This window comes from Glandiceps talaboti, chromosome 20 (genome assembly GCF_964340395.1).
Source record: "Glandiceps talaboti chromosome 20, keGlaTala1.1, whole genome shotgun sequence".
NCBI classification, from domain to species: Eukaryota; Metazoa; Hemichordata; class Enteropneusta; family Spengelidae; genus Glandiceps; species Glandiceps talaboti.
The window spans coordinates 8,600,995-8,736,775 of NC_135568.1; the positions used below are offsets into that span (position 1 = coordinate 8,600,995).

The following is a 135,781-nucleotide window of genomic DNA, read 5'->3' on the forward strand; positions in this document are numbered from 1 at the left end:
ATAGATAACCTGGTATAAAAATTAAGAATTCAAGGCTGGTTTCCAGAGATGTAATTCTGATCTGCTGCTGTGTGTTACTGACTCATAATGTTGTTAGCATCTGATGAATTGATACTGGGTCACAAAAAGTGAATTGCATTTTGTGGATAATTGCAATAGGTTTTCAAATCCCTTTTTGACTACAGGGTAGATGTCTTTCACTCCTAGATTGTACTTGCTTTTAGCCAGGTCCGTGACCCACAATTTAACAGCTGGCTGTGGTGGGAGAGGTCAGTTATTATACTATTTGCTTGACTGCCATTGAACTATCCTGGCATTATTGAAGCAGGGTGATACACTTGCAGTCACATAAATTTCATGATTTTCCAGAAGTATTTAGATCAACATAGGTAATTTTTCAGGAGTGCTTACTGCTGTTGAGGGCTCCCACAACATGTTGCATTACATTTTTTTCAACAATCAACACTTTACGACGGTAATCAAGTTTCAATCAATCAATCACATTTTTCAACTAGTTTCCACGAGTTTGAAATTTCAGGACTTTTCAGGAATGTATGAACCCTGTGATGGAAGTTGACAGCTTTCAACTACTGAAAGGAGTGCATAAAGTTCTTTTGAATGAAACAACCTACCAAAGTGTCTGGGCATGGTCAAGAGTCATTCATATTCTTGTTAAGGGTGGCAAGTAGGTAAACTGTACCTTAGTTCCCCAGTCACTTTACCAGAGTTCCCCCAAAAGATTATGGTACAATGTATTCGAAACTGTGCCAGTTTTACAAGATTTCCCCCTTACTACATGACTGGGGTTATCAGCCCTTGGCAAACACTCTGTACATTGTACCATTAAGTACAAGCAAGGGAAGGTACAGTATAACAGTATACTTATTCTATGCACTGCAGTTCTTTACTAATTAACCTATAGAAGAGTGATACAAACAGTGACAGGCAAACATTTACAAGCAGAAAGTGACAAACAGGGAAAATAAACATACATTACAATCCATCATTTTAGCTCACATTCACGTACAAATTTCAAGTTCCCTGCCATTTCATATACAGATAGAGGCCATAAAACTGTTTTCTTTTTATAAAACCATACATATCTCTGTACTTCCAACATGCTGTGCCACGTATTATTCCAACTCATTTATTTACTTTCCCTATTTGTAACAAGTTCTGCTTGTAAATGCTTGCCTGTTGCTTGTTGTAGAAAGATTGCATCAATGTGTAGTCTTACCTTGAGCCATTCCATGCCTTGAATTTGATAATCTCTCAAGACACCGCCAGTAAACATCAGTGGTTGTTTGTCACTCACCCTCTCCCCATTTATAATACGACTAAAGGTATCAACGGAATCTTCCTCTTCTTTAATATTTGTCTTGGTCTGAAAAAGACATGAAAGCTTTGAATCACTTTCAATCATAAGTATTTTCCCAAGAAAATAACAACAATATTCCAATTATGAAAAAGACAAAAGATTGCATACTTTGGCCACTTGGAGTGCTACATTGTATTTGGACATGAAATCTGTCATGTTGAAACCAAAAGACTACTCCCATAAAATACCCAAAATTGGAAATAAGATTTAGTGCACTATTATATTAATTATGCCATATTCCTGTTACGAAAAACAAAAGATTGTATATTTTGGCCACTAGGAGTGCTGTTTGGATACAAGTGAGGGCCACAATAGTGGAGTGTTGTATGCAAAATTTGACAAAAAATTGTCATATCCCAGCATATCAAGGCTAAAGTCAGTGACATTCTGAATAATTCTGTGTACTGCATTTATGACATAATTTGCAGAATCTTACAGTTATCCAACTTGCATGATTATCAGTGTGTCCTACAGTTTGTTGTTTCAGCTAGTCAAACAGTTCAGCTCAATTTTATTTGGGGTAAAGGTGACAAGATGTGAACATTGCAAGACACTAACTTTAATAATATTGTATTTTGTCAAAAGATTTGACTTTTTTGAAGCTACATTCTGAATAACCCAATTAGACAAATATAATTGTTCCATGCATGTCACAAATATCAACTAAAAAAACAAACATACACAGTATAAGAAAATCTAAAAAAACAAAAAATATGCAACAAACTCAATTCATGGAAAAGCACTAGCACAGTTGGATTGGCTTCATTATTTGTAGGCTACCTGTGCAGTCATAACAAACATCCATATTCTTTATATATACAAATTTCAAAAGTGTTGCAGACTTACAATGGCTGTGGCCTGAACTGTATCTTTGACAGTGCCTTCATCACCAGATTTGTGCAACTTTCTCCTTTTGTTTTCCAGTTCCTGCAAATGACAAACCAGAATGGTTATTTTGGATACATGTTGACAGTCTTGTATTGTAATGTGTTACAGTATACTTATGCCTCAAGTAATTCCTGATAAACCTTCCATACTACATGAATATTGCCCTAGGGCAAATTGAGGTCATTATGGGTCAATAGTTCATACCATGTGATACAATCTAAGCCAATCACTGCAGGCTATATGAACATGGTGTGTTATAATCAAACTTAGTCGCCCAGTATGACTTCATATGTTTCAGAATCGGTGTGTTTGACATGTGTTCCAAAAACCAATTTGTACTACAACAATTAAAAATCTATGCTGGTTAGAAGATGTTCCCCTCATTGTTCACATACTAAACAAGAAAATACGAAATCAGTGAAATTATTATTCTAGATGCAATATGTAGGCTCAATTTTCAAAAATCTCTCTCCATGTATAGTCAAATGAACCTAACATCTAGCTAAATCTGCTGTTGTGGAAAGGGTGAACAGCGAATGTCAGTAGTAATCCATCACACACTGACAGGCCTTTGTAACTGGTTACTGCATTCAGTTTACTATAAATTAAACCTCCAGTCCAAAAGTAAGTCACATTTATATCAATGCTCCAATTAATGCTGTCAGTAGTAAGAACAGAGTGTTGTGCTCGATATTTAAAAGCATTTGACTATACATGTATAGTAGTATTGGAGGGGGAGAGAGAGAGAGAGAGAGAGAGAGAGAGACAGAGAGAGACAGAGAGAGAGAGAGAGACAGAGAGAGAGAGAGAATTGAGCCCTGGTATATAACATCTACACTACAAAATCCCCACCCAAATATACAAAATAATGTACAATCAACGTTAGAAAAGTCAGATAGTTTAATTAAGTTAAAGTTAGAGTGTTCTCACCTCTTTGTTCAAGATATCTGCTATGTTGTAACTTTGCTTGTCATGCTCAACTTTTCTTTTACGACCTCTCTTTGTCAGGGAAGCTGCTACTTTCTCTGGCTTGGTACTTTCTGTTGTCAAAAACAATATGATGACCATGATATTTCTTTTTTCTTTCTGATCTTTTTCAGAAAGAAAGTTGAGCATGAATAATAGACAGCATTATACTGTAAACCAGCATCATTATAATATTGGCATAAGCAAATCAATGATCAAATTTGAAATGATAAGATTGAAGTACAGCTGGCTAATTTGATACTACAAACAGTCCCTAACCAAATGGGAGCTACAACTGTAGACAAAAAACCATGGACGAATGGAACCTGATACAAACTGGGAAATTAAACTAATGAATTGGATTAATAACACTTAGCACAGCATGTTGGAACAGCAGAGACTTGTATTACACACTATGGTTTGATAAGAACAAATTCATGGCCTCTTTACATGAACCTGAACTATCATGTAAAGTGGCCATAAAACTGTTCTTATCATATGATGGAATGGAATACATGTCTCTGCTGTTTCAACATGCTGTGCCAAGTCTTATTAATTCCCTGTTTGTAACAGCTTCCATTTGTCCACGGTCTGATGCCAAAGTTTATTCTACAGTGGCATGAGATTACCAATGAAAGCATGCTATATCTAGGAAATACAACTTGGCACTAACTTGCCTCATTGAGTCATTGTAGTTCCTATACTAAGCTCAGTTTGTGCCCTGTTAATGTAATATTACAATTTATTACACCTCCTGTCAATGGTCAGAATCGAATCACTTGACTATTGTCTGTGCATGCCAAGACTACTGCTCAGAACTATTGTCAGCTGGTGTTATTTCGGCTGAGTGTTGTGTATCTATTTTGTACCTACCTTGTGAATTTTCTTGTTTTTTTAACTGTCTCCTTGTAGTCATTCTTCTGCCGTTATCAGCCTCTATAACCTTAGGCTCCACCACCATAGAATCCTGGAAAACAATCATTCACATACACAACATCATTTTCTCTGTCTGTCTTTCTTTATTACAAGATTAAGGATACAGTGTAAATTATAACTGCTTTCACATTTCATTGATTCAAACCTGAACCACATTCAAACTGAGCTAGGTAACCTTTGTCTGATAAGCGTAAGCAATAAACTGTGACTATAGCTGTGGGCACCATATCTATAATATAAACAGTGAGCACAAAATTTAAATGACCCAGCTCAAGTTTATAGTATACATAATACTAATGTTGGTTTTTTATATAACGCTTTCCCACTCTGTGTTCAAAGCGCTTTACAAATATAGCACTTTGCACGGATCTTTAGAGGCACAACAGTCCTCAACTCCTTGGGTAGCATACAATCCATTGCAGCCTATATATGCATAAATTAAAGCATTTACACTGCAACCTCTATACTACCAGGTCCTCAATTATACAGCTGAGTTGACTGACACACAATAGTGGTTTAAATCTTGCCTAAGGACTTTAACCATTCAGAAACAAACAGCAGCGATGGGGCTTGAACCTGCAACCTGCAGATTCAAAGCCAGCCACTCTAACCATTCACCCATCATGACTTCATAGATCTGACTGCACCCATCCATACCACTATGGTTTATTACTTACACTGATAAGACAAATGTTACTAATCAAGTTTTTTAGGTTTTACTTGGTTGTACCTGGCTCTTTAGATATCAAACATATTTGATCATTGACACTGTGCCTCTGTAACTTTTTGTCCTAGTTGTCCCTTTTTTGTTTGTTTTTCTTAGTACGTAATCTTGCAGTTCAGGTTCCATTGGGAGAACAGTGTTGCACTGAAATTGTGTCTATATATGAAAGAGTAATAACAAATCAAAATAATAAAAAAAGTACATGACTCTCTTTCAGTTGTATAACCATGGGTATTGAAGATATGACACCTGTAGACCTCATATACTATCCTACAGCCAAGTGCTTCTTTACTACAACAATGTTCCATAACACCATGAGAATAGTTATTTTTATCTCACCTGAGATTCTTGGCTATCTCCTACATCCATACTGCTTCCACTATCAACTTCATCAATCCCCTGTAACTAGACATTTTCAAAAAATTTCATTAAATTAAAATTATGCTGCAACATTCCTTTTTTTTAAACATTCACAGAGAATAACATTAAAATGGCACAAGCTTCCAGTTTATAAGATTTTCACACAAGCGAAAATAATTGCATGGAACCAATTCCAGTATAATGTATATCATCACTTTTATTTTTTCATACTTTTTGTTGCCAAGTTGCACATTTGTATTTTTTTCCCCCCTATATTTATTTGTCAGGTTAACAGACTCGACTAGTTCAGATCAAACTATTTCTATGGCCCTCATTAACTGTAAAACAAGTTACCTTTGATGCCTCTTTGCCAGCCATGTCTTTCTCTTCTAGTTTTTTCTTCTTCACTGCTAGCCTTGCCTGTCGTTTTTTCTCCTTCTCTTGTTGTTGTTCCATTTTTAATAGTAAGAAGTTGGTGTAGACACTACTTTTTTGAAGTAAATGCTGCAACCTTCTAAATCTCTGCTCATGGAGTTCTTTTTCCCATTCTTCCTGGGCCTACACAAGACAAGGTCAAAGGTCAAAACTTAGTGTGTTGCCTATCACTGAAGGACATTACAATGATTCTAGAACTGGCAGTCATTTCTATCTTAATTAATCATTGGAGTCTCAATTTTTGTTAAATTCCTGCACAAATGTCCACATCAAACAGTGATGAATTTCATTTGTTGGCTTGTGCATGGTATATTATGAGGTTCTTATCATCTCTTCATTCATCATATAGCTGCAATAATTGTACCGTTTGATGCGATTTTAAGGGGTTTTTCGTCTGTTTTCGTGCTTTTTTTTGTACCGTCGTTTAACCTGAATCAAACGCTACAATTCTTCTAATGCAAACGCAAATAGACGGAACCGATTCAGATCTGAATCGCAAAGTTGGGCAGACTTTTCTGCTAAATTACGCCTTACCTGGCAAAATATCGCACATTTCCTAACTCCAACATTAATTACGAAGCCTTCAAGACCCAAGAAGTGTTCAGAGGTACCCAAATTCTGTCAAAAACAGCAAATGTAGCAACGCATGCAGCATTTTGAAAGGGGCAGAACGCTGACAATTCGCTCACGTTTTAAACATGGCATCATCTATTTGCGTTTGCATTAGAGGAATTGTAGCGTTTGATTCAGGTTAAACGTTGGAAAAAAAGGGCACAAAAACAGATGAAAAAGCCCTCAAAATCACATCAAATGCTACAATTATTGCAGCTATTCATCATGTAGCTGCGAGTGCAGTTTCCATAACATGACATTGACGTAAATATCATGACATTTTATAACGTCCCATACCAGAAGTGATATTTCGCATTAAATGTCATAAAAAATGATTGATCTGGGCATAGGTACACGATAAGACAAGTTCTTCATATGCCTCACCTTTTGTTGTATTTTTCTCTCTTCTTCTATAGTTTCTTGATGTAGATGTTTTTCTTCCTCCACCATTTCCTTGGTGATTAACCCATCAGATGGAATACTGGCTATGTCTTCTAGCTCCTCATCTTTAACACCTGGACCTGTTACAAATCAGAATACAAATGTATACACATATCAAAATCAGGTAAATAGGAAATTGAGAATACAGTGCCCTTGCTCAAAGTAGGGGTATCGTCACCTTATAGCACCATTTCATAAGAGCTTTTTCCTTGGTATTCTGTAGAAGTTACTAAATGATAACTTGTGTGTCAGGGACATGACTATACAGGTAAGCAAGTACAAACTAGAAACGAAAGACATCTACCCTGCCGTCAAACGAGGATTAATTTACATAAAATAGACAAATTACATATTGTATTTTTATATAAATTACCAGTAGTGTCCATGGTAACATCTTGATGAGCTGTTTCTTCAGGTTCTGCAGCCTGTTCTAGAGCAAGAGATGGAGATTTCCTTTCAGGGTTGATTTCAGGCTGTGTGGTTGGTTCTATTCTGAAAGATGGCGGCTTCTGTTCTGCAATGACTTCACTCATTTTGATGGACCTGAAATGATTGCCAGTAGAATCACAACATTATTATTTTTGTTTTAATACTTATGACATGCCAAGACAGACCATAGACCCTACACGAAAGGGTCTATGGACAGATACAAACTTCACAAAGTCAAAATATCACTGTAACAGAATAGGTATAATCTAACAATGGATGTCAGTTTCCGCATCCACCATTTCTGGCGAGACTTCAAAATTTATTCTTTTTCTCGAATATGTTAAAAAAAGTTTAGGGTCAGCAGTGAAAAACTAGGTGGGGTCGGGTAATCGGAACTATACAATTTTTTAGGCCTTATCTTATCATTTGAAGAAGAAAAAAATCATTGGGTAATGTATGTACTATTACTATAAATTGACTGTGAGTTGAAGGATATTGCATTTAATGAAGTTGAACATAGGGCGGAGAAGGGTGCGAGGACTGACTTCTAGATTCAAGCAGTTGACGACGAGTGCTGTTACGTAAAACGTTACGAAAATCGAAAAGTGCATTATAACTTATTGTTGTTGAATACGTAACTCTCACTCTCCCGACACCAGTCGGTTTTACTATTTAATACTGTACATGTGACAACACAGGCAGGGACTTTTCATGAAATGTCTTCAACCAAAATCGACACGAGTTTTGAAAAAATGCCATGTTTGTCATCCTTCCATGTGCACCACCATGCACTGTGCTCACAATGCACTCACTTCCGCATTTTGAGTTGGTCTGTGAGGTCGCCAAAAATACATAAGAAGTTCAAAAACTTGCCAGAAATTTGGAACATTTTTAGTAGACGTGGTCATAGCAACTAAATTGGCCAATTGCTTGCAAAAGTTACGGTCTTACCTTCAAAAATGTAATAATATTGACAAGTAAAGGTGCTCAGTCGCTCACGGGTCCACGTCTGTGCAGAGGGTTATTCGGTCTGACAGCAGCTGTTTTCGTAATGATGTCACGTGATTAAAAACTCCCGCCATTTAACTCTCATCATAGGACCCTGTATATCTAATACAATTTCAATAATGAAACCTCACACGATTCGACAATATCGGAAGTTGCCATAACATACATAATACGTGGGCATTATTTTATGAACAGAAGCTGTTCGTCATGCACAAAAGAAAAGACATTAACACTTTATGATCATGTAAATCAAATTCAAAGAAATTTTAAAATGTTATTAATCAGTATATCCTTCCTTGTAATCTTTCGCTAAAAGAGTTAAACTTGCCAAATGTTATACCAGCTACCTATAATGTTGAGTACTAACGAACAGATAAAAATGTCTTTTATAAATGATCTACCAATTTTTTAGTGAATATATCTTTGGGTATTTGAAGAAATTAAAGTGCCCCATAATACTGGCTTACTGCAGTGATTATCAGTCACCATACACGACAGAAAAATCACTTGAAATGCTCCTTTCGTTTTCAGTCAAGTTACTGGCATTCAACTCATTGTATCTTCTAGTACCTCAAGGACAGGACAAGCTGTCGTTTGTTTCTGAGTGGCTAAAGTCCTTGGGCAAGATTTGAACCACGACTGTGCCTCGGTCAACCCAGCTGTATAATTGAGGACCTGGTTGGATAGAGGTTGCAATGTGAATGCTTTAATCATATCCGCTTATAAAGGCTGCAATGGATTGTATGCTCCCCGGGGAGTTGAGAAAGTATAAAGGGCCGCTGTGCTGATATGATCCGAGCCAGGTGTAATAATTGTAAAGCGCTTTGAGCGCAGGGAAAGCACTATATAAAAACTAACATTATTATATTATAAGAACAAGGTGATGTGTAATACAGTGGACCGCCAGTTGTTGTTTCCTTCCTCTTTTATATTATGTGCTATTGTAAAATGCCAACTCGTCGACGTCTGACATCCCATGGCAGGGTGGATCAAAGATAAATCATTACATGACCATGCATGCAATGATGTGCCCCGGTTTACAAATACACTTTTTAAAATTCATCTTTCATATTGGACTTCATTTCAGTGTACAGCACTCAGCTGCAGCCTGTTCTCCCGGCCCACTGAAACATATTGCAAGATGTACAACCAATTCACAACACAAATCGGACAAAAAACAACATCATACACCACCACCACCACGTGGTGATCGTGATCGTTGGGGCGCGCCGGCGCTGATTATTGGGTGCCGACCCCAAAATAATTATTTGATTTGAATTATTGCGATTACAGCTACACAGAATATGTTTATCCACGGGTGAATCAATACTGTTCACGGTGTACGACATCAAGAATAAGGAAATTATTGTACCCCAAGAACAAAACTTTAAAAAAAAAATAATTTCCAGTTGCAGCTAGTCCAGATTAAAGTTAAGTGGTCGGTCATCCGGTACCCATACCTAGATGAGGCGTTTTTTTTCGATTGTTTGTAAACAAATCCAATGCGTACGTACTGCGTAGCAACCATCACAGATATTAAATGAATTCAGGCGTTTAATTGAAGAGAAGAACCGGGTCGGGTTGCGATTATTCAATTTCAACCATCCCATTTACATGTATAAGGTAAACGTGTTCCAGTTCACACACGCGTCGCAATTTCAACTCATGGCCTCATTTCAACTCACCTCAATATAACACCCTAATTTCAACTCACCTCAATTTCAACTCGATCGTCCCACGGCCAGTAACACAAACAATTTTTTCCTTACAAATCTAAAAAGATATAGGAATGGAGGTAATTTCGCCGCGTTGCGATCGCTGGGAAGTTTGTCACTGCAACGGAAACAATTTTACACCTTGTCGACAAAGGATGGACGTGTTAGAAATTCGCTTGCTGTACCCCCACTTTTTGCTGTTTGCCACTATAAACCGTACGCGAAAAGTGAGGAGTTGACTTGATGTTACATGTTTGGAAGGGTCCCGCGGAGTATCGATAAATCGAGGCTCAAGCAACTTTAAGCGTCCCGCACGCATGTTTTACTAACAAGGGTGATTTCGAAATGACATTTTAGAGCAACTGTGTATATTTTTCATCGAAGTAACCGGCCACTGATATAGTAATATCTAATAAAAAAATTGTCATTTCCTTATAAAAAAGACATTGTACCTCTGTTAATTGGTGATCAATAGTGTCCGTAGGTGATGTAGTGGCAGCTAGGTTTGAATTTAGCGCCATGTTAAAACTGTTACAGTACTAGTTATAACCACAGACACGGAAGAAAGTTCTTCCTTGTTTGTGAACTAGAGTATCATCTTTCGATCAGACAACCACACTATATTCACTGAAAGTTATTAAAATACCAATAATTAGACAACATATATGTTAATCAGTGATCGATCTTATCCATAAGTTGTAGAGCAATAAGTTTAAATCATGGTCGGCGTTGAGGGCGCTGATTTTCAAGTGCGGACCCAAATGTAAATTTGATTACCATGCATGTCATACATGTATACAACTACACAAAATACGCTTACCCACATGTGATGTAATAGTGTTCAAGGTGTACGATATTATGAATGATTTATTGTATCTAACAGACAGACAGACAGACAGACAGACAGACACACGCACGCACGCACGTAGTGGAATATATACACACACTGAAAATGACAAACGGTAAAAAAACCCGTGAAAAACATTGCAAAGAGCTGAAAACTACGACCAAGGATCTATAATGTCGGCGATATAGTAAATTAAAGTTGTGGTTGATTTACTTTCATATAATATGTGATGTTGAAAAGGTTGGACGAGTTGAACTTCGGATGACTTGAAAAAATAGAGCCAGTTGCAACTCGACGAGTTGAAATGGTGCTGGTCTGTCACCACACGTCTGCGTTGGTTGTTGTTCCCATGCGACCCCACGCATTTATTCACCTTTAGCCACTTTCATTGTAGAAAGACAAAATTAATGAAAATTCTCAACCCATTTCGTCTTTTAAAAGGTTAAGAGACACGGGAGTACAATATAGTCAGCATCATTGCAATAGAGAATTGATTAATAACACGTGGAAGATAATGAAAGAAAACGAAAGCCCTAAGGGTATCTGAACAGATTGAAGAAAACTTTAATAAATAAATAAGAACAAAAACTTTTTTCCATGTTTATACGTTGGTCTTAGCAACCGAAAACAACAGTTCCTTTGAAAGTTATCACCCAATCACGCATAAGCACAGACCACTATCACACCCGACTTTATATACATACTAAACATATAGCAATATTTTGCGTTTGCACTGGTTGCTGTTCCCCACTTGATAGTCGTCGTACGTGTGTTGAGAACTTACCAATTGAGAGATTTGGTAAGTACACCAGATAACTAGGCTGTTAAGTTTTTAAAAAGTTTTGGTTTTTTTATGTATTAATCTTTCATGTACGCAATAACATTTCATTGCAAGGCACTCTTCTCCCGATGAACCCTGTTGAAAGATATACAAACCACCATTTATCCACTAAAATGGACAGAACATAAAAAAACTAGAAACCCAACTCGTATTAGCGCAAAAGTTACGTAGGCAAGGTGTTTACTTTAAAAAGGGATGACGACGCGTACGTCCGAGAACATTTAGCAAACAAAATTCTCGTTTAACTCAGAGTTGATCTCATCGAAGGGTGACAGACGGCTCCACAGACAGAACAGCACCACGTAATGAATGTCCATTTGCTATATTCAGTTCGAACGTTAGGGATGTAAATGTTGCCATTGCTATCTCGTGTTATGGGAATTAATCTGCTTTTTGAAATACTAAAGATTTTAGTGAGCTAAGTAGCTGCACCACCTGTAATGGCTTTGTAGACGACGAGCGTTGCCAGTAGGTATTTCCATCTACATTATTAATCTGATGACTGCCCGAACGTAAGTTTTCATATGCGTATGCCCACACTGTATTGGTATAGCGGGGAACTTCGAGTAGCAGTCGGCCAGCCCTTCTTCGCCAGAAATGAATATCTGTGAAGGAGTTAGTACAGTAGGTCCCTCACGATCAGACCACGACCACTATAGTTGTCTGTGATACTCCTTATTTGTTGGCCTAGTTCAGTGTTTTGGACGTATGATTTATTTCTTCCGATCCTATATCTGACAAATATCTCATCTGAAAAAGGATCATCATATTTTATGTCTTAACACAATCTTCGAAGATTCTATCAAACGTAGTAGGGAGTTCGGTGACATACATACTCGTAACATTACATTTAGTACATGTTCGTTGTCGTCGTGAATATTGCTCCGTTAACGTTGTTTGGAACCCTTGGCAACAAACACATATCAACCGACTTGAGTGGATACAACAAAAGTTTGTAAGATACTTATGTCATAAGTCCGGTCTAAATTATGAGAGTAACATGTAACAAGTACATGGAACTGACAGTGTCTTCCTTTTTTGGATTGTTACCATTATACAGCAGGTGTAGAATATTGGATTTAACGTGTTTTTTTTGTATAAATGGGTTAATAGTATATATAATAGTTTTATATTTCATCTCGGCTTGGTTTCAACGCTCTAACTAATTTTTTTACGGAATCAGACTGTTTTTAGGGTTAGGCGAAGTCGCATAATTACGTAAGTACTCGCCTTTAATTATGAGCACGTGTTTTAATGAAACTGTACAGAGTAATTCATCGATTGGTATTTTTAGCGCTATGCCATGTTTTAAGACTTTACTTCGTCAGATTTCAGATTAATGTGTTCTGACTTTTCACTTGATGAGTTTAAGTGTTAATATAGTAATGTGATATACATTGTTTTTATTTTAGGTGTTTATTTTTTGTCCGTCTTCCCATTCACTGAGTGCACTTTTATTTTGCGCATCTTGTGTTGTTTGTCTTGTACAATTTTATCGTTGGAGCCTGTTATGGGACTCATCTTGTAGGCCATCCTTGGAGATAAATCAATCAATCAATCAATCAATCAATCAATCAATCAATCAATCAATCAATCAATCAATCAATCAGAAAATATTAAAAGGCGTCTATTGACGACTGAACATTGCAAGTTATATTTTCAATTAGTTTGCATAAATCATATCGAAAATTAGAGTTTATTAGTTCTCAAAAAATCCTCAATTTTCTAGCAGCTAAGTAAAATATGGAAAAGAATAATTTCCATCTACTCAGATTATAACATAGTCTCTGTCGAATGAGGATACATACTTAACGAAGCGACACTTCAAATTAAGATGATTTGAATAACAATCATTCGTTCCACAACGGGGGCATTCAGCCTATAAGTGCACCAACCATCAAATATATATAATACCTAAATAGTAACGATGATAATAAGGATAATGGTAATGATAACAATGGTGGTGATGGTGGTGGTGATGGTGATGGTGATGATGATGATGATGATGAAGATGGTGATGGTGGTGGTGGTGATGGTGTCACGGACCAAAGTTTGAATATTTTATCATTTCCGGCAATTTCGTCCCTTTAATTATCTAGAAAATATATCAAATTCACTTCTAAAATTGAGCTACCAGACTAATAGTGTTAATCATGGCTCTAATCGGTTGACTGACAATAAAAATAGGCATTGACATATTGTGATCAGTTGAGTGTGAAAATAACCCCATTGCTTTGTCACACAATATACCGACTTGAGCAACACATGAGTACGCCCTCTGTGTTGCATGACTTCAATTTCACACAATTGTTTTTAAACAATATTATTTTACATCTTTTTCAAAAAAAAGAATGAAAAACCAGAGATTTGAGCAACTGGGGGGGGGGGGGGGCACTTTTACAAAGTGGTTCTCGGGGTGGGTCGTATTTTAGAAAATGGAATGATAAGGGGAAGGTCACGTTTTACCGTTTAAACTGTATTATCTTTTGCATTATTTTGTAATTTTGGCAAATATCCCACCACTGGCTCTGTTGTAGTGTAATGTATGAACATATTGGTCTAAATGATGACAACTATGCAGTGAATCAATTATTAGTTATGGTGTGTGGAGAGGAGTGAGTGTCTTAGGAGTAAAGGGGGAACAGTGAGGTAAGGTATTGGAAATATGTATGAGATGGAGTGGAGATATTGACATAGCTCCAAACAATGTAGGTTTTGTATGCTATCTAGTCTTAGGATTTCTGATCGTCAGCTCTGCCAATTAGATCCAAACACAGGAATTACTTAATGCAGTGCATTTACATAAATTTAATGTGGTGGTACTTGTAGTATCAAAAAACCAATGCCTTTATAATCATCAAAGTGATAGTGGTGGTAGTTCCGCCTTGGACAAAATAACACACATTTGTCCCTCAAGTGTCCATGAAATCCAGACATATTTTTATACCTAATTTGCATATCACTATGGGATCATGTCATGAACAAATTCTTAATCTAAACTCCACATTTCCAACCAAATAATTTTCAGCCAGATCTGCTCGGTAAATTTGAAATTGATTATTGACTAAAAAGACACAATTTTTGACCTAATTTGCATATCACTGATGGGATCATGTTATGAGCAATTTTTAATCTAAACACCCCTAAGAACGTTCCCACCAAATTTCAGACAGATTTGCCCAGTAGTTTTCTAGTTTTAACTTCTTGACCAAAAATGATATTTTTGACTCAAATCACATACCTGTGATGCAATCATTTTGCTTTGAGCAATTTCCCGGCTAGACACCAAAAGTAATGTCCCCACCAAATACCAAGGGAATTGGACTGGTGATTATTGAGTTTAAGTCATGCACACACACACATATACACACACAGAGACAGACAGACAGATAGACTGACAGATAATGCCCCATGCCTGTAGCACAACTGGACTGTATAGTTCAGTTCTGCTAAACATCATTCATTGGAGATTCGTCAGAATCATATGGCCTTGTGATAAGTGAAATGTATACAATTAACTACAGATTAACCATGAAAATTAAACAACAATTGTAAACCAAACTAGTTCAGACGGATTTTGATTTGATCACAAAGGGAAAGTTCACTGAAAGAAATATAATGATTTACATTTCTACTTGTTTTCAGGTTTTAATCAAGAACACAAAGGGCATTCAAATCAATCATGTCTACACGTGTTGGGCCGGCACCACCACCCGCAGGAGGTCATGTGCCACCACCCACAGGTCATGTGCCACCACCACCACCACCCACAGGTCATGTGCCACCACCACCCACAGATCATGTGCCACCACCCGAAGGAGGTCATGTGCAACCACCACCACCCACAGATCATGTGCCACCACCCGCAGGAGGTCATGTGCCACCACCACCACCCACAGAAGAACATGTGCCACCACCCACAGGTCATGTGCCACCACCACCACCACCCACAGGTCATGTGCCACCACCACACACAGATCATGTGCCACCATCAACGCCACCACCCGAAGGAGGTCATGTGCCAACACCACCACCCGCAGATCATGTGCCACCAGAACCCCCAGGAAAATATGTAAGCAGGCTATTTACATGCATTATAACATATAGTAAATTTGGTCTTCAAGGTTGTACACTATAGACTGTGTGACCAACAATTGTAATTTGTAGTCTATCCCATGGTGTGATGCACACACCTACACACACTACATGTATTTATTATTCTGTTCAACCATTCCTGGCTTTGTACAGATCCATAACAAATGCAAAGTAACACATTACCATAACTTTAAAGTTCTTTTATATAGAGCTGAGTTTATCAAATTTTGTACTCCTGACACAGTTTAGCTATACATTTTTAAAATAACACTGCTGTTTTTATTTCTTGTCTATTCCTTAACAGGATCAAGAAAAACCAGACAAATTCGACGGTAATACTTATGCAGGCAAGAAGACAATGACCCAAGCACTGTTGGATATAGCACTATTAACAAATAATGCTGCCCAGTTGAAAATAATCATACAACAGCATCGGGCAGGGGCTTCTGAGGAGTTCTATACCTTACTTGTTTCGTTACTCATACTATCAATCTTCCTGCAATTGATAATAGCAGCAATTCTCTATTTTAAATTTCGACTGGACATTAACAAGAAAAAACATCAAAAAATAGCTAACAGATGGAATGACAGAGCCACGTTTCTGATTCTGTTCCTCACTGTAATCAATATATTTATTTCTACTTTCTCAATTGCACAGGTGCCAGATTAAGTTCACATTAGAACACCATCCACATTTATAAGGGGCTAGTCATATTCCATGGGGCAGGGTGGGGTGGGTTTGAAAATGGGTTTTCTCAAACCGACTCCTCTTCAGCCCCGATGACCAAAGCAAAAGTGACCCCCAGTAAAGACCACATTTTTCCAAATGACCCCTCTCCTTCATTCCATACATATTTTTCACATCACTTTCTTTTTTAAGTATACAGGGCCTTTCCGTAATGTTACTATAACATCATTTGAATGGAACTTGAATACTGTTATTTAAGAGCAAAGGTATGTTTTTTGAATAGTTTTTGTTTTCTTTTTGTACATGTTTACTTGGAATCTATGAAACGAGTATATTACTCCTTGGGGTATCTCAGTACACAGCATAAATCCGTAGGAGACTCATTAAGCCTAAAACAAAACATTGTGAGGTTCCGATTACACTCAATTTTTAAATAGGTAGGGTAGGTAGATTTTTCTTCTTCTTTTTAAAAAAATGTTGTTGTTTTTCATGTGTGAGTGTCTAGTTCAGGTAGTTATGTTTTCCATTGTTTTCCAAATGGTCTCTGTGTTATTGGTTTCTTCCCATCAGATGTACAGCCATTTCAGATTGGAAGAGTAGTTAAATATTGTCTGTTTACGTTGATGTCAGTTTCCTCACCCACGATTTCTTGCGGAACTGGAACCAAGGAATTTTTTATAGGCCTTACATGCAGTTAATACAACTCTTTTTATCAAAATTGGTCTTCATTAATTTGGTAAATGTTGATAGAAAGCAAAATAAACTAATTTCTAATAATGCTACCTATGGTATATATAAATGTTTAAGGTAACAGCAAGTGTATATGACGTGACAAAAATGTGCGGAATCAAATACAACATTTTGGCTGCCGTTAATCTAGTTAGATGTAACCAATAATATAATGCTTCTACAATTTCCTTCAAAACAAGTTTTTATTTTGAGGATGACAAATTGATGAAAACATAATTGACAAGTTCAAACATAAGCTAAAAGTTATTCTGCTTGCTGATCCCTGTGGTGACTTCAGTGCAATGAGAGCTTCGCCCTAACCCACAACCAGCTATTCTTAAATACTATGGCATACACTAAAGAGTCCATTCTTCTGGCACTTGATGATCTTAAAGTTGTTTTACTAGTTTTGCTTGACCTCTCTGCAGCCTTTGACACTGTCGACTATTCTCTCCTCCTGACCCCGTATGCTGAACAGAATGGGCATCGCCGGTACTGCGCTAGCTTGGTTCAAGTCATATCAAGCAGACCTTCAGCAAACAGTACAGATAAATGGCAACTTCTCTAACTCACACGACGTTCAGATGTCCCACAAGGCTCTGTGTTGGGACCAATTCTCACACCACTGGGCGACATTATTAGATGACACAACATTGAATTATGCCTGTATGCAGATGATAATTCACTGTATTTAAGTTTCAAAATCCAGGATCTCGACATTACCATTTCACGTATGGAGAACTGTGTATCATGTATTCATGAGTGGATGATGGATAATTTCCGGAAGTTAAACGCTGAGAAGACTAAGATGCTGTATTTTGGGTCTCGTCAGAATCTATCTAAACTGAATTTGCCACCAATGAAGATCAACAGAAATGAATTAAATCATACAACTGAAGCAAGAAACCTTGGCACTACGTTTGATTCCCATATAGACATGGAGAAGCAAGTGACACAAGTCTGCAAATCGTCAATTATCATATTAAGAACATTGGTAAAATCAGAAAGTATATCACAGATGATGCAGTCAAACTACTAGTCCATGCCTTTGTTAAATCCAGGATAGATTATTGCAACAGCTTATTGTATGGTATTTCTGTCAACAGTATAAGGAAACTTCAGCTTGTACAGAACACAGCTGCTCGATTAATCACCAAAACCAGAAAGTATGACCACATTACTGGAGTTCTTCAAAACCTCCATTGGTTTTCAATATTTGAACGGATTGAATTCAAAGTACTTCTGATCGCATATAAAGCACTTCATGACACAGCTCCACCATACATCTGAAGTTTTATGAATCCAACCATAATCTACGCTCTAAGTCCAAGCTACTTGTCAAAATTAATCCTGTAAAATCATCTTATGGGAAACGTGCTTTCACCAATGCTGCAGCAGTCTTTATGGAACGGTCTACATCTCGAGATCAGACAGTGTGATAAACCATAGACCCTCCACCAACCAATTGGGTGGAGGGTCTATGGATAAACTATTGTGTTTTAAAACTAAAGTTAAGACTCACCTTCTCAGAATTGCATTTTTATCATAAGTGATTTTCATTATAAGTGACTTTTTTTCTATCACAAGTGACTTTTATTGCAAGTGACTTTTTTGTTATGTTTGATTTTTTTTACAGGGAACTTTTTTTTTCCTAAGTGACTCTTTTATTATAAGTGGCTTTTTTTCCTAATTATGTCATAGTGACACATGATTTCCATGTATCTCTGTTAGTGGGTTTTATGTAGTATCTAGTCCAATGGTATTATGAACATTTGGTTACCATGACAACCCATATAAATCAAATTGTAAAACTAAGCCTTTCTGTCAAAACATGAAAATCACACAATGTATCTGAGGGTTTTAGTGAGGATAAATCCAGTGACATGTTACCATGGTAAATACATGTTTTGTTGATCTTTTAATTCAAAGATGACGTTTCTAGAAGTAAAATATGTCTGGTATCACATTAGAAATTGATGAAATAATTTCTACTTTCATGACCAATTGTTCACTTCAAATTAATATAATTGAAGGTACTGTTGGTAATATCCCTTTCTGAGCACTGTCCATTATTGCTGTTACCAATATTTACTTTCTAAAACTCTTTCTTGAGATCTGGAAAAAAAACCAAAGAAAATAGTAGTAAAAAATCTGACTGAACTCGAAACAGAGTTTTGATCTGATCTGAAACTTCACTGTAAGCCTAAGAATAGTTAAATATATTTAAAAAAAAGGATTGTCAATAATTTGGTACCACTAAAAGTAGAACTCAGCAATTATTTATAAACTACCTCGTACTCAAACACTATGTAAATAACGTTACTTGCACCGGTACACATAGTAGAGGTATATGCACTGCAGTGTAATATTTTAAAACATTATTGGATATCTGTATGCAAATGATATGCAAATGAGGACATGATTACTCTTTGCTGACAAAATTGAGTGATCGTACTTTTCGGTAATGTGATAATAACAGAACTCCATGCCATGTGAGTGCCAGTGTGAGTGCTCAGGTATTTACACTCATGCTTGCAATGCTTTCTGCAGTGACTGCAGAGAACATTTTAAGTGTTCATGAAATACCCCGAGTCGGCTGCACTTGCACATACACAGTAGTTCAGGTGTTCCCAATCTGATTAAAATTCTGTGTAATGAACTTGGCGCTATTTCTTTATTTAGCTCCTATGTTTATTGTCGTTTGTTCTTTTTTTATTCTGTGAGCACCTGATACCTACATCTGACACAATACCATAGGTGTTCTCGAGCCAAATGAGAGCAGAGCGTTGAGTGAATTTCCTCAACTCTGTTCGAAAAGAGCTTCAGCACAGAGCGCAAACAATGATGTTATCATTATTGTTTGGTGGTTCTCTTTCTTCCAATTTCAAATGTTGAATGTATGTATTGTAAGACAGATTCTGGTTGGCTACTTGTAAGTACGAGATTGGGTCCGAGAACACCTATGGTATCAGAATGGGGTATTCCCAATATTTTGGTTCACTCTGACATGAGGAGCCATATCATCATTAGTGGAAGACGAGTAGTGACAAACCTCTTCACCATATTTTCAAACTGAAATATTGGAAGATAATATCATTATATATGTGCACACTTAATTGATGTAAAAGTGAGGAAACAGAGCCCAACATGGCAACATAATGCACACCGATTTCTTGCATTTGAGAGGAAGTCTCACAGATAGCGTGATTTCGTGCATGCGTACTTCACTTCTGCGTTAGCGACAAGTCAATTGATCAATTAATGTTGATTACATATTATTATTAATCAATGTGAAAATCATAAGCTTGATCATCTAAAATATCTATTTATGGATATCTGTTGAGATTCTGAAGAGATTTGTAAAGTTTTTCTAATAATAACTAACATGCAGAGTGTGCACCTTGGTTTTGAAATCTACTAATATTACAATTGATGAATTATGGAATTGTAACACTGTTATATTTTATCAATAATAGAATTTAACCTTGTTACATTTTATCAATAATGGAATTTAACCTTATTACATTTTATCAATAATGGAATTTAACCTTGTTATATTTTATCAATAATAGAATTTAACCTTGTTATATTTTATCAATAATGGAATTTAACCTTATTACATTTTATCAATAATGGAATTTAACCTTGTTATATTTTATCAATAATAGAATTTAACCTTATTACATTTTATCAATAATAGAATTTAACCTTGTTATATTTCATCAATAATGGAATTTAACCTTATTACATTTTATCAATAACGGAATTTAACCTTGTTACATTTTATCAATAATGGAATTGTAACCTTGTTACATTTTATCAATAATGGAATTTAACCTTGTTACATTTTTATAAATAATGGAATTGTAACATTGTTACATTTTTATCAATAATGGAATTTAACATTGTTACATTTTATCAATAATGGAATTCAATGTTGTTACATTTTATAAATAATGGAATTGTAACATTGTTACATTTTATCACTAATGGGATTTTAACATTGTTACAATATATCAGTAATGGAATTTTTATAGTTTTGTTACATTGTTTGTTATACACTTGATCAATAATGGATTTTGACATTTCTTGTTACAAAGAATCAATAATGGCATTTTTAAAAATAGTTTGTTACAATTTATCAATTATGGAATTTTCAACATTAGCCCTGTCCACACATGATTACACTGAATCAACGCTAGTTTCTGTCCCAAAACTTAACAATGGATTTGAAAGGATTTCTTTCACATCCAGTTCCCATACACAAGATTTATTTATTGGTTTACTTGAAATCACTGATCATAGTAAGTCACCCAGAATTGCAGATTCCTGCTACACAATATAAATATGGACTGTATAATACTGTATAATAAATAATACATAATCAGAAAAATTTACCTTGAAAATTTAGTCAAAACATGATTTGCAGGGGTTGTATGCCATGGAAACTTCCATGTAGTCATCACACGATGTTGATAAGGCCGCCATTGTAAAAACGTATGCCGTAACGAGCCTCTTCAGTAAGAGATTATTGCGTAAGTTACCACCCAGTTTTAAGTCTGCTATGATAACATTTCGCTAGCAATGAAGCTGGTCATAACCTTGCTGTTGACAACAGTCATCAAAATAACGAGTGCTAACAGAACTACTTGCTGAAGACAGAGAGAGTCTGAACAATATCCGATAAACAAAATTTAACGCGAGAGATCCATTCGTGTACAATAAGGCCAAAATAATTGCAGTAGCAATGACTATTGTCGTTTTCATTTTGGGGCAATCACAATCAGCTGTTTGCTAAACAAAAGACGTTGGCTAATAAAGTATCCAATAAATAAACAGGGTTTGGGTAATACGCAGCAACAAATTGTTCGTAAGGTCAGGATTCAAGTACGCATTGGACTTGAGTCAATTTAACAATCAAACATTTTCCCACTGTGCCAATTTTGACTGGTTTCAAATCAATTTACTTTGAATCGGTTTGAAATCATGGTGGTGGTGTCAATTCGATTCAAGTAAAAGTTCAAAACAAGATTAAATGTATGTGGTGACAGGCAAACAATTTTGAATCTATATTCAATTTTCTGATTCCAAGATGCAGTGCATGAGATGATGTCACTTTTTGGCTGGTATGGTCTTTGAAGTAACATTTCCATCATGAAATGGTGAAAGGACATTTTAACTTCTTTAATTTCTGTGATTCCATACAATAAAGATTTAACACCATCAGTAACAAAGATGGTTTATGCAGAGTGTGATCAGGTGACAACCATCCCCTGAGTTGGACATACAAATCCCCCCACTCCCACCCCACCCCCACACTGAATGATTTGCTTTACATGGGGAGAAACATGGTGTGTCTTGAAACTGGCAATAGGTCTATTGTGTGTGGGGACAGGGTTAATATTTCTATTTATAATTCAACTTTATTCAGACTTGTGTGTGGGGACATGGTTAATATTTTTGTTACAATTTACTAGTATTCAGACTTGTGTGTGGGGACAGGGTTAATATTTCTATTTATAATTCAACTTTATTCAGACTTGTGTGTGGGGACATGGTTAATATTTCTATTTACAATTTACTAGTATTCAGACTTGTGTGTGGGGACAGGGTTAATATTTCTATTTACAATTCAACATCATTCAGACTTGTGTGTGGGGACAGGTTTAATATTTTTGTTACAATTTACTAGTATTCAGACTTGTGTGTGGGGACAGGTTTAATATTTTTATTTACAATTTACTAGTATTCAGACTTGTGTGTGGGGACAGGGTTAATATTTCTATTTACAATTTACTAGTATTCAGACTTGTGTGTGGGGACAGGGTTAATATTTCTATTTACAATTTACTAGTATTCAGACTTGTGTGTGGGGACAGGGTTAATATTTCTATTTACAATTTACTAGTATTCAGACTTGTGTGTGGGGACATGGTTAATATTTTTGTTACAATTTACTAGTATTCAGACTTGTGTGTGGGGACAGGTTTAATATTTTTATTTACAATTTACTAGTATTCAGACTTGTGTGTGGGGACAGGTTTAATATTTTTGTTACAATTTACTAGTATTCAGACTTGTGTGTGGGGACAGGGTTAATATTTTTGTTACAATTTACTAGTATTCAGACTTGTGTGTGGGGACAGGTTTAATATTTTTGTTACAATTTACTAGTATTCAGACTTGTGTGTGGGGACATGGTTAATATTTCTATTACGTTTTGAAGTGGATGTATGGATGAAGATTAGGCATTTATTTTGGATGATGAGGTGGTTTCAGTTCATTTCCAGTAAAAATTCAAAACAAGATTTAATGTATGTGATGACAGGCAAAACAATTTCGAATCCATATTCAATTTTCCAATTTCAAAATGCACTGCATGAGATGACATTTTCAAAGAGCATGATAAATGTGTAAAATGTTTGTTATTGTATGTACAATAACAAACTTTTTACACATATTTTAGACTTTTGTAATGTAATGAGTTACAAACACAGACTTTGTCAATGTTGTTTCACATTGAGTTTTCAAGTAGGAAGCCATGATAAAATTTTTTTATAAATTAAAAATCCAAAATAAATACAACATACTCATCCATGTGGCCACTTTAACATTACTCAGATTTTTGTTACAATGTAACAAATAATGTAAATTAGGCATTCCTTGTTACATTTTATCAATACTGACATGTACATTTATTACACTTATTAATAAAATTAGTGGGAAGTTGGTGAAATTTATGAGTACACTAGAAATTAATTTGCCTGGTATATTGCTCAAAAATATTTCATAGCAAACACATGATGTGGGCTGAATTATTGAAAGATTGTTTTGTTGTATCTTTACAACAGGTCGTCTGCACCTACTTTCAAAAATGTTCTGGCCCAGCAGCCTTATAAGATTAGGCAGTATTACAATAAACTATATGTGTATCTTGCAAAGGGAATGTGATTCTGATGTATGTAAAAAGCAGGTTTTTAAGGTTTTCTGTGGTTGCATAAATTTAGAAATGGGGAATATGTGGCAGCTGATGTTCCACAAGGTTTTAGGGTAGTTCTCTTCAGGATAGAGTGCCAGGATGATGGCTAATTTGCATACTAATTTACATATAAATAGCATGGTAATTTGCATATTGGTTTGCATAGTGATCAGCATATAATATGCATGTCTTCAACACTGGAACAAACTCTGACATGTTTATTTTAACACATGGACATTGAGGATCAGTCATTTCTCTTCATGTGAAAATATTATTATGACTGTCTTTAAAAGATCACTAAAGCTCAAAGATGGTAGAACACTTTTAAAGTATTGTAGAAACCTGCCAAGCATGGCAGACTAGATGGCCAGGACGGTGTTTTCACCATGCTTTCTCTATAGTGGGGAGAACACAGCACAGTAGAAACCTGCCAAGCATGGCAGCCTAGATGGCAAGGACTATGTTTTCACCAACTATGCTTTCTCTAAAGTGGGGAGAACACTGATCACAATAAGACTTACCACTTTGCTGTAGCAGTTTCCCTTTCCAAGTCTTCTCCAACTTTTCTAAGAAGATATTAAAAACTTGAATGCACGGATAAAGACTGGTTCTTTTGTAATCTATATCAGAAATAAAACAAGGACACATATTAAAACAAAATATTGTGGAATTTACTCATGGATTGAAGGCATGTATATGTATTAGATGCACACTGAATATTCATGACTTTATCTAAAGGCGATATTTTATCAGTACTTGGAGTCATGAAATATCCATGTGTCCCATGATGCAACAGTGGACCAGTGTGAGAACAAAAGAGGTGCATAGATTTCAATTTGGCGTTTCTTGGCAACCACACAAAAATCATCACACAAAATATGAGTGACCTAAGGGGCCTTGTCACTTTGAGTCAAAGATATGAAGTAACAAAACTCTAAAGTCGCTAGTATTTTCCAGCTGAATCAAGAAATTTATGCTAGAATAACATAATACCGGTACCTGCTCAGACATAATTACTAAACTTGGGAAATGCAATGGTGAATTTGATCAAAATGTTTTGACTTATATTTTGAGTACCACAAAACCAATGATATAGAGAGGCACTGCAGTGATAAAGAATGACCATGGTATAAATCCTATACTTTCTGCACAAATGCACATAACTTGTTTTTGTGAGTGGTAAAATAAATTTTGTGGCACAGAATAATAAGGGTATACATTGTTCTAAAGTAGAATAACCAGGGTATAAATCACATATTTCTTGTTCAAGTATTGTTCTGAAGTAGAATAATAAACCAGGGTATAAATCACATATTTTTTGTTCAAATGTGTTCAACTTGGGATGTACATTTTTGTATGTACACATTTTTGTGTCGCACGGCTAGGATGACTAAAATGCTGTACCCCAAGCTACAATATACACTGTAGATTAGACGAGAACTATACCTTTTTTTCTCTTGGCTGCTGGTTCTTCATTCTCCTCATCACCTTTATCATCAACAGAATCTAGTTCCTTACACAGCTGACTGGAAAGGGAAAAAATACACATTTTATACTGTTGTCTTATTTATTGCGGTGCATTAAAAATTTGACAGAATGGTAATTTAGGACATGTCAGCTGTACTTTGAAGTGACCATACGGATGACAAAAGGGTATTTATTTTGGATTCGAAATTCTTGAAAAAACAATGTGAATCAGCATTGACAAAATCAGTGTTTGTAACTCAGTAAATAGCAAAAAGCTAAAAAATGTCTACAAAGTTTGTTATTGTACGTACAATGACAAATATTTTAAACATTTTCTTCATGTTTTCCAATTTTTTGGAGTAACAAACAAGGATTTAGTATTTGTTGTTTCACTTTTTTTTTCAAGTATAAAAACATAGTAGAGGTGTTTTATGAATTAAAAATCTAAAATAAATAACCACTTGCCATCCATATGGATACTGTTAGAAACTACTTGTAAATAACTCACCATATTACAGGGTTTTGAAATTAACTTTTTTCCTTGATAGTCCCAGTGGGCTACCAATTTCAGAAATTAGTAGCTCAAGGATGTTGACCAATAGTCTCGTATTCCTGAACTGAAAACAGAGCTCCTCTATTGGAAATACATGTGTGTGTGTTACTAAAATAATGTCTGTAAATCTTCCATCCTTGAAATCATGCATAATCAATGGTAGCCTGAGGGGGCTACCGGCTGCAAATTGTAGTAGCCCATGACAAGAATTGGTAGTCTGTGGACACAGGACTACTGTTAATTTTGAACCTTGTATTAAGTACAACTGTTGCTGACACCTTCCACATGAGCTGAACATATAATACATCTATAGTACAATTTTACTGTCACATGGTTGTTTTGTATAATGAGTTCATGATGTCATGGTTGTGCCTGTCATTGATGCCATTATATCCTTAATCTACAAAACAAGTTAATTTATTTGCAGAATGTTGCATGAAAATGAAAAACTTGGAACTGGCTTAAAATGCCGATGGGAAACACTTGGAAAATACTATTGTTTTGTCTGTCTGATATTACCAGTAAATGACTATGATTTACCTTATAGTTGGTACAGTCATTGGATTAAAATTATCAACCTCCTTGATATCAATGGGAACACAAACACGTCCAGTTTTAGGATGAACACAAAATGGACTTTTCAACAAGTGATTGACCCCTTTACTGACGTTAACATCAAGTCGAGGATAACAGTATTGAAACATAATATCCTGGACACACATCTGGGATTTCCTACAAGATTTCTGAAAATATAAATCATATTCACTTTGTTTTATTAAAAGTAAAATAAAATTGAAGAATTTCTGTGACTTTTCCATCAGTTTTTTTTAGGAGTATCGAGATCATCTTTGGTCATTTTCCAGGTGTGCAAAAATTGTAAATCACAGGCCTCTTTACAGCATCGTAACTGCAAAGATTCATGCACAAGTTCTCTTCTTCCACTTTTGATTGAGAAACAGACATGTTTCAAACAAATCACTTGTCTTTCTTCAGTGTCTAACTGGATCAGACAGAATGATCCAAACCTGCCAAAAGCTTGATATTTCATTGCTTCAACAGAAATATGTATTCTGGCTTGGAATACAGGCGGGCTGACCAGGGAAAAACTTTTTTAATCGTCAACACACCTGTTTTTTGATACATACTTCTCACCTATCTTATTTTACAACAGTAATGTCAATTGTCCTGTAGATAAATTTTCCAGGAGTTTCAAGGAGTCATTCGCATTTTTCCAGGATTTTCCAGAATCCATTGAAATTCCAGGAGCGTATGAACCCTGGTTTCGTTTACAGTTTAAGACACATTTGAATGAAATCAAGTACAAACATTCTTGGGTTTCTTTTTACATTATTGTCGTTTTAAGAAAAGAATGAACAAAAGATATTTACACAGATGTTGATATCATGAATGTGGTGTAGTTTGATTCTTAAGTTTTTATTTAGCTAAAATAACATTTGCCTCAACTGTGCCTCTCTAAATTTATGTAAATTTATGCACACTTATGTAAATTATTTTTGTTATAAATGAGGCAAGGAAAGTGAAGTGTAGGAATTGAACCCATGTCCCCTAAACCTAGTCTGAGAGTCAATGAGGATCATATAATGACACAAAGGCATTTTAAATAATTTTTGGGTTTGTTATAAATGAAAGAAAATGACCATAACGTAATTTAGATTTTAATGTAATTTAAATTCTAATTACGTTATGGTGAGGTTCTTTCATTTATAGCAAACCCATAAATTATTTGTCAAACTGCAAGTATATTCTGAACTTACCTTATCAGTTTCTTTCTTGACTCGACCTTTAAGAATGGCCCATCGTTCCTTAGAATTACTGCCTTTAAGCATATCCTTACCTAGCTGTTCTCTTAGCTGTGAGATTTTGTTAAGGTTTTCGAGATAGTCACAAATACACATTTTACTCTAAGATCTATGGTAAAATCGACATATTAAGTTTCAAACCTATTTCATTGAGGGCTTACCACTAGTGTGGTTTTTCAGATATTTATTTCCACTATGCATGCCAAAATACATAAGGAAAATGTTGTGATAGTGCTTAAAAATAAAAAATTAAATTACACAACATAAACATTAAAACTGGTGACAAATATAAAACTGTTAAAACTATTGAATAGTTAAAGATTATCACAAAAGTGGCTGAACGGAACTAGATTATTAACTTCTTTCTAATACATACTACCGAAAGTGATTTTTTTGTTATGGGTCAAAGTGATGAAAATGGGGTTTTCTAGAGTCACCACACAGACAGCAATAGGGAACTTACAACTCCCACCATGTTGAATATTGCATCATGGGAAATGTGGTAATAAATACTAATCAATTAGTAGTGTAAACAATGTTGATACATTATTTGTAACCACAAATGATCAATTCATAGTTACCGTGACCATTGTGGGAGGTTAATTTATCAGTAGCGCCAGATTAGGTATTACGATAACCACAGATAATCCCATAGTCCTTTGCATCCGAGCATGCTCAGCCTGGCTTGCAAGTTCCCTATTGTGGAACATGACATGCTGGTGTGTGAGAAGAAGCTGATGTGCATCAGTGGCATGTCATTGACTTATAGGGCACTACTTTCTCTATGCAAAATTATGATACAACTTTATAATGTTGGAAATCTATGCAAATTTTACAAAAATTCTGTGCTGAGAAGCTAAGGCCCAAATATCTGCCCAATATATTTCTGTCAGCATTGATCACACTGTTTGCATTTTTATAGTGATAGGGGTCTTTTTGTACTTAATCTCATGTACAGGGATTATCTGTTGTAGGCATAAGATGTTAACAAGACTCCCTAGGTAACTATTGCAACAAAAAGTGATGGACATTAATAATCACTGGACATTGGCCATTGCCAGTATTTTTCAGCTATTTCAGAAATATCTACATTTCAGTAGACTTCTACAGCTCATGATATGCCTGTATTCCATCTTTCTGTTACTTGTATTTATAAAATGGCAGTTTAAATAACTTTTACCCACATCGCCATAATGACTATAGGGGTCAGGGGTCATCAAACATAGTGACAGACTGAAAGGATATCATCATCTGGTACTAAAGCTAAGACTTTATCCCATGATTCCTTGCAACCAAGGATGTCTTGTTTTGTTAATGCCAAGTCTTCAAAATGTTCATGAATTATTGTGTACGCTCTCCTGGAATGATAAAATATACAAAAATGTAGGTTAATCTGTCTTTTTTGCTAAGGGCTGGGAGCCATGGTAACAGAAGGGGGCAAATTTGGTAAAACTGGCAGTTTCCCACGATTTTTGATGAGTAACCCTGGTAAAATGATAGAGGAACTCAGGTGGATTTTATGTACTTACCACCTGCAACAAAAACACTGTTAGTTATAAGCATTGGTGGACAATAAGTTCATGCAGAAATGATTTGTCTCGCCCACAACAATAGTGTACTTGTATTTCTATGGACCAAGTCATGTTTGTCTACTCAGTGTACAGTGTTTACTCTTTCTAAATTCTTGCTGAAGGCACTGCTTGTATATTTCGATGGTAATAGCTGACCTATGACATGTAGATGTCACCTGTAACTACATGTAGGACCTGTGGAGGTGACCTGTAACTCGGGCCTGTACAGATCACCAGTAACACTGGAATTTTAAACCAATACAGACTGGAACCACAATGCTAAAATGTTGACCTGCTTGTTATATCCGTAATCAGTGATTTGCTGACATTGAGGAAAAGAAAGGGTAAAATCTGGTAAAACTGGCAGTTACCAATATATTGTACTATAACAATGGTTGCAACCCCTGTCAAAATAACTTGGAAACTTAGGTAGATTGTATTTGCTTTATACTACTAACCCCCTAGCTTGAATACAAATGTGTAAAAATACTACTAAACCCCCTAGCTTGAATACAAATGTGTATCTACTGTTGAATGTTCCACTCTCTTGCCTCTGTCGATGTTTCTCTGATATAAATTTATTCTAACAATGCTGTATAAATAGAAATACCGTGATTGACTACTTACAGAACTGAAGGATGAAGTGGATCATGTAAGGACACTTTCTTAACCTGGTTCTCTCCTCCCTAGATGAATCAAGAAATTATAAACATGTGTTAAAACTAAATTTTGCATTGCCTTCAATGGGGGAGGGGGAAGGGGAAGGGGAGGTTCCAATCGGTTGAGATCTTGCCTACTGTACATAAGGATAAACACTACTAGAAGAAGATTATAACTTGAGTTTCGTTGATTCTGTATCGTAAAAAGTTAAAATGAGTTTAGAAGGTGCCAAACAGTTGAAAGTAGAAGACCTAATAGGGTTGTTTACTAATAGGTTCACTATGAAGGAATTAGCCATCGGCTTTGGATGTAATTCCAATGAGTTTTTTTCCATTGATAAGGTAAGGTGTAGCTTGTGAAAATTTATAAATCACACCCAACAAGACATTATTGCATTTTGATTCATGTAATAAATTTTATGTCCCTGTGATGTCTTAAAAGAATTATACCATTAGGCCAAGAAAAAAAAATTGTTTCTGGTCAGGACAGTTTGTCTAAAATGGTGCGACGATGCACTTTTTTTTTAAAATTCTCAACAAACCTGTCACTCAGTCTACTATTTATGGCAGTTACTGTTCCTTTTATTTAGTACTTTAGAGCAAGTGTGTATGTGGGGCAGATGTCATTTGCTTGTTCATGATTGGCTTTGCAGTTGTCTTCACTGAAGTAGGGAGGGTTATTTTTGTGTTTCCCCATGGATCTGCAGACTGCATGGGCTGGACAAACACACACAAAAAACGACTGATGCAGGGGTATTTAAGTAATGCGCATGCTGACCAGAAACAATTTTATTTGTTTTTGCCTTATGAAATGATTTTATTCATGCTAGAATTCACTTTGTGTCACAAGGGTGAAAATGTAGTTGCAAAGGCTGATGGGAAACTCACCTTGACAAGACTGAGATACTCTGCAATGGCTGACCGTGCATTCTGGGATAGCTTCCTGGCTGTCTCATCACCAACCCAGCAATGAACACCACGACGACCAGAGTAAACAAAGAAACGGTGATCAAATCCAAAATCCTCTAAAATGGGAAAACACACAAAAAGATACAAAATATTACCACCATCATTTTATCCAGACCGTCATTACATTACATAAAATCCACACCAAGTTTCAACCCCATTCACAGTATAGTTTTCAAGATATAAGTTTTTGACCAAAATGGATATTTTTAGTCATAATTTGCATATCACTGATGGGATGACAATGTTGTGAATAGTGGAATACATCTTCATGTACACATCTCCATAGGCATCCCCATTAGCTTTCATCCCAATCTGTTCAGTAGTTTTGGAATTATAGATTTTTGACCAAAAAGACACATTTTAGCTCTAATTTGCATATCACCCCCAAGAATTTTCCTACCAAATTTCAAACCAATCTGTCCAGTAGGTTTGGAGTTTTTTGACCAAAAGATGACATTTTTTGACCCAAAACACACATCTCTGATGCAATCATTTGAACAGTCTCCCAACTACAATATAGATACCACAAGCAACATCCAAACCAAAAATCAAAGCAATCGGCCCAGCATTTTTTGAGTTTAAGTCACACACACACATGCACACACACACACACACACATGCACACGTGCACGCGCATGCACACACACACACACACACACACACACACACACACACACACACACACACACAGAGCCAGACACTGCACCATGCCATAAAAACGACTGAACCTTATGCCCGAGATAAACATCAAACTTCTCAAGTGCCAAATCTAATTACAAATTTGACACGTACTGTAATTAGTTGCAGCAACTAATATTAAATTCGACAGGCAATTAAATTTGACACAGCCTGTCGAACATAACGACACAAGTATAACACACTAAGTGTCAAAGTAGTGTGGGAATCCTCACCTTCCAGTGCTCTGTCTAAAATCTTCATTGCTATTGTCATTAATGGCCAACATTTCTTAAAATCAGTCCCCCTTCATATTACTAGGGGAGGGTTGGGAGAAGAGGGGGAGTAGTGTGGGAATCCTCACCTTCCAGTGCTCTGTCTAAAATCTTCATTGCTATTGTCATCAATGGCCAACATTTTTCACATATCTCAGCTCCCCTATCAAATGTAAAACATCAAATAGTTGTAAAACATCAATTAGTAGTAAATGTATAAAAAAACGGAGTACTCAATCCTAATAAATGGTTCATGAAGACCACATGTTTATCAAACACTCATGTCGATGAGAACATTTTTCACGTCATATTGATTTATTTATTTCATGATTTGTTGAGACGTGTCGGACGACTCAATTTTGTATTTGAGCATGTATTTGTTACAATGTCCATTCTGTATATTTAATTGTCGGAATAAAACTGAGCTGATTAATAAAGATTGTTTAAGTTGACAATCAGCTGAGATTAGGGAAGGGACATTCCAATCATAAAATGTAGTGCAATCAGACCACTAACACTAACTGACCTATCAATTCTTTACACCCATACACCTTCTCCCACGCATTTCATTGTTCATTCACATAAATATGTGCCTGCTATGTACAACTTTCATTTTGCTATTGAAATGCGATCTACCTCTTACAAAACGATTGAAGCCCCAGACAGAATTGGGTCGGGATACCAAAAAAAAGCCATGACCTGAGAGTGACCTTAGGCAGGCCTTGTGTGATCCCGGAAACCATTGATACAATGGTTTCTAAAATCCCTTGTATTTCAATCAATCTCTATTCTTTTAAAGCACTTCATGATGTCTTGCGTCAAAACTACAGCATTCTTCATCAATACATTGAAAACAACAAAGCAAATCTTTTTTGTCAGAATAAAGTAAGAGTTGCACAAAGGTATTACAAACAGATAGGTAACCATAAACAAACAGTATGTGATGTGAATATTTTATTAGAGTCCTTTAAATAAATTTTTAATTATTATTTTATTCATCACCAACTATCCCTAATCCATAAATTTTACTTCAATATAATACAGTCAAACTTTCCAGAACATTGTGGCTACCTCTCAGCCTCTGTGCACTCCCAATAGTATTTCAGTGAAAAGGCTTCTGGAAATAGCTGGGCACATACACACATACATGTATAGTGTAAAAAAACTGTATATAACATTTGTGTCATGGTACATGTATGAGAGATTGAATGGAATAGACTGTAAGTGTTGTAACCAGGCTAATGATACAAACAGTGACATTCTTTACATAACATAAAAAGGTGCCTTTTACTGGATAGCTTTGGTCGTATGCTTACTAGAACTACATCATACATGTAGCCTACCTGTAGACTTGAAGGACTAACACTACTAGTACTACACTATTCCGCTATCCTAACTGTACCCTACCTGTAGTCTTGAAGGACTAATACTACTACACTATTTCAGCTATCCTAACTGTAGCCTACCTGTAGACTTGAAAGACTAACATTACTACTCCATTTCAGCTATCCTAACTGCCATTTTGATTTTTTGAATTTTCACTCGTCTTCCAAGAAACTTTTCTTATATAAGATTTCACCAAATGGTATCAAAATTGTTTCAAAATCAGCCAATGAGAACCCCCTTACACTCTCCCTTTGCCGGGCTGTAGGCCCAGTGCAGGGCTATTCCCTGCTGTCCTCTCCACCTAATATACTTAGTTCTTCTACTGAAAAAAATGTAGTGAAAACCCTAAGAGTATGGCCTAAATACTACCATACATGTACATGTATATACAGACTGTTTGTAGACTATAGGATGAGCAAAAATTAATGCAAGTCCTTCAAGACTACAGGTAGGTGAGGCTAGACTAGAACAGACAGACTTGTGAACATTATTAGACTTTACAAATCTGTACAGTTTTAACTTATGGAAAGATTTCTGAAAAGTTCTGTTTTTTAATTATCTTTTAGTTTTAAATTAAAATAGTATTCATAGAGATATTGAAGAAAGTTAGGTCGACTATCACTTATAAATCGAGGGTTGCAATACTTACGAACAACAACTTCTGACGTCATCGTAATCTGTCATATCTATATCAAATACTAGTTCTTTTTCTAACGCCTGAAATGCTGCTGCTTTCACTGTCTTGTGTTCCTTCGGCTGAAAACAAAGTTTTACAGATAAATTACAAAATTACAAATAAGATAGAAAATGAAAACTCAAAAGTGTGCCTGAATACAAACAATGTAATCATTCTTGGTGGAAATACCAAAATAATCATTCATTTCAACTCCTCATTCTGATCACCCACTCTGAGTTTTGATAATGTAATTATTTTTCAAGTTGTTCCAATTCAAGTACAACATAATTTGTTTATTTTTCAGATTGTATTTCAACTATACAATCAATCTTTAGTGAAAATATTCTTAAAATACTTCTTTCTTCCAACCCTCTTTTTTCCAACTTGTATTTTATACTTGTGTCACAGACAAGTAAGTACAACTTAGAAGAAAGAGGATTAAGAAGTATTGCAAGCATATTTTAACTTGTCTGTGGTTGTATACAAACAAATACCCCCTAGGGAGAAAGAGGATTAAATTCTGTGTCTTCATTTTAAAAGTATTTTGCAAATATTACCCCTTAGAAAATATTGAGATTAAAGAGAAATATGATGTATTCTACAAAATGTATGTAGCTGCAAATTAGACTGCTGTGTCATGAATTTTGATGATTTTTTGTATTTAATAGTACAAATAAAATGCTCTTCTGAAATGAAAGTGAGGTAGTTTCTTGTTTTTTCGTCAAGAGAGGGCGCTGTAGGCAGTTGCCTGAAACAAACCCTCTCTGAGGAGTATTGATTATAGGTGTCTTATACCAAATACTTTATAATCTTTGAACTGAGAAACACCTGTGTATGTTTTCCAAATGTATACTTACTCTGTGTGTGAATACAGCTCCAATATCTATCTTGTAAGGACAGGCTTTCTGGATCTCTTTCTCCATATCATGTTGATCAGAAAACAATTGATATCGTATGTAAACGTCATCTTTTAAGGTGAAAGAAAATTCACGGTGGCTCATATACGTCTTGGGAACTAGAACAAAAATAAATTAAAAAGAGCTGAAAACTTTCAAAAGAAAACATCTCTATACATGACATCAAATAAATGCTGACCCCATAATGCACTATTAACAGGATGAAAGCTGTAGTCAGAAATTTTCAGAACCCTTAGAGTTGAGGTTTGTTCAGACCATCCAGTATTCGTTCATGTTTAGATATGTGTATGTTTATATATCTAGTATATAAAACAGACTTACATGTACATACATGTATAAATATAAATATAAATGTATCTATAAATAAATGAATAAATAATATAAACATATATACATTTGTGTATGTATATATATATATACACATATATATGTGTATATAACTACATTTTGTTGGCTTTTTGCATATGTATTGAGTTACAAACACAGACAATACATATAATATACATAATGTATCTATATGTGTGTGTGTGTGTGTGTGTGTGTGTGCATACTTATTCCATTGGCTAGCCAGTGTCAATCTAAAAGATTTCACTTATGATAGAAATGATAGAGATGTTGGAGGGCAGTACATTGTACATGTACTTGTATATCTTTGTTATTTATACACATATACATAATTTATATGAAATCCATTATTAATATTTCATACATGTACATATCTATACAGTATATAATATTCTATTAATCTATGCAGTGTTTATCAGTTTGAAACATTATATAAAAAATCAAAATTTGTAGAAAACTAAACCATTTTTCCCTAAACCACCAGTCCATATAGAGCTGCAAAATCTAGACGGCACGTTTTCGATTGTACATACGTTGTCGACGATTAGACTTCTTCTAATTTCATCAACGTAGATACTTGGTTGTCTTCTTTTATAGAATGCTATGTGCTCCAAGATGTTGTCAGTAACGGTTGTGCGTTCACGCAGTGGCGGTGTAGTCGTAGCAAGTTCACCGGTTGTCACATATCGATGACAAATGTTGTACACCGTTGCTTTAGACACTCCGATAGCTGACGCAATTTCACTGAATGAAAGTCCTTGTATGTGGCGATCCAAAATAATTTTTCGAACAGAAAATGGCGTTGGAAATCCTTGTTCCATCGTGTTTGTGGCCCACTTTAGCGCCAATCCAAAGTTCGTAACTCTCGTAGTACTCGTCGACGACTACTGAATCCGACGAATAACGAATTTGCGCGCTTTCTCGCAATAGCATGTTTCTTTGTATCCATAAACATGTTGCATATATTGTTGACATGACGCGTCGGTACGGTATGGTACGTACCGAAAGAACACAGACAGTCGGCAACCCTTTGAGAAGTATTCTTAGAAACATTTGTATCAATACATGAACATTTCTGGTAGGAACATTTGTATCAACATAGGAACATTTCATAAGAACATTTGTATCAACTCATGAACATTTCTTATCAACATATCTAATTTTACATGGGAGTGTATTGATGAGTTCATGGACTTGCGCAATATTCACATGAAGTTGGTCGTTCAAAGTCTGGGTGGATCGAGTGTAATTGAAGAGAAGAACCGGGTCGGGTTGCGATTATTCAATTTCAACCATCCCATTTACATGTATAAGGTAAACGTGTTCCAGTTCACACACGCGTCGCAATTTCAACTCATGGCCTCATTTCAACTCACCTCAATATAACACCCTAATTTCAACTCACCTCAATTTCAACTCGATCGTCCCACGGCCAGTAACACAAACAATTTTTTCCTTACAAATCTAAAAAGATATAGGAATGGAGGTAATTTCGCCGCGTTGCGATCGCTGGGAAGTTTGTCACTGCAACGGAAACAATTTTACACCTTGTCGACAAAGGATGGACGTGTTAGAAATTCGCTTGCTGTACCCCCACTTTTTGCTGTTTGCCACTATAAACCGTACGCGAAAAGTGAGGAGTTGACTTGATGTTACATGTTTGGAAGGGTCCCGCGGAGTATCGATAAATCGAGGCTCAAGCAACTTTAAGCGTCCCGCACGCATGTTTTACTAACAAGGGTGATTTCGAAATGACATTTTAGAGCAACTGTGTATATTTTTCATCGAAATAACCGGCCACTGATATAGTAATATCTAATAAAAAAATTGTCATTTCCTTATAAAAAAGACATTGTATCTCTGTTAATTGGTGATCAATAGTGTCCGTAGGTGATGTAGTGGCAGCTAGGTTTGAATTTAGCGCCATGTTAAAACTGTTACAGTACTAGTTATAACCACAGACACGGAAGAAATTTCTTCCTTGTTTGTGAACTACAGTATCATCTTTCGATCAGACAACCACACTATATTCACTGAAAGTTATTAAAATACCAATAATTAGACAACATATATGTTAATCAGTGATCGATCTTATCCATAAGTTGTAGAGCAATAAGTTTAAATCATGGTCGGCGTTGAGGGCGCTGATTTTCAAGTGCGGACCCAAAAGTAAATTTGATTACCATGCATGTCATACATGTATACAACTACACAAAATACGCTTACCCACATGTGATGTAATAGTGTTCAAGGTGTACGATATTATGAATGATTTATTGTATCTAACAGACAGACAGACAGACAGACACACGCACGCACGCACGTAGTGGAATATATACACACACTGAAAATGACAAACGGTAAAAAAACCCGTGAAAAACATTGCAAAGAGCTGAAAACTACGACCAAGGATCTATAATGTCGGCGATATAGTAAATTAAAGTTGTGGTTGATTTACTTTCATATAATATGTGATGTTGAAAAGGTTGGACGAGTTGAACTTCGGATGACTTGAAAAAATAGAGCCAGTTGCAACTCGACGAGTTGAAATGGTGGTGGTCTGTCACCACACGTCTGCGTTGGTTGTTGTTCCCATGCGACCCCACGCATTTATTCACCTTTAGCCACTTTCATTGTAGAAAGACAAAATTAATGAAAATTCTCAACCCATTTCGTCTTTTAAAAGGTTAAGAGACACGGGAGTACAATATAGTCAGCATCATTGCAATAGAGAATTGATTAATAACACGTGGAAGATAATGAAAGAAAACGAAAGCCCTAAGGGTATCTGAACAGATTGAAGAAAACTTTAATAAATAAATAAGAACAAAAACTTTTTTCCATGTTTATACGTTGGTCTTAGCAACCGAAAACAACAGTTCCTTTGAAAGTTATCACCCAATCACGCATAAGCACAGACCACTATCACACCCGACTTTATATACATACTAAACATATAGCAATATTTTGCGTTTGCACTGGTTGCTGTTCCCCACTTGATAGTCGTCGTACGTGTGTTGAGAACTTACCAATTGAGAGATTTGGTAAGTACACCAGATAACTAGGCTGTTAAGTTTTTAAAAAGTTTTTTTTTTTTATGTATTAATCTTTCATGTACGCAATAACATTTCATTGCAAGGCACTCTTCTCCCGATGAACCCTGTTGAAAGATATACAAACCACCATTTATCCACTAAAATGGACAGAACATAAAAAAACTAGAAACCCAACTCGTATTAGCGCAAAAGTTACGTAGGCAAGGTGTTTACTTTAAAAAGGGATGACGACGCGTACGTCCGAGAACATTTAGCAAACAAAATTCTCGTTTAACTCAGAGTTGATCTCATCGAAGGGTGACAGACGGCTCCACAGACAGAACAGTACCACGTAATGAATGTCCATTTGCTATATTCAGTTCGAACGTTAGGGATGTAAATGTTGCCATTGCTATCTCGTGTTATGGGAATTAATCTGCTTTTTGAAATACTAAAGATTTTAGTGAGCTAAGTAGCTGCACCACCTGTAATGGCTTTGTAGACGACGAGCGTTGCCAGTAGGTATTTCCATCTACATTATTAATCTGATGACTGCCCGAACGTAAGTTTTCATATGCGTATGCCCACACTGTATTGGTATAGCGGGGAACTTCGAGTAGCAGTCGGCCAGCCCTTCTTCGCCAGAAATGAATATCTGTGAAGGAGTTAGTACAGTAGGTCCCTCACGATCAGACCACGACCACTATAGTTGTCTGTGGTACTCCTTATTTGTTGGCCTCGTTCAGTGTTTTGGACGTATGATTTATTTCTTCCGATCCTATATCTGACAAATATCTCATCTGAAAAAGGATCATCATATTTTATGTCTTAACACAATCTTCGAAGATTCTATCAAACGTAGTAGGGAGTTCGGTGACATACATACTCGTAACATTACATTTAGTACATGTTCGTTGTCGTCGTGAATATTGCTCCGTTAACGTTGTTTGGAACCCTTGGCAACAAACACATATCAACCGACTTGAGTGGATACAACAAAAGTTTGTAAGATACTTATGTCATAAGTCCGGTCTAAATTATGAGAGTAACATGTAACAAGTACATGGAACTGACAGTGTCTTCCTTTTTTGGATTGTTACCATTATACAGCAGGTGTAGAATATTGGATTTAACGTGGTTTTTTTGTATAAATGGGTTAATAGTATATATAATAGTTTTATATTTCATCTAGGCTTGGTTTCAACGCTCTAACTAATTTTTTTACGGAATCAGACTGTTTTTAGGGTTAGGCGAAGTCGCATAATTACGTAAGTACTCGCCTTTAATTATGAGCACGTGTTTTAATGAAACTGTACAGAGTAATTCATCGATTGGTATTTTTAGCGCTATGCCATGTTTTAAGACTTTACTTCGTCAGATTTCAGATTAATGTGTTCTGACTTTTCACTTGATGAGTTTAAGTGTTAATATAGTAATGTGATATACATTGTTTTTATTTTAGGTGTTTATTTTTTGTCCGTCTTCCCATTCACTGAGTGCACTTTTATTTTGCGCATCTTGTGTTGTTTGTCTTGTACAATTTTATCGTTGGAGCCTGTTATGGGACTCATCTTGTAGGCCATCCTTGGAGATAAATCAATCAATCAATCAATCAATCAATCAATCAATCAATCAATCAATCAATCAATCAATCAATCAATCAGAAAATATTAAAAGGCGTCTATTGACGACTGAACATTGCAAGTTATATTTTCAATTAGTTTGCATAAATCATATCGAAAATTAGAGTTTATTAGTTCTCAAAAAATCCTCAATTTTCTAGCAGCTAAGTAAAATATGGAAAAGAATAATTTCCATCTACTCAGATTATAACATAGTCTCTGTCGAATGAGGATACATACTTAACGAAGCGACACTTCAAATTAAGATGATTTGAATAACAATCATTCGTTCCACAACGGGGGCATTCAGCCTATAAGTGCACCAACCATCAAATATATATAATACCTAAATAGTAACGATGATAATAAGGATAATGGTAATGATAACAATGGTGGTGATGGTGATGGTGATGATGATGATGATGATGAAGATGGTGATGGTGGTGGTGGTGATGGTGTCACGGACCAAAGTTTGAATATTTTATCATTTCCGGCAATTTCGTCCCTTTAATTATCTAGAAAATATATCAAATTCACTTCTAAAATTGAGCTACCAGACTAATAGTGTTAATCATGGCTCTAATCGGTTGACTGACAAGAAAAATAGGCATTGACATATTGTGATCAGTTGAGTGTGAAAATAACCCCATTGCTTTGTCACACAATATACCGACTTGAGCAACACATGAGTACGCCCTCTGTGTTGCATGACTTCAATTTCACACAATTGTTTTTAAACAATATTATTTTACATCTTTTTCAAAAAAAAGAATGAAAAACCAGAGATTTGAGCAACTGGGGGGGGGGGGGCACTTTTACAAAGTGGTTCTCGGGGTGGGTCGTATTTTAGAAAATGGAATGATAAGGGGAAGGTCACGTTTTACCGTTTAACTTGTATTATCTTTTGCATTATTTTGTAATTTTGGCAAATATCCCACCACTGGCTCTGTTGTAGTGTAATGTATGAACATATTGGTCTAAATGATGACAACTATGCAGTGAATCAATTATTAGTTATGGTGTGTGGAGAGGAGTGAGTGTCTCAGGAGTAAAGGGGGAACAGTGAGGTAAGGTATTGGAAATATGTATGAGATGGAGTGGAGATATTGACATAGCTCCAAACAATGTAGGTTTTGTATGCTATCTAGTCTTAGGATTTCTGATCGTCAGCTCTGCCAATTAGATCCAAACACAGGAATTACTTAATGCAGTGCATTTACATAAATTTAATGTGGTGGTACTTGTAGTATCAAAAAACCAATGCCTTTATAATCATCAAAGTGATAGTGGTGGTAGTTCCGCCTTGGACAAAATAACACACATTTGTCCCTCAAGTGTCCATGAAATCCAGACATATTTTTATACCTAATTTGCATATCACTATGGGATCATGTCATGAACAAATTCTTAATCTAAACTCCACATTTCCAACCAAATAATTTTCAGCCAGATCTGCTCGGTAAATTTGAAATTGATTATTGACTAAAAAGACACAATTTTTGACCTAATTTGCATATCACTGATGGGATCATGTTATGAGCAATTTTTAATCTAAACACCCCTAAGAACGTTCCCACCAAATTTCAGACAGATTTGCCCAGTAGTTTTCTAGTTTTAACTTCTTGACCAAAAATGATATTTTTGACTCAAATCACATACCTGTGATGCAATCATTTTGCTTTGAGCAATTTCCCGGCTAGACACCAAAAGTAATGTCCCCACCAAATACCAAGGCAATTGGACTGGTGATTATTGAGTTTAAGTCATGCACACACACACATATACACACACAGAGACAGACAGACAGATAGACTGACAGATAATGCCCCATGCCTGTAGCACAACTGGACTGTATAGTTCAGTTCTGCTAAACATCATTCATTGGAGATTCGTCAGAATCATATGGCCTTGTGATAAGTGAAATGTATACAATTAACTACAGATTAACCATGAAAATTAAACAACAATTGTAAACCAAACTAGTTCAGACGGATTTTGATTTGATCACAAAGGGAAAGTTCACTGAAAGAAATATAATGATTTACATTTCTACTTGTTTTCAGGTTTTAATCAAGAACACAAAGGGCATTCAAATCAATCATGTCTACACGTGTTGGGCCGGCACCACCACCCGCAGGAGGTCATGTGCCACCACCCACAGGTCATGTGCCACCACCACCACCACCCACAGGTCATGTGCCACCACCACCCACAGATCATGTGCCACCACCCGAAGGAGGTCATGTGCAACCACCACCACCCACAGATCATGTGCCACCACCCGCAGGAGGTCATGTGCCACCACCACCACCCACAGAAGAACATGTGCCACCACCCACAGGTCATGTGCCACCACCACCACCACCCACAGGTCATGTGCCACCACCACACACAGATCATGTGCCACCATCAACGCCACCACCCGAAGGAGGTCATGTGCCAACACCACCACCCGCAGATCATGTGCCACCAGAACCCCCAGGAAAATATGTAAGCAGGCTATTTACATGCATTATAACATATAGTAAATTTGGTCTTCAAGGTTGTACACTATAGACTGTGTGACCAACAATTGTAATTTGTAGTCTATCCCATGGTGTGATGCACACACCTACACACACTACATGTATTTATTATTCTGTTCAACCATTCCTGGCTTTGTACAGATCCATAACAAATGCAAAGTAACACATTACCATAACTTTAAAGTTCTTTTATATAGAGCTGAGTTTATCAAATTTTGTACTCCTGACACAGTTTAGCTATACATTTTTAAAATAACACTGCTGTTTTTATTTCTTGTCTATTCCTTAACAGGATCAAGAAAAACCAGACAAATTCGACGGTAATACTTATGCAGGCAAGAAGACAATGACCCAAGCACTGTTGGATATAGCACTATTAACAAATAATGCTGCCCAGTTGAAAATAATCATACAACAGCATCGGGCAGGGGCTTCTGAGGAGTTCTATACCTTACTTGTTTCGTTACTCATACTATCAATCTTCCTGCAATTGATAATAGCAGCAATTCTCTATTTTAAATTTCGACTGGACATTAACAAGAAAAAACATCAAAAAATAGCTAACAGATGGAATGACAGAGCCACGTTTCTGATTCTGTTCCTCACTGTAATCAATATATTTATTTCTACTTTCTCAATTGCACAGGTGCCAGATTAAGTTCACATTAGAACACCATCCACATTTATAAGGGGCTAGTCATATTCCATGGGGCAGGGTGGGGTGGGTTTGAAAATGGGTTTTCTCAAACCGACTCCTCTTCAGCCCCGATGACCAAAGCAAAAGTGACCCCCAGTAAAGACCACATTTTTCCAAATGACCCCTCTCCTTCATTCCATACATATTTTTCACATCACTTTCTTTTTTAAGTATACAGGGCCTTTCCGTAATGTTACTATAACATCATTTGAATGGAACTTGAATACTGTTATTTAAGAGCAAAGGTATGTTTTTTGAATAGTTTTTGTTTTCTTTTTGTACATGTTTACTTGGAATCTATGAAACGAGTATATTACTCCTTGGGGTATCTCAGTACACAGCATAAATCCGTAGGAGACTCATTAAGCCTAAAACAAAACATTGTGAGGTTCCGATTACACTCAATTTTTAAATAGGTAGGGTAGGTAGATTTTTCTTCTTCTTTTTAAAAAAATGTTGTTGTTTTTCATGTGTGAGTGTCTAGTTCAGGTAGTTATGTTTTCCATTGTTTTCCAAATGGTCTCTGTGTTATTGGTTTCTTCCCATCAGATGTACAGCCATTTCAGATTGGAAGAGTAGTTAAATATTGTCTGTTTACGTTGATGTCAGTTTCCTCACCCACGATTTCTTGCGGAACTGGAACCAAGGAATTTTTTATAGGCCTTACATGCAGTTAATACAACTCTTTTTATCAAAATTGGTCTTCATTAATTTGGTAAATGTTGATAGAAAGCAAAATAAACTAATTTCTAATAATGCTACCTATGGTATATATAAATGTTTAAGGTAACAGCAAGTGTATATGACGTGACAAAAATGTGCGGAATCAAATACAACATTTTGGCTGCCGTTAATCTAGTTAGATGTAACCAATAATATAATGCTTCTACAATTTCCTTCAAAACAAGTTTTTATTTTGAGGATGACAAATTGATGAAAACATAATTGACAAGTTCAAACATAAGCTAAAAGTTATTCTGCTTGCTGATCCCTGTGGTGACTTCAGTGCAATGAGAGCTTCGCCCTAACCCACAACCAGCTATTCTTAAATACTATGGCATACACTAAAGAGTCCATTCTTCTGGCACTTGATGATCTTAAAGTTGTTTTACTAGTTTTGCTTGACCTCTCTGCAGCCTTTGACACTGTCGACTATTCTCTCCTCCTGACCCCGTATGCTGAACAGAATGGGCATCGCCGGTACTGCGCTAGCTTGGTTCAAGTCATATCAAGCAGACCTTCAGCAAACAGTACAGATAAATGGCAACTTCTCTAACTCACACGACGTTCAGATGTCCCACAAGGCTCTGTGTTGGGACCAATTCTCACACCACTGGGCGACATTATTAGATGACACAACATTGAATTATGCCTGTATGCAGATGATAATTCACTGTATTTAAGTTTCAAAATCCAGGATCTCGACATTACCATTTCACGTATGGAGAACTGTGTATCATGTATTCATGAGTGGATGATGGATAATTTCCGGAAGTTAAACGCTGAGAAGACTAAGATGCTGTATTTTGGGTCTCGTCAGAATCTATCTAAACTGAATTTGCCACCAATGAAGATCAACAGAAATGAATTAAATCATACAACTGAAGCAAGAAACCTTGGCACTACGTTTGATTCCCATATAGACATGGAGAAGCAAGTGACACAAGTCTGCAAATCGTCAATTATCATATTAAGAACATTGGTAAAATCAGAAAGTATATCACAGATGATGCAGTCAAACTACTAGTCCATGCCTTTGTTAAATCCAGGATAGATTATTGCAACAGCTTATTGTATGGTATTTCTGTCAACAGTATAAGGAAACTTCAGCTTGTACAGAACACAGCTGCTCGATTAATCACCAAAACCAGAAAGTATGACCACATTACTGGAGTTCTTCAAAACCTCCATTGGTTTTCAATATTTGAACGGATTGAATTCAAAGTACTTCTGATCGCATATAAAGCACTTCATGACACAGCTCCACCATACATCTGAAGTTTTATGAATCCAACCATAATCTACGCTCTAAGTCCAAGCTACTTGTCAAAATTAATCCTGTAAAATCATCTTATGGGAAACGTGCTTTCACCAATGCTGCAGCAGTCTTTATGGAACGGTCTACATCTCGAGATCAGACAGTGTGATAAACCATAGACCCTCCACCAACCAATTGGGTGGAGGGTCTATGGATAAACTATTGTGTTTTAAAACTAAACTTAAGACTCACCTTCTCAGAATTGCATTTTTATCATAAGTGATTTTCATTATAAGTGACTTTTTTTCTATCACAAGTGACTTTTATTGCAAGTGACTTTTTTGTTATGTTTGATTTTTTTTACAGGGAACTTTTTTTTTCCTAAGTGACTCTTTTATTATAAGTGGCTTTTTTTCCTAATTATGTCATAGTGACACATGATTTCCATGTATCTCTGTTAGTGGGTTTTATGTAGTATCTAGTCCAATGGTATTATGAACATTTGGTTACCATGACAACCCATATAAATCAAATTGTAAAACTAAGCCTTTCTGTCAAAACATGAAAATCACACAATGTATCTGAGGGTTTTAGTGAGGATAAATCCAGTGACATGTTACCATGGTAAATACATGTTTTGTTGATCTTTTAATTCAAAGATGACGTTTCTAGAAGTAAAATATGTCTGGTATCACATTAGAAATTGATGAAATAATTTCTACTTTCATGACCAAATTGTTCACTTCAAATTAATATAATTGAAGGTACTGTTGGTAATATCCCTTTCTGAGCACTGTCCATTATTGCTGTTACCAATATTTACTTTCTAAAACTCTTTCTTGAGATCTGGAAAAAAAAACAAAGAAAATAGTAGTAAAAAATCTGACTGAACTCGAAACAGAGTTTTGATCTGATCTGAAACTTCACTGTAAGCCTAAGAATAGTTAAATATATTTAAAAAAAAGGATTGTCAATAATTTGGTACCACTAAAAGTAGAACTCAGCAATTATTTATAAACTACCTCGTACTCAAACACTATGTAAATAACGTTACTTGCACCGGTACACATAGTAGAGGTATATGCAGTGCAGTTCAATATTTTAAAACATTATTGGATACCTGTATGCAAATGATATGCAAATGAGGACATCATTACTCTTTGCTGACAAAATTGCGTGATCATACTTTTCCGGTAACATATGTCATAACAGAACTCCATGCCATGTGAGTGCCAGTGTGAGTGCTCAGGTATTTACACTCATGCTTGCAATGCTTTCTGCAGTGACTGCAGAGAACATTTTAAGTGTTCATGAAATACCCCGAGTCGGCTGCACTTGCACTTACACAGTAGTTCAGGTGTTCCCAATCTAATTAAAATTCTGTGTAATGAACTTGGCGCTATTTCTTTATTTAGCTCCTATGTTTATTGTCGTTTGTTCTTTTTTTTATTCTGTGAGCACCTGATACCTACATCTGACACAATACCATAGGTGTTCTCGAGCCAAATGAGAGCAGAGCGTTGAGTGAATTTCCTCAACTCTGTTCGAAAAGAGCTTCAGCACAGAGCGCAAACAATGATGTTATCATTATTGTTTGGTGGTTCTCTTTCTTCCAATTTCAAATGTTGAATGTATGTATTGTAAGACAGATTCTGGTTGGCTATTTGTAAGTACGAGATTGGGTCCGAGAACACCTATGGTATCAGAATGAGGTATTCCCAATATTTTGGTTCACTCAGTCCAAAACATTAGTGACATGAGGAGCCATATCATCACTAGTGGAAGACGAGTAGTGACAAACCTCTTAACCATATTTTCAAACTGAATGACGGCAAATATTGGAAGATAATATCATTATGTATGTGCACACTTAAGTGATGTAAATATGAGGAAACAGAGCTCAACATGTCAACATAATGCACACCGATGTTTAAATTTCTTGCATTTTAGAGGAAGTCTCACAGATAGTGAGATTTCGTGCGTACTTCACTTGTGTTTGCGATAAGTCAATTGATCAATTAATATTGATTACATATTATATTATTAATCAATGTGAAAATCATAAGCTTGATCATCTAAAATAACTATTTATGGATATCTGTTGAGATTCTGAAGAGATTTGTAAAGTTTTTCTAATAATAACTAACATGCAGTGTGTTTTGAAATCTACTATTATTACAATTGATCAATAATGGAATTGTAACCTTGTTACATTTTATCAATAATGGAATTGTAACATTGTTACATTTTATCAATAATGGAATTGTAACATTGTTACATTTTATCAATAACGGAATTTAACCTTGTTACATTTTATCAATAATGGAATTGTAACCTTGTTACATTTTATCAATAATGGAATTTAACCTTGTTACATTTTATCAATAACGGAATTTAACCTTGTTACATTTTATCAATAACGGAATTTAACCTTGTTACATTTTATCAATAACGGAATTTAACCTTGTTACATTTTATCAATAACGGAATTTAACCTTGTTACATTTTATCAATAACGGAATTTAACCTTGTTACATTTTTATAAATAATGGAATTGTAACATTGTTATATTTTATCAATAATGGAATTGTAACATTGTTACATTTTATCAATAATGGAATTTATCCTTGTTACATTTTTATAAATAATGGAATTGTAACATTGTTACATTTTATCAATAATGGAATTGTAACATTGTTACATTTTATCAATAATGGAATTTATCCTTGTTACATTTTATCATTAATGGAATTTAACCTTGTTACATTTTTATAAATAATGGAATTGTAACATTGTTATATTTTATCAATAATGGAATTTTAATGTTACATTTTATCAATAATGGAATTTAACCTTATTACATTTTATCAATAATGGAATTTAACCTTGTTACATTTTTATAAATCATGGAATTGTAACATTATTATATTTTATCAATAATGGAATTTTAATGTTACATTTTATCAATAATGGAATTTAACATTGTTACATTTTAACAATAATGGAATTCAATGTTGTTACATTTTATCACTAATGGGATTTTAACATTGTTACAATATATCAGTAATGGAATTTTTATAGTTTTGTTACATTGGTTGTTGCACTTGATAAATAATGGATTTTGACATTTCTTGTTACAAAGAATCAATAATGGCATTTTTAAAAATAGTTTGTTACAATTTATCAATAATGGAATTTTCAACATTAGCCCTGTCCACACATGATTACACTGAATCAAAACGTTTCTGTCCCCATACTTATGAATGGATTTGAAAGGATTTCTTTCACATCCAGTTCCCATACACAAGATTTATTTATTGGTTTACTTGAAATCACTGATCATAGTAAGTCACCCAGAATTGCAGATCCCTGCTACACAATATAAATATGTACTGTATGATACTGTATAATAAATAATACATAATCAGAAAAATTTACCTTGAAAATTTAGTCAAAGCATGATTTGCGGGGGTTGTATGCCATGGAAACTTCCATGTAGTCATCACACGATGTTGATAAGGCCGCCATTGTAAATACAAGGCTCTTCAGTAAGAGATTATTGCTAAAGTTACCAGCCAGTTTTAAGTCTGCTATGATAACATTTCGCTAGCAATGAAGCTGGTCATAACCTCACTGTTGATAACAGTCACCAAAATAACGAGTGCTAACAGAACTACTTGCTGAAGACAGAGAGAGTCTGAACAATATCCGATAAACGAATTTAACGCGAGAGATCCATTCGTGTACAATAAGGCCAAAATAATTGCAGTAGCAATGACTATTGTCGTTTTCATTTTGGGGCAATCACAATCAGCTGTTTGCTAAACAAAAGGCATTGGCAAACAAAGTATCCAATAAATAAACAGGGTTTGGGTAACACATAGCAACAAATTGTCAATTTAACAATCAAACATTTTCCCACTGTGCCAATTTTGACTGGTTTCAAATCAATTTACTTTGAATCGGTTTGAAATCATGGTGGTGGTGTCAATTCGATTCAAGTAAAAGTTCAAAACAAGATTAAATGTAAGTGGTGACAGGCAAACAATTTTGAATCTATATTCAATTTTCTGATTCCAAGATGCAATGCATGAGATGACATCACTTTTTGGCTGGTATGGTCTTTGAAGTAACATTTCCGTCATGAAATGATGAAAGGACATTTTAACTTCTTTAATTTCTGTGATTCCATACAATAAAGATTTAACACCAACAGTAACAAAGATGGTTTATGCAGAGTGTGATCAGGTGACAACCATCCCCTGAGTTGGACATACAAATCCCCCCACTCCCACCCCACCCCCACACTGAATGAATTGCTTTACATGGGGAGAAACATGGTGTGTCTTGAAACTGGCTATAGGTCTATTCAGACTTGTGTGTGGGGACAGGGTTAATATTTTTATTTATAATTCAACATCATTCAGACTTGTGTGTGGGGACAGGGTTAATATTTCTATTTATAATTCAACATCATTCAGACTTGTGTGTGGGGACAGGGTTAATATTTTTGTTACAATTTACTAGTATTCAGACTTGTGTGTGGGGACAGGGTTAATATTTCTATTTACAATTCAACATCATTCAGACTTGTGTGTGGGGACAGGGTTAATATTTCTATTTATAATTCAACATCATTCAGACTTGTGTGTGGGGACATGGTTAATATTTCTATTTATAATTCAACTTTATTCAGACTTGTGTGTGGGGACATGGTTAATATTTCTATTTATAATTCAACTTTATTCAGACTTGTGTGTGGGGACATGGTTAATATTTCTATTACGTTTTGAAGTGCATGTATGGATGAAGATTAGGCATTTATTTTGGATGATGAGGTGGTTTCAGTTCAATTCCAATAAAAATTCAAAACAAGATTTAATGTATGTGATGACAGGCAAAACAATTTCGAATCCATATTCAATTTTCCAATTTCAAAATGCAGTGCATGAGATGACATTTTCAAAGAGCATGATAAATGTGTAAAATGTTTGTTATTGTACGTACAATAACAAACTTTTTACACATATTTTAGACTTTTGTAATGTAATGAGTTACAAACACAGACTTTGTCAATGTTGTTTCACATTGAGTTTTCAAGTAGGAAGCCATGATAAATTTTTTTTTTAAATTAAAAATCCAAAATAAATACAACATACTCATCCATGTGGCCACTTTAACATTACTCAGATTTTTGTTACAATGTAACAAATAATGTAAATTAGGCATTGTTTGTTACATTTTATAAATACTGACATGTTAACATTTATTACACCTTATTAATAAAATGAGTGGGAAGTTGGTGAATTTATGAGTACACTAGAAATTAATTTGCCTGGTATATTGCTCAAAAATATTTCATAGCAAACACATGATGTGGGCTGAATTATTGAAAGATTGTTTTGTTGTATCTTTACAACAGGTCGTCTGCACCTACTTTCAAAAATGTTCTGGCCCAGCAGCCTTATAAAATTAGGCAGTATTACAATAAACTATATGTGTATCTTCCAGAGGGAATGTGATTCTGATGTATGTAAAAAGCAGGTTTTTAAGGTTTATGTGGTTGCATAAATTTAGAAATGGGGAATACGTGGCAGCTGATGTTTCACAAGGTTTTAGGGTAGTTCTCTTCAGGATAGAGTGCCAGGATGGTGGCTAATTTGCATACTAATTTACATATAAATAGCATGGTAATTTGCATATCGGTTTGCATAGTGATAGGCATATAATGTGTATGTCTTCAACAGTGGAACAAACTCTGATATGTACATTGAGGATCAGCCATTTCTATTCATGTGAAAATATTATTATGAATTTGTCTTTAAAAGATTACTAAAGCTCAAGGATGGTAGAACACTTTTGAAGCATGGTAGAAATCTGGCAAGCATGGCGGCCTAGATGGCAAGGACGGTGTTTTCACCAACCGTGCTTTCTCTACAGTGGGGAGAACACTGATCACAATAAGACTTACCACTTTGCTGTAGCAGTTTACCTTTCCAAGTCTTCTCCAACTTTTCTAAGAAGATATTAAAAACTTGAATGCACGGATAAAGACTGGTTCTTTTGTAATCTATATCAGAAATAAAACAAGGACATGACCTTCACATATCAAAACAAAATATTGCGATATTTACTCATGGATTGAAGGCATGTATATGTATTAGATGCACACTGAATATTCATGACTTTATCTAAAGGCAATATTTTAAAAGTACTTGGAGTCATGAAATATCCATGTGTCCCATGATGCAACAGTGGACCAGTGTGAGAACAAAAGAGGTGCATAGATTTCAATTTGGCGTTTCTTGACAACCACACAAAAATCATAATCACACAAAATATGAGTGACCTAAGGGGCCTTGTCACTTTGAGTCAAAGATATGAAGTAACAAAACTCTAAAGTCGCTAGTATTTTCCAGCTGAATCAAGAAATTTATGCTAGAATAACATAATACCGGTACCTGCTCAGACATAATTACTAAACTTGGGAAATGCAATGGTGAATTTGATCAAAATGTTTTGACTTATATTTTGAGTACCACAAAACCAATGATATAGAGAGGCACTGCAGTGATAAAGAATGACCATGGTATAAATCCTATACTTTCTGCACAAATGCACATAACTTGTTTTTGTGAGTGGTAAAATAAATTTTGTGGCACAGAATAATAAGGGTATACATTGTTCTAAAGTAGAATAACCAGGGTATAAATCACATATTTCTTGTTCAAGTATTGTTCTGAAGTAGAATAATAAACCAGGGTATAAATCACATATTTTTTGTTCAAATGTGTTCAACTTGGGATGTACATTTTTGTATGTACACATTTTTGTGTCGCACGGCTAGGATGACTAAAATGCTGTACCCCAAGCTACAATATACACTGTAGATTAGACGAGAACTATACCTTTTTTTCTCTTGGCTGCTGGTTCTTCATTCTCCTCATCACCTTTATCATCAACAGAATCTAGTTCCTTACACAGCTGACTGGAAAGGGAAAAAATACACATTTTATACTGTTGTCTTATTTATTGCGGTGCATTAAAAATTTGACAGAATGGTAATTTAGGACATGTCAGCTGTACTTTGAAGTGACCATACGGATGACAAAAGGGTATTTATTTTGGATTCGAAATTCTTGAAAAAACAATGTGAATCAGCATTGACAAAATCAGTGTTTGTAACTCAGTAAATAGCAAAAAGCTAAAAAATGTCTACAAAGTTTGTTATTGTACGTACAATGACAAATATTTTAAACATTTTCTTCATGTTTTCCAATTTTTTGGAGTAACAAACAAGGATTTAGTATTTGTTGTTTCACTTTTTTTTTCAAGTATAAAAACATAGTAGAGGTGTTTTATGAATTAAAAATCTAAAATAAATAACCACTTGCCATCCATATGGATACTGTTAGAAACTACTTGTAAATAACTCACCATATTACAGGGTTTTGAAATTAACTTTTTTCCTTGATAGTCCCAGTGGGCTACCAATTTCAGAAATTAGTAGCTCAAGGATGTTGACCAATAGTCTCGTATTCCTGAACTGAAAACAGAGCTCCTCTATTGGAAATACATGTGTGTGTGTTACTAAAATAATGTCTGTAAATCTTCCATCCTTGAAATCATGCATAATCAATGGTAGCCTGAGGGGGCTACCGGCTGCAAATTGTAGTAGCCCATGACAAGAATTGGTAGTCTGTGGACACAGGACTACTGTTAATTTTGAACCTTGTATTAAGTACAACTGTTGCTGACACCTTCCACATGAGCTGAACATATAATACATCTATAGTACAATTTTACTGTCACATGGTTGTTTTGTATAATGAGTTCATGATGTCATGGTTGTGCCTGTCATTGATGCCATTATATCCTTAATCTACAAAACAAGTTAATTTATTTGCAGAATGTTGCATGAAAATGAAAAACTTGGAACTGGCTTAAAATGCCGATGGGAAACACTTGGAAAATACTATTGTTTTGTCTGTCTGATATTACCAGTAAATGACTATGATTTACCTTATAGTTGGTACCGTCATTGGATTAAAATTATCAACCTCCTTGATATCAATGGGAACACAAACACGTCCAGTTTTAGGATGAACACAAAATGGACTTTTCAACAAGTGATTGACCCCTTTACTGACGTTAACATCAAGTCGAGGATAACAGTATTGAAACATAATATCCTGGACACACATCTGGGATTTCCTACAAGATTTCTGAAAATATAAATCATATTCACTTTGTTATATTAAAAGTCAAATAAAATAGTTTTCCATCAGTTTTTTTTTTTGAGTATTGAGACTACTTTGGTCATTTTCCAGGTGTGCAAAATCATAAATCACAGGCCTCTTTACAGCATCGTAACTGCAAAGATTCATGCACAAGTTCTCTTCTTCCACTTTTGATTAAGAAACAGACATGTTTCAAACAAATCACTTGTCTTTCTTCAGTGTCTAACTGGATCTGACAGAATGATCCAAACCTGCCAAAAGCTTGATATTTCATTGCTTCAACAGAAATATGTATTCTGGCTTGGAATACAGGCGGGCTGACCAGGGAAAAACTTTTTTAATCGTCAACACACCTGTTTTTTGATACATACTTCTCACCTATCTTATTTTACAACAGTAATGTCAATTGTCCTGTAGATAAATTTTCCAGGAGTTTCAAGGAGTCATTCGCATTTTTCCAGGATTTTCCAGAATCCATTGAAATTCCAGGAGCGTATGAACCCTGGTTTCGTTTACAGTTTAAGACACATTTGAATGAAATCAAGTACAAACATTCTTGGGTTTCTTTTTACATTATTGTCGTTTTAAGAAAAGAATGAACAAAAGATATTTACACAGATGTTGATATCATGAATGTGGTGTAGTTTGATTCTTAAGTTTTTATTTAGCTAAAATAACATTTGCCTCAACTGTGCCTCTCTAAATTTATGTAAATTTATGCACACTTATGTAAATTATTTTTGTTATAAATGAGGCAAGGAAAGTGAAGTGTAGGAATTGAACCCATGTCCCCTAAACCTAGTCTGAGAGTCAATGAGGATCATATAATGACACAAAGGCATTTTAAATAATTTTTGGGTTTGTTATAAATGAAAGAAAATGACCATAACGTAATTTAGATTTTAATGTAATTTAAATTCTAATTACGTTATGGTGAGGTTCTTTCATTTATAGCAAACCCATAAATTATTTGTCAAACTGCTAGTATATTCTGAACTTACCTTATCAGTTTCTTTCTTGACTCGACCTTTAAGAATGGCCCATCGTTCCTTAGAATTACTGCCTTTAAGCATATCCTTACCTAGCTGTTCTCTTAGCTGTGAGATTTTGTTAAGGTTTTCGAGATAGTCACAAATACACATTTTACTCTAAGATCTATGGTAAAATCGACATATTAAGTTTCAAACCTATTTCATTGAGGGCTTACCACTAGTGTGGTTTTTCAGATATTTATTTCCACTATGCATGCCAAAATACATAAGGAAAATGTTGTGATAGTGCTTAAAAATAAAAAATTAAATTACACAACATAAACATTAAAACTGGTGACAAATATAAAACTGTTAAAACTATTGAATAGTTAAAGATTATCACAAAAGTGGCTGAACGGAACTAGATTATTAACTTCTTTCTAATACATACTACCGAAAGTGATTTTTTTGTTATGGGTCAAAGTGATGAAAATGGGGTTTTCTAGAGTCACCACACAGACAGCAATAGGGAACTTACAACTCCCACCATGTTGAATATTGCATCATGGGAAATGTGGTAATAAATACTAATCAATTAGTAGTGTAAACAATGTTGATACATTATTTGTAACCACAAATGATCAATTCATAGTTACCGTGACCATTGTGGGAGGTTAATTTTATCAGTAGCGCCAGATTAGGTATTACGATAACCACAGATAATCCCATAGTCCTTTGCATCCGAGCATGCTCAGCCTGGCTTGCAAGTTCCCTATTGTGGAACATGACATGCTGGTGTGTGAGAAGAAGCTGATGTGCATCAGTGGCATGTCATTGACTTATAGGGCACTACTTTCTCTATGCAAAATTATGATACAACTTTATAATGTTGGAAATCTATGCAAATTTTACAAAAAATCTGTGCTGAGAAGCTAAGGCCCAAATATCTGCCCAATATATTTCTGTCAGCATTGATCACACTGTTTGCATTTTTATAGTGATAGGGGTCTTTTTGTACTTAATCTCATGTACAGGGATTATCTGTTGTAGGCATAAGATGTTAACAAGACTCCCTAGGTAACTATTGCAACAAAAAGTGATGGACATTAATAATCACTGGACATTGGCCATTGCCAGTATTTTTCAGCTATTTCAGAAATATCTACATTTCAGTAGACTTCTACAGCTCATGATATGCCTGTATTCCATCTTTCTGTTACTTGTATTTATAAAATGGCAGTTTAAATAACTTTTACCCACATCGCCATAATGACTATAGGGGTCAGGGGTCATCAAACATAGTGACAGACTGAAAGGATATCATCATCTGGTACTAAAGCTAAGACTTTATCCCATGATTCCTTGCAACCAAGGATGTCTTGTTTTGTTAATGCCAAGTCTTCAAAATGTTCATGAATTATTGTGTACGCTCTCCTGGAATGATAAAATATACAAAAATGTAGGTTAATCTGTCTTTTTTGCTAAGGGCTGGGAGCCATGGTAACAGAAGGGGGCAAATTTGGTAAAACTGGCAGTTTCCCACGATTTTTGATGAGTAACCCTGGTAAAATGATAGAGGAACTCAGGTGGATTTTATGTACTTACCACCTGCAACAAAAACACTGTTAGTTATAAGCATTGGTGGACAATAAGTTCATGCAGAAATGATTTGTCTCGCCCACAACAATAGTGTACTTGTATTTCTATGGACCAAGTCATGTTTGTCTACTCAGTGTACAGTGTTTACTCTTTCTAAATTCTTGCTGAAGGCACTGCTTGTATATTTCGATGGTAATAGCTGACCTACGACATGTAGATGTCACCTGTAACTTACATGTAGGATCTATGGAGGTGACCTGTAACTAAGGCCTGTACAGATCACCTGTTAAACTCAGGAATTTTAAACCAATACAGACTGAAACCACAATGCTAAAATGTTGACCTGCTTGTTATATCCGTAATCAGTGATTTGCTGACATTGAGGAAAAGAAAGGGTAAAATCTGGTAAAACTGGCAGTTACCAATATATTGTACCATAATAATGGTTGCAACCCCTGTCAAAATAACTTGGAAACTTTAATAGGTAGATTGTATTTGCTTTATACTGCTAACCCCCTAGCTTGAATACAAATGTGTAACAATACTACTAACCCCCTAGCTTGAATACAAATGTGTAAAAATACTACTAAACCCCCTAACTTGAATACAAATGTGTATCTACTGTTGAATGTTCCACTTTCATTGTTTACTGTTCCACTCTCTTGCCTCTGTTGATGTTTCTCTGATATAAATTTATTCTAACAATGCTGTATAAATAGAAATACAATGATTGACTACTTACAAAACTGAAGGATGAAGTGGATCATGTAAGGACACTTTCTTAACCTGGTTTTCTCCTCCCTAGATGAATCAAGAAATTATAAACATGTGTTAAAACTAAATTTTGCATTGCCTTCAATGGGGGAGGGGGAAGGGGAGGTTCCAATCAGTTGAGATCTTGCCTACTGTACACAGGGATAAACACTACTAGAAGAAGATTATAACTTGAGTTTGGTTGATTCTGTATCGTAAAAAGTTAAAATGAGTTCAGAAGGTGCCAAACAGTTGAAAGTAGAAGACCTAATAGGGTTGTTTACTAATAGGTTCACTATGAAGGAATTAGCCGTCGGCTTTGGTTGTAATTCTAACGACAGTTTTTCTCAATTGATAAGGTAGGGTGTAGCATGTGAAAATTTATAAATCACACCCAACAAGACATTATTGCATTTTGATTCATGTAATAAATTTATTTTTCATTTTCAACTACATTATTCATTTTCTGTTCCTGCGATGATGTCTTAAAAGAATTAGGCCAAAAAAAAAATTGTTCCTGGTCAGGACAGTTTGTCTAAAATGGTGTGACGATGCACTTTTTAATAAAAATTCTCAACAAACCTGTCACTAAATGTACTATTTATGGCAGTTACTGTTATTTTTATTTAGTACTTTAGAGCAAGTGTGTATGTGGAGTAGATGTCATTTGCTTGTTCATGATTGGCTTCGCAGTTGTCTTCACTGAAGTAGGGAGGGTTATTTTTGTGTTTCCCCATGGATCTGCAGACTGTATGGGCTGGACAAACACACACAAAAAACGACTGATGCGGGGTATTTAAGTAATGCGTGCGCTGACCAGAAACAATTTTATCTGTTTTTGCCTTATGAAATGATTTTATTCATGCTAGAATTCACTTTGTGTCACAAGGGTGCAAATGTAGTTGCAAAGGCTGATGGGAAACTCACTTTGACAAGACTGAGATACTCTGCAATGGCTGACCGTGCATTCTGGGATAGCTTCCTGGCTGTCTCATCACCAACCCAGCAATGAACACCACGACGACCAGAGTAAACAAAGAAACGGTGATCAAATCCAAAATCCTCTAAAATGGGAAAAAGACAACACACAAAAAGATACAAAATATTACCATCATTTTATCCAGACCGTCATTACATTACATAAAATCCACACCAAGTTTCAACCCCATTCACCGTATAATTTTCAAGATATAAGTTTTTGTGTGCACACATGCACACACACACATGCACACACACACGTACGCACGCACGCACGCACGCACGCACACACACACACACACACACACACACACACACACACACACACACACACAGAGCCCGACACTGCACCATGCCATAAACAAGACTGAACCTTATGCCCGAGATAAACATCAAACTTCTCAAGTGCCGAATCTAATTATTAGACTAGGTACATGACAAATTTCATAGTTTAGACCCCGGTAAAATGATGTGGGAACCCAAGTAGATTTTACCTACTTACCGCCCTTAAATAAAACACTGACATAAAAAGGTGCCTTTTACTGGATAGCTTTGGTCGTATGCTTACTAGAACTACATCATACATGTAGCCTACCTGTAGACTTGAAGGACTAACACTACTAGTACTACACTATTCCGCTATCCTAACTGTAGCCTACCTGTAGTCTTGAAGGACTAATGCTACGACACTATTCTGCTATCCTAACTGTAGCCTACCTGTAGACTTGAAAGACTAACATTACTACTCCATTTCAGCTATCCTAACTGCCATTTTGATTTTTTGAATTTTCACTCGTCTTCCAAGAAACTTTTCTTATATAAGATTAGATTTCACCCAATGGTATCAAAATTGTTTCAAAATCAGCCATTGAGAACCCCCTTACACTCTCCCTTTGCCAGGCTGTAGGCCCAGTGCAGGGCTATTCCCTGCTGTCCTCTCCACCTAATATACCTAGTTCTTCTACTGAAAAAAATGTAGTGAAAACCCTGAGGGTATGGCCTAAATACTACCATACATGTACATGTATATACAGACTGTTTGTAGACTATAGGATGAGCAAAAATTAATGCAAGTCCTTCAAGACTACAGGTAGGTGAGGCTAGACTAGAACAGACAGACTTGTGAACATTATTAGACTTAACAAACCTGTACAGTTTTAACTTATGGAAAGATTTCTGAAAAGTCCTGTGGTTTTATTATCTTTTAGTTTTAAATTAAAATAGTATTCATAGAGATATTGAAGAAAGTTAGGTCGACTGTCACTTATAAATCGAGGGTTGTAATACTTACGAACAACAACTTCTGACGTCATCGTAATCTGTCATATCTATATCAAATACTAGTTCTTTTTCTAACGCCTGAAATGCTGCTGCTTTCACAGTCTTGTGTTCCTTCGGCTGAAAACAAAGTTTTACAGATAAATTACAAAATTACAAATAAGATAGAAAATGAAAACTCAAAAGTGTGCCTGAATACAAACAATGTAATCATTCTTGGTGGAAATACCAAAATAATCATTCATTTCAACTCCTCATTCTGATCACCCACTCTGAGTTTTGATAATGTAATTATTTTTCAAGTTGTCCAATTCAAGTACAACATAATTTGTTTATTTTTCAGATTGTATTTCAACTATACAATCAGTGAAAATACACTTATGTGTAAAATACTTCTTTCTTCCAACTTGTATTTTATACTTGTGTCACAGACAAGTAAGTACAACTTAGAAGAAAGAGCATTAAGAAGTATTGCAAGCATATTTTAACTTGTGTGTGGTTGTATACAAACGAATACCCCCTAGGGAGAAAGAGGATTAAATTCTGTCTTCATTTTAAAAGTATTTTGCAAATATTACCCCTTACAGATTAAGTATAGAAAATATTGAGATTAAAAAGAGAAATATGTATTCCACAAAATGTATGTAGCTGCAAATTAGAATGTCATGAATTTTGATGATGATTTTTTGTATTTAAAAGTACAAATAAAATGCTCATCTGAGATGACAGTGAGGTAGTTTCTTGTTTTTTTGTCAAGAGAGGGCGCTGTAGGCAGTTGCCTGAAACAAACTCTCTCTGAGGAGTATAGATTATAGGTGTCTTATACCAAATACTTTATTATCTTTGAACTGAGAAACACCTGTGCATATTTTCCATATGTATACTTACCCTGTGTGTGAATACAGCTCCAATATCTATCTTGTAAGGACAGGCTTTCTGGATCTCTTTCTCCATATCATGTTGATCAGAAAACAATTGATATCGTATGTAAACGTCATCTTTTAAGGTGAAAGAAAATTCACGGTGGCTCATATACGTCTTGGGAACTAGAACAAAAATAAATTAAAAAGAGCTGAAAACTTTCAAAAGAAAACATCTCTATACATGACATCAAATAAATGCTGACCCCATAATGCACTATTAACAGGATGAAAGCTGTAGTCAGAAATTTTCAGAACCCTTAGAGTTGAGGTTTGTTCAGACCATCCAGTATTCGTTCATGTTTAGATATGTGTATGTTTATATATCTAGTATATAAAACAGACTTACATGTACATACATGTATAAATATAAATATAAATGTATCTATAAATAAATGAATAAATAATATAAACATATATACATTTGTGTATGTATATATATATATACACATATATATGTGTATATAACTACATTTTGTTGGCTTTTTGCATATGTATTGAGTTACAAACACAGACAATACATATAATATACATAATGTATCTATATGTGTGTGTGTGTGTGTGTGTGTGCATACTTATTCCATTGGCTAGCCAGTGTCAATCTAAAAGATTTCACTTATGATAGAAATGATAGAGATGTTGGAGGGCAGTACATTGTACATGTACTTGTATATCTTTGTTATTTATACACATATACATAATTTATATGAAATCCATTATTAATATTTCATACATGTACATATCTATACAGTATATAATATTCTATTAATCTATGCAGTGTTTATCAGTTTGAAACATTATATAAAAAATCAAAATTTGTAGAAAACTAAACCATTTTTCCCTAAACCACCAGTCCATATAGAGCTGCAAAATCTAGACGGCACGTTTTCGATTGTACATACGTTGTCGACGATTAGACTTCTTCTAATTTCATCAACGTAGATACTTGGTTGTCTTCTTTTATAGAATGCTATGTGCTCCAAGATGTTGTCAGTAACGGTTGTGCGTTCACGCAGTGGCGGTGTAGTCGTAGCAAGTTCACCGGTTGTCACATATCGATGACAAATGTTGTACACCGTTGCTTTAGACACTCCGATAGCTGACGCAATTTCACTGAATGAAAGTCCTTGTATGTGGCGATCCAAAATAATTTTTCGAACAGAAAATGGCGTTGGAAATCCTTGTTCCATCGTGTTTGTGGCCCACTTTAGCGCCAATCCAAAGTTCGTAACTCTCGTAGTACTCGTCGACGACTACTGAATCCGACGAATAACGAATTTGCGCGCTTTCTCGCAATAGCATGTTTCTTTGTATCCATAAACATGTTGCATATATTGTTGACATGACGCGTCGGTACGGTATGGTACGTACCGAAAGAACACAGACAGTCGGCAACCCTTTGAGAAGTATTCTTAGAAACATTTGTATCAATACATGAACATTTCTGGTAGGAACATTTGTATCAACATAGGAACATTTCATAAGAACATTTGTATCAACTCATGAACATTTCTTATCAACATATCTAATTTTACATGGGAGTGTATTGATGAGTTCATGGACTTGCGCAATATTCACATGAAGTTGGTCGTTCAAAGTCTGGGTGGATCGAGTGTAATTGAAGAGAAGAACCGGGTCGGGTTGCGATTATTCAATTTCAACCATCCCATTTACATGTATAAGGTAAACGTGTTCCAGTTCACACACGCGTCGCAATTTCAACTCATGGCCTCATTTCAACTCATGGCCTCATTTCAACTCACCTCAATATAACACCCTAATTTCAACTCACCTCAATTTCAACTCGATCGTCCCACGGCCAGTAACACAAACAATTTTTTCCTTACAAATCTAAAAAGATATAGGAATGGAGGTAATTTCGCCGCGTTGCGATCGCTGGGAAGTTTGTCACTGCAACGGAAACAATTTTACACCTTGTCGACAAAGGATGGACGTGTTAGAAATTCGCTTGCTGTACCCCCACTTTTTGCTGTTTGCCACTATAAACCGTACGCGAAAAGTGAGGAGTTGACTTGATGTTACATGTTTGGAAGGGTCCCGCGGAGTATCGATAAATCGAGGCTCAAGCAACTTTAAGCGTCCCGCACGCATGTTTTACTAACAAGGGTGATTTCGAAATGACATTTTAGAGCAACTGTGTATATTTTTCATCGAAGTAACCGGCCACTGATATAGTAATATCTAATAAAAATATTGTCATTTCCTTATAAAAAAGACATTGTACTTCTGTTAATTGGTGATCAATAGTGTCCGTAGGTGATGTAGTGGCAGCTAGGTTTGAATTTAGCGCCATGTTAAAACTGTTACAGTACTAGTTATAACCACAGACACGGAAGAAATTTCTTCCTTGTTTGTGAACTAGAGTATCATCTTTCGATCAGACAACCACACTATATTCACTGAAAGTTATTAAAATACCAATAATTAGACAACATATATGTTAATCAGTGATCGATCTTATCCATAAGTTGTAGAGCAATAAGTTTAAATCATGGTCGGCGTTGAGGGCGCTGATTTTCAAGTGCGGACCCAAATGTAAATTTGATTACCATGCATGTCATACATGTATACAACTACACAAAATACACTTACCCACATGTGATGTAATAGTGTTCAAGGTGTACAATATTATGAATGATTTATTGTATCTAACAGAACTAAGTCGTTTACAGACAGACAGACAGACAGACAGACAGACAGACAGACAGACAGACACACGCACGTAGTGGAATATATACACACACTGAAAATGACAAACGGTAAAAAAAAACCCCAAAAAACCGTGAAAAACATTGCAAAGAGCTGAAAACTACGACCAAGGATCGATAATATCGGCGATATAGTAAATTAAAGTTGTGGTTGATTTACTTTCATATAATATGTGATGTTGAAAAGGTTGGACGAAGTGAACTTCGGATGACTTGAAAAAATAGAGCCAGTTGCAACTCGACGAGTTGAAATGGTGGTGGTCTGTCACCACACGTCTGCGTTGGTTGTTGTTCCCATGCGACCCCACGCATTTATTCACCTTTAGCCACTTTCATTGTAGAAAGACAAAATTAATGAAAATTCTCAACCCATTTCGTCTTTTAAAAGGTTAAGAGACACGGGAGTACAATATAGTCAGCATCATTGCAATAGAGAATTGATTAATAACACGTGGAAGATAATGAAAGAAAACGAAAGCCCTAAGGGTATCTGAACAGATTGAAGAAAACTTTAATAAATAAATAAGAACAAAAGCTTTTTTTCCATGTTTATACGTTGGTCTTAGCAACCGAAAACAACAGTTCCTTTGAAAGTTATCACCCAATCACGCATAAGCACAGACCACTATCACACCCGACTTTATATACATACTAAACATATAGCAATATTTTGCGTTTGCACTGGTTGCTGTTCCCCACTTGATAGTCGTCGTACGTGTGTTGAGAACTTACTAATTGAGAGATTTGGTAAGTAAATACCAGATAACTAGGCTGTTAGGTTTTTAAAAGTTTTTCTTTATGTATTAATCTTTCATGAACGCAATAACATTTCATAGCAAGGCACTCTTCTCCCAATGAACCCTGTTGAAAGATATACAAACCACCACTTATCCATTAAAATGGACAGAACATAAAAAAACTCCTAAAAACCCAACTCATATTAGCGCAAAAGGCAAGATGTTTACTTTAAAAAGGGATGACGACCGAGAACATTACCAAATTTAACTAAATTCTCGTTTAACTCAGAGCTGATCTCATCGAAGGGTGACAGACTGTTCGACAGACAGAACAGCATCACGTAATGAAATGTCCATTTGCTATATTCAATTCTAACTTTAGGGATGTAAATGTTGCCATTACTGTTTCGTGTTGTGGGAATGAATCTTGTTTTTTTGAAAGACTACAAATTTTTAGTGGCTCAGAGTTAACTCTAGGTGCATCAACTGCACCCGTTTTGGCCATGTTGATGAGTGTTGCTTCCATCATAATATTTGATGCATCGATGGCTGATCGACCCAACCTAAGTTTTCATATACAAATACAGTATACCCATACTGTACTGGTATCACGGGTAAATTCGAGTAGCAGTCAACAGCCCTTATTCGCCAGAAATTGAATTAATAGCAATGAAAATGTTAGAAAAATCTCTTTAGAGGGGCAACCCAAGTTTTTCTTCACCTTGGTCCTCGTGTTCTCCGGTGGCGGTGGTACTATTTGTTTTCCCTTTCAGCCAAGTCTAAAGGTAACTTACCGCCTGCCTGGCACTGGGGACAACAAACCATCCTTAATTGTCAGGATGACCGTATACTTTTTGCAGTCCATCGATACAGGCGGGGGAGCCTCGGATTTGATCGATCAATCCACTCGTTCCAAATTAAAATAAACATGAGATTACCAAGTTACTGACCAGATTTAAACTGAATGCCTTCCGTTAGGACAGCCTAGAGGTGTTTGTTCCTACACGTAATTATTGCTGGAATGCAAAAAACATGATTTACCCCTTATTAATTGGCAAAAAGGTGTGCCAAACTATAAGAAATCTGAAAAGACTTTGTCATATCAATCTAAGTATGTAGTAGAACAGGTTTAATGGTTTGTAAAATGAAATTATTCAAATTTACAGACATACACATATAGACACACATTTACCCATGCATACAGAACAAATGTTAGGATTGCTTATTGGTATCATTTGAACATAATGAATTTATGTTTGGAGTGGTCATTCTTTGATGGATTCTCCGTATTATTTATGTCAAATCTGAATATTGCATTAAAATTCCAAACTTGGAAAAGAAAGTAGGAAGCTGCATAAACCAGAGTTGAATGCAGTGCTTTCTAGTCTTGCGACGAATATGAAAATAAACAGAAAAAAAAACATGTCTTGAAAAAGAGTGAAAAAGATGAAATTTCAAGTATATGAAAAAAGGCAATGATCGTCTCGGTCGATAGTTTTACTGCACAACACGGGAAAAATCAACAGCATAGTATTAGTAGAATTGCGCGTATTCGTATGTGAAGTTGTGCGTTCAGGTGGACAGGTCAAATTAACGCAACTAACAATTTTATGAATTATGCAAGAAATTTAGCTCTACATCTGAGATTTTTGAAGCCCCAGTAAAAGTTAGGTGTCGAAAAAGTTGTTCAAATGCCTTCTAGCTATTCTAAGTACAGGAAAGCTTACCGTCCTCGACTTCATTCGGCCTTTGCGATCCCCTATACATACCTAGGATACACATTCGTTTCCACGGCATATAATAAACAAAGTAAATTCAAAAGTTTACATACTTCACGGTAAGCATGATATATGTCCATATTTCGATTCTATACATCTCGTCTACTGCAACATCCTTATTCATACCACTCAGTTCAAGAATTTCATGATGCATTCCACAATGAAGTGAATTTCCATGGCTCTCAAATTCGTTTGGTTTCTTGAAGTTAAAAATCAAAACCGGACAGAAACTTATCCATATATATTTCGATATACGTACCTTTTAATACAGGCAACCCGAATACTTTGAACGGTCTAGAACGAAGCCAATCTACGTCGGAAAATTGGGGGAAATTTGACTCAATTCAAGCACCAAGTACAATGTTTGAGCCCAACATAACAATATTTACTTTTCTCATTGTGTATATTGTCGTGATTATGTTAATAAATGCACTGGTTCTGACAGCAAACTCGCTCCTCAGTATCGAAAGATTTGTATAAAACAAAAAATAAATACATTTTGATGGAAGAAGAGATCATATAGATTTATATTGGCGAATTCTCCAGCAAGATTGCCCACCGATGTGGTTTATTTATCGTGGTATACGACGTTTAGATAGTTGGGATAGGTTAAACCATAACAAGAGTTTCCAACAGTTTACAGTTTCGCCATGTGATCTAATGTAATTAGTGAAAACTTAAATTATGTAAATCGCCCATTTATATAATTCATGGTATGTTTACCAAAACCTACATGTAGTTCTAGCTTAAACCCTACACTAGCCATTTCCCTAAAGAATATGTGCACCAAATTTCGTTTGACTTGAGCCAGTCGTTTTTAAGATCAGATTTAAACTGAATGCCTTCCGTAAGGATTTATGCAAGAAATTTAGCTCTATATCTGTGATTTGTCAAGTCCCAATGAAAGTTAGTTGTCAAAAATGTTGTTCAAATGCCCGCCACGCCTCCTATTCTCAGCACAGGAAAGCTTGTCATCCTCGACTTCACTCGGCTTTCGTGATCCCCTACAAACCCGGTTCAGTTGTGCTAAAAATGGTCGGGGCATACATTCTCTTTCACAGATGAATAGCATGGCACCGATGCATAAATATATCTTTGGCTTCCCTTTCCCTTCAACAGTTATAGCATAAATGCACAACAGTTTTAGGGAAGATTATGGATTTTAATTGATTTTTGGGAAAAATTTCCCAGTAATATTTATCGGTATTAGTCAATGTACTTTTTTCTTCTTTTAGGTTTGAGATTTGATACCACCTATTGGCCACCGTTGTATGCTATTTATTAGCAGCAACACAGTAGGAGAATAAATGCCTAACGGCAGGAGAAACAGAAGGATACAGGTGGATATAGAGAGAGGGGAAAAGGAAGATAGACAGGCAACAGAGCTGGACGAGATGACACAAGAGATGTACAAAGAGAAGATTATGAGGATTAAAGATCGCATAAACAGAACAGTTGCAGCATATCGGAGTAGCTACAGATTGATTGCCCGTGCAAATACAGCCTTGACCTTAACAAAAGGGGTATTCGCTGCTGCAGCATTTACCGCTCTTCTTCCATCAGTTCCTGTCCTCATTGTACTTGTACCACTTGCAAGTGGTGTTATTGAGGTTATTCAGCATGGCACAAGTCTTGCTAAGAAGCGTGACAAATACAAGACGCTATACTTGCAATACAGGAAGTTACTTTCTTTTATACGATTTGAGGAAGCCAGTAACAATTTAGAAAGCTTAGTCAAATCTGTGATAGAAAAAGAGCGGGATATCATTGGAGAAGATTATTTCACCCCACCTCTTGACAGATACGTGGAACAATATGACCTTAATCCACCTGATAAAAAAGATTAGCCTCATTTAGACCATTGTCGCAAATCTACGGCCTCTTTTACGACATCGTCTAGATTGTCTTTGTTATTTCTAGTGTAGCGCAAGAAATAACAGCTCTGGTTTGCGACAATGCTTAATGACGTTCGCACATTTTGCATTGTGCACTGTTCTGTACACGGCACACTTGATAACAATGAGATAATTAATCACTAGACTCTGACGTCATTTTTTATAGTTCAATGAATGGCATTGTTCAACAATAGCTTATAAGATTCAGTTGTCATCACTTACAGGAGAAACAGTGAATACATTGTTAGGTTTTAAAGTATTGTCATTTAAAGTAAATTTTGTTTTATTTTCCAGTGTGTACAGACCCTACATCACTGCATACACACACCTGTGCATGTTCCAATAGGCAACCCGCCATGTTGAATGTTGCATCATGGGAAAAGTGACAATAAATACTAAAGTATTGTAAACAATGTTGATACATTGTTTGTAACCACAACTGATCATTGTGACCCTGACACTTGTGGGAGGTTAATTTTATCAGTAGCTCCAGATTAGGTATTACAATAACCACAGATAATCCCATAGTCCTTTGTGTCTGAGCATGCTCAGTCTGGATTGCAAGTTCCCTATTGATAGCACGTTAAAACTTTAGACACTTTCAGTCAAACAACTATTAATGCCATTTCGTCAAACTTACTCAAATGACATGTAAATTCCCTTGTATGCATGGGTTTATGTTACACAATATGGCAGATTTAAATACTATATAGAAATGTAGAATTTCAGTCACCAAAATGTGAAAGTTATGAAATTTAACTCTTTGCAACATTATGTCATAGTGACACATACTTTCTATGTATCTCCATTAGTGGGTTTTACATAATATCTAGTCCAATGGTATTATGAATATTTGATAGAGTGGTTACCATGGCAACCCATATAAATTAAACTGTAAATCTAAGCCTTTTTGTCAAAACATGAAAATCACACACTGTATCTGAGGGTTAGTGAGGGTGAATCCAGTGACATGTTACCATGGTAAATACATATTTTGTTGATCTTTTAATTCAAAGATGATGTTTCTAGAAGTAAAATATGTCTGGTATCACATTAGAAATTGATGAAATAATTTCTACTTTCATGACCAAATTGTTCACTTCAAATTAATATAATTGAAGGTACTGTTGGTAATATCCCTTTCTGAGCACTGTCCATTATTGCTGTTACCAATATTTACTTTCTAAAACTCTTTCTTGAGATCTGGAAAAAAACCAAAGAAAATAGTAGTAAAAAATCTGACTGAACTAGAAACAGAGTTTTGATCTGATCTGAAACTTCACTGCAAGCCTAAGAATAGTTAAATATATTTAAAAAAAGGATTGTCAATAATTTGTTACCACTAAAAGTAGAACTCAGCAATTATTTATAAACTACCTCGTACTCAAACACTATGTAACTAACGTCACTTGCACCAGTACACATAGTAGAGGTATATGCACTGCAGTGCAATATTTTAAAACATTATTGGATACCTGTATGCAAATGATATGCAAATGAGGACATCATTACTCTTTGCTGACAAAATTGCGTGATCATACTTTTCCGATAACATATGTCATAATAACAGAACTCCATGCCATGTGAGTGCCAGTGTGAGTGCTCAGGTATTTACACTCATGCTTGCAATGCTTTCTGCAGTGACTTCAGAGAACATTTTAAGTGTTCATGAAATACCCCGAGTCGGCTGCACTTGCACTTACACAGTAGTTCAGGTGTTCCCAATCTAATTAAAATTCTGTGTAATGAACTTGGCGCTATTTCTTTATTTAGCTCCTATGTTTATTGTCGTTTGTTCTTTTTTTATTCTGTGAGCACCTGATACCTACATCTGACACAATACCATAGGTGTTCTCGAGCCAAATGAGAGCAGAGCGTTGAGTGAATTTCCTCAACTCTGTTCGAAAAGAGTTTCAGCACAGAGCGCAAACAATGATGTTATCATTATTGTTTGGTGGTTCTCTTTCTTCCAATTTCAAATGTTGAATGTATGTATTGTAAGACAGATTCTGGTTGGCTACTTGTAAGTACGAGATTGGGTCCGAGAACACCTATGGTATCAGAATGGGGTATTCCCAATATTTTGGTTCACTCTGACATGAGGAGCCATATCATCATTAGTGGAAGACGAGTAGTGACAAACCTCTTCACCATATTTTCAAACTGAAATATTGGAAGATAATATCATTATATATGTGCACACTTAATTGATGTAAAAGTGAGGAAACAGAGCCCAACATGGCAACATAATGCACACCGATTTCTTGCATTTGAGAGGAAGTCTCACAGATAGCGTGATTTCGTGCATGCGTACTTCACTTCTGCGTTAGCGACAAGTCAATTGATCAATTAATGTTGATTACATATTATTATTAATCAATGTGAAAATCATAAGCTTGATCATCTAAAATAACTATTTACGGATATCTGTTGAGATTCTGAAGAGATTTGTAAAGTTTTTCTAATAATAACTAACATGCAGAGTGTGCACCTTGGTTTTGAAATCTACTAATATTACAATTGATCAATTATGGAATTGTAACATTGTTACATTTTATCAATAATAGAATTTAACCTTGTTACATTTTATCAATAATGGAATTTAACCTTGTTATATTTTATCAATAATAGAATTTAACCTTGTTATATTTTATCAATAATGGAATTTAACCTTATTACATTTTATCAATAATGGAATTTAACCTTATTACATTTTATCAATAATGGAATTTAACCTTGTTATATTTTATCAATAATAGAATTTAACCTTGTTATATTTTATCAATAATGGAATTTAACCTTATTACATTTTATCAATAACGGAATTTAACCTTGTTACATTTTATCAATAATGGAATTGTAACCTTGTTACATTTTATCAATAATGGAATTTAACCTTGTTACATTTTTATAAATAATGGAATTGTAACATTGTTACATTTTATCAATAATGGAATTTAACATTGTTACATTTTATCAATAATGGAATTCAATGTTGTTACATTTTATAAATAATGGAATTGTAACATTGTTACATTTTATCACTAATGGGATTTTAACATTGTTACAATATATCGGTAATGGAATTTTTATAGTTTTGTTACATTGTTTGTTACACTTGATAAATAATGGATTTTGACATTTCTTGTTACAAAGAATCAATAATGGCATTTTTAAAAATAGTTTGTTACAATTTATCAATTATGGAATTTTCAACATTAGCCCTGTCCACACATGATTACACTGAATCAAAACTAGTTTCTGTCCCAAAACTTAACAATGGATTTGAAAGGATTTCTTTCACATCCAGTTCCCATACACAAGATTTATTTATTGGTTTACTTGAAATCACTGATCATAGTAAGTCACCCAGAATTGCAGATTCCTGCTACACAATATAAATATGTACTGTATGATACTGTATAATAAATAATACATAATCAGAAAAATTTACCTTGAAAATTTAGTCAAAGCATGATTTGCGGGGGTTGTATGCCATGGAAACTTCCATGTAGTCATCACACGATGTTGATAAGGCCGCCATTGTAAATACAAGGCTCTTCAGTAAGAGATTATTGCATAAGTTACCAGCCAGTTTTAAGACTGCTATGATAATACTTCTCTAGCAATGTAGCTGGTCACAACCTCACTGTTGATAACAGTCATCAAAATAACGAGCGCTAACAGAACTACTTGCTGAAGACAGAGAGAGTCTGAACAATATCCGATAAACGAATTTAACGCGAGAGATCCATTCGTGTACAATAAGGCCAAAATAATTGCAGTAGCAATGACTATTGTCGTTTTCATTTTGGGGGAATCACAATCAGCTGTTTGCTAAACAAAAGACGTTGGCAAACAAAGTATCCAATAAATAAACAGGGTTTGGGTAACACACAGCAACAAATTGTTTGTAAGGTCAGGATTCAAGTACGCATTGGACTTGAGTCAATTTAACAATCAAACATTTTCCCACTGTGCCAATTTTGACTGGTTTCAAATCAATTTACTTTGAATCGGTTTGAAATCATGGTGGTGGTGTCAATTCGATTCAAGTAAAAGTTCAAAACAAGATTAAATGTATGTGGTGACAGGCAAACAATTTTGAATCTATATTCAATTTTCTGATTCCAAGATGCAGTGCATGAGATGATGTCACTTTTTGGCTGGTATGGTCTTTGAAGTAACATTTCCATCATGAAATGATGAAAAGACATACAATAAAGATTTAACACCATCAGTAACAAAGATGGTTTATGCAGAGTGTGATCAGGTGTCAACCATCCCGAGTTGGACATACAAATCCCCCCACTCCGACCCCACCCCCACACTGAATGAATTGCTTTACATGGGGAGAAACATGGTGTGTCTTGAAACTGGCTATAGGTCTATTCAGACTTGTGTGTGGGGACAGGGTTAATATTTTTATTTACAATTCAACATTATTCGGACTTGTGTGTGGGGACAGGGTTAATATTTTTGTTACAATTTACTAGTATTCAGACTTGTGTGTGGGGACAGGTTTAATATTTTTGTTACAATTTACTAGTATTCAGACTTGTGTGTGGGGACAGGGTTAATATTTCTATTTATAATTCAACATCATTCAGACTTGTGTGTGGGGACATGGTTAATATTTCTATTTACAATTCAACTTTATTCAGACTTGTGTGTGGGGACAGGGTTAATATTTTTGTTACAATTTACTAGTATTCAGACTTGTGTGTGGGGACAGGGTTAATATTTCTATTACGTTTTGAAGTGGATGTATGGATGAAGATTAGGCATTTATTTTGGATGATGAGGTGGTTTCAGTTCAATTCCAGTAAAAATTCAAAACAAGATTTAATGTATGTGATGACAGGCAAAACAATTTCGAATCCATATTCAATTTTCCAATTTCAAAATGCAGTGCATGAGATGACATTTTCAAAGAGCATGATAAATGTGTAAAATGTTTGTTATTGTACGTACAATAACAAACTTTTTGCACATCTTTTTTTAGCTTTTTGCAATGTATTGGGTTACAAACACAGACTTTGTCAATGTTGTTTCACATTGATTTTTCAAGTAGAAAGCCATGATAAAATTCTTTTATAAATTAAAAATCCAAAATAAATACAACATACTCATCCATATGGCCACTTTAACATTATTCAGATTTTTGTTACAATGTAACAATAATGTAAATTAGGCATTGTTTGTTACATTTTATAAATACTGACATGTTAACATTTATTACACTTATTAATAAAATGAGTGGGAAGTTGGTGAATTTATGAGTACACTAGAAATTAATTTGCCTGGTATATTGCTCAAAAATATTTCATAGGAAACACATGATGTGGGCTGAATTATTGAAAGATTATTGTATCTTTACAACAGGTCGTCTGCACCTACTTTCAAAAATGTTCTGGCCCAGCAGCCTTATAAGATTAGGCAGTATTACAATAAACTATATGTGTATCTTCCAGAGGGAATGTGATTCTGATGTATGTAAAAAGCAGGTTTTTAAGGTTTTCTGTGGTTGCATAAATTTAGAAATGGGGAATACGTGGCAGCTGATGTTTCACAAGGTTTTAGGGTAGTTCTTTTCAGGATAGAGTGCCAGGACGGTGGCTAATTTGCATACTAATTTACATATAAATAGCATGGTAATTTGCATATCAGTTTGCATAGTGATAGGCATATAATGTGTATGTCTTCAACAGTGGAACAAACTCTGATATGTACATTGAGGATCAGCCATTTCTATTCATGTGAAAATATTATTATGAATTTGTCTTTAAAAGATTACTAAAGCTCAAGGATGGTAGAACACTTTTGAAGCATGGTAGAAATCTGGCAAGCATGGCGGCCTAGATGGCAAGGACGGTGTTTTCACCAACCGTGCTTTCTCTACAGTGGGGAGAACACTGATCACAATAAGACTTACCACTTTGCTGTAGCAGTTTACCTTTCCAAGTCTTCTCCAACTTTTCTAAGAAGATATTAAAAACTTGAATGCACGGATAAAGACTGGTTCTTTTGTAATCTATATCAGAAATAAAACAAGGACATGACCTTCACATATCAAAACAAAATATTGCGATATTTACTCATGGATTGAAGGCATGTATATGTATTAGATGCACACTGAATATTCATGACTTTATCTAAAGGCAATATTTTAAAAGTACTTGGAGTCATGAAATATCCATGTGTCCCATGATGCAACAGTGGACCAGTGTGAGAACAAAAGAGGTGCATAGATTTCAATTTGGCGTTTCTTGACAACCACACAAAAATCATAATCACACAAAATATGAGTGACCTAAGGGGCCTTGTCACTTTGAGTCAAAGATATGAAGTAACAAAACTCTAAAGTCGCTAGTATTTTCCAGCTGAATCAAGAAATTTATGCTAGAATAACATAATACCGGTACCTGCTCAGACATAATTACTAAACTTGGGAAATGCAATGGTGAATTTGATCAAAATGTTTTGACTTATATTTTGAGTACCACAAAACCAATGATATAGAGAGGCACTGCAGTGATAAAGAATGACCATGGTATAAATCCTATACTTTCTGCACAAATGCACATAACTTGTTTTTGTGAGTGGTAAAATAAATTTTGTGGCACAGAATAATAAGGGTATACATTGTTCTAAAGTAGAATAACCAGGGTATAAATCACATATTTCTTGTTCAAGTATTGTTCTGAAGTAGAATAACCAGGGTATAAATCACATATTTTTTGTTCAAATGTGTTCAACTTGGGATGTACATTTTTGTATGTACACATTTTTGTGTCGCACGGCTAGGATGACTAAAATGCTGTACCCCAAGCTACAATATACACTGTAGATTAGACGAGAACTATACCTTTTTTTCTCTTGGCTGCTGGTTCTTCATTCTCCTCATCACCTTTATCATCAACAGAATCTAGTTCCTTACACAGCTGACTGGAAAGGGAAAAAATACACATTTTATACTGTTGTCTTATTTATTGCGGTGCATTAAAAATTTGACAGAATGGTAATTTAGGACATGTCAGCTGTACTTTGAAGTGACCATACGGATGACAAAAGGGTATTTATTTTGGATTCGAAATTCTTGAAAAAACAATGTGAATCAGCATTGACAAAATCAGTGTTTGTAACTCAGTAAATAGCAAAAAGCTAAAAAATGTCTACAAAGTTTGTTATTGTACGTACAATGACAAATATTTTAAACATTTTCTTCATGTTTTCCAATTTTTTTGAGTAACAAACAAGGATTTAGTATTTGTTGTTTCACTTTTTTTTTCAAGTATAAAAACATAGTAGAGGTGTTTTATGAATTAAAAATCTAAAATAAATAACCACTTGCCATCCATATGGATACTGTTAGAAACTACTTGTAAATAACTCACCATATTACAGGGTTTTGAAATTAACTTTTTTCCTTGATAGTCCCAGTGGGCTACCAATTTCAGAAATTAGTAGCTCAAGGATGTTGACCAATAGTCTCGTATTCCTGAACTGAAAACAGAGCTCCTCTATTGGAAATACATGTGTGTGTGTTACTAAAATAATGTCTGTAAATCTTCCATCCTTGAAATCATGCATAATCAATGGTAGCCTGAGGGGGCTACCGGCTGCAAATTGTAGTAGCCCATGACAAGAATTGGTAGTCTGTGGACACAGGACTACTGTTAATTTTGAACCTTGTATTAAGTACAACTGTTGCTGACACCTTCCACATGAGCTGAACATATAATACATCTATAGTACAATTTTACTGTCACATGGTTGTTTTGTATAATGAGTTCATGATGTCATGGTTGTGCCTGTCATTGATGCCATTATATCCTTAATCTACCAAACAAGTTAATTTATTTGCAGAATGTTGCATGAAAATGAAAAACTTGGAACTGGCTTAAAATGCCGATGGGAAACACTTGGAAAATACTATTGTTTTGTCTGTCTGATATTACCAGTAAATGACTATGATTTACCTTATAGTTGGTACCGTCATTGGATTAAAATTATCAACCTCCTTGATATCAATGGGAACACAAACACGTCCAGTTTTAGGATGAACACAAAATGGACTTTTCAACAAGTGATTGACCCCTTTACTGACGTTAACATCAAGTCGAGGATAACAGTATTGAAACATAATATCCTGGACACACATCTGGGATTTCCTACAAGATTTCTGAAAATATAAAACATATTCACTTTGTTATATTAACCCTTTCAATACTGAAAACATTCCCGCCAAAATTGTTCGGACAAAATTCTTGTTTTATGTAAGTTTTTGGCATATATCAACTTCATTTTAGACTGGAATTAAAGAAATGTTAGTTTCTAATAAAGTTATACTATTGTAATTATGAAAATATGCATATAAATTGGGTCCCCATATTATTTAAAACTCGTCTCCAGTCATGAAAGGGTTAAAAGTAAAATAAAATAGTTTTCCATCAGTTTTTTTTTTTGAGTATTGAGACTACTTTGGTCATTTTCCAGGTGTGCAAAATCATAAATCACAGGCCTCTTTACAGCATCGTAACTGCAAAGATTCATGCACAAGTTCTCTTCTTCCACTTTTGATTGAGAAACAGACATGTTTCAAACAAATCACTTGTCTTTCTTCAGTGTCTAATTGGACCTGACAGAATGATCCAAACCTGCCAAGAGCTTGATATTTCATTGCTTCTACAGAAATATGTATTCCGAAACTTTTTTATTTGTCAACACACTTGTTTTTTAATCCATACTTCTCACCTATCTCATTGACATTTTACAACTGTTACAGTCAATCGTTCTTTAGATCAAGTTTCCAGGAGTTTCAAAGAGTCAATCGCATTTTTCCAGGACTTTCCAGGAATCCATTGAAATTCCAGGAGCGTATGAACCCTGGTTTCGTTTACAGTTTAAGACACATTTGAATGAAATCAAGTACAAACATTCTAGGGTTACTTTTTACATTATTGTCGTTTTAAGAATGAACAAAAGATATTTACACAGATGTTGATATCATGAATGTGGTGTAGTTTGATTCTCAAGTTATTTGAGATTATTTAGCTAAAATAACATTTGCCTCAACTGTGCCTCTCTAAATTTATGTAAATTTATGCACATTTATGTAAATTATTTTTGTTATAAATGAGGAAAGGAAAGTGAAGTGTAGGAATTGAACCCATGTCCCCTAAACCTAGTCTGAGAGTCAATGAGGATCATATAATGACACAAAGGCCTTTTAAATATTATTGGGTTTGTTAAAATGAAAGAAACTCACCATAACGTAATTTAAACTTTAATATAATTTAGATTTTAATACCATAATTTAAATTTTAATATAATTTAGATTTTAATACCGTAATTTAAATTTTAATATAATTTAGATTTTAATACCATAATTTAAATTTTAATATAATTTAGATTTTAATACCGTAATTTAAATTTTAATATAATTTAGATTTTAATAATGTAATTTAAATTTTAATATAATTTAGATTTTAATACCATAATTTAAATTTTAATATAATTTAGATTTTAATACCGTAATTTAAATTTTAATATAATTTAGATTTTAATAATGTAATTTAAATTTTAATATAATTTAGATTTTAATAACGTAATTTAAATTTTAATATAATTTAGATTTTAATAACGTAATTTAAATTTAAATTACGTTTTAATTACGTTATGGTGAGTTTCTTTCATTTATAGCAAACCCATAAATTATTTGTCAAACTGCTACTATATTCTGAACTTACCTTATCAGTTTCTTTCTTGACTCGACCTTTAAGAATGGCCCATCGTTCCTTAGAATTACTGCCTTTAAGCATATCCTTACCTAGCTGTTCTCTTAGCTGTGAGATTTTGTTAAGGTTTTTGTGAGATAGTCACAAATACACATTTTACTGTGTCATACATCTTGGATCCCCTCTAAGATCTATGGTAAAATCGCTATATTAAGTTTCGAACCTATTTTATTGAGGGCTTACCACTAGTGTGGTTTTTCAGATATTTATTTCCTCTATGCATGCCAAAATACATAAGGAAAATGTTGTGATAGTGCTTAAAAATAAAAAATTAAATTACACAACATAAACATTAAAACTGGTGACAAATATAAAACTGTTAAAACTATTGAATAGTTAAAGATTATCACAAAAGTGGCTGAACGGAAATAGATTATTAACTTCTTTCTAATACATACTACCGAAAGTGATTTTTTTGTTATGGGTCAAAGTGATGAAAATGGGGTTTTCTAGAGTCACCACACAGACAGCAATAGGGAACTTACAACCCCCGCCATGTTGAATATTGCATCATGGGAAATGTGGTAATAAATACTAATCAATTAGTAGTGTAAACCATGTTGATACATTGTTTGTAACCACAAATGATCAATTCATAGTCACCCTGACCATTGTGGGAGGTTAATTTTATCAGTACTCCAGCTTAGGTATTACGATAACCACAGATAATCCCATAGTCCTTTGCATCTGAGCATGCTCAGTCTGGCTGGCAAGTTCCCTATTGTGGAACATGACATGCTGGTGGGTGAGAAGAAGCTGCTGTACATCAGTGGCATGTCATTGACTTATAGGGCACTCTTTTCCTATGCAAAATTATGATACAACATTATATAATGTTGGAAATCTATGCAAATTTTACAAAAATTATGTGCTGAGTGGCTAAGGTCCAAATATCTGCCCAATAAATTAGTCGGTATCTGTCAGCATTGATCACACTGTTTGCATTTGTTATAGTGATAGGGAGTCTTTGTGTACTTAATCTCATGTACAGGGATTATCTGTTGTAGGCATAAGATGTTAACATATATACAATACTCCCTCGGTAACTATTGCAACAAAAAGTGATGTACATTAATAATCACTGGACATTGGCCATTGCCAGTATTTTTAAGCTATTTCAGAATTATCTACATTTTAGAAGACTTCTACAGCTCATGATATGACCACATTTCATCTTTCTGTTACTTGTATCTTTAAAATGGCAGAACAAATAACATTTACCCACATTGCCATGACAACTTACTATAGAGGTCAGGGGTCATCAAACATATTGACAGACTGAAAGGATATCATCATCTGGTACTAAAGCTAAGACTTTATCCCATGATTCCTTGCAACCTAGGATGTCTTGTTTTGTTAATGCCAAGTCTTCAAAATGTTCATGAATTATTGTGTACGCTCTCCTGGAATGATAAAATATACAAAAATGTAGGTTAATCTGTCTTTTTGCAAAGGGCTTGGAGCCATGGTAACAGAAGGGGGCAAATTTGGTAAAACTGGCAGTTTCCCACGATTTTTGATGAGTAACCCTGGTAAAATGACAGAGGAACTCAGGTGGATTTTATGTACTTACCACCTGCAACCAAAACACTGTTAGTTATAAACATTGGTGGACAATAAGTTCATGCAGAAATGATTTGTCTCGCCCACAACAATAGTGTACTTGTATTTCTATGGACCAAGTCATGTATGTCTACTCAGTGTACAGTGTTTACTCTTTCTAAATTCTTGCTGAAGGCACTGCTCGTATATTTTGATGGCAATAGCTGACCTACGACATGTAGATGTCACCTGTAACTTACATGTAGGATCTATGGAGGTGACCTGTAACTAAGGCCTGTACAGATCACCTGTTAAACTCAGGAATTTTAAACCAATACAGACTGAAACCACAATGCTAAAATGTTGACCTGCTTGTTATATCCGTAATCAGTGATTTGCTGACATTGCAGAAAAGAAAGGGTAAAATCTGGTAAATCTGGCAGTTACCAATATATTGTACTATAACAATGGTTGCAACCCCTGTCAAAATAACTTGGAAACTTAGGTAGATTGTATTTGCTTTATACTGCTAACCCCCTAGCTTGAATACAAATGTGTATCTACTGTTGAATGTTCCACTTTCATTGTTTACTGTTCCACTCTCTTGCCTCTGTTGATGTTTCTCTGATATAAATTTATTCTAACAATGCTGTATAAATAGAAATACAATGATTGACTACTTACAAAACTGAAGGATGAAGTGGATCATGTAAGGACACTTTCTTAACCTGGTTTTCTCCTCCCTAGATGAATCAAGAAATTATAAACATGTGTTAAAACTAAATTTTGCATTGCCTTCAATGGGGGAGGGGGAAGGGGAGGTTCCAATCAGTTGAGATCTTGCCTACTGTACACAGGGATAAACACTACTAGAAGAAGATTATAACTTGAGTTTGGTTGATTCTGTATCGTAAAAAGTTAAAATGAGTTCAGAAGGTGCCAAACAGTTGAAAGTAGAAGACCTAATAGGGTTGTTTACTAATAGGTTCACTATGAAGGAATTAGCCGTCGGCTCTGGTTGTAATTCTAACAACAGTTTTTCTCCATTGATAAGGTAGGGTGTAGCATGTGAAAATTTATAAATCACACCCAACAAGACATTATTGCATTTTGATTCATGTAATAAATTTGTTTTTCATTTTCAACTACATTATTCATTTTCTGTCCCTGTGATGATGTCTTAAAAGAATTAGGCCAAAAAAAAAATTGTTCCTGGTCAGGACAGTTTGTCTAAAATGGTGTGACGATGCACTTTTTAAAAAAAATTCTCAACAAACCTGTCACTCAATGTACTATTTATGGCAGTTACTGTTCCTTTTATTTAGTACTTTAGAGCAAGTGTGTATGTGGGGCAGATGTCATTTGCTTGTTCATGATTGGCTTTGCAGTTGTCTTCACAGAAGTAGGGAGGGTTATTGCAGTTGTGTTTCCCTACGGATCTGCAGACTGCATGGGCTGGTCAAACACACACAAAAAACGACTGATATTTAAGTAATGCGTGCGCTGACCAGAAACAATTTTATTCATGCTAGAATTCACTTTGTGTCAAAGGCTGATGGGAAGCTCACCTTGACAAGACTGAGATACTCTGCAATGGCTGACCGTGCATTCTGGGATAGCTTCCTGGCTGTCTCATCACCAACCCAGCAATGAACACCACGACGACCAGAGTAAACAAAGAAACGGTGATCAAATCCAAAATCCTCTAAAATGGGAAAAAGACAACACACAAAAAGATACAAAATATTACCACCATCATTTTATCCAGACCGTCATTACATTACATAAAATCCCCACCAAGTTTCAACCCCATTCACCGTGTAGTTTTCAAGATGTAAGTTTTTGACCAAAATTGAGAATTTTAGTCATAATTTGCATATCACTGATGGGATGATCATGTTGTGAATAGCAGAATAACCCTTCATGTACACATCTCCCATTAACTTTCATCCCAATCAGCTCAGTAGTTTTGGAATTATAGATTTTTGACCAAAAAGACACATTTTAGCTCTAATTTGCATATCACCCCCAAGAATGTTCCTACCAAATTTCAAACCCATCTGCCCAGTAGGTTTGGAGTTTAAGTTTTTTGACCAAAAATGACATTTTTTGACCCAAAACACACATCTCTACTACAATCATTTGAAAACAAAAATCTCATCTGATCCGCCATATGATTTTACCCCCTAAGCATGTCATACACAACTAGACCCTCAAAGCTGTTCATTTTTGTATTAAATTTGATAGATTACATTCGACGTCTATTCCCCATTGTTTTCATTCCGGGCTTGTGTCGACTTCAATACAATTAGATAAGGTGCATTAAGAGTCTTTGATTTTTATCCTAGGTTTAAGCGTTCAGCTGTGCTAAAAACAATACTTAGTACTCCAATTATAGCTAGTGTAACTGTAAATGCACACACACTGAACAGAATACACCATATTAACATTCCCTCACATGGTAAAGTGTGTGGGTGTTACACGATAAATCATGTGATCAGTACGTGGGTGGATACAGACGCAAATTTTTTACCTTCAGGGGCATTGTTGAAATCTTCCTATAAATTGCCAACATCTCTTGTGGGTCAGCTGGGCAGGGGGTATTCTAACCGGTTTCACCCCTTTTCTCAAAGTTAAATGTTTTTTATCATTCATGGCCTATGATGAGGTCCATTTGTGATCATCAGAAGGAGGGAAGAAGATACAGGAAGATAGGAGTTTTCTGACCTCAGGAGCTCCTACCTTATATTTTCATGTTTACTGCTAATTTTGCAGCAAGAGGGGTGGTTGGGTGGTGGTGGGGGAGGGGGGGGGGAGTAGTGTGGGAATCCTCACCTTCAAGTGCCCTGTCTAAAATCTTCATTGCTATTGTCATTAATGGCCAACATTTCTTAAAATCAGTCCCCCTTCATATTATTAGGGGAGGGTTGGGAGAAGAGGGGGAGTAGTGTGGGAATCCTCACCTTCCAGTGCTCTGTCTAAAATCTTCATTGCTATTGTCATCAATGGCCAACATTTTTCACATATCTCAGCTCCCCTATCAAATGTAAAACATCAAATAGTTGTAAAACATCAATTAGTAGTAAATGTATAAAAAAAACGGGGTACTCAATCCTAATAAATGGTTCATGAAGACCACATGTTTATCAAACACTCATGTCGATGAGAACATTTTTCATGTCATATTGATTTATTTATTTCATGATTTGTTGAGACGTGTCGGACGACTCAATTTTGTATTTGAGCATGTATTTTGCAAGTTTTTGTTACAATGTCCATTCTGTATATTTAATTGTCGGAATAAAAGCTGAGCTGATTAATAAAGATTGTTAAAGTTGACAATCAGCTGAGATTAGGGAATGGACATTCCAATCATAAAATGTAGTGCAATCAGACCACTAACACTAACTGACCTATCAATTCTTTACACCCATACACCTTCTCCCACGCATTTCATTGTTCATTCACATAAATACGTGCCTGCTATGTACAACTTTCATTTTGATATTGAAATGCGATCTACCACTTACAAACCGATTGAAGCCCCAGACAGAATTGGGTCGGGATACAAAAAAAAAGCCATGACCTGAGAGTGACCTTAGGCAGGCCTTGTGTGATCCCGGAAACCATTGATACAATGGTTTCTAAAATCCCTTGTATTTCAATCAATCTCTATTCTTTTAAAGCACTTCATGATGTCTTGCGTCAAAACTACAGCATTCTTCATCAATACATTGAAAACAAACAAAGCAAATATTTTTTGTCAGAATAAAGTAAGAGTTGCACAAAGGTATTACAAACAGATAGGTAACCATAAACAAACAGTATGTGATGTGAATATTTTATTAGAGTCCTTTAAATAAATTTTTAATTATTATTTTATTCATCACCAACTATCCCTAATCCATAAATTTTACTTCAATATAATACAGTCAAACTTTCCAGAACATTGTGGCTACCTCTCAGCCTCTGTGCACTCCCAATGGTATTTCAATGAAAAGGCTTCTGGAAATAGCTGGGCACATACACACATACATGTATAGTGTAAAAAAACTGTATATAACATTTGTGTCATGGTACATGTATGAGAGATTGAATGGAATAGACTGTAAGTGTTGTAACCAGGCTAATGATACACACATTCTTTACATAACACAAAAAGGTGCCTTTTAATGGATAGCTTTGGTCGTATGCTTACTAGAACTACGTCATACATGTAGCCTACCTGTAGTCTTGAAGGACTAATGCTACTACACTATTCTACTATCCTAACTGTAGCCTACCTGTAGACTTGAAAGACTAACGTTACTACACCATTTCAGCTATCCTAACTGCCATCTTGGTTTTTTGAATTTTCACTTGTCTTCCAAGAAACTTTTCTTTTATAAGATTTCACCAAATGGTATCAAAATTGTTTCAAAATCAGCCATTGAGAACCCCCTTACACTCTCCCTTTGCCAGGCTGTAGGCCCAGTGCAGGGCTATTCCCTGCTGTCCTCTCCACCTAATATACTTAGTTCTTCTACTGAAAAAAATGTAGTGAAAACCCTAAGGGTATGGCCTAAATACTACCATACATGTACATGTATATACAGACTGTTTGTAGACTATAGGATGAGCAAAAATTAATGCAAGTCCTTCAAGACTACAGGTAGGTGAGGCTAGACTAGAACAGACAGACTTGTGAACATTATTAGACTTAACAAACCTGTACAGTTTTAACTTATGGAAAGATTTCTGAAAAGTCCTGTGGTTTTATTATCTTTTAGTTTTAAATTGAAATAGTATTCATAGAGATATTAAAGAAAGTTAGGTCGACTATCACTTATAAATCGAGGGTTGCAATACTTACGAACAACAACTTCTGACGTCATCGTAATCTGTCATATCTATATCAAATACTAGTTCTTTTTCTAACGCCTGAAATGCTGCTGCTTTCACTGTCTTGTGTTCCTTCGGCTGAAAACAAAGTTTTACAGATAAATTACAAAATTACAAATAAGATAGAAAATGAAAACTTAAAAGTGTGGCTGAACACAAACAATGTAATCATTCTTGGTGGAAATACCAAAATAATCATTCATTTCAACTCCTCATTCTGATCTGAGTTTTGATAATGTCATTATTTTTTAAGTTGTTCCAATTCAAGTACAACATAATTTGTTTATTTTTCAGATTGTATTTTAACTATACAATCAGTGAAAATATACTTATGTGTAAAATACTTCTTTCTTCCAACCCTCTTTTTTCCAACTTGTATTTTATACTTGTGTCACAGACAAGTACCTAAGTACAACTTAGAAGAAAGAGGATTAAGAAGTATTGCAAGCATATTTTAACTTGTGTGTGGTTGTATACAAACGAATACCCCCTAGGGAGAAAGAGGATTAAATTCTGTCTTCATTTTAAAAGTATTTTGCAAATATTACCCCTTACAGATTAAGTATAGAAAATATTGAGATTAAAAAGAGAAATATGTATTCCACAAAATGTATGTAGCTGCAAATTAGAATGTCATGAATTTTGATGATGATTTTTTGTATTTAAAAGTACAAATAAAATGCTCATCTGAGATGACAGTGAGGTAGTTTCTTGTTTTTTTGTCAAGAGAGGGCGCTGTAGGCAGTTGCCTGAAACAAACTCTCTCTGAGGAGTATAGATTATAGGTGTCTTATACCAAATACTTTATTATCTTTGAACTGAGAAACACCTGTGCATATTTTCCATATGTATACTTACCCTGTGTGTGAATACAGCTCCAATATCTATCTTGTAAGGACAGGCTTTCTGGATCTCTTTCTCCATATCATGTTGATCAGAAAACGATTGATATCGTATGTAAACGTCATCTTTTAAGGTGAAAGAAAATTCACGATGGCTCATATACGTCTTGGGAACTAGAACAAAAATAAATTAAAAAGTGCTGAAAACTTTCAAAAGAAAACATCTCTATACATGACATCAAATAAATGCTGACCCCATAATGCACTATTAACAGGATGAAAGCTGTAGTCAGAACTTTTCAGAACCCTTAGAGTTGAGGTTTGTTCAGACCATCCAGTATTCGTTCATGTTTAGATATGTGTATGTTTATATATCTAGTATATAAAACAGACTTACATGTACATACATGTATAAATATAAATATAAATGTATCTATAAATAAATGAATAAATAATATAAACATATATACATTTGTGTATGTATATATATATACACATATATATGTGTATATAACTACATTTTGTTGGCTTTTTGCATATGTATTGAGTTACAAACAGACAATACATATAATATACATAATGTATATATGTGTGTGTGTGTGTGTGTGTGTGTGTGTGTGTGCATACTTATTCCATTGGCTAGCCAGTGTCAATCTAAAAGATTTCACTTATGATAGAAATGATAGAGATGTTGGAGGGCAGTACATTGTACACGTACTTGTATATCTTTGTTATTTATACACATATACATAATTTATATGAAATCCATTATTAATATTTCATACATGTACATATCTATACAGTATATAATATTCTATTAATCTATGCAGTGTTTATCAGTTTGAAACATTATATAAAAAAATCAAAATTTGTAGAAAACTAAACCACTTTGCCCTAAACCACCAGTCCATATATAGAGCTGCAAAAATGCCTTAAAATTCACGATTACTATTTTTAAGTGCAAAGTACTATGATTTTCGCAATGCCAACACACAGAATGACTAGTTAACTGGTGCACATCCAAGATGTATGTGAGTTTTTCTCCTATACCAGCATGAACTATATAGCAATATTAGCATTACATAATAATGTTAACTTATCATAATATTAATAACACGATGAACAGCACAAGTTTAGTTAGTGGTCTGAGTACGAACACATAAACCAATCAAATGTTATGGTACTAGTACGATTCGATCAGAGAGAATCCTCGAATCAAACAACATCTCTGAAGTACTCACCACCGCCGTAGTTTAACCACTTATAGAATGGTCCATAAGGAAATAATCTTTTGTAGTAAATTGGAAGTAACACTGGTAAATCGTTTTTATCGTAACCTGCCATTTTGTTTGTATGAATTTGGCGCGGCTTTGTTGAACTTTGACCTCGGATATGACATCACTTATCACATGATCAGGTCAACTGAGGTCGGGAAAGTACCTAGTTCTACGAATATCGCGAATACTCGATCGGGTTCAACTATACTGTCTTCGCTGTCTAAAATAAATCTGACACAGAGATATATTTTAACACTTTAATAGTTGAACTGTTAAGGCTAAAGTCTACCAACGTGTATAGTAAGAAGTATATGGCGCTTCGTCACTGTTGAGTCTACGAACTTCCATAATTTATACCGAGATAAATGATAACAAGAACCATACATGGGTAAGTTGGTATTTGTTTTGGGATTATATATATGCATTGTCCTTCGGACTTCGGAACACATTTATCCTTCGCTTACGTTTGCTGAAATTCAAGGAGTCCATATGAAAGATACTTTTGAGGTGTTAGTGTTGTTAGATTGTGGTATCCTCCGCAAACAGGATCATGTAGCATATTAAAATGACGAATGAAATATTCAAATTGAGATCGTTTAACTTATACACCATACTTAACAACAAAAACATGGCGTCGTTTTTTTTCAAATCAAATGCCGTTAGATCTGCCCGTTGTAAAATATTACACTTAAAAATGTATAAAACAAGGGTGTAAACTTGACACAACCTGTCGGAAATAATATTATATTGAAGCCCTAACAAGTTTGAAATAATAATGAAAGTGAAATGATGGAAGTATAAAAATTAAAATGCATACATATGGGGACGAGTCATGGGTGGTCTCCCGTGTGAGGTCAGTCTAGTTCCTGTACGGTATCGTTACGATTTACACTTCCACTCAGAGACCACGTTGGCATCCAGACTAGTGTGAGGTCACATGTTTCAATATTAAGGAAACATTTTGGCATGAATCATTTGTCTAATGCATAGATTTAAGCCATCCTGAACTCAACATATATTTAGTGAAACCATGGAGGTATGTAAGGGGAGAAACAGAACAGATGAACAAATTTTACCAAACGTCTATCTAAATCTCCTGCTGTGGAAAGGATGAACAGTGCGTGTCAGTAGAAATCCATCACACACTGACAGGCAGTTGTTATTGGTTACATCTTTAAATTTACTACAAACTCAACCTCCAGTTTGAAAGTAAGTAAGTGAGGATGCGATAAAGTCATCATGTTTATATGAATGCTCCAATACCATAAACTAACACAGCTGGTTGTAAGAACAGAATGCTGTACAAGAGAAACCCATTTGACTATATGGTGGAGATGATCGTAGAATGTATAGGGACTAGACTACATTTTCACTGGCCAGAGTATACTTTACTGCTGACACAGTCTCAGACAGTGCAGTGCATAGGCCCAAAGTTTCACAATAATGGCAAATGACTACATAATGTAGGATAGGTTGATCTCATGCCAGATAATCAACTGTTTAACCCATTCAGTTTCATTTACACATGTACTTATAGTAAATATAGACCAATTCCTGTGACCAAAAATAGAATTGGCTCTTCCCTTTCTCCTACCACGCCTGGCATTTTGCTAATGGCCGTGTATTCAAACCTAAAATGAAATTACAATTTCCTGCAGCAACCTTTGAATATAGTAATGTTTTACATTGTACAACCCAACCCTCTGAGTTGGTTCTAATCATGTGGTGATGTTAATATTGACGATAGTCATCTCAAAGTGAGAACAATTTCAAAACCAAAAGAATTTGCTCCTTTTTTCTGACTGAAGCTCCAGGAAGTAAAAGAATGCAGTCTACTACAGTGCTAGTAAAATGTATAGGTCTAGGTGAGAACCACACATGATTGGATTCTAAGAAAATAAACACTTTCACTTTTCCAGGTGATGTGTCAGGCCTGGGGTATAGATAGCAGTAATACAGATCATATAGACTACCAAATATTGTATCTAGACCACCAAATTAATAGTAGTCCAGGACACAGGGACTGTTAAACATTGCATCTAGACTACCAAATTAACAGTAGTCCAGGACACATAGACTATTAAACATTGTTTGTACACTACCAAATTAGCAGCAGTCCAGGACACATAGACTACTAAACATTGTATCTAGACTACCAAATTAGCAGTAGTCCAGGACACATAGAATACTAAACATTGTATCTTGACTACCAAATTAGCAGTAGTCCAGGACACATAGACTACTAAACATTGTATCTAGACTACCAAATTAGCAGCAGTCCAGGACACATAGACTACTAAACATTGTATCTAGACTACCAAATTAGCAGTAGTCCAGGACACATAGACTACTAAACATTGTATCTAGACTACCAAATTAGCAGTAGTCCAGGACACATAGACTACTAAACATTGTATCTAGACTACCAAATTTGCAGTAGTCCAGATCACATAGACTACTAAACATTGTATCTAGACTACCAAATTAATAGTCCAGATCATATAGACTACCAAATGTTGTATCTAGTATCTTGTATCTAGTAGTCCACGACACAGGGACTACTAAACATTGTATCTAGACTACCAAATTAGCAGTAGTCCAAGACACATAGAATACTAAACATTGTATCTAGACTACCAAATTAGCAGTAGTCCAGGACACATAGACTACTAAACATTGTATCTTGACTACCAAATTAGTAGTAGTCCAGGACACATAGACTACTAAACATTGTATCTTGACTACCAAATTAGCAGTAGTCCAGGACACATAGACTACTAAACATTGTATCTTGACTACCAAATTAGCAGTAGTCCAGGACACATAGACTACTAAACATTGTATCTTGACTACCAAATTAGCAGTAGTCCAGGACACATAGACTACTAAACATTGTATCTTGACTACTAAATTCGCAATAATCCAATACGTGACTTGGACTACTGAATAATGTATCTAGACTACCAAATTACCAGTAGCCCAAGACACATAGAACATTGTATCTTGACTACCAAATTAGCAGTAGCCCAGTACATATAGACTACTAAACATTGTATCTTGACTACCAGATTAACAGTAGTCCAGGACACTGTAACTAGACTACCAAATTAGCAATAGTCCAGTACACATAGAATACTGAATAATGTATCTATTCTAGACTACCAAATTGACTGTAGTCCAGAACACATAGACTTCTTAACACTGTATCTAGACAGTGTAAGTCTTATACATACACAGTATTTTTGGTATACAATGTTGTGCTAAATGAGATCACTGAATGAATAATTATGAATTCAGATCTTATGCTTTGTTCTTGATCCTTCTGTGGTCATGTAACCTTTGACCTTTACGTCATCAAGCATTGTAGTTGTTGATGCAAAGTTCAAGAGATCAAGGCCATGCATGCACAATCACATGTACGTCCTGTCAACTTTTGTACCGGGCCAAATCAATGTTTACGTCAGTAACTGATTATGTTTACGATTGAAGTGTCCATCATATATACATGCGTATAATATATATGTGACGTCATCCATTATGGGAACGAGGCTAATTCATGACTCCGCCATATATTTTACATTGCAAAACTCTTTAATAGTAGACTGTGTTGCAAATTGTGTTAGCAGCTATCATGCTACTTATTGATAGATACTGGTATTATATTACTGTTACATGTACTACATCTTGTGTATTATATTAGGTAGGTGTGTCAATGTTGTCTTGTAGGCTATTCAGTCTAACTTAATTGATTGCTTAGTCAAACTAGTTCACATTTTAGTATGTTATATGTCACTTTCTGTTCTGTAAGTGGACATTTGTTAATCACGTCACGATATATTTGCTGTAAACTTGTCACTAGAGTAGGCAGATTATGTGTATATGTGTCTGTCTGTGTGTCTTGCTGTGGCTGTTTTTCTGTGTCTGTCAGTCTGTATTTGTGTGTCTGTCTATGTGTGTGTCTGTGTGTGTGTGTGTATGTGCCTGTGTCTGTGTCTGTGTGTCTGTGTCTGTGTATGTGTATGTGTGTAACAGTATATGTTACTACATGTGTCTGTCTATGTGTGTATCTGTGTGTATGTGTATGTGCCTGTGTCTGTGTTTGTGTTTGTGTTTGTGTATGTGTATGTGTATGTGTATGTGTATGTGTGTAACAGTATATGTTTCTACATGTGTGTGTGGCAGTGTCTACACTATTAAAGTCCTTTACCACTGAGATTTAACCCTGACACTGAAATTCATTTACTTCATTCCAGTTTAAACTACACTAACATAATGTAAAATAACATACCTCACCTTTATGATTATTTTTTTGTCTTTTTTGACATTTGCATAGTTTTTTTAGAGATTAGAAGTACATGCTGTGTCAAGGACATATTTTATGTATACATGCTTGGTAAATGATTGATTTAATAGCATCAACAGATTGGTCGACAGTGTGTCTGTTGTTTAACATACCACTGACGCACAGCAAATTCTTATGACATACATCATACATGTACCAAAATACAACGAGTAATACTGAAGTAAAGCACTTTCTCTATGTGCTACACTCATTTATAGCATTCATATCAAGTGTAAATGTATACTGTTTCAATTGGTTTATTTACAATGTACAAACCTAGCATGTGACGTTTCTAATGTTGTCAATTAGCAAATGATACAGTATACTTTTACACTTGATATGGATGCTATAAATGATTGTGGTACATATATAAAATGCTTTACTTTGGTGTTATGGGTTGTATGATGTTCCCGTATGTTCATGTGTAATCTTCACTACATGGTCACTTGATGGAACAAGAGTGTTCATTAGAGGATATACTGTTTCACTTCAGGTGCGATATAGAATTCTCAGTACCCGAAATAGAATATTACTGTCTTAACCTCCATGAAAATAATGACTACATGATTTCTAGGTCAACACCAGAACTTCCACTCAAGACAACTCAAACGCATTACTACAGATGCGAGTGAAAATAAGTTGATCTTCTTGTTCTATTTTGACCCTGTAGCATGAGGTAAAATGCTATTGCAGGTAGCGAGAATTTGAACGAATCACATCTTCCACTCAAATTATCACAAACTACATGTACATGTGTATCGTAACAACACAAAAATGTATGGTAGTTGATGTGATTCTGATTTCTAAAAATATAAATATTTCCATTCTTTTTTTTCTTACAGATCACAAAATTAAGTACAACTCCAAGAACACACTCTAACTTCTTGAAATATCCACTCCACACCAAATACAAGTATGTGTGAAACTACAGTAAAAAGTCAACTATTCTATAATGTAGATATCCACTTAGAATGAATCCAACACAAAATACTGGATTTACATTCAGGTTATCACCAGCAAACTTTAACATTACAAGTACTCCACAAAATCCTCAGATGCCTCAACCAGGGATGGAAACTGCTACTAGTGGAATGCAGACAGGTCAGTGGGACTTATCAGCCCAGGCTCAGATCAACCATGGACAAGTACATGTACAGCCACAAAAAAGGAAAGATCAGCCTTATGATTTCTCTGAAAGATCTCAGAGGAGGAGAAAGCATGCGTCCAGCAGGAGACAAAGGAATAATCAGTTTTCACAAGGTAGGAATATGGCATTGAAGGATGAAGTTATTGCTTCCAATCACGATGCTGGGAATAAAGTACAAGGTGTAAGGAAAACAGAACTTGGCAACATTATTGCTGTGCCTAATGATGATGAAGAAATGAATCCAGAAGTCGCTGAAACAGCTGAGGGTATTCGGAGATTGGATATCGAAGAAAGAGTGAAAGAAAACGGAGGAATGGACACGGATGAACAAAGTGATGATGATGATGATGATGATAGCAATGATAATGATGATGATAAATATGGATCACTTGCAAAACCGATACCAGCAGCAGACACAATTGATGAAACCAATGGAATGGCATATGGAAATTCATTAAACAGAAACATGAATGAAACCATGACACTCCCTAAATCTTTCCTTGAAAATACGTCACCTAATTCACCAAAACAGGATGCACAAACAATGACGACATTTAAAAGGAGGTCAAAGAAGGTTCAAACTCCACCCATGCCAAAAATGATAACTAAGGCAACACAAACGGATGAGTCATACGTGAGAACGTTAAAGATGTCAGAAAGTTTTTCAACTCAGACCCCGACACAACCAGAGGAAGAAGAGACAATGTCATTCAGTGGTGAGATATTAGAGTACCCATCAGATGATGATGTGATGGCAGAACCGTTCACAACACAGTCTTTGCAACCAGTAAAATATGAAGAATACAGAGGTATGGAGGATATGTTTTTGTGTAACCTTGTCTTCTCATTTTTTTTAGAAATTATGGTTTAATAATATACATGCATGTATAACTTCACCTCCAGTCATTCATTTCTTTGTTGTGGTGTCATCATATAGTCATCTACAACAGTTAGATTAGTGACTGTACATGCACAGACTTATACACAGGCTTACACATACCAACACACACACACACACACACACACACACACACACACACACACACACACACACACACACACACACACACACACACACACACACAGGAAATACTGAAAATGTTTGCATACATACATACATACATACATACATACATACATACATACATGTACATACAGACGCACACACACACACACACACACACACACACACACACACATGTATGTAATGTGTGTGCATGTACATGTATATAATTTGTGTGTGTACATGCACACACATTTCTTTGCTTGTTTGTACATCTGTTCATTATTTATTTTGAATGCATATTTTGCTTTTTTGGTATAGTATACTGTAGTTAGAAACCTTCTAATTTATAATAAAGAATTTATCAATTTGTATTTCATCTGTCGCAATACTTACGTCAACAAGATCTTTGAGGAAATGAACCCTGTGTTATTTTACAAAATACAAACCAAAGAAACTATGTGTAAAACAGATTTTTATCATAGGGAAACAAGAGACAAGTTAAACTGTAATGGAGTTTCATTTCCTCTATTTAGGCAACATAACATGAACTGTGAAATACATACATATACATGTAGATATACATGTATATGTGTACCGACAGTCGTTAGCATCTTCTCTGACATCTACATGTGTACATGTATGATGTGATTGTGACAAGGGGTTGCCATTGACCAAGGGTTAGCAGCAGTGTGTCCTCTAATGATAGCCAATTTTTGTTGTTGTGAGTCAAAATGATAAAAACTGGTATTTCTTGCGAGTCACCACATAGTAAGAGATAGGGGAACACCAAATTTTGGTGCGTCACTAGAAATTGTGTCCATCAGTGTTTTTTGTCTTCTTCAGATTTTGATTTGAATATCATACTGCAAAATCTGTGTCATATTTAAAACAGAATTTTCTCTGTAATTTTCTTTCTTTCATTCTTTCTTTCTCTTTCTTGCTTTGATTTTTTTAACAGAAGATGGAAATAATCACATAGCAGTGAGTTTTGATGTGCATCCATCACAACTCAATGTTTTTCGTTCGATGCCATCACATCGACATCAAGCACCAGCTCCAGCTGTAAATCACACACCATCAGCAGCAGTCAAGACTGATCATCTAGCATCACCCATTACTAGTGCAGTACAACCATCATCAGTCAATACAATGCCAGGTATGTGTAGTGTCTTGTTCCTAGTACTAATAGTGTACATTGATGTATGCTTCAGTGTTTTTGCTATGGTTAATGGAAATTTGATCACAGAGAGGAGAAATCTGGTAAAAGTGGTATAGATTTCTGTACCATTAGGTGGTGTGGAACCCTTTAGGCTCCCAACAGTGGAGAGAAATCTGACAGTACAATAGTAGAAAACATTGGGAATATGTAGGTGAAATCTGGCATTAATGTGTCTCTTTCTTTCTATTCACAGGAAATGCAAATAATCACACAGCAGTGAATGGTGCTTTGCATCCATCACAACTCAATGTTTTTCGTTCGATGCCATCACATCGACATCAAGCACCAGCTCCAGTTGTAAATCACACACCATCAGCAGCAGTCAAAACTAATCATCAAGCATCACCCTTTACTAGTGCAGTGCAACCATCGCCAGTCAATACAATACCAAGTATGTATAATGTAGTAAGACTGTCTTATTTTTAGTACTTGTGTATGCTTCAGCGTTTGTGCTGTGGTTAAATGAAAATCTGGTGACAATGAAGAGAAATCTGGGAAAAGTGGTATAGATTTCTATACTATATGTACCATAAGGTTAGTGTGGAACCCTTTAGGCTCCTAACAGAGGAGAGAAATCTGAAAAAATTTGCATAGATTTTCATACCGTGTACCACAGCAATAGTAGGAAACATTGAGAATAGATAAATGAAATATGACAAAACGTACAATAAAATTTTGTAAGTTCCATGGTAATAGAGGATAAAAGCTGGCAAAATTTATATAGATTACCATGTACCAGAACTACCATTTGGAGCATTGGTAAGAGAGGGGGAAAAGGTACATACTACTTTTGTACCATGTCTCAGAATTACAAATGAGATCATTGTAATAGAGGGGAAAATTTGGTAAAACCTGCAAGCTTTCCATACTATATCCAGAACTATAGGAAGGAACCCTGAAAAGAGAGACTCAGAGGTGAAATCATGTGAAATTTGCATAGATAGATTGATACGTTAGTAGTCAAAAATAATGCTGCATTTGGTAGTAATGGTTAATGTGTCATTTTTCCAGATTATTCAGTGATGTTTGTGTCCAGGACCTGGAATGAAGACTTTGGAAGAGGTTGCCTCTTTAACCGTCACCTAGCAACCAGTGTTAGTAACCGTGGCATCATGACATACAATCCAGTGACTGAGAGGAGCAAGAAACCATACATCCGAGATAGCGAAACAGGGGTCATTCAGATTCACCCTGATGAGAAAAAGTTAGCCATGCTGACCAAAAAAACACCAAGTGTAGATTGGTTCTTCCAGCATAAAAGTTTGTTTCCTTACCTGGGTGATCTCGCACCTGTCATCAAGGTAGTGATAGGCTATCTATCTGTAGGTTATGACAGTGGCCTGGTTGATGCAGCCAAAGATCTGAAACAGTCAGTCTACCCTGAAGCCAAGTTGATATTCTTCAATTTAACAATCCCAGAAGATTATGGCGATACACGTGGAGAACAGGAATCGCTGGATAATGCCGCCAGTGCTAATGTGATCTTTTCAGTTGGTCATTCCGCATACAGTCACTTTGAAAACAAATACAAGGCCCTGTTCGACGTTGATGTCAAACACCTGCTTTACTTACCACCAGTCATGCCGATGTTTATAGAAACCAATGTCATACGTCCAGGTGATGCCAAGCAGCAAGTTCTCTCTGTTTGTCCGGTACGTAGTGAGGAAGATTTCAGTCATTACACTCTCAGTGCTATGGCCATGGGTAAAGTAGCCAAAACTTGTTACCAAGCACTGGAGCAGCCCCCAGTTTGGAATGTCATTGGTGTCAACAAGGAGATGCTGTCCAAATTCGAGAAGTTCCTGAAAGAGAAAGCCAGCTGTGCTAACCTACGAATTAATGTGTACCCCTGTAAGTCACTGAAGGAGTTTAAAAGAAATCTGATGCAGAGTTCCTTATACATTACGACGGAGAGGCTGGATACATTCAATTATCCGGCATATTTATCGATGCAGATTGGTATCCCAACTTTGATTCCAAGTTGTTCCGGCCTCGTCACATTCCTGGATAACTTGTTCAAGTACAAGGATCATACAGGATATTTCAGTGTTGAGACCGGTATGCATGATTACTCCTTATCCGATGACTGTAATAAGTGGAAGGATGCTATAATATCCAAAATCATGCATAAATCAAGGAGGGAAATTACCTTCGCGAAAGCAGAAGCTCTTAAGTTTGACTTGAAAAACTGTGACGAACTGGTAAGCTCACATGAGAAATTTATCCACGAGGTACTTACTAACTGATGTACTAGGTAAACTGAGTTTATCCACGAGGTACTTACTAACTGATGTACTAGGTAAACTGAGTTTATCCACGAGGTACTTACTAACTGATGTACTAGGCAAACAGAAGCCATGACAAGTGGTTGGATATTCAGTCATCAGTACATGCCTCAATGATCTATGGATAACACGGTTCTCTGGCTGCTTGTGATTACATGATGTAAATACTACATATAGCAGTATCTAACCCTACAACAATAGTAATGCTAATGCTAAGACAGAAGAAAAAAATGTCATGCCAACAATTAACAGGTTCTTTTGGCATAGAAGTAGAGACAGAGAACCCGCCTCAGAGAATCTATGTTCATGGTTTTGAAGTCTGAACTTGTGTGACATCCTTACAGCAGACAAAAAAAATATTGTATTCTTGTAATATGCCCTCAGCTGGATTGACAAAAAGTTTATCAGTGAAGTCAATTAGATATACAGAGACGTTTTCATAGTATTATCAGCTAGCTATGTTAATTGATATATACAATTGATTGTCTGAGACCATTCATAAACATGTAGGAGTTATTATAAATACATTGTATAAAATAATACCATTTGCATGATATAGTAATATTTCAAATATTTTTCATTTGTTCATCTGGGAGAAATATAACGGACATGAGAAGCATTTTCAGTTCAAATCTACAACATGGAGTGTGTGAAAGAGTATCCCTGTACAACTAATGTTTGGATTATAAATCTCTATATTATTATTATTATTAAATCTATATTATTAATAATATGTTAATGTTGTAATACTTTCCATATTATGGTATACAGTAATTTTTACTCATTTTTCATATTTATTTTCACTGATGTAGTTGTATTGGAATGCACAAGTCTTGGACTGAATATGTCCACTGTTAATATTATAATGTTCTTCCTAGATCCCCTATATCATAGCTTAACTATAAATAACAACAACCTTGCATGATGTTTGGAGTGTGTTATTGTGGAGTCATTATCCAAGAAAAAGTTTGATGCAAAATTTACGCAATTTCCTGAAAGATTGACAATACCTAAATATATTATAATTAATATTAGTTAGGTGTAAATTTTTGAAAAATGTCTAGTCAGCATTATTACTAATTTTCAACTGCAAAGTGTTCAGTTGACAGACTACAGCTGTTTTCAATTGACTCTTGAATGGTTCAACCAGAGAATATGAGGTCATATTAGAATTCCCTCAAATGAACTTTGCAGTCAACAATGCTCAATTGTGAGAATTTGGACTGGTACTCACTCACATAACAAAAGTGTATGACATGAGAAATTGTTGCAAATCTCGCTACCTGCAATATCATTTTACCTCATGCTAGAGGGTCAAAATAGAACAAGAAGGTTGACTTATTCTCAGTACCTGTAATAGCATTTTATCTCATGCTAGAGGGTCAAAATAGAACAAGAAGGTTCACTTATTCTCAGTACCTGTAATAGCATTTTATCTCATGCTAGAGGGTCAAAATAGAACAAGAAGGTTGACTTATTCTCGGTACCTGCAATAGCATCTAACCTCGTGCTAGAGGTTGAAATAGAACGAAAGAGTTGACTTATTCTCAGTACCTGCAATAGCATTGTACCTCATGCTAGAGGGTCAAAATAGAACAAGAAGGTTGACTTATTCTCAGTACCTGTAATAGCATTGTACCTCATGCTAGAGGGTCAAAATAGAACAAGAAGGTTGACTTATTCTCAGTACCTACAATAGCATTTTACCTCATGCTAGAGGGTCAAAATAGAACAAGAAGGTTGACTTATTCTCATGCGTGCCCATAGTAATGCATGTGTAGCGCATGGAGTGTAAGTTATGGTGTTGACATAGAAATTAAATGGCCATTATTTTATGGCAAACCTAGGTAGTAGAATTCTACTGCAGGTACTGAGAATTGTGTATGAAATTTTGGCGTTTGATCAACAAATTCTGTTGTCAAAACCAATGAGTCAGTCAGTCAGTCAGTCAATCAATCAACCAGTTTTGTGTTTCTCTTCATTTGGTTCCAGAAAGTGGCTATGTTGTCTTCTATTAAGTAATCAATCATTGACATAAATTGAAATGACCTTGACCAGTATTCTTTGTTGAAAAGTTGAAGGCATTTGAATACAATACAACATTTTATGGTGTGTGTGTGTGTGGGGGGGGGGGGGGGGGCAGTAGTCAAAGGACCTTGTAGGTTGAGTTACAACATCTTAAATTTAAACATTTATGCTATGTACTAAAGTTTTTTGTTTGTGTGTGTGTGTGTGTGTGTGTGTGTGTGTGTGTGTGTGTGTGTGTGTGTGTGTGTGTGTTGTAATCTTGTAATTTGACATCTTAAACTTGGAGGAAGACTTGTTAATTTTATTTTATGTTGAAGTAGGTAAAATCGATTTGTGAACATTTAGTTATGTTTGCCTTTACCAGTGTACAGTTCTTCTATGCTACATAACATTTTCATTTCGTATCCGTATTATATGTATACTTGTGTTATGTTTGAGTATTTCTGCACCCAGACTATATTGGTACGTAACCCAAAACCCTTCAAATTCTGTACGGCTACATTTTTGTGAACTAACTCTGAAATCTTAGCTTTCAAATTTTAATGATATAAAACTGAGAATTGTGATCAAAGTTTTATCCTAAAAGTATGTCATACCTTTTGAAATAGTGTGATGTGTGATTAAACAGAAAGATATTGGGCCCGAAGGGTTGGGTCTTATATAACAAATAAGATAAAGTACCCTAACACTTAACCTCACACAAAACAATGGGATTCCACTGTTATCAGGTGTAGCCCCCAGGAGGTGTGGCACATTACCATATGCTGATCTCATTACTGATTATATTATACAGGAAAAAGATGCCCTCTGTGGTAGTTCAATTAACTTCTGTATCCATTTTTGAATTATGCATTTATTAGAAATTTTGAAAGTAATGTATTGATATAGCTATATTGTAATACTGTTCTAATGGGCATTTTATTTCCTACCATTCAGTTCCACCTCTGACAACCATTATGTTGATTGTGTTGATTATGCCATACATGACCCGAGTTGAACAAAAAATATGGAATATATACCCTAGTCATTCAACGTCATGACAACATGCATCTAAGTGAAGACAACGCATGTTTACACCACTGTTCTGCTTTTTGAAATATGAGTCAAAACATTCAATATTGTGATTACTTTTTTTTCTTTGATATTACAGGCACTGGTATAATTTATGTGTTATTCTCCAATATTTGTCTTGATTCAGCCGGAAAATACTCGTGACTTAAGGGTTGTCACTTCTCGTTTCGCAACTCGTAGTGACAAAGACCTGTAGGTTACTTGTATTTTTCCTTGGCTGAATGAGGAAAACTATTGGGGGATAACATCTAATTGTCTGAGGTTTCAATTGTCATTCAAGTTAAACTAATTTACATATTATTTGCATAAAATTAATTAAACGGCTAGAATTGACATGAACATTTTGTAATGAAGTAAGGTTAAGTTGTGTATAACATGCGAGAATGAATCACAGTTGATGGACTTTGAGTTCATACTTAGTAATGAAAATTTCTACTCACAGTCAATGTTATATTTTCTTGTAAAAAAAGTAATAGTTTAAGAGCATGAAATAATCTTATATGTATTTTGTTTTGATATCTGCAATAACTAAATAAACAAATTACAATTTATGATCATTTTGCATTTTATTGCCATGGAAACTAACATTTGTATGCCATACAAAGTCTAATGTATGTGTACATGTGTGCGTAACAATGTCTGTACACCCCTCCACCACCCAACCCCAACCCCCTAATTTTGGAATTTTTGAAATCTAATCTTCCTCCAGAGATATTTCAAGTTACTTTGTTGTTGATGCAAAGAGAGAGAAAGATTCTCATTTAAATCTACAGATAATAGTCTATGATTTCATTGAAACTCTACATTGAATAGGGACTTCCCTACTTTACATATTAGAAAGTACGGTTGGTTGGTGTGACCAAAGTCATAGCATTTTAATTATTTTTATTTTTCACGTCTCAGGCAAATATTACTGTGGGCCAGTTGAAGGCAAACACTTCCCCCACTGTATGTCGCAATCGTTTTATCTAAGTGTGACTAATATATACGTCATCATAGTACAAACGTGACGTCGATGGATTTTGATACCCTCTTAGCCTCGATCTCGTTGTGCAGAGGCGGGAACAAGGCACGGTCATTATGACTTGCAAAAACCTGAGAGTTGTCAACGGTAGCATTTCGTTTAAGTTTTGAGTCGTGATTCTGTACGATTTTGAGTTCTAACGAACCCAAAAGATGCCACTCCTCTCTTTACCCGGTGTCAAATCAGTGAGTTATATAGTTGTTGTCACAATGTTCAGTAATGGAGGCACCAAATCGAGACGTTTCAAAAATCCAGATCCACACTTAGTTGATAATGGCTCTGAGAATATACCTGTATCTGTCGTGATTAGTATCAATACTTAGAACTCAAAAAAAAAGTTCACAAAAATATGTTTGTACAAGCTAACGCTTGTTGATGTTATTGTGTTATATATATTCTCGGTGACCCGACAAAACAGTACGGTCGACAATCCGGTAGTACCTGCGAACTCGGCATCTATTAATCAATCAAATACCCGGTAAACAAGTCAGCATGTTTTGATTTGCGTCATAAAGTAATGGGGCCTAACTGATGGATTTGTCCTTCAATAAAATCATGAAGGACACGGGAGGGAACTTAGACTTATTACAACTTAATTTGGAGAGTACTTACCTTCACCTGCAAACAGAGAAAACTACGGGCCCACTGTTTGCCTCACATTTCTGGGAAGAGTGTATATTTAAAGCATCATACAGTTTAGAATAGTATCCCTCAATATAATCACTAACACTAAAAATCTGCACAAAAGTGTGGCAGTCCGAGACAGCCTTTCATAATTAGTAGCATTAGCGTTTATAACATTTGTTTTCGATTATGGATATGAATTGCGTGTTATTTGCGATGTGAAAGTACGTTGTCTAGTCGAGGGAAACACTCATGCTTTAGTGTAGCTTGGAGTAATTATACTGACCAGGATGTAGTGAGTATGTATATGGGGACGTTGTGAACAGCGCCATCACACATAAATTTACAAGAGATATAAACGTTAACACCATGTAGATAGTTGATAGCAGTAATCAATGCAAATGTACTGAAGGTAGACGTATCTGTGACTGGGTTTTTACTTTAATCAGCACAAGGAACTGTGGGATATGTAGCACATCGGTTAGGTTAACCGACTTAGTGGGTCGATGCCATAATTTTAGGATGTGTCCAGAAATTCCAATAGAAAATGCACATGCATAAAACTGTGTACAGTATATGGTGATTTTACACTCACTTCAAGACAGAAATACTAAATATGATATCATATGAGATTTACAAGTATGTATGTGTTTACTTGATAAAAGACGGCCCATGCTCCTTTTGTGTCAACATCAATAGTGTGAAATCTGCAGTATACGTAGTCTTTGACCTAGAAAATACCGAGATCCATGTTTATTAATGATATTAGCTCTGCAAACTCTGATTTATATTCTACGTATACCCACTGGTGATAATTGTTGAATTGATGACACAATGACCTGCACTGTCATTTCCATTCTTAGCTTACATGTTATTATTAATTGGGCTTTGTATGGATGATACGGCGTACCATACCACGGGTCATGACCCCAATAAGTTGAAAAAACCAATGGCCATTAGTCAATCACACAGTCTTCGATTGTGGCATATTAACCAGGTCATCATCATTTCCACAAACAATGTGCGGAGACCGGCATTTCGTGTATAATCATGTCACTGAATATATCCCATATGAAATATTGATATTACTGAGTGAAGCGATCTGTGATTGATGTATTGGAGAAAGTTTGATGACACGTGACACTGTGCATGCAGTTGAGTATTGGTTTTGGAGGGAAGTGAAGTGTTGTTGCATGCAAGGACCTCGCGTTAGACGTGTTGATTATGATGAATGTATGTAGAGAATTCCGGATCGGCTTACCAACCTATGTACTAATTCATGTACTTTTTATAGAAAGTTGACAGTATAACATTAATCTATATTTGAAGTTACTGTGTAAACCTAGATGAGGTCATACTGAACTGCTTGTAAGGATTTTGTAAACACTGGCTTTCGCTCTGTGTCGCCATCTCTGTCTGTCTGTCTGTCTGTCTGTCTGTCTGTCTGTCTGTCTGTCTGTCTGTCTGTCTGTCTGTCTGTCTGTCTGTCTGTCTGTCTGTCTGTCTGTCTGTCTGTCTGTCCCTCTGTCTGTCTGTCCCTAGGTCCCTCACTTTTTCCCCCTCCCCTCCCTCCCTCTCTCTCTCTCTCTCTCTCTCTCTCTCTCTCTCTCTCTCTCTCTCTCTCTCTCTCTCTCTCTCTCTCTCTCTCTCTCTCTCTCTCTCTCTCTCTCTCTCTCTCTCTCTCTCTCTCTCTCTCTCTCTCTCTCTCTCTCTCCCTCTCTCTCAACAGTTGTCGTGCATTACCTATATATATACCTAAATCACCACAACAATTATACTTTAGTCTCGGATAAAGTTCTATCTTTGCCAGTTGCAAATATTGAATTTATTTGAAATATTTAATCTAACGACATGGCTAGCTGATAACGGTTTATGTTGAATTCCAATTCGTTTTTTTGAATGGATAAATCATATCTATAATTTGTTTCAGAACAACATTTTATAAACAACGCTCCACAATGTATTGCGGTATTACAGCGCCACCATTGTCAGATATACAATCTTACAATTGAATGGACAACATGGCATAGTCTCCTTATAAGCTTTCACTATTTCCGATTACTTCGGACTTCGCATTTTCATTATCTAGCAAGGGGTCGTTAGCCTACCATGTTGTGACTATGTTTACACCACTGTTGCACTCACATATATCTCAGGATAGTTTCAGACTGTTTTCTGCGACTGCGTGCCTGATGATTCTAGAGCTTAGGCTGTCAAGTGAGTTTCTCAAATCAGACACTTATGCCTCGGACGTAACTAGTACCATTTTTGCAGTTTATTAAAACCTAAGCCTGCCATTATAAATTGAGGTGTTTAGAATAATACAGCTCACATAACCCCAAAACAGAGAGAAATATTTTACTTTTCACTGACTTCACGTATAAATGAAATCTATCAAATTAACGTACAGTGGTGACTACTAGACTAGTGTAAATGTATCAACTGTTCCATCACGTGACATGACTGTTAGCCAGTCTCTAAAGGTTCAACAACATTCGTCTATAAAGACAAATGATTTACAGCCCGTTTCAACTTACCATTGACCGGCTCTGTTTGATACAATCGTGTAATGAAATGAACTAAACACGCCACCATACAGTCATCAAATGCAGACATCAAAATGTTGCGCCCACATATCTGAGTCTAGTTACACTACACTTGAAGGTTTATATCATAACAATAGACAAAATGTAGCAAGAAATTACGATCATGCTGCCTTAGTGTAGGATATGCAGTTCTTGTTGATTTCTGCATGATTGTACATGTATCGATCAGAACCAGTGAACGGCAACTTGAAACGGGCAGTACGTGCACTTGCAATTGACTCCAGCTTTACATGGCAAGTAAGAGTAAATATCTAACTTGTTGCTATGGATACATAGGGTCCTAATCTTTTTAGTGACTCTACTCAGCTATCAGGTGTTAATAAATGCCTCACATGTTGGCTGACGAACCAATCAACTGGAAAAAAGATACAGCACGATTCCATTTCGATCACTTTGGTGGCCATGCACTTCAAGTATAACGCTTCAATGTACTAATGCCATCCCCGATGAGCACCGACTGACTGTTTTCGAAAGCAAATAAAACTTCATTATACTGTATTTCAACGAAGCGAGAGAGGACTCCTTCTTGGGATTGATCCCAAAAGCTGATATGATCGTCTTATCCATCTCAGATTAAATCATTCAGAAGGGTTTAAACTTTTTAATTTAGTATTTGGATAAGATCAAAGCAGCATGGCGTCCATATTTGTTATGCTTCGACGGCCTTGCTTTATCTCCTCCACTATCATGCAAAGTACAGTAACTGATTGGAATTGGAATTTACATCTTTTCTAAGTTAATTCAATTGGAAAGCATTGATTTTTGTCTATTTTTGGTGGATTGTGTTCGTTATCGCGATGTTAGCGTTCTGGAATTCTCCGGGTCGAATTACGGTTGTGCAGTAAAGGTCATACCAGGTCATTCCTGAGATTGACATCCAGGGATTGACACATTCTCAATGTCTGTCCGTCATATATTTGATACATTTTGGTAGACTCACGATAGACATACGATATTTATCTATCTATAATAGTGTAATACACCCCACACTTTCTCTGTATCACGGCTATAATTTTCGAGCGTGCTTCGATTGGAAGATTTAACTTCCAGTGTTTTGAGTATCATATAGACCTCGTCATAAAAAATAAAGGAAAAAAAATATTTCAAAAATCTGTGTTGTGAGTACATGTTTACAAAATGTACATAAATGTCATTGATGTGATTTATTAGGTGATGTTGGACGTGTTATCTTATAGGCTATATGACATACATCTGTATTTATTGGTGTAAATGTAAACCATAGTCTCAATGGCGGGTCAAATTTTCGATCTATCACGTGTCGACGTCATTCAGTTCTGTGACTCAACATTCGAACATCACGTACATACATCACGTTACAAAGTTTAGAATGACTTATGTGTGTATTAAAGGGGTACCCGGTGCAAGCTGGACTCACACGTTACACGACGTAATTCTTGTATAAGATACATGTACAAAAAAGTTACTCGCAGGATTATATTTACTGAAGCAAACTTAAATCATCACTTACAATTTACGAATCCCATGACGTATACGCATCAAAATGTCGAGGAAATCCCTACTCTGCAATCAACTGTTCTAACAATTAAAAAAAAACCTGTTCTAACAATTCCAGAAGACAATTGTATCGTCATAGTTAATCGAGAATTAACTTAAGTATTTTTTTAATAACAAGTTTCAAAAACCCACCCTGTGCCTTGTTACAACCAATTTCACCTAACCTTGTCGAAACAGTTTATTTTAATATTGGTTCATATATCATTAGTAGATAGAGATAACACTTCAGACGCACCAATTGCAACTCCTTACAAATAAAAACAAAGTACATTGTGATACACTGATAGATAAAATAGACCTGTAATTAACTTGCACAATGTCTAATTATCGATATTGTAACAAAAGGGAACTTGCAATCCAAACTGAGCCTGCTCAGACGCAAAGGACTATGGGATTATCTGTGGTTATCGTGTAATATCTAATCTCAGCTACTGACAAAATTAACCTCCCACAAAGATCAGGGTGACTATGAATTGATCATTTCTGGTTATAAACAATGCAACAATATTGTTTACAATGCTAATTGAATAGTATTTATTATCACATTTCCCATGATGCAACATTCAACATGGCGGGTTTGCCAGTTCCCTATTGACAGTGAATATATTGTTGATTGTCGAATCGAAACAAATAATATTCATACGCAAATTACAACTTGTGTAACTTTAGAGCACTAGTACTGTTATAAGCCAAAGCCGTGGCGCGTTTTTCCGCACGATAAAAACACCATTGTATACGTTCAACGGCAAAGCTACGATCTGAAATAGCAGGAAAACAAATCCCACTCGCATGAATATATAAGCTTATAATATTGACGCACGAACTATAACTTATAAATGCATTGTTCTCCTTTGAAAAGAAAAAAACAACACAGTCTTTAGAATATACTCAAAAATTTCGGAATAACGAAACTGTAATAATTGCACCAAACTTTAGTTAAATTATTTTTGATATATTATCCGTGCCTATAAGAAAGCTCTGTGTGACTTGCAAGAAGAAGTCGACTGATTTGTTGTGTACTTCCCCCAATTTTATCTTTGAATTGATGAATTCCTTGTATCTGATATATATAACTTGTGAATGTCTTAATCCTATGTGGAAGATTACATCTGTTAGATATTCTAGCGTCATTTTTCATTATCTCTCAGTGTCTCCGTCACTTCACAATGGGATTACTGTAACCTACATCGTGTATGGTCTATGCTGTTTTCTAGTTTCAGTACGGCGCCGCGGCAAACCTTTCTATTTGGGAACGAAGATGCGTTGTCTTCAGCTATAAAATGAAACACACTAATACAAACGGTGAGATCGCTTAAGACTTTAGAATAAACAAAATTGGAAATTTGACGGTTTTGTAATCAGATTTGTTTCAGACTATAATGACAAAATGTATTATAATAGGTTAGAGTTCGATAAGAGACATCTTGATGGATAACTTTGGGTGGAGTGAAGCGGAGCCAAACTTATCCCAGAAGATGTCTCTTGAGATCAAAGTATAACCGTCTTTGAATCAAACATCGGTAGGTTTGAATACTGACTGTCAAACTTGCCATTCATATCAGGGTCATATTATGAAAGAACCCCACAACCTCACAATGGCTGGGAGGGCATACTGAAGTTATTTTCAGGAGTGATTCGGTTTATTCTGCCGCCGCATTTTCACGAGCGATAGCGAGTGAAAACACAACAGAATAAACCCAATCACGAGTGAAGATAACTTCTGTATGCCCTACCATCCATTGTGAGGCGGTGGGGTTCGAACGGTTCTGTTATTTATTACATATGTACACCAAACGTAATAATTCAGAAAAGAAGGACCGTCGTTGCGTAATGATTTAGGTCCCAACATCAGCTGGTAACCTTTTGACACTGCGGCCCATTGTTATGCAAATCTACCATTTACGTCGTAAAAAGTAAGTTCTTCGATGTTTGGAAGAGAATAACGGGCATATTTCTGAATTAACTCGCCAAGTCCTGTGAAAACCGACTGGAAGGTACACTTCTTAGTTGTCTAGAACTAATGGTTTCATTATTGTATCCTTTATTTTTTGAGCAATATCAATAGTGGTGGCGGGCGTGCGTTCGTTCGTTCGTTCGTTCGTTCGGCAGACACAAATCTGTGCACGTGTAACTTGCCAGCTGCAGACGACAGTTGGCGAATCTCGCTTTTTTGGTCGGATATCAGTTTAAAATGACCTACAATAGTGAATTTACTTCAGGGTGGGGTCAGAATTTACGGCAGGGGGGGTGGCTGGGGAGAAATTATTTTGGTCCAATAAAATTTCTCACCCCGTCCTTCGCGTTTTTAAAAAAAATAATGCCCCCCCCCCCTCGAAATGAACCCAAGAATTTTCAAACGTAGCACCCATCCCGGCTTCACATATTTTAATGTGAAATTATACCCTACCCCCTCCACTTCAGAAATGTACAGTATGGTAGTATGACTACGCTAACAGAGGAAATCAACATCAGCGTCCACATATGAATGAGAGATTTCTTTACAAAAAAGATCTCACATACTTGCAAATACAGGGTTTTCTCTTTCAATCTCGATTCTGGGCAGAAACAGTATCCCTCATGATAGCCAGTGGGGAGGGTGTAAGAGGAGTGTAACCCTCCCACGGTAAGTACTTTAAAAAAAATAAAGACATGTAGGAGGCCATTTTAATAGTGGCATAAAATTTCAAACCATACACGTTATCGAAAGCCATAGAGTACTTGAAAATTGTCTTCAATACCCCAATTTTACTCTGCACCCCCCACCGCCTTCAATGTCTCCCCCGCCCCACCTGCCATAGATACTGACCCCAGCCTTAAAAATGTTTTATAGAAGTGTATAATTATCCAGTTGAAACGTTTAAAATACCAGATACCGTCGATATATTAGTGATCATCAAGATCGATTATGTTTACATACGGAAAGTAGTTGAAGTTGTTGTTTACTTGTTTGCAATGAAATACCTAACTAATTTGCATAGTTATGTCATAATTAAGCCAATAATTTGCATAGTTACTTGATACTTCAGAAATTGCGACGGTCAAAAAAAAATAGTGAATACTTTATGAACCAACACAAAATTGTTCAAAAAGTGTGTACCCGAAATGTGCTTAAAAACAGATGAATTCATTTGCTTAATTTCATCAAGGATTTGTTTTGCATTAGGATCTATTTTATCTCAATTTAACTCATGGACATAGTCAACAGTGAAAATACCAGTTTTATTTCTGACTGTACATCAACGTAAACAGTGGTACATAAGTAAGAATAGTTTTATATGCAACAGTGTTCCAAACATGCATTGTTAGTGTATCAGTGTGTTGGGGAGGGGACGGGGCCAAAGTCCTTGGTCAAATGCTCCAAATAACGTTTTCTTCCTGAAATGGAAAATTACAGCAAATGATTTGGGAATGTCCTATTTGTCGATACATTGGGGTCAAGTGAGGTCAACTTCTAAATACAGATACTGAAATGTAGCGATATCAAAATATGTTTATCGCGCCAGACGAAGAACTGTTTCCGGTAAAATGGTTTTAGTTGTACCTCAGAATTGGTTATGTAATGTAATACCACGTCTAGTTACACTATAGTAGTATTTTGATCATTACAGTTTTCGAATGAAACTGCGATGATGATAATTCCAATTTTTTATAAGCAAAAGCGATACCATTAAGCTGGCATCAATTATTTTCTTTAATATGCTTGTCCAGAATGTTGGAACATCGTCTCATGATAACAACCACCTCCAACGCATAGTCACCGTACACAATACATAGATATGTGTGATAACACCGAAAGTCATATACACGAAGAGAGGATACCAACCGATCGGATAACTATAAATACGTACACAAGGCCATAAAGATAGTAATTCACTGAATTCAATGTATTTCGTTGTCACACTCTGGTTTGCTAATACTTCAGTATCATATATTGCAGTGATGACAACAATCAGACACACTTCTCTCACCATATTTACCCCCATCTCACTTCACTGCCTCTACGTGCCTATATTACAGAACGAGTACCGTGACGTCTCTTCGTTACCATGGCAGTCAGTCAAAACTAACTTCCTGGTCGCATGCATAATTAGGCATGATAGAGTGCGGGTCTGTATTGAGTTGGTAGTTTCGTCTCTATAGCACTCTTCAAATTGGAACAATCTCCTCTGCAATATTTATCGCCACATTCAAGAAAATAATAACTTTTCCGTCGACAGTTTCTGTTCACCTCATCAGCACCCTTCCTTGACGACATCAATTATTTTGTACCGCGACTTATAATTTCCATTGACGAAGAACTGAGTCCGAGATTTTCTCCCGTGGAAGTATTCAAATCAGTGACGAAATCTGAAACCCGGTCATACTGGGGACACTTAAAAAGGTAGGTAAATCATTTCGTGTTTAATTGGTTTCATTAAAATATGCAACCCTAGCATAGTTCATGAAAAGGTTGCACGAAGTCTCATTACAAGTACGCCTGTGTTATCAGCTTACGATCTCTTGACTTTTAATATTATTATATCACGACACAGAAATACTTTTTTGGTATTTACAACGACCGAGAAGATACTGCAAATAGACATTATGATCAAGCGCATAAGGTAATGGAACACGTGAGATATCTTCTTGTAACATCGCAACACGTGCAGCTATACGTGTGAATAACAGACACTTGAATAACTAAAATGCTACATATGGTAGTCATCAAATATCACAGATAGGAAATAGACACAAGACAGAAATTATATAGCCTGAAGGGAGAGATAAACGGGTTTCATTAAAAAGTACAGATTCGACAGCTTTGATATTCACATGCCCTACAATAGCATATTAGAACGGACACAAGGTGTGTTTGTTTGCAGCGTTTGACGGCAATCAACGCCAATATCTTGAAATCGGTACCCAACTTACTTTGTATATCTTTTATGAGTTTTTAATTTCATTTGTACTAATTCAGTTTTCGTTCCAATGTCGAAAATGTTCCTATTCTTCACGTATTTTATCACATTATACTGCTATTCTTCCACGATACCAATTTTACGGTAATTATGGACAAATTGAATTCAACAAATCCAATTATTTCACTATATTAGACGTCCTGTATCATATTACATTAAACAGAGTATGGTGTTTGGATGTTTTGATGTTAAACGAAATACCGCCATATTTCAAAAAACAAAAAATTCAATTAAATATTGTAACCATTTCCACTTGAAATCTTCATTTCCTGAAAGCTACCCGTTTTTTTTTGTTTTTTGTTTTAATTTTTTAATTTTTTTTATAAAAGCGACACTTTAATAATTCCTGACATTACAAGGTTGACAACGCCAGGGACTTGTTGCCCCGATAGCTGTCCAGTTGACCCAAGAAAATATATATTCCCAATGGAAGGGGGGGGGGCGCCGTGGATTATCTCAGATGTCTGCCCAATTGGGGGAAAATAACGCCATGTACATGCATATTCATATTCTATTGTAGACAAAATAACTCCGTAGACCTGTATTGATATTTTAACTTTCCCAGTTGTGGGAAAGTAAAACTGTGGACCTGCACAGATATATATCTAAACCAGGTCCTGCCCATTTCAGTGTAGGGAAATAACTCATGGACTCGAATACATATTATCTTAGCCCACACGTTTATTTGGAAACAACTCTATGGACTTGAATAAATATAATTTTTTATCAACCTGCTCCATTACTGGGAAAATAACTCCATAGACTTGCATTGGCAAATGACGCCGTGAACATAGCCCAGATAGCTAAACCTGCCCAATTGCTGGAAAAATAACGACATGGACTTGTATTGATATGTAAACCTTCTCGATTGTTGATCAAATAACACCGTGGACTTGCATCGTTATCTAAACCTGCCCAAATTGTAGAGAAAATAACCCTGACCCAAGGACTTGCAAAGGTATATTATTGAACCGGTCAAATCGTAGGAACAATTACTCCATGTACTTACAGATATTTAAACTTGACTTATTATAAGACACACTACATTGTGTACGTACACGTGCATATTTAAAATCGACCTATTGCAGGGAATACAACATCATGGAATTGCAAGGATATATCTAAACGTGGCATATTGTAGGGAAATTAACGCCGTGGACTTTAAACCGGCCCAATTGTAGGTTAGTTGAAAGTTCCGTTAATGTATCGAGTTCACTGTGAACAGATAAGGTTATCGGCTTTTTGATGTAATGTGTTTGACATAGTGAAGGGTGTCTATCTGGTCGGTTGTAATGAAGTAATAGAACCAGTAAGGTTAATAAAAGTTAGCAGGAACAGAATGCCACATTCAAACACTGATTGATGATTGAACGTAAGATTGCATACAGGAATAACTTTAACAATTTATTACTATCATATTATACCGGTTTCAATCTCATCTCAGCCATCAATAATATGCTGTTCCATCAGTATAACACACCCTTGTGTAGACTTCATCTGGTGAATATCAAATTTATTGCCTTGGTTTGTTTTTTAAATGAGACACGTCACTGTGATTAATATCTCACCTTGTGGTTCATTAACAACATGGCATTGCACTTGAGGGGTACATGGATTTAGTATATAGCTGCTCACGTCACTAAGTGCATGGAGAATCAGAATCGTTGCTGTTGTCTGCGTGGTTCATTAGTGAGTGCATTGTGACTTACAGCAGTTTTAGCCCTGTCCTCCACCTTGCCTCACCTTTAACTGTAGTAAAATTAACATTGGACCGAAATACCCTTTTTATCACATAGGAAATGCTTTTTAAAATCAAAGTCAGCAGAAGATTCAGCTGTGACCGACAACAGAAATGGGATAAGAACGTCAGCTGAACATTAACAGTAAATGACAAAATATTATGTCAGCGCCAAAACCAAACACACATAAGCCTCTTAATTTAAATTCAATGCCTTTAATCTTTTAAAATTCTCAATATTTCAGAATATTGACGTGGTCGTACCTCTATCTAGAGTCAAGCTAAGGTGTAAGAGGTATGAACGTGGAAAGTGTCCCAAGAAAACCTTTCCTGTTAATACTGCTAAACTAGTGTAGCTACAAATTGAACCCCGTGTGTTTAATTTGAAATTGTAAAATTGTAACACATCGATCGCAACCAAACACATCCAGCTATTTAAATACTACTTCGAAATATCCGTTAGATACCAACGGCGCTGTGTCATCATCTCATACTAGACGAACATGTCCAGGTTATGAACATATGAACACAGATCGTCCTAGGCTGTTATAGTGTCATTTGTCACTACACGCATATAATATTGATTTATGCGTGTTTTCTAAGCGAATCAGACACATAGCTGATGAATGATTGCAATAGCACTGTGGGCAATTTAGGTTATTACTTTCAACATATATGCATGTAGTTGTGGACTGAGTCAAAATCACAGTACTCAAAATAACACAACGAGTTCTGTAAGGCAAGTAGATTATAGTCAGTCAAAATAACGAATTAAACTTATATTGTAGCTCATTTTTGAATTTTCCATTTCGTCAGTATAGAAGTAATTTGCCAGCAATAATGTATTTCTACATTCTGTAAAGTAGTAGTGGTCTCTGCATGACTGACAAGGCTTAGCGCTCCAAATAATACCTCGAATGTTGCAAGGAAATTATAGAACAGCTATTAACATTATCCGATTTAGAAATGAAATGGCACATTTTAGAATTATTTTAAATTTTGTCGCTATAGACCCAATTTGCCAAGGATAATGTTTCTTACATTCTGTAAAGTGAAACCGCTTTCTGCATAACAGAAATATCTTTGCAATACTATAGACTAGTAATAACATAAATTCTAAAAATGGAAATATTACTGTATATATCGTAAGATTAACAGCACCCGATTTTGAAATTAAATCGCCCATTTTAGAATTTTCCATTTAGTCGATATACAAGCAATTTGCCAAGTTTTCTTTTTACATTCTGTAAAGTGAAACTGCTTTCTGCATGACAGAAATATCGAGTTCTAAAAAGGAAATATACCATATTTAGTAAGAATAACATCATCCGAGTTATAATGAAATAGTAACACATTTGAGACCTCTCTGTTGTGTCTATATAGAACCAATTTGGCAATTATAATATGACATTTATAGTGTAAAGTGAAACTGCTCTCTGCATGATTGGCAAATCACAGTACTCAAAATAATACCATGAGTTATGTTAGGAAATATGTTATAATTAGTCCAATGATCATTCGTCGAGATGAAATGATATAGAAGTACGTTGTTGCATTTATTCATGTCGTCGATACAGAACCAATTTGCCCGCGATAATGTATTTTTATACGCTGTAACATAAAACTGTTCTCTGCATGATTGACCATGAGATTGGACTTGACATTGATTGCATTATCGTGAATATAAAAATGACCCCAGACTTCTTACGGATAAACCCTCCTGAGTCATGATTTATTACTGTATGACAGTGAATTCATTCGCCCATGTCGTCCTGTAACATGTGATCTACGATTTACAGACGCAATTGTATCTCTACAGTCGTAAAGTGTAATCATAATAGGGAATATTTATGAATGTAAAGATGTATACCGCCACATACAACTGTCACCATAAACATTTCAATTTGACCCGTCACAACTCATCTATCTATTCGTATACAGACTCTCCGTTGTATTGGTGCCTAATAATAACTTTTCAAACTGTGACTATAAAGTGTACAAGAGAAACAGCGTGTTTTAATGCTCAATGTATATTGGGTAATCTACCACAATTTAGACTAATATCACAGAGAACAGTGTGTGACTTTCTGTATCAGAGGCCATACATGGATGCATGGGAAACCATTAAGACATTTATATCGGATAGTGTGTGAGTAATCCCAGAGTATTGACTGTCCTACGATGTGGGCAGGATTGACATGAATTGCTAGTGTTATGAGTATATATGCTCTCCTTCTTCCGCCATATATATATATATATATATATATATATATATATATATATATATATATATATATATATATATATATATATATATATATATATATATATATATATATATATATATATATATGCACAGAGAACACCTTTATCTGCTATAGCTATACTGCAGGTGCAGGACAACACATCTTTAGATTAGTGTTCCTGTAATACTACCTATGCTATTGGGATCAAATTAACAATGAACAACAAAACAGTAAAAACATGACCATCTTCTCAATTGAATTGTTATTCTACAATTGAAAACAAATGATATCACATGATTATTAGAAAACCTGTAGAATAAGTGAATATATATAAGCAGATAACATACAGCAATTTAAATAAGATTTATTGATAGCGCTAGGGGGTCATTAGACATAGTTACAAGAATACTGTAAATTCTTTACTGATATGCATAGTTACTCTTACTATGTTTGAAACTCGACGTTGTCAGACGATTGACTTTTACTATGGCATTTGTAGATTAATCAAATTTTATTGAGCAAATATCAATGCAAAGAAAATCGTTCCACTCATTATACTCCGGTCTACTTATACTATATCCAACCATACCGTTTTGGAACTGTCAACTTTTTAAGTGGTTCGAGTACTGCGCCTAACTAAAGAATTAAAGTGTACCAGGAAGCAAGTGTATAATTACACAAAGTGAAAACATTGGCGGTAAGAAACACAAACAAATTAATATCCTGCGAATGGGCCTCTTTTCAAAGTGGTGAATGACAAGAACGGATATTAGGCCATTAAATAGCTAGCGTTTGTATTTCAGCCTAATTTGCCCAGTGGACTGAAAACAATCATGTTCCTGGAATCAAATATATGTGACATCCTGGATTCAATGACTTTAATGTTATGAACTTACATTATAGTCCAAGTCTGACCAGAAATAACGAATATAAACGAGGCATTTTATCATTAGTGCTTGGTAAATATTGGGGGAAAAGTAGAATGTTTCTATTTTGGGTTACAATATTAAACGTTTCAATTTCACGGATGAAATATGGGAATAATTGTTGCACACATCATAGTTACTGAAAACATTAGCTCTCAGCATAACAAACAATGCTCAATTTGAAAGGACAAATAGTCAACTATGGATGGAGGACATGAATTAGAACACAAATATTGCAGAGTTCATATATCCATTGTTCACTCAACGTCAATTCCATTCCATTAGCATCATTGATAATGAGAATTGACGATTGATACGATGACGCAGGTGTGAAACTTCTGTTACAAGGTCAAGTGCAAGCAATTAGCAGTTATTTATGTCAAATTTTTCTGTGTTTTAAGAGTAAAAGTGAGGTCCATTTACGAGATCATTCATGATATAAGGTCTGCTTCGGGGGATGGGGGTGGTAAATCGATGGGTAAAGCTACAGAGGAATGGCTCTTTCACATAGTCTAATAATGAATGAACTGTTCGTGAACGCTTTGAAAGTCTGAGTCCAGTGTTGGAGTAACTGTGCATGCATTCTACATGTAAAGTTGACCCATTCTTATACCCTGACCCGGAGACATTGAAAGCACACCCCTTTCGTGCGGACCCTCCCTGCATAGCCATATGCATCTCATGGGAGTAACACCCCTCCCATCCGGATATCTGCTATATATTTACTTTATATTCTTAGATAATATTTATTCCACTAGTTAGACTGGGTTTTGTGTAGCCATAAATTTGCCATATCTTTTTGACACGTGATGTCATGTTACGTCACGTGCACGCCACGGCATTTCATGTCATCACGTCATGCTATGTGTACACAGTGTGTGCACCATGTGATCTGGCAGTGGCTAAACAAATCGTTGACTTTATTAACATCAAACAACAATAAACTACCATTCTATTATATATGTTTTATTTGATAAATTTATCATTGGAAATCACAAATGCACATAGGCAGTAAGCAAAACAAATCAAGAAAATATATGATAGTTATCAAATTTACTGTAGGTAGATAAATCAGATAACGGACATACACTGATTAAATTAGAATCTGCTTAAATATCGCTTTACTTTGATTGCCAATCACGATCAGATGATGTCTCAGTATATTTTAAAGCAATGCTGAGCGACTTGGTTTCCCGGTATACGCATGGGGAGAGGTTTAGATGCGTGTATTTACGTGTGTTATACGTAGAGCGTCATAGTCACGTGATTCGAAGCAACCCAGGCGTTCTGTATCAGACGATGATACGTCAAAATGATGGTCTACAGGTAACTGTAAGTACGTGTGTGAAGTTTTTTGTTAGCTTTCTTCTATTACATGTCGTATTTTTTATATAAAAGTTCGGAAACATAACTGTAAAATAATCATCGATGGTAGTTGCAGGAAAAATGACAAAAATACCGACAAATAACGACACATTTGGAAAACATAGTCATGTGTTTAATTTTGGCCTTTTCGATAGAAGATGTTAACGCGATCGTGCGCAGGCCAATGTTTTTCACGTTTGTGTTCTGAACGCATAAGTAAACACAACTTTGTACGCGTAATGACGTGTACGCCTGCACGATAATTATGCTTCCGTACGTGTACGCGTTCTAACGTGTATCTAAACTTCTCTAATGACAGTTTAACGCGAACGCTAGCTGCCGTAGGTAGAGCGTTGCACTCAGACGATGTAATTGTAATTACTGCAATAAGGTACGTCGATCTTGAGTGACAATCATGTCGTGTCACGTTCAACATGACACGTTGTTAACAGCGTTAGATGTCCGATAATACAACGTAATCGATTTGAGTAAACCTTACATGACCACACAAACGGAAATAAGACTTTAAACCTGGGTAAATAAGATTTAGTTCACTCATTATTCTTATTGAACTACTTGTTTCGGAAGTCCTTGTAGGATACAGTATTGGTAGTTTTGACAGACAAATGGCGAATCATTATCTGCATCATTTTACACGTAATATTTTCACACCTATACCATCCTAATGATGTCTGTAGATCAATCCACTTTTGAATTGATTTACAAATTGGCGGGCTTTAATGACTGCATGTTTCCGTCGTGGCATGATAAGGAAAGTGTAGGTGACTAAACTAGTTCATCTCACCCATCAAGTATGTAAATCAGATCGAGCAACTGCTGGTTACGTCAACACGTTTGACGACTTTATACTGTTGGAGCCGTATTACTGGGAAAGAGAAGATTAAACAGTCTTTGAAATCAGCTTCGACGCCAACAGAGTAGTGTACAGGTGAATAGTAGAGATAGTTAGTACTTCTAGGGGAGATTTGTTCAGCTTTTTTTTCAATTCTCATCTTGTGCTCACGGGCTTTTGCTAAGGCCCATCGATAGCTCATGTTTTATATTATGGCAAATGTTTAATAAGACGTGTATTGATTCTTGTACGTCAAACACTTTAATGAACGAATACCACCAACTGTTTATTTTTCATATTCGGTATTACCTTGAAAGATATGTTCAAAGTAAAATCGAGAGTGATTAAACTATTTAAACAACTCAGCATATTTCATAGGACGTGTAAGTGCATAGTTATAATAACTTTACACTTTTTGTCATTTCTTTGGATTTAATTTCCTGTTAGAATGAATTTGTACTCAAATATAATTCAAAGCTTGAAAATCTAGCGTTATTATGAAAGTTAGGCTTATGTGCTCTTATTCTATCAATTTCTAGCTATATTACTACAAGTAAAAGTACTAGAAGTAAAAGGTGTAACAATCCAATTTCGATAAATTCATTTTTTCTATGAAAGATTTTCTATGCTAGGTCTTGTCGAACAACCCCCCCCCCCCCAAAAAAAATAAATAAAATAAAATAAAATAAAATAAAATAAAATAGAAAAAGAAAAACAACACACAACCGAACATACAGACACGCACATACACACGCACATACATACATACATACATACATACATACATACATACATACATCCATCCATCCATCCAAACACCCATCCATCCATCCATCCATCCATCCATCCATCCATCCATCCATCTACCCCCACACGCGTACACCACCAACACGCGTGCACACCCCCCCCCCACACACACACGAACACGCACAAAAGGAACCCACTATGAATATTTTTAGAATGGCATGTACGCAGTATGATACTTCGTTTTTTGCATAAACAGTGGCGACATAAACATTACATCTCCTCACCAGTGACAAAAACAAAAACAAAACAATACTCGCTCTTCTTGTATGCCTATTCCGTAATATGGACGATGCCTATTTGCACATTTAGTGGAGAAAAAGCCCTATTTGAAATGTACCCTATGTATTAATACACCATTCAATTCTAAGGAAAAGGTGTTTTTTTTAGATTTATGTAACACCAAACGTTCATATATGTTATCCCAAAAGATATTACGCATGCATTGCAAACCTAGCGTCACATATGGGTTATCTGAGATGCAGAAACAAGCTTGTCCTGAACACAATTTCAACTCAATCTGAAACAAAATACATTAAAGAGTGAACGACTCAGGTTAAAACACGGGGATACTAATGAGAACCTTAAGTAGTACAAAACTATTCAAAATATCAAACTACTTCAGTATCAACAGCAATACCAGCAGACATATTAGCATTTGTTTTAACTGCTATTGATAAAGCTTTTACTATCGTTACAAATGGCTAAAGTATGTTTACTCTCCTTACAATTCCCCCCTACAACATACAGCTATAACTATCAATGTACTTAATGCTACCCTAACCACCAAGCTGATTTAAATGCATTCATCGTGATATCATAACTTAAATAAAAATATCTGTCTCGCTAAACGACTCAGAATATCAAGTCCCATTTGGGCCCTCTGTGCTTGTGTTATGCAGTCTTTTTTAAAGCTAAAAGCTAAAAGAGTGTGCTTATGTAATAGCTGAAAGCATATAGGGAGGAATCTCGTTCACTGACCCTAAACAGTAGTCTCTCCTGATAAATATTTATCCACATACTCATACAATTTAATTTGAACTAATAATAGAATATCCTTATTTTTCTACAGAGCGTAATTTAGTTTGTCTATTCAGCTTTAAGCATTCCTCCTAGTAGAATACTAAAAGACACAATAATCATCGCCCTTGATTACCTTCAAATAACCACATCCACTTACTTCATGAACAGGTTTGTTCATCAAAAATCCGACACTTTATCTTAAGGCTTCACACTTTTATACTTTATACTATCATTAATTGCATCAGCGGCTAGAGAGCACGGAGGTGTCTTAGTGCATCGCAGTAAGTCAATGCAATTCCATCACCATATCCACTCTATGTTCATCACGTCATTGCTTGCATCGGCTTCTTTGAGGGATCCTTCAAGTAGTAACACAAACCTGGACTAATCCCTATGACTTAGCATACAAGTGGATGGTGACACTAATGTACAAAAGTGTTGCAATCAGAATTAAAGTGTTAATTCTTCTAATTTCCGGCATCAGTAATTACTATCTTGGGCTATCACCAGAGGGCTACTAAAAATCTTATCTACCAAGTTATAAAGCTGTGCGAAAAAGTACGTACACATCCATCAACTGCGTTAACTCAGCTATTTGTTTTCTACTAGAGAAGGATGAGTAATCCAACTTCAAGACTGTCCATTCTTAACTTTGGAAAGGCTGAATATTTTATTCCACGTTAACTTATTGTTACTTGCCCTTGGTACATATACTTCGGTTTTTATGGTTACGTTTATGTTTGACCCCATGATTGGACATTTTCTCCGCTATGTAAACAACAAACTCTTCAATTTAGCTATCCATGCAAGAACTAGAAAGCTCCGTCACAAGTACATCTAAACACGTCTCCGGTCAGAACTGGTCTTCTTATATATGTTCTAGTTTCAGTGGCATAAAAATGTAACGCCTGACAAAGAACGTCTAAAAAGGACATATGTGATACGGTTTATCTGTATAGCAATCCTGGATCAGATCCAGGATTGCTATACAGATAAACCGTATGCATGGTATATACAGGAAGAAACAATTCGCGTTCAGATTCAGACATTTTCTTTCAGTATCAAACGTTTTAACCCTCCCTGTCGCGTGTCTCATGAATGCTATTAACAATTACTGCACTTTCTGTGAATTCTATACCACAGTAACATTAATTTAGTTTAGTTAGTAATTTTATAAAACACACATAGTCAATATTGTTAATATTCAAATAACAGTAGTAATACCAATAGTATTACTTGTGGTGGGGATGGTGGTGATGGTGGTAGGTATAGAACGTTTGATTTTGAAATGGATTTTAATATAATGTGATAATACACGATAAACTGAAAACATGTACAATATGAACAGACTGAAGGCACTGGGTCTTGATCTTTTGATTTCAACATTATGTTAATGTTTGATAACTTGATATTTTGACTCACTGTTACATGACAGACAACACGCAATAAAAGATAATTTTTTGGCATATAGTATGATATTTAATAGATTAATATAAAATATCACATATTTAGTAATGGAAACTGCATGCTCCATTACTTTCATATGTAATTACACTGTTGAATACGATCATCGGTGACCTTGTAAAGCTGGTTCCCCTTGTCGATCTAAGTATAGCAGCGTTAAATGACCTCACCTCCAGCTTTCTGTTAACGTGTCAACCAAATTGTCGGTGGAAAACTGTCTACAATTCCATTATAGAGGCTATGTGAAGGAGGAAATTGTAACTATGGGTAACCATCATACCTTTTCCGTTTTCGATCAGCAAATATGCTTCACGTGTGTTTGACAGTGTAAAAACATGACTTGGTTCTACAATTTCTCACTTCTCACTGTTGCCTTATTGTTCTAGTTTGCTTCTTTCCAATGTTTTAAAGCCCATAATTGCGTCAAACGCGACGACACGGAAGCGTGAAGGAAAGTTACCCCTTGTCGGTATATGTTGACAGTTACGTCACTGACAAGTTGGGAACCAGATGACGGAGTAAACCCGATTGTACTATTTTGGACATACACTATTGCATGGGGGATGATAGTAACTGGAATGGCCAGGTAACTGTGATTTTATTAAAAAATGAGGAAACTAAAGTCAGTTCAGTGTTAATGACACCATGAAGTTAGGCACTGAATTACAGAGTGAAAGTGTTGATCACTGAATAATAGCAGTCTAAAATGGGTAAAAATCCTTCCTGTGGAAAGGAACAAAATAATGAATCACAACGGCCCCCGGTGATAAGTTGCGACACCCACTAATCCCGGGATGGCTATTTAGCATACTAATATGTACAAAAGCGTACTCGACTGTATACACGTATTCTGTAGGTGTTATGCCACCGATCACTTCAAAGACGTGAGAGAAATATCAACCTGTCTTCAGTAATCGATTTGATGTGATTCAACTGACATGCACGAACCATTGTAAGAAATCTGTGCGATCAGACAATAAACGTAGAACTATGTGGGCTAAAAGCCACTCCACCATCAGAATCATTAAACCAATGTGACGTAATCAACTAGTCCTGTGTGCCAACCGCAGTAATCACACAAAGGTAAATGTCACGTGACAAAATGTTATCCTTGTCCTCGATAACCTTTACTCACTGTTCTTTGATAAGTGTCAGATATCTTACTAGTCATAAAGAACATTTATCTAAGGTAAATTGTGCCTTTATCAGTAATCAATGATAAAGCTAAGTTAGGGCTCCAACTAGCAATGTAACATTGGTTAACCAATACAACAACAACAACAACAACAACAACAACAACAACAACAACAACAACGAAGACGACGACGACGACGACGACGATGGTCACTAGAAACCACCTGCCGAGGAACTAGTAACATCCTATGCTAGGGTACTAATAACTGTCTCTGCTAGGCTACCACTAGCTGTATGTGCTGGGACACTTGTAACTCTCTGTGCTAGGGTACTAGTAACTGTGTACTTTTGTACTAGTAACTGTCTGTGCTAGGGTACTAGTAACTGTCAGTCCTAGGGTACTAGTAACTGTCAGTCCTAGGGTACTAGTAACTGTCTGTACTAGGGTACTAGTAACTGTCTGTCCTAGGGTACTAGTAAATGTCAGTCCTAGGGTACTAGTAACTGTCTGTACTAGGGTACTAGTAACTGTCTGTACTAGGGTACTAGTAACTGTCTGTACTAGGGTACTAGTAACTGTCTGTACTAGGGTACTAGTAACTGTCTGTACTAGGGTACTAGTAACTGTCTGTCCTAGGGTACTAGTAACTGTCTGTCCTAGGGTACTAGTAACTGTCTGTGCTAGGGTACTAGTAACTGTCTGTACTAGGGTACTAGTAACTGTCTGTACTAGGGTACTAGTAACTGTCTGTACTAGGGTACTAGTAACTGTCTGTACTACTGTACTAGTAACTGTCTGTACTACTGTACTAGTAACTGTCTGTACTACTGTACTAGTAACTGTCTGTACTACTGTACTAGTAACTGTCTGTGCTAGGGTACTAGTAACTGTCTGTCCTAGGGTACTAGTAACTGTCTGTACTAGGGTACTAGTAACTGTCTGTCCTAGGGTACTAGTAACTGTCTGTCCTAGGGTACTAGTAACTGTCTGTACTAGGGTACTAGTAACTGTCTGTCCTAGGGTACTAGTAACTGTCTGTCCTAGGGTACTAGTAACTGTCAGTCCTAGGGTACTAGTAACTGTCTGTACTAGGGTACTAGTAACTGTCTGTACTATGGTACTAGTAACTGTCTGTACTAGGGTACTAGTAACTGTCAGTCCTAGGGTACTAGTAACTGTCTGTACTAGGGTACTAGTAACTGTCTGTACTAGGGTACTAGTAACTGTCTGTCCTAGGGTACTAGTAACTGTCAGTCCTAGGGTACTAGTAACTGTCTGTACTAGGGTACTAGTAAATGTCAGTCCTAGGGTACTAGTAACTGTCTGTACTAGGGTACTAGTAAATGTCAGTCCTAGGGTACTAGTAACTGTCTGTACTAGGGTACTAGTAAATGTCAGTCCTAGGGTACTAGTAACTGTCAGTCCTAGGGTACTAGTAACTGTCAGTCCTAGGGTACTAGTAACTGTCAGTCCTAGGGTACTAGTAACTGTCTGTACTAGGGTACTAGTAACTGTCTGTACTAGGGTACTAGTAAATGTCTGTACTAGGGTACTAGTAAATGTCAGTCCTAGGGTACTAGTAACTGTCAGTCCTAGGGTACTAGTAACTGTCAGTCCTAGGGTACTAGTAACTGTCAGTCCTAGGGTACTAGTAACTCTCTGTGCTAGGGTACTAGTAACTGTGTACTTTTGTACTAGTAACTGTCTGTACTAGGGTACTAGTAAATGTCAGTCCTAGGGTACTAGTAACTGTCTGTACTAGGGTACTAGTAAATGTCAGTCCTAGGGTACTAGTAACTGTCTGTACTAGGGTACTAGTAAATGTCAGTCCTAGGGTACTAGTAACTGTCTGTACTAGGGTACTAGTAAATGTCAGTCCTAGGGTACTAGTAACTGTCTGTACTAGGGTACTAGTAACTGTCTGTACTAGGGTACTAGTAAATGTCAGTCCTAGGGTACTAGTAACTGTCTGTACTAGGGTACTAGTAACTGTCTGTACTAGGGTACTAGTAACTGTCTGTCCTAGGGTACTAGTAACTGTCAGTCCTAGGGTACTAGTAACTCTCTGTGCTAGGGTACTAGTAACTGTGTACTTTTGTACTAGTAACTGTCTGTACTAGGGTACTAGTAACTGTCTGTACTAGGGTACTAGTAACTGTCTGTCCTAGGGTACTAGTAACTGTCTGTACTAGGGTACTAGTAAATGTCAGTCCTAGGGTACTAGTAACTGTCTGTACTAGGGTACTAGTAACTGTCTGTACTAGGGTACTAGTAAATGTCAGTCCTAGGGTACTAGTAACTGTCTGTACTAGGGTACTAGTAACTGTCTGTACTAGGGTACTAGTAACTGTCTGTCCTAGGGTACTAGTAACTGTCAGTCCTAGGGTACTAGTAACTGTCAGTCCTAGGGTACTAGTAACTGTCAGTCCTAGGGTACTAGTAACTGTCTGTACTAGGGTACTAGTAACTGTCTGTCCTAGGGTACTAGTAACTGTCAGTCCTAGGGTACTAGTAACTGTCTGTCCTAGGGTACTAGTAACTGTCTGTCCTAGGGTACTAGTAACTGTCTGTCCTAGGGTACTAGTAACTGTCAGTCCTAGGGTACTAGTAACTGTCAGTCCTAGGGTACTAGTAACTGTCAGTCCTAGGGTACTAGTAACTGTCAGTCCTAGGGTACTAGTAACTGTCAGTCCTAGGGTACTAGTAACTGTCTGTACTAGGGTACTAGTAACTGTCTGTACTAGGGTACTAGTAACTGTCAGTCCTAGGGTACTAGTAACTGTCTGTCCTAGGGTGTTAGTAACTGTCTGTCCTAGGGTACTAGTAACTGTCAGTCCTAGGGTACTAGTAACTGTCTGTCCTAGGGTGTTAGTAACTGTCTGTACTAGGGTACTAGTAACTGTCAGTCCTAGGGTACTAGTAACTGTCTGTCCTAGGGTGTTAGTAACTGTCTGTCCTAGGGTGTTAGTAACTGTCAGTCCTAGGGTACTAGTAACTGTCAGTCCTAGGGTACTAGTAACTGTCTGTACTAGGGTACTAGTAACTGTCTGTCCTAGGGTACTAGTAACTGTCTGTGCTAGGGTACTAGTAACTGTCTGTACTAGGGTGTTAGTAACTGTCTGTCCTAGGGTACTAGTAACTGTCTGTACTAGGGTACTAGTAACTGTTTGTACTAGGGTGTTAGTAACTGTCTGTCCTAGGGTACTAGTAACTGTCTGTACTAGGGTACTAGTAACTGTCTGTACTAGGGTACTAGTAACTGTCTGTCCTAGGGTACTAGTAACTGTCTGTACTAGGGTACTAGTAACTGTCTGTACTAGGGTACTAGTAACTGTCTGTACTAGGGTACTAGTAACTGTCTGTCCTAGGGTACTAGTAACTGTCTGTACTAGGGTACTAGTAAATGTCAGTACTAGGGTACTAGTAACTGTCTGTACTAGGGTACTAGTAACTGTCTGTACTAGGGTACTAGTAACTGTCTGTACTAGGGTACTAGTAACTGTCTGTACTAGGGTACTAGTAACTGTCTGTCCTAGGGTACTAGTAACTGTCTGTACTAGGGTGCTAGTAACTGTCTGTACTAGGGTACTAGTAACTGTCTGTCCTAGGGTACTAGTAACTGTCAGTCCTAGGGTACTAGTAACTGTCAGTCCTAGGGTACTAGTAACTGTCTGTACTAGGGTACTAGTAACTCTCTGTGCTAGGGTACTAGTAACTGTCTGTACTAGGGTGTTAGTAACTGTCAGTCCTAGGGTACTAGTAACTGTCAGTCCTAGGGTACTAGTAACTGTCTGTCCTAGGGTACTAGTAACTGTCAGTCCTAGGGTACTAGTAACTGTCTGTACTAGGGTACTAGTAACTGTCTGTACTAGGGTACTAGTAACTGTCTGTACTAGGGTACTAGTAACTGTCTGTACTAGGGTACTAGTAACTCTCTGTGCTAGGGTACTAGTAACTGTCTGTACTAGGGTACTAGTAACTGTCTGTGCTAGGGTACTAGTAACTGTCAGTCCTAGGGTACTAGTAACTGTCAGTCCTAGGGTACTAGTAACTGTCAGTCCTAGGGTACTAGTAACTGTCTGTACTAGGGTACTAGTAACTGTCAGTCCTAGGGTACTAGTAACTGTCTGTACTAGGGTACTAGTAACTGTCTGTACTAGGGTACTAGTAACTGTCTGTACTAGGGTGTTAGTAACTGTCTGTACTAGGGTGTTAGTAACTGTCTGTACTAGGGTGTTAGTAACTGTCTGTACTAGGGTACTAGTAACTGTCTGTACTAGGGTACTAGTAACTGTCTGTACTAGGGTGTTAGTAACTGTCTGTACTAGGGTGTTAGTAACTGTCTGTACTAGGGTACTAGTAACTGTCTGTACTAGGGTACTAGTAACTGTCTGTACTAGGGTACTAGTAACTGTCTGTACTAGGGTACTAGTAACTGTCTGTACTAGGGTGTTAGTAACTGTCTGTACTAGGGTACTAGTAACTGTCTGTACTAGGGTGTTAGTAACTGTCTGTACTAGGGTGTTAGTAACTGTCTGTACTAGGGTGTTAGTAACTGTCTGTACTAGGGTACTAGTAACTGTCTGTACTAGGGTGTTAGTAACTGTCTGTACTAGGGTGTTAGTTACTGTCTGTACTAGGGTGTTAGTAACTGTCTGTACTAGGGTACTAGTAACTGTCTGTACTAGGGTACTAGTAACTGTCTGTACTAGGGTACTAGTAACTGTCTGTACTAGGGTGTTAGTAACTGTCTGTACTAGGGTGTTAGTAACTGTCTGTACTAGGGTGTTAGTAAATGTCTGTACTAGGGTACTAGTAACTGTCAGTCCTAGGGTACTAGTAACTGTCTGTCCTAGGGTACTAGTAACTGTCTGTCCTAGGGTGTTAGTAACTGTCTGTCCTAGGGTACTAGTAACTGTCTGTACTAGGGTACTAGTAACTGTCTGTCCTAGGGTACTAGTAACTGTCTGTACTAGGGTACTAGTAACTGTCTGTACTAGGGTACTAGTAACTGTCTGTACTAGGGTACTAGTAACTGTCTGTGCTAGGGTACTAGTAACTGTCTGTACTAGGGTACTAGTAACTGTCTGTGCTAGGGTACTAGTAACTGTCTGTGCCAGGGTATTAGTAACTGTCTATGCCAGGCTACCAGTAACTGTTTGTGCTAGAGTACTAATAACTACCTGCGCTAGGTTACTAGTAGCTCCTCCCTTTAAGTTACTATTTGTACTAGGGTTCTATAGTAGATGCCTGTGCTAGGGCATCATATCAATTGCCAGAACTAAATCTTAGTATTTCAAGATAACGCAATTAAAGTCATCAGCCGAAGCCGGAAAGACGGTAGTTTCGGAATATGAAATGGGACATGAAGGCCACACCACTGATGGATTGTAGAAATCAAAATAACCATGGACTAGTGATGCACTTAAGCTATTTTAGGAAACAAATATGGTGTATTTAAAGTAGTTGACCAGTGATGAACGAAAGTAATCCATGTCACTGTATTTGGCGATAAAACATTGTACCGAGATGGCATATACTAAGGACAATAACTTCTTACGATAAATCTCATTGGTCCGAAACACATTAGAGCTAAATCGTCTCACACCAGTAAAAGTGTAGGAAATCTTTGACCTTATAATAAGAACGGATTAAAAAAGAGAAAAGTACAATGTAGCAGTTACTACGCGCTATACTTAGAATCGACAATGGAACAGCACCACCTAGATAATAGGGAATGAATGGAATTGTTTATTAATTCCTTTTTGTTGCAAGGTGGAATATGATTTGTTCCTCATTCTGCCCAGATGCAGGATAATTAGATGTTCCTCAATATTTTTCGTCTTTCAGCCAATGAAATAAGAGTGACCTAAGAGGCCTTTGCATAAACAGTGTCACGTCTGCACCCAAACACAGTAATTACAAATTCATGACAGGCTAGACGAGTAGTAACAACCCTTAGGTCACGAGTATTTTCCGGCTGAATGAAGAAAAATATTGGAGAATAACATAATTATACCAGCGCCAGTACTATCAAAGAAAAATCAAGGAAAGTAATGACAATTGTGAACGTTTTGACTCATATTTCGATCACAGCAGAACCAGTGACGTAGACACGCGTTGTCGTGACATAGACGCGGGTTGTCGTGACGTAGAACGACCAGAGTATATATTCCATATTTTTGTTGAACCTGGCACATACATGGTGTAATGACCGGTGACTAACAACTGTAAATAAAATGTCCTTATTTTTGAGCTAATGATGTATCGCTAAGCATTGTAGGAACTTAAGCTTGTTGTCTTTATAATTCATAATACTGGACAAGGGTCGCCAACCTGTCTTTGTCATTCATTCGTTCATTCATTAAATCTTATGGAGCCAGTGTATTTTCAATCACTTTAATTTCCTTCAAATAGACTATTATCCCGCAAACTAAGACAAGGAAACTCAAAGACCTTTTTCATAGATGAATCACGGAAAGGTACTTAAAGGCTCATAAGGAGATATACTCCAAAACGTTATGATTGCCTGGTTGGCAAGGTTACTTTAAGTTTGTTAAAGTATATTATTGTGAATTCCAAGCCATCTAATCTTTACAAGTTACAGGTACAAATCTCACCGACAATTTGGCAAAGTGACGTCATTCTTCTGGCTGGGACAGTACGTCATGGAATTGTTAATACGCCATTCTGCTCATATTTACCACTGACTAATGAAAACACTGGTATTGGTGTGTGGTTTTTTAAAGCCGTCGAACATTCAAAGTATTCACACAAATACAATATTATGTTAGCACTACAAATGAAAGATGAACGCACTGAGGGTCTGAACACTGGAGAATTGTTTTTGATCTTTTACATTCCATTATTAAATTCCTGTTCCGCTTGTGCAGTAAAATGAATATGTAAAATGAAAGGTTCCACATCTTATTTGGCATTGAAGTCTAACAGACTATTGAGGTGACAACTGTAAATACATGATATTGAGCAAACCAGTTATGGTTTCCTAAATGGCAAGCTAACAGTACATTTTGAAGTTAGCTAATTGCTAAATTAAATAGGGACCTTCCTTTATGTAAGCAAGCAATACAATCTATCGAATTACATCACAAATTCATAAAATTCACTGCACTGGCCCTTGACAGATTAATACTCAGTAAAGATATCTTCCTTTATGCAGGCGTGTACAGTCACCGTCCATGCATTGTTTGTTTGTTTGTTTGTTTGTTTGTTTGTTTGTTTGTTTGTTTGTTTGTTTTAGTATGATTTGAAAATCATTGCTTAGTAAAAGTAAATATTGGTCTTTGGTCTTTTGTGATGCCCATATTGTAAGAAATAGGTATTTATTTTGGAATTTAGATTTAATAATAAGATGACTTTACTATATTTTTTTTACTTGAAACCCAAATATGAAAACAACATATAACCTAAGTTCTTGGTTGTAACCCAATAAATTACGAAACACTAAATAAAATGTAAAAAAAAAATTGCTTCTGTTTGCTAAAGTATTTGTAAACACACCTTTGCAATTTGTTTCATTTTGTGTGTTACAAGGGTAAGGAGTGTCTATAAATTGTTTCTCGTACTCAAATAGAAAACACATTAATGTTATTTGATTAATTAAAAACCAATATGCATACCAAATTTCTTATCTATATGGCAATCTTAAAGTGCTATCAGTTTAGCATAAGAAATGACACGTGACATAGTCAAGGTGTAGTAGATATTAACAAATGAATTACGATAATGTCAAGAAGCACAGGTTAAAGGTCAAACACAGGCGCTAGGTTAAACAATCATTCTGGAGAAATAGTTGTGTATAAAGAGAGTTTTGATAACTCGAGGTATAGTTGAGAGGGCGCTATCAGTGTTTCTGGAACTAAAATGAACTAGTAAACACTCAAACAACACCGAGGTATATCGTAAACAGTTACATGTACGTAGCCTAGCTGGTCGAATATGAACTCCACAAAAGATAGGAAAGTGATTTAATTCGTCCATCAAAAGACTGAAGTGTATTAATTTATGACCAACGCGACTGTCATTCATCAAATGATTGTTTTAATGATTACATCACCTTTGTCAGTTTCTTTCTGGGGGTAAATTGAGTTCTGGAGTGCAATTTAAGTCTCATGAATCATGGTACGTTCTGTTGATACAATAAATGTGGCGGTCTACATGTGTTTGATCACCCATTATGAAATCACTTATTTAAAGTGGCAACACTGGCACGTTGCCAGCTTTACAACTTGTAATGCTTATATTCACTTATCAACGAGGTTACCATGGTAATATACCTTCCTATTATAAGCCACGGATTCAATTTCATCTAGAAAATTCGCAACATTATCATTCTAAACTTTACCACACTCCGTCGCTGAACCCTACGCCTTAGAACACCACACAATAATGTTCACCGCCCAGAATTACACATTGTAGATGCAATTAAATATCATTACACCAAAATGTGCTACTCTACAAACACTACTACATATAACATCTTACCATAGTGATTTAATCTGAAGTGCAGAAATATGACATACTTTACATTTCATTACACAACAGTACACTACACTACACTACACTATAGTACACTACACTACACTACACTACACTACACTACACTACACTACACTACACTGCACTGCACTGCACTGCACTACACTACCCTACCCTACACTGAACTGCAGTTCGACTCTTCAGTACACTACACTGCACTACACTACGCTTCACTATAATATCACGAATATCATTCATTACACAACACTGTACAACACTGCACTGTCCTACACTGGTCACTGTACTGAAATGCACCACATCACATCACACCACACCACACCACACCACATTACACTACTCCACAGAAAAAAGTCAATTTCTGTACTTAACGTGTTATAAATTACAATATGGTATATAACAAAAGACAATTATTAGTGGATCCGGACTCATCACGCTAAAATTGTTAACACATTCTTATAGTGTGCAAACTTTAGGACATGCAAGAAATTTCTTTAATACACCTTCTATATCAGCCACTAGTTTGTTAGAATAAGAAACACTAGACCCTATATTTAGAGTTTAATTTCCTTCTCACTACTAACTCCATCTTACCAATCTCTGTATTGTTTTCCTAATCTTGTTATTACCTGCCTGCCGTAGGCAAAATGTTGAATAGAACGTTTAACTATGGCTCACTATGATGCGAGGGTATCGTTGAATAGAAACACTGCTTTGGAAAACTAACGCGAATACGTGCGTGAGTGCGTGCTTGAGTGAGTGAGTGAGTGAGTGAGTGAGTGAGTGAGTGAGTGAGTGAGTGAGTGGGTGGGTGGGTGAGTGAGTGAGTGAGTGAGTGAGTGAGGGTTGGTGTGTCAGTGACTCAGTGAATACAAAGATGGGTGAGAGAGACAATTGGTCGGATCAGATTTGATTGAGTTGGGTTGGGTTGGGGTGGATGCGGAGTTTGTTGTGATCAAGTGGGAGCATGTATGAGTGAGAGAAAGGGTGAGTTTGATTGAATGAGTGAATTGGTGAGTGAGAGGATGAATGCTGCATTGAGTAGATGGATGAGTGAGTGATTGGGTGAGTGCGTTGGTATGGAGTATAGGTGGTTGAGCTAAATGAATAGACGAGTGAGTGAGATCGTCGATGGGTGGGTGTATGAATAACTCTGTCAGTTGGAAGTTGGGTGAGTTGGAAGGTCTATCTGAAAGATGACTAGATCAGTAAATGAAAGGAAGGTACTAGTATTTGTTTATTGGACATATATATATATACCTTGATATAAAAGCACTGTCGCAATGTTATCTTTTGTTTTACATTTATTTCCGAGCAGAGAATAAACTAAAAGAATAAGTATAGAACATTTGAAATTTAATGACAGGAGGTGTATGTAATTTAACCACAGTGTTGGATACCACATTATGTAGTCCTAAATTGATCTAATAGGTTCATTAAACTCATGCTATTGATTTATAGCATGCCTTAATTCGCCAAAGTTGTGTCAATTATTCACAAAATTCTAAGCCATCTGTAAGTAGCTTATTAAAAATCACGAAGCAGTCAACTTCCATCAAATAGTTACATAAATCACATACCACCTTTCAGCGTCAGCACTAGTAATTATTTATTATGAGTTTTAGCCTAAAAGTACACAGTTAAATTTCAAGAGTTTAACATTTAAAGTGCGTTTACCTGGACATGTTTCATTGAAATTCCGCGACTAGACCCCTTCTGAACAGGTATGTTAACAACTGTTTTTGATGTTTATCGGCTGACATGATGCTAAATTCTGTAATTGTGATGTAATTTTCTTTCTGAGGAGTACTGAAGGATGGACAAAATCAATCATTTGAACATGCTATTAGAATTCTGTTTGTGTATATAAATGACCTAAATTACCTAGATATTGAGAAGTGTACTATCATAATTGATGGCATTTGAGCTGAAAATAAATCTCACGCTTGACCAGTTTTGCTGGAATACTCTGAAATGTGTGACGCGTACATATTAACACTGTTGGGTTTCTTCTAGAACACTGAAAAATATAGTGTCATATTTGGGATGTATTTTCACATTGGCAATGTCGACATGTATGTCAGTACTTCTATATGTCCAATTAAACCTTTTGGACAGGATGTATTAAGAACGTCTCACTACCTAATTATTTTATAGTGGGACAAAGTTTAGTATGGACAACAGCAGGAAAGGAGGTCACCATCATGCTAATTATAGTAATTAATAAAACTAGGTACTTAAATTGATGACGTCATTAACTTGTAAATTCACATTACATATTGGGAAATTTAGATGTCGTAAATTTACAATGTCTTGACTATTAAATTTCAAACTGAGTAGTAACGATATATTTTCTGTTTCATGGTGCAATAAGATGGAGATAACCGTCCAAGGGGTTCAGAAGCCGATGAGCCCATCAATAGTCTTTAGAGCACAAGTACACAGAGGCACAGACATGCTTTATTCTTGGTCTGTGACAGAAGGAAGAATTTGATACACATACTTCCGTTGCTTGTAGTATGAAACAATTTTAGGAGAAGCGTACACTTTGTGTTCCAGTCAATTTACTAATGATGGATGCCGCGGATTAACAGATGTACTACTGAAACATGTAAGAGTTCATAGGAACAATCATGTGATCGACCTATGTGGGTAGATTCCAGGCTCTATACACGAGAAACCTTCTAAAATGTAACAACTCTTTAAATACTGTAAAATTGTCATTAACCCGGAAATACCATGCCCTAAATGTAAGGCGAGCCGAACCGACGAATTTAAGCGATTTTAGTAGCTTCATTAAAAATTGACTTGAGAACATGGTTTCCACTAAATGGTTATTACGAGGACGTTTAGAATTCATGAAATCATGAAAACGTCTATTCATGCAATATTCAACGCCGCCTTAACATTAACATTCAGCCAGTTCAAATTGGTGTACTACATGTCGATCGTCTCATGTTGAGACTATGACAACATTTTTTTACGAATAAAACACCTGACAACCGTTCATTTAACAGGGTTGACACACCGTGACGTGTAGCGTACTTGTTGTTAATAGGTTGGCCTAAACCAAAGTGCAGACAGTCTACTGAACATGGTGTGAGTCGACATACATGTGATCAAAGTACAAATGTACTGCTAAAAGTGACACTTAATGTGTGACGACTTTGTAATGTACAAGCTCAAAGATAAGAGTATATTTTATTCTGCAGATGTTGCAATGTATTGGGTTGCTTGGACTGCTTGTACAATTGCATTGCTGTCTGTCGCCTAGGATTTATTTTTTATGTCGATAAACTTGTCTGCTCCATGGTTTGTTTATTTCCATACTCATCAAACCATCCATCAAATAATATTTCAAAGTGGTCAATAATGACAATTTCCACATAATGTTTGCACTGCACTGTTATAAGACATTTCACTTTTGTATAAAACCAAAACAACCGGTATGTCACGTGTCCAATTTAACCCCATCCAAAGGCATGGAGATTCTATTAAATGCAGTACACGATATTTTCATGATATTTGTCATCAAACTTTATAGATTATTCTCCAAATAATAAAGCCAGGTATATTGAACACAAAACGTAAACGAGAAAACGGCACTATCAAAGTATTTCAGTTTGCCGCCAAAATGTTTGCATTGGCACCAGAGAATGTAGTATCGAGTTATAAATTTGCTCTGAGAGTTTATGTTGTGTATACCGCATTTTATAGTTATATTAATGATGAAATCGTGGGTACTTTGTAAAGACTGTCGTAATTCTGACTACAGCTTGTATAGACTTGACGCTAGTCTGAAAATTGTGCCTTGCAGCATTTGTGGGTAAATCTAAAAACTGCCGAGTATTGATGACCTGAAGTAGTCGCAACAGAAAACAGTCAAATGTCTTCATAGAAACAACAGAACTTATATTCATGCTCGACAAAATCCATTAGAGTGAGATTTTGATGAAAATAGGATGTGCCATCTTACATTTTTCATTCTATTATAAATGAACATTACTTATCAAATGAAATTATCACTTCGTGTGACAAATAACATATAGGTAGATATATATATAGCATAGACATCACAAACTGATGCGTCGATAAATACAGTTGGCGGCAAAGCAGTACCTGTGTACATATAGTAAGGTGTGTTATACACAACAATTACTTAATTTGAGACACTAATTGGTACGAAAATGAAAAAAAAATGTTGGACAAACTCTATTTGAAGATGAACAGGATGATTACATCAAGTGAAACATCCGGGAAAATATCGATAGGTCTTCCATTTGGTGATAATAGCTCTGATATATAGCATTTTATCACAGATCTTATATATAACATGTTACATTTCCATTGAATATATACGAAATCTAGATACAATAAATCATTTACTTGAATTCACATATTGATGAATATGCATGCAATAAGTCAGCATTTGTAATCTTATTTAAGTTTCAACATTTTTTCGAGCTCTGTATTGTTGTTCTACTAAGCTTACAAAACATGCTGCAATTTCGTTCCAATTTCGTGATAAAAGTTTCATGTGAGACACCGAAACGTCGATTAAAGTTGTTCCAATTATCTAACAATCTAGTAATAGTCGATGACTTGTATCTTTGCCGAACTATACGTGTAAGAAGCTAGTATATTGCCCACAAAAGTGTTAAATCATTCTGACATTCAATTATTACACTGTCCTGTAACGACGTATTACAATGTTCTGCCGTGCTAAAAATTTGGAAGATAACGATATACTATACGAGTCTCGATTATCACGAAAGAGAAGAGGTAAATGAACATGTAATGAGGTGATCACTCCAAATGAGACCTTGTGTTTCAGGACATCTTCCTTTATTGATAACAGGCATAGAGACATCGAAACTATGTACTGCCACATAATGTATATGTTCATTAATAACACTGAGAAGATTCACATCAAGTATACCGTTTCTTATTCAAAGGAGTGCCTGGTCACGTCTTGTAAGGTAAAATTAATGGTTTCAATTGATCACCATATACATACATTTACGTTAAAAGTGATTTGGCAGTAGATGAATAATATGGCTCGAGTTTATGAAACTACAGAGAGGATATGAGAAAAATTCACAGCGTACATTAAGTCCAATTTAAGACGTTGAATTGTTAACGAAGGCGTGTATGTGAATCGGTGTATAATTCGCCCTTCGGGCATTGGCACCGGTGACTCATATACGTGGATGTTCTCCTATGCTGGGATTTACGTACCTCGTCAATCACCTCTCAGTTATTGCCCGTGACGTCACATATATTGAGATTACTTCTCGTATTATTCTGTCAATTTCCACCCCTCAAAGATTAAGAAAGTCGCAAGTATTACATGTCAAATCGTGAATTTTTTTTTTACCCTCCAAAATCCATGATTATGTTGAAGTTCCGTTTGGCAGCTTATTATGACGTAATCTATACATCCCTATTATGTTTTATCACAGCTAGTTTGTTTGTCTGTACTTTTGATTTACAGATCACTGAGTAAGTTTCCAACTGCCGGTCTCAATAAATGTAGAGAATTACCACCATTCAATAATATTGCACTGTTAGCTTATTATCACTAATGTAGATTTCCAAATGTACTTTCTACCTTCCTTCTCGATACATATTCGTTTAACTTAGTATGACACTCGAACGCCGCACGAGGTTTATACCCCCGGAACATTGACCCTAACTAGTAAAACGTACGTACACAGATAAAATATTGATTTGTCAGTCGTAGGCATTAGTGAGTGGAAATGCAATGTTTTTTTAACGAAAGCCACACTAATTGATTTAAGTTGCAAATGTGCGACGATCATCGCCTAATAATGACGAATGACTATGCGCTTCATCAACCTCCGATTGATGTGTGCTAGTGCCAAAGTTGTTACCTGGATGCAAACACATCTGCGCCATTCCTGTACTTGCTAAACTAAATTAAATACTCTCACGTCATCTGGACAATGATGTAACTATATTGATATGTACATCCCATAGGTGAGACATACAGGCGTCATTACACCTTGTTATAAGTAACTTTTTACAGTTAAATAACTATTGACATAATTTGAGATGTTGCCACTGACGACGGTATAGACAGGATGTTTTTTTAAAAAGGTCTTCGCAACGACAAGATACAGGTGTCCTTTTTGACACGATGTGCAATTTAGCTCGTTACCGCGCCCTTTATAAAAAATTGCACATGATTAATAAGACATTTTTTCGCATAATATATATACAAATACTTTAAACTTAAATTAAAGTAACAATACGGATGACAAATGGGTATTCATTTTGATTTTTAATTCACAAAACAATTCTATTAGGTTGAAAACATTTGAAACAACATGTACTAAATCCTTATTTGTAACTAAAAGATTACAAAACATTAAAACATGCT

The 135,781-nt window shown here is 35.8% G+C and overlaps 7 protein-coding genes across 11 annotated transcripts in view; 1 reads left to right on the top strand and 6 right to left on the bottom strand.

Annotated features, from left to right (window-relative positions):
* Positions 1 to 5,629, bottom strand: part of LOC144450431 (lymphoid-specific helicase-like) — a 13,900-nt gene extending 8,271 nt beyond the window's left edge. The window contains exons 1-7 of the mRNA XM_078141030.1: positions 5,607 to 5,629; positions 5,232 to 5,297; positions 4,106 to 4,199; positions 3,197 to 3,306; positions 2,225 to 2,305; positions 1,238 to 1,402; positions 1 to 9 (exon numbers count right to left, since the gene is read on the bottom strand). The exon at positions 1 to 9 is cut by the window's left edge and continues 174 nt beyond it. Coding sequence (XP_077997156.1) covers positions 1 to 9; positions 1,238 to 1,402; positions 2,225 to 2,305; positions 3,197 to 3,306; positions 4,106 to 4,199; positions 5,232 to 5,261 — 489 coding nt within the window. The 5' untranslated portion in view covers positions 5,262 to 5,297; positions 5,607 to 5,629. The remainder of the gene's footprint in view (positions 10 to 1,237; positions 1,403 to 2,224; positions 2,306 to 3,196; positions 3,307 to 4,105; positions 4,200 to 5,231; positions 5,298 to 5,606) is intronic.
* LOC144451045 (uncharacterized) lies at positions 5,559 to 7,989 on the bottom strand. Its single transcript, XM_078141804.1, has 4 exons — positions 7,982 to 7,989; positions 7,114 to 7,283; positions 6,684 to 6,820; positions 5,559 to 5,810 (listed from the first exon to the last, which is right to left on the bottom strand). The coding sequence occupies exons 1-4, from the start codon at positions 7,987 to 7,989 to the stop codon at positions 5,559 to 5,561; spliced, it is 567 nt and encodes a 188-aa protein (XP_077997930.1).
* An 11,151-nt stretch (positions 7,990 to 19,140) lies between these two features.
* On the bottom strand, positions 19,141 to 36,205 carry LOC144451046 (DNA primase small subunit-like). The gene is made up of 12 exons (XM_078141805.1): positions 35,962 to 36,205; positions 34,980 to 35,137; positions 34,096 to 34,202; positions 32,150 to 32,223; positions 31,030 to 31,166; positions 30,110 to 30,168; positions 29,157 to 29,269; positions 27,867 to 27,964; positions 26,632 to 26,834; positions 25,518 to 25,597; positions 24,593 to 24,691; positions 19,141 to 19,207 (listed from the first exon to the last, which is right to left on the bottom strand). The coding sequence occupies exons 1-12, from the start codon at positions 36,203 to 36,205 to the stop codon at positions 19,188 to 19,190; spliced, it is 1,392 nt and encodes a 463-aa protein (XP_077997931.1). The 3' UTR covers positions 19,141 to 19,187.
* An 8,811-nt stretch (positions 36,206 to 45,016) lies between these two features.
* On the bottom strand, positions 45,017 to 59,173 carry LOC144450703 (DNA primase small subunit-like). Of its 2 annotated transcripts, XM_078141364.1 has the most exons (9): positions 59,074 to 59,173; positions 57,732 to 57,868; positions 56,794 to 56,852; positions 55,773 to 55,886; positions 54,483 to 54,579; positions 53,264 to 53,466; positions 52,150 to 52,229; positions 51,213 to 51,311; positions 45,017 to 46,087 (listed from the first exon to the last, which is right to left on the bottom strand). In XM_078141364.1, the coding sequence occupies exons 1-9, from the start codon at positions 59,093 to 59,095 to the stop codon at positions 46,068 to 46,070; spliced, it is 831 nt and encodes a 276-aa protein (XP_077997490.1). In that variant the 5' UTR covers positions 59,096 to 59,173; the 3' UTR covers positions 45,017 to 46,067. The 2 variants fall into 2 exon arrangements, 1 of the variants encoding a protein (XP_077997490.1); XR_013482258.1 differs by lacking the exons at positions 45,017 to 46,087; positions 51,213 to 51,311 and adding an exon at positions 52,679 to 52,787.
* Positions 59,174 to 60,789: 1,616 nt separating this feature from the next.
* Positions 60,790 to 61,170, bottom strand: LOC144451047 (paired box protein 2 homolog). Its single transcript, XM_078141806.1, has one exon. The coding sequence runs from the start codon at positions 61,168 to 61,170 to the stop codon at positions 60,790 to 60,792; it is 381 nt and encodes a 126-aa protein (XP_077997932.1).
* A 6,216-nt stretch (positions 61,171 to 67,386) lies between these two features.
* LOC144450792 (DNA primase small subunit-like) lies at positions 67,387 to 87,280 on the bottom strand. 2 transcript variants are annotated; one of them, XM_078141514.1, is made up of 12 exons: positions 85,426 to 87,280; positions 84,201 to 84,358; positions 83,314 to 83,420; positions 81,425 to 81,498; positions 80,030 to 80,166; positions 79,146 to 79,204; positions 78,209 to 78,322; positions 76,872 to 76,968; positions 75,102 to 75,304; positions 73,988 to 74,067; positions 73,055 to 73,153; positions 67,387 to 68,322 (listed from the first exon to the last, which is right to left on the bottom strand). In XM_078141514.1, exons 1-12 carry the CDS (start codon positions 85,526 to 85,528, stop codon positions 68,303 to 68,305), a joined length of 1,251 nt encoding a protein of 416 aa, XP_077997640.1. In that variant the 5' UTR covers positions 85,529 to 87,280; the 3' UTR covers positions 67,387 to 68,302. The 2 variants fall into 2 exon arrangements, 1 of the variants encoding a protein (XP_077997640.1); XR_013482262.1 differs by lacking the exons at positions 67,387 to 68,322; positions 73,055 to 73,153 and adding an exon at positions 74,517 to 74,625.
* LOC144450791 (uncharacterized) lies at positions 85,608 to 97,602 on the top strand. Of its 3 annotated transcripts, none has more exons than XM_078141510.1 (5): positions 85,608 to 85,849; positions 90,646 to 91,759; positions 92,915 to 93,112; positions 93,369 to 93,566; positions 94,187 to 97,602. In XM_078141510.1, exons 2-5 carry the CDS (start codon positions 90,775 to 90,777, stop codon positions 95,419 to 95,421), a joined length of 2,616 nt encoding a protein of 871 aa, XP_077997636.1. In that variant the 5' UTR covers positions 85,608 to 85,849; positions 90,646 to 90,774; the 3' UTR covers positions 95,422 to 97,602. The 3 variants fall into 3 exon arrangements, with proteins under 3 accessions (XP_077997636.1, XP_077997637.1, XP_077997638.1); XM_078141511.1 differs by lacking the exon at positions 85,608 to 85,849 and adding an exon at positions 89,049 to 89,161; XM_078141512.1 differs by lacking the exon at positions 85,608 to 85,849 and adding an exon at positions 90,263 to 90,296.
* The last annotated feature ends 38,179 nt before the right edge of the window (positions 97,603 to 135,781 follow it).

Bases quoted from the DNA above. Each gene is read 5' to 3' on its own strand.
- LOC144450792 (XM_078141514.1), bottom strand. From the start codon at position 85,528: ATGGCAGGTTACGATAAAAACGATTTACCAGTGTTACTTCCAATTTAC. The intron at 80,167-81,424 runs GTGAGGATTCCC...TTCCCATTTTAG, and splicing joins TTTAGACAGAGCACTGGAAG to AGGATTTTGGATTTGATCAC. The intron at 73,154-73,987 runs GTATAGTTCTCG...TTTCTGATATAG, and splicing joins AGCAGCCAAGAGAAAAAAAG to ATTACAAAAGAACCAGTCTT.
- LOC144451045 (XM_078141804.1), bottom strand. The intron at 6,821-7,113 runs GTAATTTATATA...GATTTGTAACAG, and splicing joins TGTTACCATGGACACTACTG to GTCCAGGTGTTAAAGATGAG. The intron at 5,811-6,683 runs GTGAGGCATATG...TGTCTTGTGTAG, and splicing joins AGAGAAAAATACAACAAAAG to GCCCAGGAAGAATGGGAAAA.
- LOC144450791 (XM_078141510.1), top strand. From the start codon at position 90,775: ATGAATCCAACACAAAATACTGGATTTACATTCAGGTTATCACCAGCA. The intron at 91,760-92,914 runs GTATGGAGGATA...TTTTTTTAACAG, and splicing joins AAAATATGAAGAATACAGAG to AAGATGGAAATAATCACATA. The intron at 93,567-94,186 runs GTATGTATAATG...TCATTTTTCCAG, and splicing joins GCCAGTCAATACAATACCAA to ATTATTCAGTGATGTTTGTG.
- LOC144451047 (XM_078141806.1), bottom strand. From the start codon at position 61,170: ATGGAACAAGGATTTCCAACGCCATTTTCTGTTCGAAAAATTATTTTG.
- LOC144450703 (XM_078141364.1), bottom strand. From the start codon at position 59,095: ATGACGTCAGAAGTTGTTGTTC. The intron at 56,853-57,731 runs GTGAGTTTCCCA...TGATTCATCTAG, and splicing joins AGTATCTCAGTCTTGTCAAA to GGAGGAGAAAACCAGGTTAA. The intron at 51,312-52,149 runs GTATAGTTCTCG...TTTCTGATATAG, and splicing joins AGCAGCCAAGAGAAAAAAAG to ATTACAAAAGAACCAGTCTT.
- LOC144451046 (XM_078141805.1), bottom strand. From the start codon at position 36,205: ATGGAACAAGGATTTCCAACGCCATTTTCTGTTCGAAAAATTATTTTG. The intron at 25,598-26,631 runs GTAAATCATAGT...TTCCCTTTCCAG, and splicing joins ATGACTGTACCAACTATAAG to TCAGCTGTGTAAGGAACTAG. The intron at 24,692-25,517 runs GTATAGTTCTCG...TTTCTGATATAG, and splicing joins AGCAGCCAAGAGAAAAAAAG to ATTACAAAAGAACCAGTCTT.